The following is a 144,179-nucleotide window of genomic DNA, read 5'->3' as shown; positions in this document are numbered from 1 at the left end:
GAATCACCTGCAATGAGAGGTTATTGGTTCTGCTGGTGGACTGACACAGAGTGCAGACAGAGCGCTGTTGGTGCAGTCTGTCCTTGTGATGTATTATTCAACCTCTGTCACATCATTCTGAACAGTGTATGAGAGGCATCGCGTTATCTCTGTGAATGCTTCTGTCATATTTGTATTGTCATACCTGGTAAGGCTAATGCACCGAGGTCACATCGACGCAGCGGATTCGTCTGCCGAAAAAGTCGATCCTGCTTCAACTAGCACACAGCACTGCTATAGGGTCAATAATATAATATATAACGATATATGCTATAGGGTTAGCAAACAGTCGCCTATTTACACCTCCAGTGGACACGGAGGATTATTAGCATTCATTTCAAGTCACATTTTCGGTAACTATAAGTCCAACATTCAGTCTTCTTTTAGCGTTTTTTTAGTTTTCCTGGCAGTCTCAGGCAGAGAAACTCAGTATTCTCCTTTAAATCTCTTCTTTAGACTCCCTTTTATCTTCTGACCTTTTCTTAACTGATGTTTTTTTTTTGTTTTTGTTAAATTATTTTATCTCGTTAACATTAAGTTCCGGATGTTATTCACTTTTATTATATGTTGCGTAACGTGGGTTTTAAGAGCTTTTGCTGGGAGACGCCAAAGCTCCAGGGTCAGGGGCTAATTCTCTGCGCCCTGTTCATCATGAGCCAGTCCTTTCATTTAGACATTCATCATCTTATTGGTGCAAAAATGTTAATTAGTGCAGCTTTAACCATGTAACTGCAGCAGGTAGTAACACATTTGAGTCATTTTCAGAGCACTTCATAAGTTCTTTCAGTAGTCTCTGCACATGAGATAAACGGATGCAGGTCACGGCACTGTCAGAAGCAGAAGAAGAAGAACACATTCCTGAACTAAAAGACGTCTTCCTTAAGTGCACCGTCTACATCTTCCAATTCAAAGATCAGGGAACCTGAAACAAGCCTGTCATCGTCTCTTCCTCACCGCCTTTCTCTCCGTATCCTTCCATCAGCATTTTTACTGGAATGCTCATTGGCGTAATTGTCCACAACTGTCAACTTCAACTGATACAATTTACAAGCACGCATTGGAGCACATAATAAAAACAGTGAAAACCATCATCGTTACCAGCTTTCGCTCAACGTTTATTCTTCCTTAGCCCAGCTATTTAACAAGCATGACGGTTTTATTAGCGTCCCTGCACTGTAATAGGCTCTCGTTGTTGAGGAGCCATGTGGCCTTGGGCGAGTGGAGGCGGTGGGCTGGTTTCAAGATGGATCTGGTCGACGTGCGCTGTTAATATAATCTTCTAACGTGCGCCTGTGAAAATGTCACCGTGGCCTGCAGCTGCACGGTGTGTTCTCACTCTGCACCTACAGGTAGGAGCTGACAACAGTAATTCAACATTTATTTAGGAATATACGTATGTTCGTTTTGTCAGCTAACGGCTGCAGTTTACAAGACAAATTTAAGAGAATCACCATAAAAAAAAAGGGTAATGTGATTTATTGGCAAATGAATCAAAGCTTTTCATTCGTCTCTTTGTTCCCTGTTGAAACATGATATAATGGCTCCATCCGTAAGTCACATTCTGATAGAGCATTGTGCTCGCAGCAGTCTGCTATCCTTCAAAGCACTCAGCAGAGGAAAACTAGGGTACATGCTAGCTAAATGTGTTGTTGCCCTTGACAAACAGCGAGACATTTGGGATAGCCTTAGAGAATACAAGTATGACAACTCTTAATCGATCTGTGCCTTTTTCTGCAAACTTGTGCAGCGAAGCAAGCGCTCAGAATAGATCAGGTGACTTGTCCTGAATAAAATACATTTACCACCTTGTCCTCGCTGCAACTTTCACCTTTCCTTGTAGAGTTTTGTCAGTTTCCAATGTCAGAAGCCAGCTATGTCAACTCTTTCTCTTAGTGTTTCAGTTCGATTATTTTAGCATTTTGCCTGTGATGTCCACATTTTTTTTTTTTATTTCACCGAGAGCCATATTTCTACAATGGATGTGTGAAATCCAATAGACAATAAAGAGTCCAGAATCTGAAACTGTATAGTCTGGGGTCTTTGGGTATAACAGAAATACCAGACGCAGCCAAGTGTGCAGTCAGTGCCTCACGCAATGTCAAATGTTGGGCGTGCTGCTGCTGTCCCGTGAGACACTCAGCTCAGCACAGAACAACAGGTCAGAGTCCATTTTATATGTGTGTGTGAAAGAGTAGGTGGTTTGTGTGTGAGGTCGGTTCAGGTGTGTGTGTGTGTGTGTGTGTGTGTGTGTGTGTAGCTTCCAGGGAAAATTAAAAAAACATACAGAAGCAAAGTGAAGCCATCGGATGGAAACTAAAGTGTAAAGCATCAGTGTTTACAAGAAGAAACCTGGTGACTGATTTCCAACTAATTCAACAGTAAGTTAAAAATTATATCAATTTATGCTGCATACATGGGAAATCAATTCAGGCTGCTTTGCTGCTGATGTTTTGAAATGTTGCTTCTTTAATAAATTTTGCTCTGATGCTGCAGGATTCCACTACTTGTGTCCTTAAAGTTCCTCTGCAGGCATTGATCAAACCTCTAAAAACTCATCTCTGTTCATCAGGACGATACATTCAGGAGTTTTGAGCCACGAAAAACCCCCTAATGCCTTACATTGGCTTAGAGGTAACTCTACACCTTTGCCTCACCTTTATCTCCACCCACCTCTCCGTCGCTCGCCTGCAGCTTCGACTCAGCTCATCAAACACACAAACCTCATCAGCAGCTTAACTACCTGACAAACTCTTCTGAGTAACGTTTGCAGTAACTTTCCTCATCGACACCCCCAGGCCGTAGAAAATGTCCTGTCAGCACTTGACGTGAATCATCATGTGCCGCGGCAGGCTAACGTTATCTAGCGCGCTGCAGATTTGTTTGGAAAAACAACGGAAGGAACACAAGAAAAATAAACGTACCAACATGTTGGCTCGTACTCGCTGTGTCTCCAGGATAAATGGATTGGGCCTCAATATGGGTTTTGTGACAAAAAGGCTCTCGAAAAAGGCTACGGAGTGACTGTCGGATTTCCTGATTCTTTGCTAAAACACACAGACTCATAATTTCTCCTTTTGCAGCTTTGCAACCAATAACTGAATATGCCTCTGCCATTGTTTTCTTCATAGTGAAACTTAGCTTCAAATTAGTGATACTCCTCTGATACCCTTACGTAGGGTCGTCTGAATCCATGTTTCGGAGATTTTCGGCTGCTTATTGAGTTCATGATACATGTTGTGGCATATAAAAAAACACCACATAGACAAGTTAACGAGCTGAAAAACTTGATTTTCACTGGGGGGGGGGGGGTCTTTAATTTTACTCATCTGCTTTACATTACTGTATGAACACATCTGACTTCAAAATACAGCCATAGCATTTTGCTGCTTTAGTTTGCTCACGACCACAGAAGGAAGGGTGAGGTGTGCTACCACAAAGCGATGACTCACTTTCTTGTTAAGAGTTAAATGAGAAGATCAATACCAGTCCAAAGCCTGCGGGAGCTGGAATCATGACTTAGCTTAGCATAATGATTGGCAGAGGTGGAAACTGCTAGCCTGTCCCTGTCCAACGTTTAAACATGCACCTCCTAACATCTCTAAAACTAACTATGTTGTATGTGTACACATACCACAGAGAAATTAGAGAGTCATCGACCTCCTCGTCTAAAAGGCGTCAGTGTATTTCAAAAGAAGTGCTTGTCGGATTGACAAGCGGCCTCTGGAACTACCCAACAAACCTTTCAGACTCTGGAATTGTGGGGCTACATCCGGCAATTTCTGTGACTTTCCAAAACTGACAATTCCACAAGCTCGCCCACTTCACACAGCAATTGGCCAGGTGTGCAGAGGTGGGAAAGCAGGGTAGGGTTTATGACTTTTCTCTCAAGATGCATGTTTTCATCCTTCACACAACTACCCCTTCACTTTTCATGTGTTCGACCAGGTACAACACCACGAATGCCTCCAAGGAGGGACTGCCCAGAAGCGTGTGCCGATATAGACAATCTGTACAATTGATTGCATCTCGCCGCTCTCTATGACGGGAGTGTGTGGCCTTTCAGGATGGCAATAAACACTTTCGCTCTTGGTCATGGCCAGAAGGCGCTGGGTTTGACCACTTAGTTTCAAGCACACCCTGGCGTCAACAAAACGTCAATATTCCTTTAATATTTGAGCATGAAAGGCATCTTAACACGGTTTCTCATGAAATAAAAGAAAGCTATCATCCTCAGCGGTTCATGATGTTGAAAGTTTAACATCAACCCAATAGGTGACCTGAGTAAGCAGGCCAAAAACCAATTATTCCACGCTTAAAATAAAAGTCACACTAATATATGAAGTGCTAGTTTGTTTGCTTAGGATCGCCATGTGGTCCGTTTTAAAGCAACCACACAGTTTAGCAGCTACTGTAGGGACACTGAGGGTGATGTTTATTAACAAGACAGAGTCAAGTAGAATTTGTGGGTGGTTATTCCCAGTCTGATCATTGTTATTTCAGGGGCTGTCCCGATGTCAAACTGAATCACTGAATCCTCTCTGATCTGACTTCTCTGAAGCGGCGCACATGGCTTAACATTCAGAGGGTATATTTACCTTTCTAAGTGAGGTGAAAAATGTCCTCATTAATAATGGTGGATTGTTTTGTCTCTGAGCTGTCGGCCTGGCGGTCGTTGGCTGCTGGCTGCTGAAAGCAGAGAAGTGCATCGACCCAGAATAGGCCATGATAGGCCGGTGGTAGCACATTTAGCAGCATTGCTAATCTGAATATCAGACGCAAACATTCAGCTTGCATAAGTAGCGGCATGAAAGCTGCTTATATTCTGAAAGGGAAGGGGGTGAGTGGGACTGAAATGGAAAAGGTGCGTTTGTGTGCGAGCAGTGGCGTACATGCATGTGTGCATACATGTGCGTTTGTGTATATCAGTGTCTCTGCACAGCTGAGGGAAGGGGGAGCGTCGCAGGATTGAATTTCACCAGTGAACTTTGCAGCGTAATACGTTTTGGTGAGTGAGGTAAATCACACGGAGGGGCGACTGCTGTCAGGGAGGTGACAGCTAGAACAGCACCGAGGGTCACGAGGGAGAGCGGAGAGGCCGGTCTCCGTTGCTTCATACATGATCATTTGCTTTTTGTGTGAACTCAAAAATCACTGCCCCGTAATATATGCTCTGTAATCCTCTCTGAGGCAGCACAGAACCTCCTGTCTAATCTCCCAGACCCATGACTCATCGACTTACTGACTCACTACAAGGCAGCTTTTTATTATCAGATTTTTTTTCCTCTCCGTGTGCCACAACAGGAAGCTTAATGCGTCTTATTTTGATTAAAGTGTATTTATATTAGTGCAGCACTGAGAGCAAAGCAGATACTGAATCTATGAATTTCAATAGGGAGAACCCCCCCATCTGATCTGCGAGCTGCGGCAACATGCCACGGCAGGATGGAGGCTTATTGCAGCGGGAAGGGGTCGACTTATGAGTTCACCACATGGAGGTATTGTCCTCGAGCCATGCCACCGGCTTTTGTGTTTTCATTATGCTAATATGAGGCGGTCTTCAGAGGGCATTTGTCGAGTCTGATTGTGGCACTGCTGTCGTTTCAAAATCCTCCAGTTTCAGATGTGAAAAGTGCTTTAAAGATGTGCTTTAAATGACGAGCATGTTTCATAACTCTTGGTATCAGTAATCCCATTTTGAGTGTATTACATTTGAAAAAAAAAAAAGAAAAAAAAGTTGCCCTTATCTAATCTTAACATATAATCACACACCGTGTAATAGCGTTTCTCAGATACTAACCACCTGTTGCTTTGAAACAATCCTAAAAATTAAACAGCAGAAGATCTGGTTTTGTCATTTCCATCCAGAACAACAAGTCTTTTCTGATGTGACGCCTTCATCAGCAGAGCCTGTGCTATTGTATCAGTTCGGAAGGAGACAACTTGGCTTTTTGTATTGCTTCTTACATATACAGTACTGATATCTGCATATATTTGAGTCTCTATCAAGGCATATGGATGGCATATCATTAACATATAAGATGAGTGGGCCCAATATGGATCCTTGTGGGACACCAGTGAAGGAGCTGACAGCAATGGATTGATGGTTATTGACTGATAATTTGAGATCGGTCAGAAGAGGTGGACTCGATACACTCTATATACAAGGTGCTATTGTTCAAATGGAAAGTCAACTGCTATGCAACAAATCTCTCTCCAGTATCTTTGATACTGCTGGCAGGACACTGATAGGCCTGTAGTTGCAGATGGTGACAAGGTTGCCAGATTTAAAAAGTGGTGTTAGGTTATCTGCCATCTTCTAAGCATTCGGGAAGACTCCCTGGGAAAAGGACTGGTTTGAAATCTTTACGAGGGGAGAGACTAATGATTAGCTCCTTATGCACAGCAGTGTCCACCTCATCAACATCTTTTGCTTTTGATGTTTTAAGAGAATTGATTATTCTTAGCACATCTGCTTCAGACATATCTCATATGTGGAGGGGTGGTCCGGCAACATGCAAAGGCGACAGTGGCTGCAAAGCTGCAGCGTCCACTAGTGTAGTGTTCATTTGACTCAAAGAGAAACTCTGTGCAATCGGGGTTGAGAGCCTCAACATGTGTTGATGTTCAAGGACAAGTCTGCTTTAGCCCTTCTTAGCCTCTGTACTACTTTCCACTCAAGTAGCACTTTCATACTCCCTAATTTGCTCCCAATGGATCACTGGAGGTCTTTGTCACTTGAACATCAACATGTTAATATTGGCCACTTGCTCAAACGACTGGTGCTGTTGTTTTTCTTGGGAGGACAGTCTCGTTTGAAAGGTGGCTCCTTGCTTCTTCATAGAGGATGGCAGCTGCAGTCAGCTTGGTTTCACAACAGCTACAATGACTCACAGCAAAAACATGCCAAAACATATCCAAAGAAACTTCTCCATTGATACCGCTCCTGCAGCACAATCCAGGTCTGCACCATTGATGTATATACTCAGTATGTTCCAAACAACTGTCACTCCACCGACAAATCATTAACTTCACTACATCCCGCATGGCTTCAGAGAAAGGCTCTATACAATGGAAGGAGTAGAGTGAGCAGTTGTGGAGAAAGAGCATTGGTAACATACAGACAAACAGTGCAGAAACAGATAATTCTGCATGAGTGATTTGAGCTGGAAGCCTCTGGTGCCGAGCAGGTAGGGTACAGTGGGTTTTTAAAGCTTTTTATCTTACTGAAAATAGCTGCCTGCTGTGGCTGAAAAGAAGAGCTATGCAAGCCATCAGAGTGAATCAAAACAGCAAAGTTGCAGACCTAACAGCTAAACAATGAGCAGGAAGTAGCCGTGACTTGAGGGCAACTGCAGAATAGAGTGATGATTTTCTTTGGGTTCATCACCGTGAGTGATTCCTTTAGTCATGCTAATCCATTGTTAATATAAAACCATCGATTATAGCCACTTTGAAGCCATACAGCTGAATGTTCGATGTTAAAAAACATTCTGGTCTGGCTGGTAGCAGATGTAGTAAACACAGCTTTGTTGTGTGAGCTACCTTGTGTGCATTTTTCATAGGCTGCCAGCCCGCTGTGATTTTCAAGTATTCAGATAGAGGATTAAGATATTATTCAAGCCGGTATTTTGTCTTTGTATGTGTGTGTGTACTTGTATTACTCATGTTGTGGGGACAAAAATCTGTTTACACAGTCAGATTGGGGGGACTTGCCTTGCTTTTGGGTGAGGTTTAGGTTTAGGTTCAGGTTAAGGTTAGCGTTAGGTTTAGGGTTATTTAGTGCTTATGATCAGGGTTTGGATAAGTCTTTGATGAAATGAATGAATGTAAGTCTATGTAATGTCCCCAAAAGTGATGGAAAAACTACTCTGTGTGTGTGTGTGTGTGTGTGTGTGTGTGTGTGTGTGAGTTTGTTCTGTCACAGTACAATGGCCCTGAAAAGGAGGATGTCTGTTACAGTGGACCTGTCATAAGAAAAGCAGAATTCCAGACACAACATGTCTGCTTCTGGCACCCTTATATGACCCAGTGCTCAGTGTGGTGCAGGTGTGTGTGTGTGTGTGTGTGTGTGTGTGTGTGTGTGTACACCTGTATGTGTGGCAACTTGTCTGAGGCTGTGTCACTTTGTGTGTGTGTGCTTGAAATGGGACTTTATTTCAGTCCCGTGGGTACCCATTGGTTTCCTTTGTCTGATCCCTCAGACCCCATGGGAGCTCAGGCTTTAGAGTTTAGCTCGACTGTTTTCCACACACACACACACACACACGCACGCACACACAAACACATGCACACACACACAGAGAGTGTGGTATTGCCGTATAGATCTGTGGCACACCTCTTCCTCCAATCGACACCACAAAAAAGGGATCTGAAGTGGCTTGAGTCAGCCGTCCCATTTATTCACTCCATGCCTGACATCGATAAAATAACCTGCAACCACTCAAACACTCCTTTCTGTCACTTCCAATATCCTGCCTGTGTACTGACACAATGCACACAGGAAGGAGTACTGTATGGAGACCAATGTGCTGCGTGGCTTACAAAATACTAAGAAGTGAAAGTAAATGGTTCAAGATCACAACGTGCTTAGTGAATTTGTTAATGAAATTCAGTTATTATTGGTCCTTTTGTGCCCTGAAACTTGAATGTGCAGGTGGATGCTGAAAAGGGTATTTTGACATTATGACGGCAGACTAGTTTGCATGAATCTGACACCTCAGACCCCGAGGATGAATGGAAAATAACAGACTGGGTCTCTGCTTGGTCAGTAGTGCAAACAAAAATGAAGATTTTTATAAAAGCACTAATATGATTTGTCAGTGTATCAAACTCTGGCCCAAAACCAAATTGGCGAACACAATGTTGCAGGCAGGAAGGACATCACAAACAGGTAATAAGGCACAGGCAGAGGATATGAACTGCTGAGTAGCAGAGAAACTAATGAACACCTGCCAAGGTCAGTGGGAAGCTCAAAAAAAAAAAAAAAAAAACACACTCAGACCCAGGGATCAAGAGTGAAAATGAAGCCCGAAAGACGCCAAGCTGACAGCCCAAAAATGAAAAATTCATACCAGGATTTCAGGCACTGGGGAAATGGACATCAGAGACCGAAAGGACAATGGCAGCAGGCTGGTCTGCAGAGACTCAGACTGGAAACTAGATGATGGAGACAATGCTGGATGTGCTGGGATGGATGGGCAGATATTGACCTTATTAAGCGGGTCGGGTATCGGCCCCGGTGTGACCAATCCACATTAAACACCCTTTGTTTGTCAATGTCATTACAAATTTCAGCGTTTCTGCACTGAACAGCACAGCTGGGTTTTTAGGTACAGCAGCTACACAGATACCACAAATACTGCGAGTTGCTACAATTTCTGATGCCGTTTAGAGTGAAGACAACGCAAAGGAAGCTGAAGAAATACTGCAGTTACTACATCTAACAAAGCCATCTGCACTGCAAACCTCCTGCTACTCTGTCGCAGTGAATGAATAAATGTAAAGACAGCAGTTGCACGGGAGTAGCGTCCTGTTCAATAATGAGACGAGGTGAGATAGAAGGTACATGGATGAGATTTAAAGACGTGCGAAGCCCACAGACGCTCTGTGTCATAGTGGACGGTGACACCGGGGAATAAATGAAAGCAGGCCTACAGTACAGCCGGATCACGTACGACGCATCCATCTGGTGCTGCTGGGGCGCTTTGCATCCATTCACAGTGGACTGCAGACTCAGTGTTTACACACAGTGAGATATGCAGATTGTGAAATTTAGGAAAATGAAAGTGTCAGTTTGAAAAGGTAGATTGTGAGCACCCCTAATAAAGGGGGGAGGACGAGGAAGCTCTGAGTTTAACTGCACAGGAGGAGGCGGGATCAGACTGCACAAATCCAGCCTGACTTTGAGACGATTCTGTCGTAGCTGACAAATAACCAGCGTCATGGCCGACTACGAACGACGAAAAGTCTAACATGTCAGAATTTTTTGTTTTGACACGCCTAGTGTGACATCTCAAAGGAGACGTGCTGTGATTGGCCGGGGTCGTACGTGTAGTCTTGCCGGTCACCCATCCGAGACAAGGCACAAGTTTACGGCACTGTGATCATAAGATCTGACACGGTGACCATCATCAAAGACAGAAATGTCATGTACTCTGATCACGACATTTGAAGCACGGGAGACAAGACAGGTGGGATTCAGGTGATCGCCAATATTTGTATTTGTATTTTGTATTTTTGTATTCTTATAATCTTGTACACAATGAACATATATAAAGCAGATTTTTAGTTTTTCTTCTGTATCCTTTTTTATCTTGATTTTTCTTTGCTGGCTGTAACAATTTAAGTTTTATCTTATCTTATCTTAATATCTCAGCCGGTATGCGACTTCACAAGTCAGGGTCTGAAGACTCGAGCCGGACTTGTACAGAGAGAGCAGTTCCTTCATGCTTGATGTAAGTAGGGAGCTCAGGTGAGTTCAGGTTGTTGACTGCAGCAGGGAGGAATCAGACGCAAAAATCAATCAGCACTGCGTGTTTTCCAGTTTGTAATTGATGACTAATTCCAGTTTACTCCTCTTTAAGAACCACAAAACACATTTTACATGAGCGACCACACAGAGCCGATTCAGTATCTGTACAATTATGACTCACAGTTGCCTGCAAACGCTCACATGACAGAGCTGAGATACGGGCGCCTGGCGTTTTCTACACGGGGCTGACAGAGCAGGTATATCAGTCTGAGCAGCTTTTTCTTGCGTTTGATCAAAAGCCACCAGTGAGAACAGATGGAGAGGGAGACGAGGGAAGGAGGCAGAGAGAGTGGAAAAGGAAAAAAAAAAAACTGCAGTAATATTTTGAGTGGTGAAAAGGTGCAATAAATCAGCATAAACAGACTGCAATTTGTCGGGCTTCGCACAGGTGAGAGGCTCAGCTGCTGCTTGTCCTGGCAGGGCGGCACGCTGAGGGCTGAGCTCGCGTTGGCAGGTGCATGAAGACGCAGACAGAGAGCTAAATAATGGTGAAAAGTGTTTGGGGTTTTTTTTTTGAGAGCACAGCTAAAATTCATAACAGGAATCCTATTATGCTATCAGTGTTGTATAACGTCCATGACAGCATTCCTGTGACAGGTGGGTAATCTTGCGAAAAGTGTTTTGACAGTCCATCAAACCACAAATGCCGGCTGGAGTCTGATCCTTTCGGCTTCATTTTGAATGTCTTTCTGTTTTGATTTTAATCTGTTATATGAAAGCCCCCCCGCCGCCGCCGCCGCTGCCGCCGCCACACAAATGTACAAGCACCCCGTAATCACACACTCACATAACACCCTCATATCCCCGCTGCTGCACGCTCCACCTCCGGCTTCCTCTCGCTCTCAACACGAGTCCTTTTTGCACAGATGTTATTGCCATCCTCGCCATGATCTGTTCTCATGATTTGTCCACCTCCTCCAGAAGTAATCACCTCAGCTCTGCCGTCAGATGAAGGACACAGACGGAATAACCAGGAACATCCACACATTGTCCGACAGCTGAGGCGGGAGCATTTCACCTCCACTGCTTCAGATTTAGATTTGGCTCTTTTGGAGAAAATAGGAAACACTGCAAAGCATGTCCAACTCTTTCATAGGGACGAACCAGGCTGAACTTTATCCTGATGCAGATACCAAGTGCTGCTCTGATATCAGAGGTCTCTTTTCCCTAAATGTAAAATCTGTACAACACCTCCTCACTACATGGATCCTGTTGTATGTGTATCTAGTGCACATAATGGTTCATACTGGTGCTGTGCACAAACACAGACCTCTCAAACTGCGCTGAGCTGCTGATGAGATGTAAGTCCTCATTTTCTGAGCCGTCCTCCTTTAGCAAGCTTTGTTAAACACTGAATTAAATTAAATGTTACACGTGCATAAAGTTTGCAATATTGAGGCAGTTTTGGGGAACGTTAACTGCAAACGTTTCACAGTAAAGGCCCACCACTGGCTTCATATTTAAATTGTTATATTCTTATGCTCTTACTTTGATAGATGTGTCATGCACCAATTTCACCAGAAAAAATTCCTAGTATGTGTAAAAGCGTACATGGCAATAAAGCTTTTTCTGATTCTGATTCTGATTCTGATTCTGATTCTGATTCTGATTCTGATTCACATTAAAATGCTTTTATTGTGAAGCCCACGACAGTTTAAGGCATCAAACTTAGATTAAAGCAACAAATGAACGGAGGCAAACTGAACATATTAACTCATTTAAAGAGGGACTGCAACTAATGATTGATTAATGATTAATCTGTTGATCAGTTTCTCCATTAACGGACTGTTTGACCTATAGCATCAGAAAACAGCAATGTCAGAACAAAACTGAAAGACACTCAGTTAATTAGAAGCAGAAAGCTGCAAATGTTGACACTTCTGAAGCTGCAAACCAGGCATTTTTTTTGGCATTTTGGCTTAAAAAAATTACTTAAAAATGAATAATTTACCACCAATCGACTGATTGATTGTTTCAGCAGCACTAATTTAATGTGGATTGCGGCCGTCACGTCTGGCCTCTAACCCGATCTGCTTAGATGTGTTGGCCCAGTCACTGATCTGACAGATCGGATTGGCACATTCTTGTTCTCTGGCTCAAACCCGAGTCATCCTGCAGCACTGCCAACTGTGCCCCGTGTCACAACAGCTGCAGCCTGGACAAATGTCACTTGAAATGAAATGAAATGCTATTTTAAGTGATAGGATAATGAGATAATTGTAAACCTTAAATCTACATAACACAGGCCAACTGAAGCTGAATGTGTTTTACAGTAGTGCGTCGTACAAACTGACGTATAAAAATCTTCCTTACAGCCTTTCAATGAATGGAGGCCTTTAATAATTAACAAGTCAGTGCAGAGTGACTAGAAAAACCATTAAAAGTGAGTAAAAACATGCTCCCACAAGCCTCATCCTCCACACACAAACACACACATACATGCATGCCCCGCACCGCCCACTCGCTCACTTTAAGCATGTTCTCTATCAGGCCTTAAATAGCTCTCTTCTTTCACTGCTCCATCACTTAAGGACACAATGTGCACGAGGTCCAGTGAGCACGCTGAATGATGGCATATTCGCCTGCGTTTCTCCTTTCTCTGCCAGAGTTTGAAGTGGCTCTCCTCCTGAGCCATGTTTGCATCTTCTCTGTTGTGGCCAAGGTAGATTAATCATTAATCAGTCCTCCCGCTGTCCCAGCCCATCTGTGTGTGGGCTCATCCTCAACTGAAAAGACCCCAACCATCCCGCCATTCTTCTACTCTTTGTTGGGACTTCTGTGCCGCAGTTTCCCCCCCCCCCCTTGTTTCAAGCTACAAACAATGTTTTTAATCCTCTTTGGATTGTGGACATTTTGAATTAAAGGCAGAAAATGTTACAAAAAAAAAAAATCAATTGGGTTTACACCACACACAGGATGCAGGACGCAAACCTGTTTCACTGTAATCTAGTCTGAAAACATTTGACATTTGCATTAGTGTTTACCTCAGAATGTCATTAATGAAAACTCTTAAACTGGGATTTGCTGCCACAAAGTCTAATAATCCAATTATCCCAGCCAGCAATGCATGCATATCTATTTTCCCATACTTTTATGTTTTATTTCAGCTCTTGTAAACCTCTGTTTTAATATCTGTCCCATACTAAGTTGCCATTGAATTCCTTGCGGTCCTCAGTTGTTGGTTTTCTACAGCTTCTATCAACAATTTAGCCTAATAAGCATTTAATTACAGTCTGTTGTCGACTACAGTGTCATTTTCTGGTTTTACTCATTAACCATGTGTTGGGAGTCGAGTTGGCCCTTTGGGGCCTTGCACAGGACTGCGGCCCCACAGCTGCTTTTCCCATTCCCGTTCCTCCAACACTGTTGACTTCATTTCCTGCAGGCCTCGCAACAGGACACTTTTGTCTGCTTTTTCACTCCTCTGGTTTTCTCTTCCGTCTCTTTTCCTCGCTCGTTCGCTCTGGATGTTTGTTTCTCTCTGCTTGCCTCGTGCTGCGTCTGTTTTTCTGACTTTTACTCACTGTTGTTTCTACCTTTCTTTCTCAGCGCCCCTCGCTGCTACGACCCGATCTCTCCTGACCACCACAACAAAACACTCACACATTTATCAAAGCGAAAACTGAGTAGAAAAGGAGAGCTTCATGAGATTAACATCTCCGTAACAACGCGTGGCACATGACTTTTTGATTGAAATATGAACCACGTGCCTTTGAGCAACCGGGGGCCAGCTGACAAACATGAGACCTTTCAATTCGGAGTTAATCCACTTTAGTTCCAGCAGGTCATTGCTGCCATATTTAAACTTTATTTGCTTCTATTGGTGCGACTGAACTGTAAGTAGCTGCATAAGTGCAGCAGTAAGGATATCAAATATTAAACTTGTGACCTCACGGAAGGGTGTGTGTGTGTGTGTGTGTGTGGCCCCTGCTTTCGCTATTTAAATGACTTTTTTAAAAGGCAAGCAGTTCATCAGCGGGTCAACCTCAAAGAGACATAGAGTGATTTATGGTGTCTGCAGGAGGGAGGAGGAGGAGGAGGAGGAGGAGGAGGAGGAGGAGGGAGGAAGGGGAGCCATCTAGCACCCCATCCAGAATGGGATGTTTTGGCAGCCTGCATGTTTGGTGCCCCTGCCATGACAAACTGTGTTGACGCCATGGGTAGAAAAATAGGCCAAGGTGCTTTCATGAAGGCGGATTTTGCAGCGGCTACATCTCGCCTCCACCCTTTTCTCCATATGTGCAGCTGATGTAAAACTTATCTAGACACCCAAGCTGTACGTTAACCTACATTTAATTGCTTTAAACTGAGGAAAAAAGACTCAAGATGATTGTTTTTTTTTGGATGGCATTAGAATGGCAGCCATGACTGACCAGTCAGGCTCTCGGCCCCCCTGCTGTGTCCCCCCTCCTACACTCATACAATTCTCCCTTTCATCTTGGGCACCGCTTTAATCACAATCACTCCTGATTTCCTCTCCATTTCCCCCCTTTCTTTTCTCTGTGCATGGCCCGCTCTCGTTCTCGCATATCTGTCGTGCCGGGGTCTATTAGTTGTGACATTCAGTACAGAAAGCGTAATATTGTCTGTGAAGTTCCCACTGCCGCCCAGGCACTCTGTACTCGCACAGCCGAGCAGTGAGTGAGCACGGAGTTAGTTTGGGTGACATTTGAGATGTCAGAGAAGCTTCTGTAGAGAGGATTCTTTTGTGGGAAGACGAGCATTGAAAAAAGGAAAAAGATGAAGTACAGCAGGTCTGCTTAAAGACAGCACCGGGTTTGTGGCGCAGCTCTTTCTTTGCTTGTCATCTGGTTAAACTTGTCTACTACAGTGAAGCTGTTGTGGCTGCACGCACACACACACACACACACACACACACACACACACACCCGTTCAATGCATGCATGAAAGGCAATTTACATGTCACATGTCATCGAGCCATTAATGGTAAATATCTGGAGCCTGTCGCACCAGCTCTTCGTTAAAGTTTCATCACCAGCCATCACCACTCCCAAGTAGAGGTCTTCACGAGTGTGCCTGAACACAAAAAGCCAGAAACGTACGACCTGGAACTCAAATGGACCAGTCTAGTATCTGAAAGCTGGGACCTGGACTCATGAAGAACCTCAAAATGCCAGACTTGAACCTGTACCGCATCCATCTATTGTTGAAAGCTGGGAGCTGGACCTGAACATGGCTGAGAGACAAGGACTTGCTATTAGCAAGTTAGCGTTAAAAAGCTGTCCTACCTAACATAACGTTAGTGACCTTCTCCCTGTGACGCATAATCCATCCTCCTCGCCAAGACAGTTGGTTAGCTCTCAAGTAGAGTAGTAGTTTGTTTGGCCCCTGAAACTCTACTGTTTGGAAGTTACGCTACAGTTAGCAATGCTAATGCGACTTCCTGTTTACTTTAGCTGATCATAAAAACTTTATGTACAAACTTAGCAACAGATTTAACACCCAGTCCTGATGAGGAAAATGAAGACGTCTCATTACCCTACTTTGACCAGTTTGTGGTGTTTTATTTCTTGGTATGCTTTAGGAAATTTATCGCTTTTTCATTGAGAAAACTAAGAAAATTAAAAAACGCCTCATTATTTCGGACTATTTCACAGAGATAAACACAGCTGCTCTGCAAAATGAGTAAGCAGTTTTAGCAGCCTTTGCATATTTTCTCAAATTCAAATCCTGTTGACTCAGTTTTGGTCCAAATCATTTCCCTAAAAACACAATGAATATATCAAAGTATATTTAGCGCATAAATATTTAGATTAATTTTGGTCTTCACCCGTGGTCCTGTTTACCCTGTATTTTTGTTTTCCTCACTGGATGCATCAGCTCAGTGCTTTTCCTATGGGTCTAATGTTTGATGTGGAGTAAAAGGCTCCAGGAGTTTATGAATGAATATTTTAAAAGGGATTCAGCGAGGCGGCGGGGCACAAAATGGTTCCTCTGTCCTCTCTACAAGCCAGTCAGTCATCCTGCCGCAAGCACGACTCTGGTATCTCATAAAAGCAAAGCTGCATCACTCTGCTGGGAAGGGGAGTTGGGTACAGGAAAAGTCCTGTGTATATATGTGTGTTTTCAGGGGAGAGAGAGGGGCTTGAGGGAGAGAGCTGACAGACAGAGTGTTAGATGGAAAACAGAGGCACAGGCTGTGAGGAAAAGGGCAAAGGAAAATGTGTGGGCAAGAGTTTCTAAAATAAGAACTCGTGCTGTATGAACCTGTACATGCTGTCATATATGTGTTGATCGGTGCGGAGCCAGAATCAGCTGGCTGCTGGAGATGTTGTGCCGTGAAGATATGGAGCAGGATGACGGACAAAATTAAGACTGCTGTGAAGCTGGCGGAGGCTACGCCCTCGCCGAGGCCAGCGACTGATCGGGCCAATGGTATGTGAAATGAAAGGCTGGCCATCAAGGTGGGAACTGAAGGTGGCAACCCAGTGGATCTGCTAATGGATCGGCTGGTGACTAGCATGCCAAGGCTACCAGCCAACTGGAGTAAAACAAAAAAAATAGGGTAATTGATCTAGAGAAGTCCTATTTGTCTACAGTAGGTGGTGGTAACATGCTGTATTTGGCTCCAATTTGCAGCTAAAATACAAAAGAAGACAATAACAGCGGCTAATCTAGCCTCAGCATGCTAGGAACCTGCTGGTCCAGTAGCTGATCCAGTGGGTGTCTAGCCTTGACCTGCTCGTTAGCAGCCGAGCCAGTAGCTGCTTGAATGAACAGCTGCCTTTTCATTTCCCACCACCAGCTACTCATTGAACCACAGGTCACTTGGTGACCAGCACCGGCTTATCATTGTCCATCTGAGGATGTAGCATAGACTCCACTGACTTCTCAGTAGCTTTATTTTTGTTTGTACTCCTGCATCATATAAAGATGCCCATGTCTCCTCCACCTGAAGCAACTATCTGAACAGAACATTGTTTAAGAAGTCAGCTACAGAAAACAGGCATTTACTTAGTGGAGCGTCAGAGACCAAAAATGTAAAACATGGATAAATGTACCATTGATGTGCTCTCTGAATGGTGTTTATTAAAGCACTTTCTTTATGGACCGCTATTCCTCCCAAAACCCAAAAGGCTTCAGTTACATTTCTGTTATTGATGTTTTTTAACAGTTTGTTCATAAGCGGTCTAACAGGGAGCTGTTTTTCTCTGGAGTCCAATTAGTAGGTTTCCATCCAAATGTAGCTCAAATTTCAAACCAATCTGTCCAGAAAAGCAGCAAAATAACACGCGAATTGATGCGCACTTCCATCCACCAGCATTATGTGAGTATTAGTTCATCAAGACAAACAGCTGGTCGAGCTAATTCTCCAACAATTGCAGAAGAAAAACACATAAAAAAACAAGAGAAATACAGAACTTATGATTGTTTCTTATATTGATTTGAGGAAGGTTACAGTGTCCTCATAGCAGCTCACAGATATACAGCCACATGTACTGTATTTCAGCCAGTCATGAAGTATTTCTTTATTTGGTATAACAGCATTACTTTGCAGTCATTTCTGTGTTTTGTTGTGTTTATCAGTAACTCACTCCACTTCAGAGCTTTATATGGGCTTTATGCTCAGAAATGCTAAAAAGAAATGGAAAAAAAAGGTTAATTCTCTCTGTGAGACCCCAAAAAACAAGTAAGACGAGCCAATCTCAACAAAACACAAGGGTTAAAATATGATGCAGACTTTTTTTTTCCTCTAAGCAACACAAATAACAGTGCTAAGGGTACGCTGACTTACGCTGGGAAGTCCGACAGACTCCTGCTCTAAGTATATGTTTTCTGTACTCCCTGTTGCATAAGCACTTATTGTCAGCCAATCCTGTGAAACCCTGCAGTCAGCATGAGGCTGGTATCAGTGTAAGCTCAAAAACTACATCTACATGCAATGTGATCTCTGCTCCAGTCTCTGATTTTTGCCCGCTGTGTTGAAATTCCTCTTTGTCTGGCTCTAACCAGTCATTTTCTGTCGGTATGGAAGAGGAGAGAGGGAGGTCATGGCGGCGGGGTGTTGTAATTCAAGTTGCATAAGAGTTCGTCTGTGTTTTCATCTTTTTTCCGTGTCTTGTACATCTCCAGTGATAACATCAGAGGTGGTTAGTTTGAGGGGGGCAGCCGGTTTGGGTGCAGGAGCGAGCGGCCATGATTTGAACCCTTCAGATGTAAAAATGACCAAAGATTACAATAAAAACAACCACGGTTTCATTCAGGATATGTAAGGAAGTGACATTTTTAGCCAGGTTAGCGTGACACTGCAAGTATTTTTGATGCTGGTGGAGATCTGCAAAAACAAGTGCTTGTGCACAGCCTTCCACCCACCGCTGCCTCAGAGATTATCTTGGGGAAATCCCATCCCTCAGGTCATTTTGCGCTAAACGTCTCGGGATTGAGTTGAGTCTGGGAATGCGAACATCTCTGAAAGCATCGCTTCAGACATCTCAGGAGAGGCCGGGGCTGTCGAGTGGGCAGGTGTGATAAAAACACATAATAGAGGGAGGGTTTTTTTTTTCGTTAGATGAACCTCATTGGCTCTGCGTCATGACTTGGATGTGATGTAACGTGTTGTTCTTTTCCCTCACTGCAGCACACATACATGTTTGTTAACAGGCTCTGTGGAATGTTTAGTTCAGGCTGATGAAAAATGCCAGTGGTAGGCAGAGTATTTGCAGTGGCCTTGAACGCCTCACATAAGCATGCAAACGCACCATTTTCCGTTTTTTCACCATTTGTGTTTTCCTAAAACCAAAAAACCTTGTTTCAGAATTCCACAGCCAAGGTGAGGTCAGTGCTTTACAACACAATGGTGCATTTTAAATTAGCAGAGTACATAAATGTCTTTATCTGAGTCACTGGTCAATACCCCGTGGCAACATTTTGAGGCAAAATCAATAGGCAGCATGACCTTCAGCATGGACGGGCTGGCAAAAAGGACAAAATCAATAGCTCAGCTTGCTCTGAGCAAACATGAAAAAACCGTTATTGGACAAAATATGTTGTATAATTTGCGGTAAAAAATATCACTCGAATAGAAAAGCTTTAATTCGTTTATTAATCCTAGCACGCTGCAGCAAATCAAATTGTAATCTGTGATGCTTTGATGGATTTTTACGGCTTCAAGAGGCACCAAACGAAGCTCGGGGCGTATGATGAAAATAAGAATAATACCCGACGTCTGCTGAGACGCTGCAGAGAGACGCTCAGCCCTGGTGTGGACCAGCAGAAGCCTGCGTTCGACCTGCAGCTCTTTGTTGTGAAAGCAAACGTATTAAAAGTCATGAAAAGAGCACAAAGAAAGTCAACTTCTGTTATACAGCTCAATATGACAAATCGCAAATCTGCCTCAAGGGGCTTTACAGTCTGTACAGCATCCATCTTTAGACCCCTTTGACGCGGATCAGGGAAAACTCCCCCAAAAAGTCCTTAAGCAAAACAAGACGGGCCTGGAACAATGTGTGAGTTCTCCAGGTATGGAACAGCTCTGGCAGCCATCTGCTGCCTGGCTCCAACACGCATGTGGAAAGAGGAATACATCATTGTTTAAACAGGTAGAACGCTCCGCTTTTAATATCAAGTCTAGTCCCATGATTCTTCTCAGATGTGCTTTAATACCAGATGCCAGATTTTTGCTACTTCACATTATTAATGGTCATATCAGTATAGATATGATGTGCCTCAGAATGAAACCCAGCAGGTCCACATCTTTCTGACTTGACTGAGTTCCTACTGTAAGGTCTGCAGAAAGTAATGGGAAATCTCTCATGCTTTTTTTTTTTATTACAATGGTAAATCATAACTTTAGCAACTTCCAGCAGGTCCAAAAGTGTCAGCCTATCTATTCGCTGGAGCTCCTTTTGAAATCCGTGTGTATCATTTACAGCTAAACTCATTTTCGCCAGCAAAGAACAGTTTTAAGTCTTTTTTGATTCGGCACAAGAGCCAATTTTTGAGAGGGTGAGATACGATCGCTTTCTCGGTACGTTCTCCCGAGCATTTACTGCTGGTTTTCATTTGAGAGCACTTGAGATAGATGGTGTTTTTCCTCTTAGTCTCTCTGAAAAGGCCTTGTAAAGACCTGCTGATTTCCCTTAAATGTTTGTTGATTAAGAAAACAGGAAGGCAGGCATGCCCGCGGTTCATTAGTTACCCGGTGAGCAAGGAGTTAGGTACGCACGACCCGAGGCGACTCTCATTCCAAATATACACAACGCAGCACTGTAAACATGTGCTCACACACATGCTGTGCATTGTGAGGAAGCAACAAAACCACGCACACGCACGCTCACATCAATGCGTTCAAGAATGTGCACGAACTATAGATGAATTCACAAGCTTGAAGCACTTCATACAGAGTATTTCCAAACACACACACACACACAGGCGTACACACAGAGGTGTGATCTGCCAGGCAAGGCCGTGAAACGCTGCTATGTGAGAAAACACCTCACAAAGCAAACAGAGCCTCACAAGGCAACCGCTTGTTCCAAGGCCAGAACCCGGGGCAGCGCTCCTCACATCTCTGTGAGAGGAGAGGAAGGAGGCGAGGGAGGAGAGCGATCAGATGAGACCGGGCCAGACACGATAGCAGGCATGAAAAACATGTTGAGGGAGAAAGAAATACGGCGAGAAGCGAGGGAAATAACATGAGAGCACAGGGGCGATTAAGGATAAGGGCTCTTAGAGAGGGAGGAAAGATGAAGGTGTGCAACTAAGAGCCTGATAAACGCTGGAGAAAGAGAAGGTGAAAGGAGAAGAGAAAGGTGAATTAATGACAGGATTGAGTGCGTTGCTGCGAGGAAAGAAAAAGGAAACGAAGGAAGACGATTTACCATTCGTTTCCCAAATAGCAACTGTCCAATCACAGCTTAGCAAAGGTAAAGAGAGACGGCATGTGGATTTCTCCACATGTTGAAGCAACACAGTTTGGAGGGTGGTGTTTTTTTTAGTCTATCCAAGCATGTTAGCATGTCCAGCTAACTGGCTTACGAGTAGTAACCATGCTTTACTTCCAAGGCCAATAGAGCTTACAATCAAACACCCAACAGTGGGCTCATGAATCCCTGTTCAGAACGACCATATCTGCTGTGTGGAAGTCGCTCCTGGACGATATCAGAGGAACGTCTGCAGCTTTTGATTGGAGTTGGGGAGGTTGACACTGCAGCATCCTCAGCCAGTGTCACCTGAGATGGTGCTACATTTTTCCAAACGCATCAGCTCGTCCTCACTCTATGAGACTTCTTTTAAAGGTGAAAACACACACACAGAGCTCTGTCTGGAAGTACGTAACATAGCTAACCAGCTAAGCAGGCTTATTTTACACTGAAACAACGATTTCATTCTTCTCCTTGTCGAGCTCGAGAACCTTAACAACGCTGCTGCTTTATTTCGGTGTCTTTGACGAGGCTCATCGGCCGCTGTGGATGCTGACTTTCTGTCTGCAACATGCAGCTTTGCTCTTTTTGTGGGGATGTGCAGAGATCCCATGAAAGCGACTCATTACTTCTATTTGAATAAAAAGTGTAAAAGTGTAACAATCCTGTTTTTGCTTTAATTACATTTCTAATTTGAGGATATTCAATTGTTAATCTAAGCATTTTTCAATAAACTAATAATAATTATGAACACCCAAATGTAATATTAATCTATGGTTTTCATAATACACATGTATAAGAATAAACATTTAGAACTAACACACAGAGCAATAAACTCAGCTCTGAACTAATAAATGTCTGTGTGAACGCTGTGAACCCCACCACCACCCGCCCTAATTGGAGGACGCCGAACATACGGAATATAAACAAACAAACAAAAAAAATCATTACAAGTAAAAGCTGTTCATTCTGAAGCACCATATGCCAAGAACTAAACCTAATTAACCAGTGGAACACACGTTTTATTCGGTGTGATATCAGCAACGGGCTTCACAGAGCCTGCTGGAAGACAAGTAACGTTACAGTAAACGACTCCAGCAAACCAGCTAAGGTAAAAAGGCCTAATTAAAACAGGAGTGGTGGAGCGAAGAGCTACGCGTCGTCGTCGGGCTCCTTCTCAGTCTGTCCTCTCTACTCTCGCCTTCCCGCCATGTCAACACATTAACAGTTATGAGGACCACCGATGCTTTACCGTGTTTGGATTCGGCTCCTTTCAGCAGGATATCATGTCTGCAGCATATCTGAGACCCCTTTTACAGAGTTTTTGACCAACTGATGGAGCTAACGTTAGCTTAGAAAGCTGTCATTTCAGCTTGCAAAACAAGCGGACAGTTGCGGGATAGCTGCTGTTGTTGACATCTGTCTAAAAATCAAGAACCTGGTGATTGAAAAATCATGAGAAGTGCCACCGTTTTCACTGAAAATTGCATAGAAAACATGAATTTTAGCGAACATTCAGTCGCTAAGAGCCACAAAATGACTCTAAACGTCACGGACATGGAGCACAAAGTTTCACTGTGAGTCAGACGTCCCCTCTGCTCTGCCTCTGGACACTTTCCCACCGAGTATTTGGCATTTGGTTTTTCTGAGGTGGCTATGCAACGGGGCCCCAAGTCTTGCTATGCTTTCTGCAGAGACAACAATGAGCCACCACGTCTGGAATCCAACGTCCACCAGAAGATTTCTTTTTTTTTTCTCTCTTCGCTCTCCAAATGCTTCCATTTCCCCTCAAGCAGAAGCAGACTGTTTTGAGAAACGTGAGCTTGTTATGGTTCAGGATCTGCTATCTGGTGTATTATTGACAGGTTGCCTCCTGTACCACTAGAGAGCCCTTCAATAACACGCTTCAACGTCCCATGCAGCCTCACACGTAAACGGCAAATGGCTGGTCGAGGATGTTCTGTGGATGTATCATCAGGCCTGTTTTAAAGAAGCAACTTCAGGATGATTTCCATCCCGGGTCGCTGTGGACGGCTCGTATCCTCCTCTGTGGATGCGAATCTTGCTCTAAAACTCGTCCATAAAGCTGACCTGCTGCCAAACATTGTCCTGACTGCTCTGGTGCCAGCAGATTTGAACATGAATAGCCTCTTGGACAAAGCCAATGTTTTGTTTTTGCGGGCAGAAAAATACCGACATGTACAATAATGGCATTAATTCTCCCCTCGCTTATGTTTGTGGAGGAGTTTTTTTTTTTCCCTAAGCTCTTTTTCGTAAGCCGCTAAATTGCTTTTCCCTCTAAACTATGATAATTGTGCCGGACACTTTTTCCAGTCTGGAAAACTTTACTCTGATTGGATGACGGGTTGCCTGAGTGCCCGGTTTCTGCTCTGTTCTGTTGCCATATACATTTTGGGCTGCTGTGATGCCTGGCACCCCGCTTACAGGACTGGTTGTTTATGTTGGCTGTGGGAGAGCTGCCAGCTAAAGGTCCTGGAGCCCAGCTGCAATGAAACGCTATCCTGAATATTTCCCCTCAAAAGCAAAACAAAAACCAATAGCATTTATTAAATATCCAGAAATCCTACCTCTGCACCGTAGACGTTTGCTTCATTGGCAAGCAGAACTGGCAAACAAGTCGAGACATGTTTGTATGAGTGTGTTGTCGATGATGCACATTAAACAGGCTGTGTTGTCACATTTTCAAATGGCATCCAGTTTTCAGAGCTTCCTGTGTTCCCTATCTGTTCTGCCTCTCCCTGAGCATCTGTTAACCATCAGCGAAACGCCACTTCAGAAGCTCTAAACAGGGATGAATGAATACTAATCAAAGCACAAAACAGCAGAGAGAAACTAACTAACTCGGCATCTTGACAGGGTTTGTAGGACGTGTGACCTTTTCGCCAGTAAACAGAAAACTTCAGCACGAGGAATTTGTTTTTCTTGCTGTGAACAAGTGCCATGTTGTATCTGGTGTGTGTGTGTTGTTAGCGTGTTTGAATGAGCTTGCGTGGCAGCATGTAACCAAGACTACTGAGGATTTGGAAACAGTGTCGGGGCCGGTCTTCATATGACTATTCTTCTGCATGTCAAAATATAGTTTTGCCTCATAAAAATGTGTATTCACTCAGTTTTCTGCAGAACGTGCACACAGTATAGGGATGTAATGCATATCCACATATATCAAGAACCACTTCTGGGGCCACCACAGTGTCCCTGTGCTCTGCTTTTCATGGCAAACCGTCGTTGAAGTACCCTAAAGACTGTGCCACTCAGACATAGAGTGCTTGTAAAATGTTGTAAACGGTCAAAGTCAGTCTATGTGCTTGTGTGTGTGTGTGTGTGCCCACGTGTGCACTTCTTACCATGCGCAGGTCTACAATCTGGGAGCCGGACCCGGACCTTCGAGCTTCTGCGAGACACCCCGCGCTCATTGAGATCCAAAAAGACAGATTATCTCTGGCATTCCACATCTGGAAGCAGTTGAGGGCCGAGGAGCCGCGTCTTCTGAGAAATATACAAATATGTAGGACAAAGTGCACGTGAGTGGAGGGATGTGGATCCTTGCTGTATGCCGGCGTATCCGGCGGTGTCCTGATGGGATTTCAGGTTCGGGTTATAAGGTTTTAAGAGACTTCTTGCCATAACATTTTAGGGACCATCTACGCTCAACACGGCGTATTTGTTATGTGTACAGTTACAGTAGTGTGGCCATTGAGCGCCCTGCGCCGTTTACTGGAAGCATTTTATACTGCGGCTTTGGAGGCTCATTAGCGTTTTTGCTGAGAATTAGATGAAGAGATACCGCTGTCATGGCAGCACGAGAGCTTTCAGGCCTGGCACCGATGTGCATTCACACATAATGACCCCTTCGTCTTTTGTAGCTTGTTTTGTAGACTCCAGGAAGTCACTGCTCCCAGACAAGAAGTAGCCCGACACCAACAACTTTTGTACGGATTAAACAAAATAGAAGAAATATTTTAATTTGTGTGGTAGATGCATTTTATTTTCTCTGGGCAGAGCCGTGCTAGCTGTTTCCACTTGTTTCCAGTCTTTATGCTAAGCTAAGCTAACCATTTGTTGCCCGTAGCTGCATATTTAGCAGACATGAAGAGATGAAAGCAAAGAAGGTTTATTTCCCACAATGTGGAACTCTTCCATTGACAGCATGCCACAGTATCACCTGACACTTTGACTCACTTGACCACGTGCACTTGAGCTGAACCATCAGCTGTGGGGGCCCCAGATGACTGGGCTAAAACAACACCACCTCCAGAGGTGCAACACGGGCTCCTGAGCTTTTATAACATTTGGAAAAAAATTTTTAAAAAGGGTTGTTTCCTTTGAATCCTGATTTATTCCACCTTAAATGAAATGACATGCTCTACATCAGCAAGAGGGGACGTACTAAAACCATGTCCATCTTCATGTCATACTTGTTTTATGTATGTAATTACCAATTTTAAGCAAGCCTCTGTAAACACTTGTTCCTCAATCCTGTGGAACCCAGTCTTAAAAAGAAGGAATGCAAAGAAAATTGCAGGTTTTCATAAAATAGTCTGGTGAAGTCAAGCGAAGGGACAAAATGTTCTGACAGGAGCCCTCTGTGGTTATTGTGCATAATGGACCAGCATATTCACAAAGACACACCTGTGTGAATACACACACACACAATCCTGATGATAATAGTCTAACATTTGTGGATTCATTAACACCTTTCCATAAATGTGAATCTTCATGCCACGTGCTCCCGCTCTGAGTGTGATGTGTGACATGTGAAAGCATTTTTTATTTTTTTTCTGTGTGAGATGATTCATGTGAGCGCGCAGCATGGTAATCATCAGTTAGTTACTGTGCATCAATCAATTAAGAGAAGCTGTCAAAGCCGCATAATGGTTTTAATACGCTGCTTCTTCCACTGGCTCACTGAGTCGGCTGAATAATTGCTGCATAATTACTCGGAGTCATCTTAGGTAGGTCTCCACCTGGTTAAGTCCGTGCATGAATATAAATGTGTGGAAAGTTAGTTTCAGGTGGCTTGCTTGAAAGCAAAGCACTTCTCGGCGGAGCCGCCGGTGCAATACATAATAAAACTGGATGGGTAAGGTGATAATTAGGAGGAAGAGACTGAAATCAGAGCAGTGTTTCTTATGTACAGGTAGCTGAGAGACTGGATCAGTGATGGACGGAGACGTCAGAGAAACGGGGCGCAGGCAGCGTTTGAGGATTCAGATTTTTATCTTGAGCTTAAGTGAAAGTACTAATACCACGCTGTGAAACTACTGAATCACAAGTAAAAGCATCCAAAATCGACCCGTCAGCGCATTAATGTGCAAGCAGCATTCTGCTTTTTTAGATGGTTGGTGTGAAGCTAATTTCTAAATTTTAAAGTCTACAGGAATGCAGGGCATGAATATTTTGGATGAATCTGCTTATTGTTTACTCGATTAACCCATCGTTTGGTCTGTAAACCTTGAGAAAACTGTGAGAAATACCCAAAGTGACGCCCTCAAACTGCTCGGCGGTCCGACCAGTAGTCCAGCACTCAAAAGGATTCAGATTATTGTGATTTAAGGTGAAGAAAAACAGCAAATCCTCACATTTGAGAAGCTGAAACCATGAAATGTTTGGCATTGTTGCTTAATAAAACCTCTTAACTTCCTGTCAATCGGCTAATTGATTGACAAACTGCTTTAACTTTTGGAAGCGCTTGCTCTTAATAGGCTGTGTATATATATATTTTTTATCTTGTAACTAGTAACTAAAGCTGTCAGATCAGTGTGAAACTGTATTTAAGTCCAGTACTTGAGTAAATGTACTTAGTTACATTCCACCGTTGGACACAGGCAGCGTGTCCCTGCTGATTCATTCAAAGTAATAGATTACATAACTATCAAAAGCTTCACCTCACCTGAACATACACTGTGTCACCTGTCATTTCAGACACACCGCAAACGGATCCTAATGAGCAAATCTATACAGTTTCGGTTGACAGAATCTAAAAGCCGAGCCAGATTCCCCTCAGATCATCAGCACGATAGCGCTGCACGCTGAAATATTCAGAGCCACTGAGTCACAGCCTTCCGCAAATCTAATAAGATGAGGCTTTGCACGGAGCGATACATTGACAGTCAATTCAGCTGCATTTGCCTTTCAAATGAGCCTATTGATGGCTTGAAAGTCACAACAGTCACAATCCAGCTGTGCCTGCTGGAAGCGACAATAGCGTGGTTTCCGCCGCGGAGTAAAAAAGCAACACGCGGGGCCCGAACCTTTGTTCTTTTCATACAACGCTGCCTCTTGCATCTGCTTTGCTTTTATCGCCCTTCTTTCAACTCGTCGTCAACAGATATGATTTATCGGGAGGGGCCACGGCGAACAAATATCAGCCCTCGTCGTCTTGCTTCCAGCGAGTTTCAGCCCCAGCGAGGCCTCGTTGGCGCTGCTGATTAATGCTATCTGGCCTGGTGCCGCGTTGACAGTGGTACCCACACTCAGGGCCCCTTCGTCTCTCAGCTAATTAAAGTCATTCTTCAGTAATATTCCTAAATCAACTGTTTCCTCTTGCCTATTTGAGGCCTAATTGGAAGCATGTGCACTGAACCCAAAGGGCGCCTTTTAACCCCTGACACTTCAAGAATGTGTCTGCGTCTGCGGTCATTGATTTTCCCTTTGCTGTTTTTATTTCTTTATTCTCGCAGCCAAAAGGGAGCGCGTGACGGTGAAACTGTGCCGTTTTTAATTACGTCTGTGGATCGGAGATGTGGTAGATGTGGTCATGATGCTTTTCCGGGGAGGTTATCAGCGCGCTGTGTGCTTGTGTCGGTCCACAGGGTCTCTGTGAGAACACATAACTGTCAGGCTCCACGGCGGACTCCATGCTTCAAGCTGGGAGGGTTGAGCTTGGGTCTGGGCATGAAGGGAGTGATATTTCACCTGCAGTCGCAGCACAGAGAACACAGGCTTTACCCCAGATGGCCTCCTGACAGAAACACTGACAGAACAAATGTGTCTGTCTGCAGAGGACTTGCTGTTGAAATGCAAAGTGCTTTTTCTGTTTCGTCTGTGATTTCGCACCAATTTCATCATCATCACAGCGCCTTGTACAAATTCTCTCTGATACAGACGCTTTGATTTGACACTCGTTGTTTACAACTTTGATATTACGCACATTATTAAAGCATCTCGGGAAGATTAAAGCGTCCAAGGAGGAAACTGTCGAGGAGGAATGAACTCCCGCGCACTGTGAATATCACACATACAGTGCGCTGATTGTAAGTACTCTGCAGTGCGAACACTGTGTGCTGAGTTGATGAGTTCTGAAGGGAAATGATTCTGTAAATTCCTTCATATTTCATGGCTGTTCAAGCTCCTTTGTTTTTTAAATGCTGTTCTCCCGCCTGACAAACCGGCCGCCGCTCAAGTCCACTTCAAGCAAAGACAATGCAGTTAGGAGCGGTCTCGCAAACTTCAGAGATTACACTCTTTTCTTTTGCAGTCCTGGAGGCGACAAATGTGCTGCCTGCTGCAGTAAACCGCGGCTTTGCTGTTTATCTGCAAAGACGGGTCGCCTGTGAACTCGCTTTAATCATTAATGTCGCACCATTTCAGCCGATCCGCAGGTTGTTAAGAGATTTAGCAGATAAGTGTGTTGCGCTGTCTCCCCGCCTCACAAAAAAAAGAAATAAACATAAAACTTCATTTGCATGAAGGATAATTTCAAAGACAAATGGTTGTGATATTTTCCACGGTGGCTGCTGCTTGAATGGAGCGGCGGCCGGGGCTCACTGAGGCGCCCGAGCTTGTCGCTTTTCACGCGGAAAACAAAATTACGGATGGGAAACAATCGGAGGAGGGAGGCTGGGGCTGAGATTGATTTCTCAGCCACCATTTCTGATCCATTAAGCTTTAGCTATCCTTTTGGCTCCTGGCGCGCCTCACCTCACACACCTGCTTCCTTACGGGACATTAGCTGCGTTCAGAGGGGAAATACGACGCGCTGCCTCTCAGCCTCTGCTGGTCAATGCATCCATCATGCGTCTACGGCTGATCTATGAACGGCGAGCTACTGTACCTGTGCAAATGACTGTTTATAGGCAGGCGGTCATCTGTTTTTGCTCAGTGGAGTGTCCTCACGCAGCAAAGTGACGGTAATGCAATGACAGAGAGAGAAAGAGGGAGATTATTAAGGTAAGAGCAGGCAAACACTCCCTCCTGCCTCTGCACACGAACATTCAATTTGCAGCAACGCAAGATGTTACACAAGAGGCTCAGCTTTATCAAAGAACACTGGTGCTGTTGTGTTGCAGTCATAACCATGATGCACTGGACTTTCACAAAGCACTGAGCCTGCTTCTCTGGGTATACAACAGAAGTCCATATACAAATCTAATACAAATGAAACTGCAGTTTGTATCAGTTCAGTGAAGCGAAAAGCTTCGTTTGAGACAGGTGCTGATTGAACCGCTTCTTTCTGAGGCCACGGTTTGTCGTGTGATGAGATGTTCAGGGGTTAAAAATGGAAACGGACCAACGGAAAACCTTCACAATCCTACAACATACATTTATTTTCAGGCTCGCAAATAAAGAAAGCCAGACCGGCTCCAAATAAGAGAGTCTGAGGACAATCGGAGCAAATCCAAAAGAGGCTAAACTAATAACTAACAGCACGATGCGCTGCCACTTAAAGGTCATCAGTCGCTCTAACTGTTCCCCTTGTCCATCCGCAGTCCTCATTCTGCGCAAAAATATGTCCAAATGTCTACTTAAAGTCAATTTGAGGCTTCAGCAGTCTGAGTTAGTCAAACCAAGCATCTTCCAAAATTAGTCTGTTTAGCACAGAATTCCCTCTTTGTGCTTCCCTGTGCAGAGTTTCCATGCGGAGCTGTGGTCGAGGAACAGGGAGGAAATTTCCTCCTACAGGACAAACTTTAGAAGATCCTGCCTTGATTGCCTCAGCTTCAGATCAATCTGAGGATCCATCGGCTTCTATTGTCCAGTAAATACCACATCAAGCGTCTCTGCATCATGAGGGTCTGCGTCGTACTTGTGAGCCTCTTATGCTTGTCTTATTTTCCCAGGTTTTGCTCTGAGTTTTGGGACTTTTCTCACTTATTTACAACTGGTGTGAAAGCAATTTGCCTCGCCTTGTTCAGGACAAACACCACCAAATGCTAAATCTGACTCACTCAGGCAGCTTTCTGTGTAACTGTGATTTTCAGCAGCCGCCACCTGAACTGCCGGCGGTGCTTCAGTCACAGATGCGAAGCTGCGTCATGCAGGAGCAGGGAAGTGTCTCGAAAGCCATGATGACATCAAACACATCCACGCGGCCGTTCATTTCCTCGCCTGCGCTCGAACCTACAGCCTCAAAAATGACCATGAGCTCAATAATCTGACGGTTTCGCCGTTTGCTGCAGAGCCGCCGCGGCGTTGCTCATGCAGTGTGAGTCGGTTGCCATCAAGCTGAGGTCACCGGTGAGGCTGACAGAGAGGGATGTGTGCTGATGTCAAAGGTCTTATGGAGGTGCTTGGCCACAGTGGCCTCTGCTGGGTGGTAAGGGTAGTGCACGCAGGGGTAGAGCTCATTGATTTGTGGAGGAACACAGCTGTGATATTTATTCAAGAATGGGCTGATTATTGCTAATTAGCCTAATCCCATATTAAACTATGTGCTCATGCTCGCGTTTACCTTAAGATAATGAATCACACTCAGCCAACTGTTGCGGTGGATTATAATTGACGTGGATGGATCCCAACTGCTCCCTGGGAGAGGCTGGTGCGACGCATCTGTCGCGCCTTTGCACAGCTGCCTGAGAGCGACGACGGCCATGTTTGGCTTTTTAATTGAGCTGGAATGTAGTGGTGTTTGCAAGATGAAATCAGAAGCCAGCCATGAATGGAGCTCATCAAATTACACCTGAAATGTTTGGGAATCAGGTACGCTCTCTCGTCTTATCATAGAGAGCGAAATCAAATTAAAATCTGACGTTAATTAGCATTTCTGAGAGATAACAGACTGAGAATAGAAGCTGAGAGCAACAGGAGAGCAAATGTTCTAAGAAAAGAAAAACAAACAGCCAGATGTACCTAAAATCTATAAAAAAAAAAACTCTCAGTGTTTGAAGACAAGCTTTATGACAACATGGAAACACTTTTTATATATTCATAAATGGCAGCCACAGAGAGAGACAACAAAGGAAAGTGGAGTTAAAAGCAAAACTTTCACGACAACAAATGCCATTGTCCACATACAGTACGCCATGTTTTCCCATAAACCGCTCTCAAAGACCTCGCCGAAGCTATTTTCAGCTCGTTTAAGAGTAGCCGAGCCCCGATATAAATCAAGTAATTGCTAACAGAGTCCCATGATGTAATTTTAGCTTTAAGCTCCAAGAAGCAGAGATCGGCCATTAAAGGGGAATAAAGTGATGCCATTTAATTCATCTCCAGCGAGTGGCCTAATGCCTTCCAAACTCAAGGGTGCGTGCCTCTGTTTCATGTCTGAAGAAGTGCATTTCGACGCCGTAATTGAAAGACTTTCATGTCACGAAGTGTTTTGGTCCAAAGCTAGCGCTGAGGGATTAAGCCTGACTCCGACAGAATAAAATAAAGAGGGTGTGGGGGGGGCAGGGGGGCATTTCATGGAGGAGACATGAAAGCTTTTTCTTGGATCTTCGACGATAACTTTAATCTTTCAGCCAAATTTTCCACGAGAACCTACAGATAGACGGAGCTTATGTGTCATCATTACTGTGCTGGCAGATTGTGTTACTGTACGCTGATACAAAGAAATATACTTGTGTGCGAGAGTGACAGATAAATCAAGATGCCAGCATGAAACTGCTTTTGGTATGTCATCTTGTTACAGTCACACATTAAATGGGATTAGAGGGGAAGCTTTTGCTTGGGGGGACAACTAAATCTGGAACGAAACGAGGAAAAAAAAAAACATTTATCATACGTTCAAATGCTTTAAATCGAATTCTGTTGCTCCGAGACATCTTGATTGTGCTGTTGCTTCTGCCCCCGATGGAATTTCCTAACAAGTCATTTAAGTCTGAAAAAAGCAGAAGCTTTGAATAAATGGCGGAACAACTCCCATGAGAGCGGGGAGAAGGCTCGAGAGCGGCCAAACCCGCCAACTAACCAAAAAACCAACATCGGCCTCCATGACTGCCATGAAATGACATCATGACATCATCCTGCTTCCTCTCTCCTGGTGTCCCTGTGGTCTGGACTCCTAATTCTCTGGCTCGAACTCTGATGCTCTCAAAAGGGCTGGGTGACTTAATCCAACGCTGAGAGACAAGAAAATAACAGCGCTCGGCTTTGGCCAGGTTCAGTTTCTCCCCGTCTCTCTGCAGCGAGTCAACCTGAATACGCTCCCTCTGAGCAGAGCTCTGATGCAACCTGACATTAGCAGCTCGGATTGCCCCCAAAATTAGATAGAGTTAGTTTGCTTTGGCTGCACTCGCCGCCCCACAAAAACCTGGACACTGTATAAACTCCAGAAATGTCTCTAATGACAGACACATGGCACCGAAGGCTACAGATAATCACTGTCATTCGGCGTTGGAGCAAATTAGCTTGGCCTATTAACACTGAAACCAGCAGTTTGGTGAACATGTACAGAAAATTAATAAGCATTTACTTTTTTTTTTTAACAAGGACACAGAACTTTTGATGGTTTCAGCTTCTCAAATGTGACACTTTGCTGCCTTTTCTTGTTGTTTTTGTGCTTTGGACTGCAAAGCAATTTGCAGAGGTCACCTGCAGGACCAGGAAAACGTGATGGATAATTTCCATTATTTTCTGACCTTCAATGGACCAAATGATTAGATTAAACTTTATTGTCATCATCAGAGTGCAACACAGAGACAACAAAATGTAGTTTAGCATCTAACCAGAAGTGCAAATAGTCATAATATCCAAAAAAATATAAATACATGTAAGTAGTGCAAATGGCATGAAGTATAAACAGTATAAACAGTTGAGGAGGGTGCAGGTAGTGCAAGAAATTCTATGAAACTATAAGACCTGTGCAACAGGTAGTAGGTGGCAGTGCAATAAAAGTATAAGGGAGCAGATGAAGTACACAGTGTATATAAAATATATGTGCGGTGAACAGTATGTGCAGTATGGCGTGGGCTGAGTTCTAATGCTCATCTTGTTGTAGTGTCTTGGGGTGGTCGAGGGGGTGTCAGTGTCAATGGGAGGGTGGTGGAGGTTGGAAGGGGAGCTGCTGGTGGATGTTACCACAATGGCCAAAGCTACAGAACTGAAAACGACGGCAGGAAAAACACAGGTGGAACCTTAGCATTAATAGCTCAGTTCAAGGAAGCCACTCCAGCTACGATGCACAATAGCAAGGCCTTGGATCTGAAAACAAGAAATGGTCCCAGCCATTAGAAATGAAATGAACTTCACCCGTGTCTCTCCTTCAAGTTGTGAAAAGGGTCTATTTTACCCAATAATGTGAGCAATTAATGAAAAGGTCATGCAGCAATGCATTCAGTCGTTTTTGAAAGTGTTTCTCTTTGTTAAAAAAAAAAAAAAAGCCATTTTAAAGGGGGGAAAAGAAAAACAATTACATGACCATGATCATTACTTTAAGGGAAAGGAGAAAGAGAGGGCAGCGAGAGTAGGCACTGAGGAGATAGAAACTGTGACCCGAGCTTGACTGCTGAGAATAATGAAGGTAATTGTAACACTTAACCCTGCTGTGAGAATAAAAAGAACACAGGAAAAGTGGTGAATACATCGACGCTACACAAAAGCTGCAGGAGCAATTCAGAGCACTTTTCTCCACTGAGACGCCTTTTCCAAAACCGTTTTATACTTTTCTGTATTGACTTTTTTTCCCCTTCACTTTCCATGTTGTTAATTTAGCTGTCGAGTCAACTGCTAGTCAACAGGTTTTGTTGACACATTTAATCTCCCTCTTTGCTTCCGTGCAACACCCACAGTCGAATCCGCGTTTATTGAGCCATGTGAGCTCCCTTACTTGACGGAGCGTTCGGTTCAGCGTTCAGGAAGTAGCCACACTCACAACAACGGGTTGTAACGCTGCTTTCTTGCCAAGTTATATCACATTTCCCTAAATTGCTCCGTAAATTAGACCGTGACACTGGATGCTTTCTATGTGCAGACAGTCCGCGATTCGGGCAAAGTTTTCTACCGACACATTTGTAGTTTCATTTGAACCACTTCGCTAACGGTTGTAGCAGGCTAGCGAGTTAGCCGAAACAGCTAATGTTACAGTAACTTTAAGCTGGATCAAAATTCACACCAAGACTGAGCCGAAAGCGACTTTTAATTTGCTTTCAAACAGCCGCAAAGTGGAATAGTGTTCGTACATAGAGGTGGGTGAATAAGCTAAGGGCTAGTTTCTTATTTACTGTGTTGTGCCTGTTATTTTGTGCTCTAGATTAAGTTTTGTACCTAAATAGGACCTGACAGGTTTACAATAAATCACGCTCATCTTTCATTCCAAACAAGTGAAAGTATGGTTGTTATTGGTATAAGTTCTGATCTGCGTAAAGATGTCATTTCCACTTTTGAATGAAGTTGGCACAACACTACTGTTGTTTGTAACAGTGGACCCTGTTTACACCTGACATTAACATGCGTCTTCAGTGATCGGATCACAAGTGAACAGCGCTAAATACAAGAAGGGTAAACGATCACTCAAACCACCTGTCGAGGTGTTTTGAGAAACATGCGGGCACAAAACATCTGTACTGTAGTGGCGTCCCCGACCAGGACGGAACAGGAACATACCTCATCACTGCAGGACGTGGGGGTTTGTTTTGGCACCACCGCTCGAAAAAATTAAGAGTCCGAAGTCCTTCATCGTCCCGTCCTGCGCTCATGTGCACGTCGCAAACGACTGTGTCCTGTCAGTCTGGACAGTTGGAATAGCCTCCACGTGTATATTGGTTCTTCTTATATGATAGACAGGTGTGAACAGTGATTGGATCATCCGTGCAGCATGTTATTGTCAGGCGTAAACAGGTGAAATTGTCAGTCAGTGGATCTGACAGTGGATGACAATAAAGGCATTCTATTCTCATTTAGACCTGAGAGGAGCCTAAGAGGTCATGTGATGTTTAGCAGGAAAAAAAACCCAAACATTTTTGCCCCACAAACTTTTATTCCCTTTTCCTCTCAAATCTTTGCTCTTTGCATCAGAATTAAAGCAAACCTTTGCATCTTCAAATCTTTGAAAAGCATTGAAAAATAAATGTTAAAGGTAACATCAAAGGTCCTTGCAGGGATTTCCTGCTTTTCTTTCTTTCTTCCTTGCTTTTCTTTTTGGTAAACAGAATATTTTTCAGTTTCTCAGTAGTGGTCTGGGGTGACAAGCAATTTAATTATATCCCCTGAGGCTTTTGAAGGAAGTGATAGGTATTTTGTCTCTAATTTCAGACATTTTATAGACTAAACAGCTAATGAATTAATCAAGAAAATAATCAACATTGATCTGATATGAAAATAAATCAAATTTTCAAGACCACATTAGCATCAAACACCCCAAACCAATTTACTCAGACATATTTAGATGCTGAAGAGGTGTCAGTTCACCCCTTTGACACATAGGTAATCTCCTCTTTCTCTTCTCCTCACCCATACAGGGCGATGCCACGCATGCAGTCTGGTGTTTGGAAGCATTTCAGCCCAGCTGTTAAAAATGGGAGGGACACCTTCATGTGCAACTACTGTTCAAAGACACACACCAAGAACGCCACCAAGATGCAGATGCACTTGGACAAATGCAAGGAGTACTCTTTGGTTTTGCAGCAGTCACCGGGCCCAGATGGGAGCTCCTCAGCCTCCATTCCTGTCCCCTCCTTCTCGTTCTTACCATCTGCCACTCCTGGGGGACAGTTCCTCATTGATTCAGTGGATCAGCGCAGCCAGGCGTATGCTGACGAGTGCCTGGCACGAGCTGTGTATGCCACCTCCTCGCCCCTCACTCTCACAGACAATATTTACTGGAAGCGATTTTTCAGCGTGCTCCGGCCTGCTTACTGTCCACCCACCAGAGAGGCTTTGTCCTCTCAGCTCTTGGACTGTGAGTATGACAGAGTACAGAGCCAGGTTCACGAAGCCATAGGGAAGGCTGACTGTGTCACCATCATGTGCAGCGGCTGGTCTAAAGTAAAAGAAACCGGAACAATCTTTTATAGTGTTGCAACTCCTGTACCAATGTTCTACAAGTGCACAAAGACAGAGGAGCAGGCACACACGAGCACATTTATCGCAGAGGAACTGAAGGATATTATAAATGAAGTGGGGCCTCAAAAGGTCGTCAGTGTTGTTACTGATGATGCTCCGGAAATGATGGCAGCGTGGACTCAAGTGGAGGAAGCCTTCCCGCATATATCGGCTATCGGCTGCACAGCGAGCGGCCTCCAGCGGCTCTTTGACGACGTGGTTGCACAGCCATCTATGAAGGCTCTGTGCAGGAGAGCTGAGCAGGTGGTGAGGTGTGTCCTAGAGCAAAAAATATTAGCAGAGACTTTTAGATGCGGGCAGACTACGAAGGTCAGAGACCACTCTGCTAACAGGACCACGCTGGAGCTGCCTATTGGCTCTGACTGGACTGGTGTGGTTAACATGTTCAACAGCCTCCTGGAGGGCCAGAACTCCTTACAAGACATGGCCATCTCATCCACACTGGATGTTGAGGACTCCTTCAGGTCCACAGTACAGGACGCAAAATTTTGGTCCGCATTAAACGGCAGTCGCAACCTGCTCGACTTGATAGGGAATTATATTAATTACACGAAAAGAGAAGGTGCTGTACTCTCTGGTGTGGTCGACATGTTCATTCAGTTAAGGTACCACATCGGAGCTTCGCTGTCCGGCTCTGTGCTGCAGAGCGCTGAGCAGAAAGCCGTCATGGCGTCATTAGACAGGTGTCAGGAGTTTTGCGTGAAGCCCATACACGCAGTAGCGTACATGCTGGATCCAGTGCACGCAGGACAGCAGACGCTCTCCGGGGAGCAGATAAACAGTGCTTACTATGTGATATCCAGCCTGTCGCACCATCTAAACCTCGATGAGGGCAAAGTGCTCGCCAGCTTTGCAAGATTCTCAGCCAAGCAGGGGCTATGGAAGGGGGCCGGGATATGGAACTCATGCCAGCACGTGTCCGCGTTCACCTGGTGGAAAGGACTGTGTTCCTCCGAGCCGCTGTCCGCCGTGGCCTGCACTGTGCTGCAGATCCCGCCAACGGCAGGTGCTTGCGAGAGCTTATGGTCGCGCTTCTGCAACGCACAGGAGCAAGCTTCTCTCTCGGACGACAGGGCGCAAAAACTTGTGGCAGTACAGACAAATCTCAACCTCTTAGAGCCGAGTGATTGCGAGTATGCTCCGCCGGAGAGCGAGGAAGAGAAGAAAGTTTTATTTCAATCTAAGACTGAATAGGACTAAATGAGACATCTGACGCTATGCAGAGCAGACCACGTGGGTAGCCGAGGACATGAAAAGAACTAGCTTGTCAGCTCATTAAATTAAATGTAAATTTCCTCTGAAATGTATGGAGTTAGGCTGAGCTGTGATTGCACTGTGCTCACATTCCTCTCGTCACTCCAAAGCCTGTGGAAGAACTCAAAGGAGAGACTGAATCTGATGCCTTCACACGGTTTATATATGTATAAATAATATGCGTCTACTTTATAGTTGCTATATGAAACAGACTAACGAGGTTTAACGGTCTCTGTTCAAGTGTTTACATGGTGTAAATAAAACCACAGCTTTTGTCTGTACTGACTTTTTACTTGTGTGTCGAGAAAATAGAAAGTTTCCTCCCAAAAGTGTGTTTGTGCAGTTTGTTTGCCATCCAGACTCGTTTAATATATGAAGTGAAGACTTTGAAGAAATGTTATAAAAAGGTATTTATCATGGTTTTTTTGGGCTAAATGGTAGTTTTCATTGTACTGACATGCATGATTCCAGTGGAAACATGCTGTCTTCACTTAGGGGAGTACAGAGGACTGATGGAGAGCTTCATCACACGGTGCAACGACAACCACCAATATCAGCAGAACCAATCAGCTTGTGGTGGACGACAGTGTCTTCAAATATGGATGCTGCTGCAAAGAAGCTACAAATCGTAAAAACATGGATGCTTCACTCACGTCTTCAACCCATCCATGGATGGAGAAAAATATGGAGTGAAAGTGAGCTGAAATAATATGATCTATGTAGGGAAAGTAAACTGTGTTACAGTACGTTGACCTTTTTTATGATGGAGGAAGTGAGAGAACCTCTGCTTTAAAGAACAGATAACTCCCATGAATCACTCCTGGGATCAAACATGAAATAAAGGAGGAAAACTCCAACTTTACCTCTTTTTTTTTTCTTTTCGATTTAATGAAATGTGAAATCTGGCCTTGTAAGAAAGTTAAAGGCTTCCAAAAGAACTTGTGTGGCGACTCACTGAGGCATGCTGTGTCTTCACACTCCCATTCCTCGCACACACACTCACTCATTCACCGCTCCTTCCTCCTCACTCTCGGCCCCTCTGCTGTGTTGTGCCGGTGGTTTGGCACGGGGGCCGAGGGGAGATCCGGGCCTTGTAAATACTAGCATTATTAATCTTAATAGGAACGGGTCAGGACGTCTCTGGGGGTGTGTCCGCCTCGCAGGCAGCAGCCCCGTAAATCTCCAGGACTCTCCTCTCCACTGCATCACTCAGTAAATCTATCACTACCTACATCTTCTCTCACGGTGGCTTCACTCTGCTGCCCATTGTCCCTTCTACAACAGATGTGTGGGCACATAATTACAGTGATGGTATACATCATTTTACAGACGAAGAGGGACGTCTCATGGTGTGTGCTGTTTATGACAGATGGTGGTGCGTTGGTTGGTTTTAAAGTTGCCCTTTGTGTGAGTCACACTACGCAGAATGCATGAAATTACTGTTGTGGAGATTTTTCACTCAGGTTGTGGTTTCATCATTTGTTTCAGGCCTAATTGTTAGTTCAGGTTCCTGTGTGTTGTCACCTCGAGGGGTGTTTCTGTCTGTCTGTAACAGCGTCTCATGAGATGATGCAGTTCAATACAGCACAGCTAATTTGTGAAAAACATACTTAAATGATGGCTCTGGTGTTGTTTTATACTTTTCCACAGTCAAACGAACTGGCTCAAAATAAACTTGTGTTCACTGAAACGTCAATCGATGTTTTGATTCATTACGTTTTTTTAATAGTTTTGGGGAAACAGTTGTGGTCTGTGGCACAGAGGGATAAGCTGTGTCGGGCTTTGGCAATAGATCATATCAATAAAATCTAGACTGGTATTAGCATTGCCCTTTAACAGCTACTGAAGAGGTGAATCTGCACCATAACCATTATAAACTTTACAAACGGAGTATTTAAGAGCGCCTTCAGTGGCGTCCACTCCCTGGACGTGTAAACAAGAACTAAAAATATACATCCATGATCTAAAAGAGGAAATTAAACGTGTTAGATTTCAGTGTACACACAGTCCACTACTGATGAAACACAAGCTCTCAACAGTATTGGTTGGATCCTACACACACACACACACACACACACACACACACACACACACACACACACACATACACACACACGGTGGTCTGGCATCAATAGCCAACAATGGCAAACATTCTCCTTCCCTCTGAGCATTGTGATTGGGAGGCTGATTAAGCTGTCTGACTTCCCTATTAAAGTCTCTACAGCACATTACCCTCCAACTCTCTGGACACTATGACAGCAGATTTAGATGTCTCTCTTAACTCTGGACATGTTTACCTGCAGAGGAGCGCCATGCAATTTGTTTGTGGCTGTGGGTTGTAAAGCAGCGCGTATTATGGTCCAATAATTAATGTCACATGAGATCGAGTGTAATTTTGTAACCTAATCGGGTCCACAAAGTATGGCTGCTTTAACAGCTGGTGCCAATCCGACTGTAACTCCCCCATCAAGGACTGATACTATTATCTTGGCCTGGAACAATGGCTGGCTTTAGCTTTGACTGTGTGCTTGAGACACGGAGAGCAAGCGAGGAACCGGCTGGCTGCTTACATTGCAAACAAAAGGCAGCTTGTCTGGGGATCGCTGAGAAGAGAAAGTTATATTTTTACACTAGTATCAATGGCAGTAAGGACCTGAATATAAAACCCTGAGAGGAAAGGTGCAGGATGAGATTTCATCAACAAGTCTCTCCCTCCGTGTAGCATATGCTGTAGCCTGTACACTGTCAAATGTGCAGCGTGTGGTAGTTTTGACAAAAGCACGCAGGCACTTCTTTTGACAGTTGGAGTGAAATAAGTGTGTTTTTTTTGGTTGTATGTATTGATGAAAAAAATTGCAGTTCCTCTAATGGCCACTTGAGGCTGCCTGTCAATCCCCATAGACCCCCACTTTATAATTCCCAACTTTACAGCAAAAATAAATATGTTAAAGCCCAGTAGAAAAAATGGTTTTTGGTCTCTATAGCTAATTTTCCTGTGCATGGCCACTGTTCAGGGGTGAATTTTTATATAACTCACTCGTTTGTATTATTTTAAGATTTAAAGTTATGCATAATTATGGGCATGGCCGCTTTGAGTGACAGCCAGCTGCCAGGTTTCAGCAACCACGCTTCATTCATCCAGGCTCAGCTCCACCCACGCCCCACTTCTTTGCCATTTTTGGATTAGCCGGGAGTTTGGTGGAGTCTGCAAAGATGATGACTGCTGGAGTAACTGAGCCTCACGATGGCTCTTCAGAAACCTAAAGGTGTTGGTCTGTGGTTGTCAGATACAGGTGCTGGTTCAGGTTGTACAGGAGCCATGGTACCAAACTCAGACACCTCACTGTGATGAAAAGACACCTGCAAGCTGCTCTAACCCAAAAATCATAATTATCCATTTCTACATTTATGTCTGTGTATGTAAGAAGCATCTTCACTGTGGAGACATTTCATTCACTTTGGACAGAGCTGTCTGCATCCTCCCTTCTGCTACGCTAGGCTAACCCTGTCCTGTCTCCAGCTCCATACTTCACCCTTCAGACATAAGGTCAGAATTTATCTTTGAATGCCACTCTCACAAAAACAGCAAATAAGCATGGTTGCCAACTATTCTTTGAATATAATTTTCTAATTCTGAAATGCAGACATTTTTGTCCTTGATACAGTTTTCAATTTGCTGTACATTCCGGTCTGCACATCTGAATCTGTGGCGGGTACAGCCAACCTACAGACTGCCTCCTCCGCTTCATTCTTCATTGAGCTCAAAGTGGAGGACCGACTGCGTCAGAGAGCCGAGGCTTTATTTAGAGATGACCATTGTGTCAGACTGTTTGTCCGTGTAACCGTTGCTAACGCTCAACCTACTGTAATAACAGGCCGGCAATAATTTGCGGTAAGAGCCTCCCATCATTTTCTCATTCCTCACCCAGGCCAACACCAGCCCACCCATCAACCCACTCCCCTCCAACCCCCGGATGAAAAACAAAAACAACAGATGGGCTGTGCCAAGGAGACTGTGACTGCTCCTGGCCATTACCACAGTAAGGAGCCGGAGGGGTGGTGGGAGGGTTGAGCTGCTTGGGTTGCAGATATGTAAAGTAACCTGATGGCGAGGAGAGTCTGGGCCGTTCTCCCTCGCATGTCGTGTTCTTGCTGCTCTCAGCACCTCATAATGCTTTTATAATTACATTCCAACCCAGCTGAATCATGATTAGTTGATCACAGCAAATTTTTTTCTTGAGCACCAGCTACTATAGCAAACATCAGGTGGAAGAAGTACTCAGGTCTTCAGTAAAAATACCAATACCACCATGGACAAATACTGCATTTTCCCTTTTTGTTATATAATGTTTCAGCTTTTTTGGGCCTCCAGCAGTTATTTAAATGGAGCAATTTGAGGCAGTTTAGAGGTTAAAAACTCTCTTTGACAAGTGGCCTCAACTACACGTTTTGTAAGGGGTCAAAAGCCAAAATGGTGTGTGAAAACTAATTTGTAAATTCAGCTGTAAGATTAAATAGCCTCTGCCATGTGCTAATATAGAAGGAAAAAGCAGCATAAAATGGGCAGTACTTGAGTACGTGTACTTGCATGCCGCTGAGGCTAACCCAGACTATTTACTGGAAATTCAAAGTTATTAGGTAACCCACACAAGAGGTTGATTACTGTGATTATATTACTCGAGCATTTATATTGATTAGAAATGTTCGTGATTATGTCACAGGGAAATATGAAAACAAACCGTCCGTGAAAACATCAGAATTGAGTCTGTGGTAGGTATGTTACGTAATTTTAGGTTTGCATCAAGCAACATCTGGATTCTACGCATAAGTGAAAGCATGTTCTTGTCTGGAGTTGCTTTGTTGCTATGAGCTGTTTTTGTGATGCTGGTTTACATGGTTGTGCCTCACGAGCACAGAGCACTTGGTAGGAACTGGCATCGCACACACCCTCATTTTATTCCAGCAAACATTGGCTTTAGCTGAAAGCCCAGGGACTCATCTGGGATGAGAAATGGCATGAAATAACCCAAACAGTAATGGCTCTGTTGGGGATGATGCCATTTGCACTACATAGGAGGTCTATCTATTTCGTCTTTCCAAAGTCATTTTGTTTGGGGTAACAGCGAGGCGTTCTTATCAGAAAAGGTTGTAAAAAATGGGAAAAGACTGGCGAACATGAAACAGAGCCTGTTCAAGATGGAGGGATCTTAGACTCAGCTGTTCAAACACCCTCAGTTCTTTCCCTCCATCGGGAGACCAAAAATAACATTCATTTATCTTTCTTTCCCACCTGGAGAGAAAATGATTGTCACATTGGAAATACCTATTTAACCAAGTGGGAGAAAAGGGCCATGTGACACGTCATCATCATTATAGGTGTGGGAGAGATCTGTGCAGAAGGCACAGTGCTTTGCTGTTGTCATCAGTCGTCTCTGGGGGTGTTTTCATCCCTGTTCTCTCTATCTCGTGCTCACACTCCACCTCCCTGCCTTGTCCCCATCCCCTTTTATCCTCATTCTCCATCTCGTGTTCTCACCCAGCAACACCCAGAAAAGAAATCGGAGTAAAGATATGACGGAAAGCCGGGGACTTCCGCGTCTCTCCACTCTCCTCCCTCCCATAAGATTAAAGGTCGGGCTCTTTTGAATCCAATGGCTCCTTTGTTTCTAACCAGGAGATGAAGTGAGAGAACCGAGTCGGGCCTGGGCTGCTCTTGGAACGTGTTGCTGTTCTCCTCGAGCGGCAGAAACCTCGCCACTGCCAAGTACGCAGCTCTAACTGCTACCAGATGTACAATTATAACCCCTTACAACCACCAAGGCCCTTTTGGTGGGCAACGAAAAGAGGGAGATAAACTACTTGGCAAAATAATGAACATTCTGGAGAAATATTTATCTGTTTCAGCTTTAAACTGTTTTTTTAATATGGGTATTTTATTGTTTCTAAGACGCAGATTGTGTGTTCTGAACCACATAAACCACTACAGAAGTGAGTATGTTTTATAAGCTAATTATAGCCCAAACACACACACACTTGAATAAGGGAGGGTGTATTGATTTGCATCCAGCTCATTATTGAGGCCAATTGAATGAGCCAGATTCTTTCCTCTGCTCCAAAAGCAGGGGGGAAAAAAAATCTAAATAAATTACTAACCCGTTCTATTTGTCTCTTTCTGAGGACATAATGTTCATTCAAGTTGACATATAGTTTCCTGAGCCGTGCCAGGAGGTATACAACCTCATTCATCTTGTCAAAATGATTTTACTTGCCTTCGTTGGAAAGACTCAGTGGAGTTCATGGGAAGTTTTAGAAAGAGATGTGAGAAAGGAGATAGAGGGAATGAGAAGCATCTGTTTCACATGTTTGGCCAGTCCTCTTTGCCTTCATACTCTCCATTTCTGCAGTGTTTTCCATTACCCCCATGAGCTGCTGAGCATTTAGAGGTGGAATGTCGGAGGTGCTCATACTGTTGCTACACCTTTTTGTTCTGGTGCAGCTCATATGACAAAGATCAGTGACAGAAATACCAGTTGAAATTCTTGGTATTTTTTTCAAACAAGTGCTTAATTTCAGGCAGAGGTAGAGGAAAGCAGGCCATTTTTTAGACAGCAACCACTGATTTTGCTGAATTCATAACTGTTGGTGGCAGATTCATGTGGCAGATAATTGATTAAGCTAATGTGAGCTGCCTGAGTTCGTTGGACGCACCATCTTTAGCTGTCTTTTTAATGTTTCTGGCTCACTTGTTCTTGGAAGAATAATTCTTGAATATAAACTCAATGGCTGTAGACTACATGATTTCATGATATCAAGGCTGAAGCTAAATGTTGCATGCCCTCGCCACAAAATCAGCATCCTCTGATCCACATAGAAGACATGCACAAACAGCATTGGACTTGTATTGCAGTGCAGAGCTAATTAGGCTCTTTAATTTTAAGTATGATAAGGGAAAATGTGACTTTGTTTCATTACCAATCCAGCAAAAATGAGCCTAAAATGCCCATCCAAGGCATATCCAAAGTACCAGAGCTGTTCTCGAGCCATTTGGAGTACACTGTAACACACATGGTACACACTGAACTTTTATCCCCAGCAGTCAGAATCACTGTAGGTGATACTGACATGGAGTAATAGAAGTTTGAACACATTGAAGTGGAAGTGTTTTTTTTTTTCTGCCTGAATTTTTTTTTTTTTTTTTGCAAATAAATGCTTGCAGATGACTATATCTGGTACAGCATGAAGCCTTACCCTAGTCCAAGTTCAATAATAGTTGACAACAATAATACAGAAATTGAATATTTCTCCTGTTTTCTCTCATGGCATATCAAGGCATTCTCCAAAGAAGTCAATTTGTTTTATTTATTTATGTAAATATCTCTATTTATATTCATGAAATCTAAATTGTGGCCATATTCATATTTAAGGTATCTTGATTTAAGGTCACTGGAACTTTAAATAACCCTCTGAAGTGAGTAACAGCATGTTCAGAATTTCATTGGCTATTCAAAGTGTCAGTCATCTGCAAAAACAGTTATGATTGGCTTGGTCCTCACAGGAAGACGAGAACAAGCCCTCCTTCAACTTAGACTGTTATTGGCTTCTCTGGCTGCTAGGTTTCATTTGGCAGGTCGTGATTGGTCAAGTGAGGTGTCATTTGAAATCTGAGACTCCACTGAGTAACTGGAGACAAGATGGCACCAGTCTAGAAATGTTTCTGAAAGTTGCAACAGGGAAAACACAGAAGACAAGCACATCACCTGCTAATTTGGAAGGAGAAGACATCTTTCTGTGGATTATTAAAATGTTTTGGACTAAATATTATTACTGCAGTGGATCGCCAGGACCTTTGCTGATGTTACCAGACCGTTTTTCTTGGAGTGTTATGGATCTGTGGATCACTGAGAGACGTAATCGGTGAGTTGCCTCAATGCTGCGTCATTTTATAAACAGTTGTTTTTCTGCTGTTGTTTTTTTCTTTTATGTTCCTCCTGTTGTGATTTTTTCTGAAATGAATCAATTGATTCATTAGAATCCCTGGGCGGGCTGTTGGAACAGTAGTTAGCATAACCCTGTTTGGTAGCTACATGGTTCATATTAAAATAAGGACTTGCGCTAACTTAGCGAATGTAATGCTACATTGGGTAACATTAGCCAAAAGTCTTCATAGCATTTAGGACCTGCTCCCACACAGAGAGGAAATACAACATAGTAAATGTGCGTGTCGAGATCGGGGCATTGTTTTTTACACAACTTCTAACCTCACAAAGCAATGTGGTTAACTAGCTGATTATACTTGTTACACTTTGTTACAGCTGCTAGCTTACTACTAGTTAGCCGTACATGCTAACTATTGTAGCTTATGTTCGAACATAGGTTACTAACATTACAGGCTTTAAGCATATAGGATAGAAGAGAGTAAAATCTGATACAGAGCAGGACAGAGCTGCTAATGCTATCCAGATAGCATCCATGTGCTTCTTGGCCTTGGTAGTAAAACTCCAGCTTACTAGCCGGACATGCTAACTGTTGCATGCTAAGTTAGAGCAGATAAACACTCAATTGCACCCATTCCTTACACCTGTGCTCTTGTGTTTTTTGTTTGGGAAAGGCTAGGTGAAAAAGAAAATGTGTTTATGAATCGCTGTTCATGGCAGCCTCTCCTTCCCAGAATGAGATAATGTAAGTTAACAGTGTATGTATGTTTCCCTATCACCTGTGTTATTCCAGACTACCTGTGAGGGCCACACTGCATCATCCACTGATCCTTCTACCTGTGACAGCAATGGTCAGGGTGAGTCAGCATTATTAAGAAAAGCACGAACACACACATAAATCACCTGAAGGGGTTTATCTTTTTGAATAAATAATCTTTCATAATACTCCATTCAGCAGGACATAATGAAGTTTTATGGGAGTGCTGTGGATACTCTCATCTTTATTCAGATTATCTGGCACCCAGCTGGAGTTTAGAAAATTGAGTCTAGCATGTCTGTATTTTCTTATGGTAATTACAGCATTTTCCAGCATTTAGACTTGTCCAAAATCTGGCTGTATAACAATACTCTGCAAAAACATGGAACGTGATCCAACTTTATGCTCACCGCTGCAACGCTTCAATACATTTTCTCTGGAATGAATGCGCTGTCTGTTGGCCAGAGCAAAATACATACAGCCAAGCACCCCAGCTACAAAAAGTACGGCTATGCAAGCAAATAAAAAGCTGACTCGGCCAGACTGTGGCTCACAGGTGTGCGACAGTGTATATAAAAGGTGGACAGCATGTTATTACAGGTGTGTAACCACATGTTGACATACCCACCCTCCTCTGCTGACAGGGTGTTATATGGTTCAGTCTCCTCTGACCCTGCAGGCTGGGCGAGCACACTGCAACCAGTCACTGTAACCTAAAGACCGCAGAGTATGACATTATGATTTAGCCTCAGTTTCGTGGTCAGGAATGTAATGACTGAAAGGGGCTCGGGGAGTTGGTGCATGATTCTCAATCACTTCACTGAGGGGTGCGATAAATATTTATGAAGGCTCAGTCACTTAAGGCCCCTGAGACGGAAGAAGACCATTCTACAAGTTGAACATTTCACAACTTCTTATTGATCTCTTGTCTGAGGAGAAAAGAGAGAAAATGCAGAGCTCGCTTCTTACAAGTCGCCAACTCGTCGCGGCCCTTTTGTTTCGCGCTGCTGATTTAAAGCAGTAATTGAGGTCACGGGTTCCAGTCATCAGATGGATCATAAAGCCCAGACGAAGTGATGAGCAAGTGATTTTCTTGAGATTGCTGATCATGGGTGGAAAGAGGACCCAATACAGGATATTGCCTGGAGAAGTACAAGTGTGGTTATCTTGACTTTGAAGTGTCTCCACGTAAGAGAAGGAGGTCATTCATTTATTTTCTTAAATGATGTAAAAACTGGCTAAAAGGAAACTTTTAAAATGCATTTGTATGAAATGCTAGTTTGAAGACAGACGAGATATAAAGAGACTCGTTCATTGTTAGTAGGTTATGTGAGTGTGCTGCGAGTGTATAAATACATTGCATTAACATTTGAATGACAGGATAAGGACGTGAGCACAAATATGACAAACACAACTGCACATCTTTTCTCATTTTTTGCATTTAAGACACGCTTTTGAGTGCACTTTTAGTAAATCAACGTATCATTATGAAGTAATTGTTGATCACACAGACTAATGGCTGTACAATAATGACACTATTGACCATTTCTCCTAATGTTTTCTCTGCTGAAAATACTTGTTGATGTGAAGCAATACTCAAACTATTATACTACTTTTATACTATTATTCCTGATAAAATTATGACAGTTTACCTCATTAGTGAATGTCTAAGTCTGAGCAGCTACACCAGTGGCATATCAATGAAAACAAAACTAAACCAAAGCCAAACTAAAAGCTGATTTTGTACAAATAGAAGCACAACAGTACACAAACTACAGTGGAAAGTGTACAATTCTTAACACATAGACAAACAGATTTTTTTCCACTTGGGTAGCCTCCAGCTGTTTGTGACCTTTGTCCCCCTTTTAGAGCCAGACTCTGAGCTGTAATGTGTCCCCTCCACTGCTGCCAGCAGTACTGTGAAAAACTACAGGAAATAGCCCACCAATGACTGGCACAACATTTGGGCAATCCATCTGTTTTTTAGCAGACTACAGTCTGTAATATCTATAATTACACTTGACACCCTAGACTTTTCTCATTTTGTTTCTACTGAGCTAATTCGTGTCAAATAACCGGTAGGGTCCTGAGTTTAAATATGAAATGAAAAACCGACACTGGTCTCAATGATGTTAAGAATTAGTAAAAGATTGAAGGGATTGAAAAATTGCCTGGAATGACAAAATAATGAGGGGTGAAAAGTGAAAAATATTGAACAGCCTAAGAGAAAAATTAACCTTTTACAGCGGCGATGTGGGATACTTCCTCTGCATGTAAATTTGGCATTATTAAAGAGACCTTTGTGAGTCAGGTTTCCGTCTTAAACCTGTTTCTTTCACATATTTCTGTAGAAAGGCTGCATTTGTGGATCCCAGAGGAGTTCCTCTTACAGCATTGCAGCACAGCACTGAAAACCGCTGGTCAGATAATGCTTGAGCGTGCTGTGTACATCTACAGTCCTCATTGTTAAAGACATGACCTGAGTTCACCTGTCTCTGGGCAAATCCAGCAGACTGTTGTCTGACTCTGACTGAGTCTCCTCAGTCTTAATTCTCTTGTTTCTGAGTCCAATCTGGAAGGAAATAATCCTCCCAACTGACACTTTTATCTCGCCGGGCAGGTCTAAGACAAATATGTTCCACTGAATATTCAAAGTTGGAAACGTTGAGTGTTTCTGGTGCCATGTTCACTGTTGTGGTGAATCACAGTATGGATAAGACATAAAGAGTTTCAGCACCAAAACAACTTATTGGCTCTAAATGAAAGTGGCATTAAGTGATGAGTCATCTTTTTTATTTTCTAATAGTTTGAAACATGCTGTCAGTCCTAAAATGAATAACCAGTGTTCAATTAGCAGCTTCTTTGAAGTATCTGTAACCAAACAGGTTTAAATGGTTTATTCACAGTGTTATACGACGGTGCCAATTAACTGTATTTCATGTGTGGTTACCTGCTTACTATCCAAAGCAGTGACTGAGTGTTATTCTAAGACCAGGGAGCCCATTGTTAAGTAAATACATTAGTTTGTGAGGTTACATGTTCTTGACGAGCACATCCACCATGTCGCACTTCCCCGGTCTGTGGAAGCTGGTCCTGGTTTAAGCTAACGCTAACAGCCCCGTTTACACGCCAGCAACTCCAGCCAACATTACAGGCACGACTCCAGGATTTCAATTTTTGGATGGGCCAAAGAAATTATGGTTTGGCCTTTTATTTATAGAAGTTAATACTGTTTGCTTCCTTTGACGGTTTCCAACTGGTAGTCTCGCTAAGACGGAAAGGACTGATATCATGTTGCGGTAGGCGGTTAGCGTGTCTGGTCGATTACGATACTTTAAAAATCTTTTTCTAAAACATTTTCAATCCGGAGATACTTTATCATTTACCCATGACAGCTTGTGTTTATTATAAGCGGCACACGTATTAACTGGTGAAACTGGAGGTGATGAAAATGCATGTGAAGTGATGAGCAGAGGGATAAAAACAGATGGAACATGAAGAATAGCGTGTTTTGATTAATTTAGAGCCCATTTAATTAAAATAGTCATCAAATACCCGTCTTACCTTCATCATATGGCATTCACAACACAAAACTGATGTTTATTATTTAAGGAAACTGGATGCCTGACTGGTGGATATATATGTATATTTGTATGTCAAATCTTGCAAAAAGATGACAAATATGAATGCTGTCACAATTAATTTAGATTTTATGCGTCGTACTATTAAATAACAATCTGTTGCAAGCCTGTAGCTTGAAATAGTGCCTTTAAACAAAAAGAGCGTTTATTCTTTTTTATCCTAAACCACATCTCTAAATATGTCATGTCGCTGAATGTATTAACGCTTAATTTTGACTGAGTGCCAGAGCTTTCGCTGCGGAGAGGAACGTGCGTACGTCTCACTGTCAGAGAGACTGAACCCGGTGAAGTCAAGTGTACCAAAACTTTCAATCATTTGCAGTTGAATAGGAGAGGAAAGTTCAAGGCTGAAAAGCTGTTTCCTCGTTCAATATTACAACCCGTCTGTGGATGGAATATATGTCTGTGCGGTACATGCTGGATGCTATCTTGTGCTGTAAGAGGAGCAGAGCTGTGCAGGCAGTGGCATAACGACACAGGACCATTTTCCTGGTGACAACCCTTCATCCACCTTTTGTTCTCCCTGTAAATAAAGCTTATCTGATTTCTCTGTGAGTACAATACTGGAGCTTTGTGGCAGGAATTGCATTTCCATTGATTCTGCACCTCCTGTGACATGCTGGTGGTAATATGAATTTCAGGAAATCCATACGGTGAGATATGAGCCAGGAGCGATCGTATGAGCCGCGCTCTCCTTTGGAATTCGTAGGAAACGTTACCTCGCATTGTCAGCACCCTCTTAATCCCTCTTTTTGGCATGTCAGGACATGAATATTAGATTTAATGCCGTACTTCCAACTTGCTCTGGGTCTTTTGGGGGATGGCTGGCTGAAATTACAGCAACATTTCGCATAACTGACGACCTGATGTTGAATGTAACAAAGTACATTTACCCAAGAAGTACAAATTTAATGTAGCTGTACTCTACTTTTTACTTTTTATACAATTATTTGACAGTTTCTGTTGCTGGTCACTTTACAGAACATATGGAGAGCTTATAAAATATAGCAGAATTGACACAAGTAGTAGTACTTTTTAATTGGCGACTGTTTTAATAGCTTTAATTTTAGTTTTCCGCCTCGACTCCACAAACCATGCTGGCATTTTGAGATTCAGCCGTAGAAATAAAAGAGATAAAATAAATTTCATAATGGAGCAGAAACAGAATGAGTCTGTTTTCATGGGTTTCATACACAGAAGGTCTCCCTCAGCTCAGGGAGGATGTTATTTCAGTGACATGCTTCTCTCAATCCCGCGGTCTTGCAGTTTGTTCTGCGGTACGTCATGCTCGCCTCTTTCAGCGTGTGTGGCTTTTCATGCTAAGAAAGGGCACATTCACACGCTGCCCTACAGGTGCGCCGTCAAGAGTACAAACTCTGTCAGTTTACGAGAACATGTTTTATAGAACTGGAAGGGGGACAATAAAAACCATCGCGGGGCCGGACTGGAAGTAAACACCGCCACATACCACGCCGATAAACGCGCTTAATGTGCCTAAATCACACTGTAGTTGACTCAGACTGGTCTCTCGCTGTCAGTTTTTCTCTTTCTTGTCTCTCTGCTGTGTAGACAGTAAGTGGGATGTTTTTCTCCCAGCCCTGGGGTTACCTTGGCAACCCAGAAGAAAGCAACTTGCTCGGAGGCTCTGCGAACCGAGGCGTAGGCCGAGTCATGTCTTTTTACAAGCTGCAGGGCCCAGCTCCGAGCCGGCCGGCCAGTCAGCCAGCCGGCCGCGTGTCAGGAGACATGGGCACCGGCCAGTACTTCTTTCCATGAAGGGCTCTGAAACAGAGACCTTCCACGGCTCAGGTCCGCAGACAGACTGTCAGTGGGTGCAGCTCCAGAGAAAGTCAATGCGAGGCTTCAGATCTCAGGAGGACCCTGCTGGCTTCGTGCACTATGACAAATCCTACGCCCCCGTGGCTCTCTGCTTTAACAACGCCGATGTTCTTCGACTTTCATCCAAAGCCATGGAGAATAATTGCAAACAGATCGAGATGCTAATATCAGGCGTAGCTTTCCCATCATAGACCGCTTTTAAAGAAAGTTTCCTCCGCCAGGCTTGTCTGAATACACAAGCTATTTGTTGTGTGGTGACGTGACAACAGCAGCGGTTACTGTCTGTTACTCTTTTGTCGTTCGTCTCTCAGGACCAGATCCTTCAAAGCAGGACGTGAACATAGTTTTGTTTTTTTGAAACTAAGGCAAAGCAGTTTCCAGTTTTCGGTTTTCAGGAAAGGCTTTTTTAAGACTGCCTGTTCGAGCTGCTCGTCCTGACACTCAGTGACGGCAGTGATTCTCGGCTCATTGGCAGATGATTCGGTCTCCAGTCTGCTTCTGCACTAAAGACACTTTTTCTGCATAAGTGGACCGAAACAGCCAAAACGTTTTTCTTCCATGACAGCAAAATGAATTACTTGAGCCGCCTGAGGCTCGATGTTGAACTGAGCTTAATAAACGCACTGTAAAGAGACTCGAGGAAACTGGCTAACCTGTCAGCATTAAAGGGAAATCCCCATTTGAAACTGGTGCATAATCCAAAAAAGAGGCGGCTGTGACTCGATGGGTTGTGCTAACTTTTCACTCGACGCCTCCATTGTAGAGGCTGGGGGAAACAAGGACTCACGCAAAACAAATGCATGTAATGTCATACAAACTGTCATTATAGCCACTTTATGGGAAATATGCTGCATTGAAAGACACTGGGATTTCCCTTCGAGGCCACAAACACCCCATAATGCTACAAACTCTGCAGGAGCCAGTTAAAAAAGAATTTCTGACATTGTGAATACACTGAATTGTGTCTTTGAATATGATTTGAATGTAATTTACAGAAAAAAAAAACGTCATTATTCAGGCCAGTGGGGTCATTTTTGGAGGTCTGTGGCATCGAGGAATAAGATATCTCAAGCTTTGGCTACACTGGCAATAGTTCATAGGATCAATTCATGTAGAAATCAGTTTTAAGTACATTTTACCACAGAGATCTGACCGGCTGTCTTTTGTTGTAGTGAGATAAACTACTATTATTATTTTGGTCTGGCAACAGCTGAGTCAACCTCAGGGCCGTGAAGTGAGTGAAATCTTTAATCAAATCAATGAACGTTAAACACAGATTTCCTTTCGGGTTCATTTTTGTAGGAATAAGAGCTGATCAGCTGCTCGGCATGAAATCTCCACCAGCTTTAATTTATAATTCCTTGATCCTTTTCTGTCCCAGAAATCATCCTCCCATCCTGATTGGCTGCCTTTCTTTAGCACTCCCTAACGACACATATTCACCACGGCGATGGTTTATGATGACGTGCTCCACCTGTCGCGCTCCTTAATGATAATTGCGTCTCTTTTTTTTTCCCCTTTTCTCCTCTTTTAAATAAGCCACCAAGGCTTTCTCTCCTCCATGATCCTAATTTCATTTCATCCCCCCTCAGAGCTATTCAAGAAGACGTTTGAGACCCACATTTTTTTTCCTACAATGTCACTTTACCCCATCCCAGCCTCCGCTGCCTCTCCACTCTCTCCACCATCCAAATGGGATGGCAGCGCTCATGCATTTTTAACGAGCAGAGGGATGTGCTTGTTGGGAGTTCTACTTCTGTGTGTATGTGTGGACTGCGTCTCCATGTGCTGCTAATACTCATCATAGGAGAAAACCTCCAAAGAAAAGAGCAGCATCGACTCAACCCAATGCTCTTTTGGAGTCACTCTGGGTTCTCTTTGGGCGGTGATATTACCTCGCAGCTCACTGAATGAGTGTGAATGTGTGTATGAATGAGGAATGGGCCATTTATGACATTCACACATCACGGCCTTCTGTGTGTCAGACCATCCTGACCTCTTCACCGCCAACAAATGTGTGTAAATACACTTGTTTACTGTGTGTCCTTGTCAGGTCGTCTTGCCTCGTGTCATCATCTCCTGAATTGCTGTGGAGCAAATCGCCGTATGGTGGAAATGGGGAGAGAAAGGATGAGTTTTTAGAAAACCTGTCCCATCTCACAGAGAAAGAGCCCACGAATGTCCTCAAAAATGGCACCTTTACTCTGCTTTTAATGCCATCTTCACCCACAAAAGCTTGCAGGAGATGAGCCGGGGAGCGGCAACATGCAATTGCGATGAGAAAATTCAGGTCGGCAGTTGAGATTCTTACAGCTGAATGTGGGAAATTTTAAGTCTGATCTCAGTAAAGTCTGAACCTCAACTGCACCACATACAATAGACCTCTTTAGAAACACAATAGGAAACCAAAGAGCCATTACTGTTTGTACTTTGTCGCCTTCAAAACAAACCACTTTCCTTTCAAACTGCACAAATTTCTCTGGATCCCCCCTCAAGGTCATGTGGTATAAAATACAAGACTAATGAGGAAATCAAAGTGAATTAGCGTGGATTGCTAAATTGCCTGCTTATACAATAATAACTACTATAATTCTACAGACATACATTTAATTTTAACTCCATATAATGTAATAAAGCATTTAATTGTCACTCCAGACCAATTTCTGGTGTCAGAAAACACTATAATATCCCATCTGCTGCACTTAGTCGCTGTTTGGTTGTTAAAGCACAAGTTACACCTCAAATGGTCTCATTTAGCCTGTAATGATTAAGCATTAAAAAGACGAACAGGTGTCTAATTCAGACACTGCTTTGAGTGGTTAATGATGGTAATTACAGCACGTATCGTTTGCGTATAGCAAACAGGATGCATCCTATAATGTTGTCACTGTTTTACATTTTACAAATGACATTGACTTGGAACTCTGCCTTTATTCTGGGGGTCGGGCGTCCATATCGGAGGGTCCTTATTAGGCTTTAACAGAGGTGGCTTGTAGGATCCGCGAACAGCTGGAATTGCCTTTTTGAAGGCAAAATAACACTCACGTCTGACAGTTTTCGTAACTTTCCGAACAGAAACCCCACAGTGTGTGCTGAAATGTGTAGTGAAGTAATCAACAGTGTGAACTGTAACCCTGCTTAAGTATGTGAGTAAACTGCATTTCTGTGACATATCTACGAATGATTTCTCTAATGGAGAAGAGAAAACTTGAGCCGGTGGTCCACGGGGTTCATCACGACCACGTCCATGAGATCAAAGCCATTTATCCTGGCAGACAATTCATTAGAAAGCAGAAAGCAATCAGCCTGTGTATCTGTAATTAACAGTCATCTCTCTGATTGCCTCCACACCATTAAATACCACACCAATATGTGGGTCTTGTATCCCCATTACGCACTGCTTCATTAAAAATGCAAATTAAGCTCCCTCTAATTACACATTAACTGACATGGAACTGGACAAAACATTGTGTGTGTATGTCCGTGCATGTATGTATGTTTGTGCATATGTGTGTGTGTGTGTGTGTGTGTGCATGTGGGCTGTATTATAGGAAGAAGAGTGATTGAACTAATGGTTTGAGTCGTGAGTTGTGCAGTTTTATGAAAATTAAATTGCAATGAAGGACAATTAATGAAACTTAGTTAATGTCAGTCAAACTTCAAAGGGTGAAATGAATCCCTGCGTTGAGTCTGTCAGGCTGGCATTGACATAACAGGCGCTTGTGATTCTGTGGGAGCAGTCCATTCATTGTAATATGTCTTGAGGGAAATTGCCCTAAACGGATCTAATAAGTCAGTCAAAATGCCCTGAAGTGCACCTTTCAGCAGGGAGCTACATATCAGATGTGATTTTTTACAAATGCCAAAACCTTGTGTGTTGCTACATTGTATTTTAGACGCGTGCAAAGGTTTTTAGAAGCATTAGCAGATCAGTGTTGGGCAGTAATGCATTAGTGAGACAGCTCCACACCATCTTTTATAATGCTAGTACAATTTGTCTCCTGCGAGTCATTCCTGTGTCCCCAGGGTCCTATATTCCCCAAGCTAGGGTTATTTGACTGAACACAATAAGAGGGTTAATATGTCTTAACAGCATGTTGAACTGGAGAACGTAGTACCCTGAGAACATAGTGCTCTGGGTACGTAGTACCCTGGGAACATAGCACTCTGGGAACATAGGACTCTGGGAACATAGTACCCTGGGAACATAGGACTCTGGGAACATATACTGTGCATGACTGCCAACATGTTGTAAGGAGTGTTGGCAGCCTGCCTGCTGAAATGATTATTTCATGCTACTACTATTTGCCATATTTCCATTATTATTACATCCATAGTGCTGTATTACGTACATATACTGTCTGTTCCCAATACCTGCATATATGTATACACTATGCTATAAATACCACATATAGTTAAGAGTCTATTATTAGGGCGGTCACTGTTATTGTGATTGCATGTCTGTCTCTGTCTCTTTCTCTTTAACCCAACCAGTTGAGGCAGATGGCCGCCCACCCAGCGCCTGCCTCTGCTCGAGGTTTCCGCCTGTTAAAAGGGAGTTTATCCTCGCCACTGTCGCCGGGCGCTTTCTCAGGAGGGAACTGTTGGGTCTCTGTAGATGAAGAGTTTGGTCTGTACCAGCTCTATACGGAAAGTGTCCTGAGACAACTTCTGTTGTGCTTTGGCACTATATAAATAAAATTCGATTGGATTAAATGGACGCAAACTAAGTCGGCAAACTAAAACAACATAAATCCATTTTAAATGGTTACTGTGCCAAGTGACAGCCAGCTCAGCCTCTGTCGAGTCAGCCTCCTGCTCTCTGCGATCGCTCATTCTGTGTTGTAACACAGCTGAATTAACAGTAAAGCGCTTTTCATTTGCATATTTTTCAGTTTCTGTTGTCACATAAAGTAAGAAATATAAAACAGTTTTTTAAGCCCAGCCTGTAAATACTACTTGTGAAGCAGCAGTCGTGGCCAAACTGCTACGCTGCAGTGATAAAATATTTGTGTTAATAATCACGACATTGTGGGACGAAGTCAGCATAAATCCAGGACAATGACAACAGCTGTGCGGCGTATTCGGCCATGTTGACATCTAAACAAGAGCATAGAGGCGGTTTGAAGTCCTGCTGCACAGCCCCAGACGCGTTGCTTCTCTGTTTTCCACGAACATAATGAAACACCAAGAAGGCGTTTTAAGATTTACACACCCTGGAAACTGTTTAGGAGAAGAGAGCCTGAAACAGAAAGAAGTGCATTTACAAATCTAACTGGATGGGTGCTCTGATGGCGTGTTACAGCGCTGTGATTACCTTTATCATTCATGTAGGAAATATGGGCTCTTTAGCCTGTTTGGTGTCTTAGTGGGAGTTTGATGGACGGTTGGTATCAGTCTCTCTGGTCTCTGTGCGTTCAGTTGATAGGCTAGACCGTTAGCTTGGCAGAGGGAGGCTGAAGGTGAAGAAATGTGATCCTCAGTACCTCCAAAGTTGGACAGCTTGCTAATGTTAGCCAGTGGTAAACTTCTGTAGTTTGCAGTCAGCAGGACTTATGCTAAGCTAGCTGTTTATGGTCAGTAGTTACCTGCAAAACACCTGGTCCCCTCACAGTGTAGAGGATGTGATGTGAAATATAGCAAAATAGAGGAGACGCACCTATCAACAGATGTAGTGATGCACTGACCTCACCATTGCTTATTCTGTCTAAGGATGACTTCATATAGAGGGTAAAGAAGAGAGTGGAATAACAGAGATATGCATCACACACCATGATTATCTGAGCACAGGAGGATAAGCATGTGGTTTTTTTTTTTTTTGCATAAAACAGGAAAATGTCAAAGGAGGCTATGGTTCATCTTGAGGTGAAAATTGATTTGGAGGACAAGTGGCACCCTGCAGCCAAACTTCCCCATCCTTCCTTTTAAGTCAGACGTGACAGGTTAAACAGTGGAGTGCGTCAAAGGCAGCGTTGTGTGCGTGTCTCCGCGCTCGCGGCGAAATGACTCCCTCAGACTGACATTTTGCTCGGAGACAACTGAAACAAAAGGAGAACGAAGGGGAAGCGCTCCCTTCGCTCCACGGGCAGTCACATGTGCGCCGATCGTTCGGCAGATCTCTCATTGTCAGAACTCGTCTCAGTTGGACGACCTCCAGCTCACACAGGCCTGTGGGCTGGAGTGCTCGGCTGCATCTGCGTAGGCCCGGTTTCCTCTTTCTCAGGGAAACAACGGGGTTCTAGTCTGCCATGGGAATTTCCTTGGACTGCAAACACCTCCTGTTTAACCCACACTCAGCGTAAGACGGATTTGTTTTTCTGAGAAAATCAAACCCTTTCATAGGTATTCATGGAATTTCATTCTCTTGGCTATGCCCGCTTAGCCTCTCTGTCTTGTTATTGTTCGAGAGATTTTGCCGGCGTGTACTCGGCCTGTTATCTTCTCTATTCTCCATCACTTCATTTGAGGCTTTCAGATCCACTCTAGTCACTCTGTCAAATGTGTTTGCCTGATTTTCACTTTCATTCGGCTGCTATCTAAAAGCCAAGCGGCGGTAAATGTTCATCTTTGAATTTCAAATACTCATTTATTACACCCTGATTTGTCTCTCATTTCCGAATGGAAATTATTCATCCAGGAGTTAAAGCAGGAAGGGGTCCTGTCACCTCAGCATGCATCATAACATGTCATAATGAAGCTGAAACCTTTTCATGAGCTGTGTAAGAGGCAAACAACAAAAAGATCAACTTTAGAGACTGTGCAAACTCTGAAATGTGCCTCAATAGTCTTCTGACAAGGAAAATAATTGACTAGGCTGCAGATATGCCCGAGGCACAGCTTTTACTAAGTATTGAGTTACATATTGAACAACTACTGCACATCCCCCGCTGATCTCTGACAGTGTTTTCTGTCTGTTGAACTGGTTTGAACTCATCAAGTAATTGTTGTTCAGAGAAACACGCTGAGTGGATTTTTTTTAAGCAATATGCTGCGCAGTATTCAATTAAACTCATGTAAGCTTAATTAAAGTCCACTCAGATTCTCCTCTGCTGTCTTTCAGAGCGATCTCAATTGTAATCGGTGATGTGGTGGTGCCAGGAGAAGTGGGTGTACTCTTTGTTAATGCCACATTTAACGCCCCTAACCCGAACAGCATCACAAAGCTGTTTGTAATTCTGAAAGCAAATCTTTGTTTGAGTAGTTTGTTTCGTCTTTCTTCTTATTTCTAAGGTCATATCTTGCGTTGCTATCTGAAGTAAACTGCAGATGATATTTATATTTTTTCCTAGGATGGCAAAGGCACAACCCGCTCTACTCTGCCTCCGATTGGCTTACCCTGATATTCTTACCCTAACCATAACCAATCACCACCCTTCATGCCTGAACTCATTCAACCCAACCAACGAAGGCAACGAGCATGAGGGGGTCATGCCTTCGCCATCCTAGGAAAAAACTGAATGATGCACATCAGAGGGAATTTAGAAGTGTGTATACATGACGCCATCTGAAAAATGCCCTGCAGTACACCACTGACTGCACTGAACCAACCAAAAAAAACAAAACTGCATTGCAGGCCTGTGCTGAACACATTGCCCTGCACACTGCGCAGATTTGACCGTACGGTAAAAAACAGTGTAAAGAAGCATCCTTGTGAGTTCTGTTAATCAAAGTATTCATCCGCAGTGGTCATCGTTTAAAGGGAACAGGCCGGAGAAAACCAGGCCACTGTATTGGGATGTAATTTAGCTCCAGTTTTTTTTTTTTTAAACTGCTCCTCAGTTACCTTCCCCACAAAAACCTGTCGACCAGAAGACTTTGATCTCTGCCAGTCAACAGCTCAGGACAGCACGTCCTGTGCCAGCGTCTGTCTCTGATGGTGGGGAAACCTCAATCCTCTCTCATGTGGCCGTCTGCCCCTCAGCCCAGCCCGTCTGTTTTCAAACCCACCAGACACAAGATGGAGGGAGGCACAAGAGGCGCTCAGTGCAGCCTGCCCGAAAGCCCGTGCTCGGCACAGGCAGCCTATCAAAGCTCTGGGAACGCCGCGCTCCGAGCTAAGTCAACTTGGCTGCGTCTGAGCTCAAATATTTGAGCAGCGCTCGACGGCCCGGGTGCCACTGGCAGAGCATCACAGGATCCCACGTCCAAAACAAAAATTTGGGGGTGGAGAAGTGGGTGGAGAGGGGGTCTGAATGTTGGGAATGTGCATATTGCATGTTTATACGCAAGTGTCCTCAGCCTCCCTCCTGCCAGCTCAAACTTACTGTATCAGGCAGACTTGATAAAGTTGAATGTTGAGGAAGAGTCTGTAAACACTTATCTCCTCTCCGCTGAAGCTAGATTAGAGTTTTTGATTAACAGACTAACTTGAAACCCAATTTTCATCGTATTAAAACAATTACAGTAACAATATATTTGATTACAATTGAGTTTAGAGCTGAATCTAGAAATGAACCATTTGTGTGAGAAGAGCTTTTCAGATTTGAAGTAGATGTATAACAGAGCTGGTTTAGCAGAGTAGCAGTGAGCTACTGTTCAAGTAGAATTCATGCAGTTAAGAGTCGTTAATCAGCCTTTTAATCACATACTCTGTAGTTTGGGCTTCCTGCCTTCGTAGGGCGGCGCACTGCCGTCTGTTATGGAAAGGCCTCTGCTTATCCCGGTCAAATATACACACATAAATATCCGTATAGATATGAATCAGTGCTGTTTTTAATAGCTGCTGTGCCATTTCTTCAAGCCAGAGCAACAAAGCAGAAAACATATATCAAATTAACCACTGTCACCTCACTGAGCCTGCTGTCAATGCTTTACGTCTCATACTGAAATATTAGGCCCAAAGGGGTGTGTATGGCGAGGCAAGTTCACATTAACTTTCACTCACCTATTCAGATATCATGTTTCAGGTCTGGCATCTATAAAACCCAGAACAGAGGAGGCCACGGCCTCTGTGCAGCAGTTACAAGGGTGTAACATCAGACTATTGTGTTCCTTCTCCTCCAACATAGTAAAATAGGCCGTTTTATTCACAGTCACATCGCTGGAGGGTGGGTATAGATTTATTCTCTCACCCATTGTGCCACAGACACAGGTAAATAAAATGCACCTCTCCCCGCGACATCGCCACGCTGTTTTCACCCACTTACTTTCCGTCCTTTGGAACATCAAACTCACAAAAAAAAAAGCTTTTTATATGCAGATGCTTTTTGCTATTATTCTGCATTTCAATGTGATGTATATTTGTCCTCCTCCAAAACTGGATGCAAACTGAAAGCCATCTGATAGACGCCATATTTTATATGACACAAGGATAAAGCAGCCCATATGCTGCTAGCATCTTGCGCTTACTGCTGTATACGTCCTCATCTGTGCATGTTTTTTCATGGTATGTGCATAGATGAGGATGAATGTCCTGTTTTTATGACGAATACTCTGCCGCCATCTAGTGGTAAAGAGGTATAATGGACAGAATCACCACTCACCATGCATACAAGAACCCTCTGTCCTCACATATCCCTGTTTGTTCCCACTCCCACAGTCTGGTTTGTGTCCAGGGATGCTATGGGACCTTTCTGGCCTGAGCTCCCCTCTTCTGGAAGGCTAGACAGGACACAGGCAGCCTAAACACCTCCACCTCGCCTCTGTGGTGCAGCCTCACATGACTGCAGGACATAAACAAACCGAGCAACCTCTCTCCCTCCGGGCTGCAGTGAAAAACAGTTTCCATCAAATCTGCAGGCACAGTAGGAGGGGGGTAGGTAGTGTGTGTGTGTGGGAGAGAGTGTATTTGGGCTTGCACTGCTTAAACCCAGAAAATAAATCATTATTGGACTTAACAGTGACAGCCTAATCCTCTGTAGCCACTCTGACCTGAGGGCCCAGCAGACTCTCTTTAGATGCACCGACACTGGATTTAACAGTGTGTTAGCCTCGACCTTGGATTCGTTCAGTCTCTGTTCAAAACACAGAGATCTGAAATACACAGTTTTCTGCATTAAATGAAAAATATGAACATGTGAAGGCTTTAAAAAATCCTTCTTGAAGTGATCCGCGTCTTAATAAGAAAATAAGTTTGCAGCATCTCAAAAGCTTATTTGTTAAAAGATGATTTTATTTGACGGTAAGATTAAAAATCAAATCAATGCGCTCAAGTCATTGCTTCAGTGCAGATTTTGTGTGAACTGCTGTTTGCACTGGTTGCATTTGTTTTGTCTCTGTACTCCAACACACTGGATTTCAAGCAATACTTAATAATATTATGATATCAAACACAATATGTAATTAAAGTGCTGCCTTGGGCCCCCAAATTTTGCCGTTGTGGTTCACTCTCACAGCATCGTGTGGAGCACCAAACGGCAGACAGACAAGCCAAGCGACCAGCCGGTGAACAAACTGAAGATAGTTGGTGGAAACCTTAAAGCCGCTGAAGGAAGCGAATCTCCAGCTGATTGGAAACACGACTCCAAATCAAAATGAGCAGCCAGTGTTTCCCATCTGCCGGATGCGCGAATAAGCAACTGTTTGCTAACAAGTTTGAAATATCAGCTTTAAAGGTGCTAATATGTCAGTGTCGTGCGATGTTTCCTCTGCTCCCAGGTGACCAAATTATTTCTGTTACGGCAGGTTTAAGGTTTGAGGCCATTTCAAGGCTTTCACAGCCTGATTGGGTGAACCGTGCAGGTGAGATTCATCCGACGGCTTGTGCAAAAGTTCATCAGATGTGGATTTAAACACCCTCAAAATTTAAAAACCCTCGAGAGCTGAGAGTCGACACTTTAACCTCAACGTGATTTTTCGACTTCAGATCCAACGTGCTCAGCCACAGAGCCAAAACAAACTGTTGTAATACCTTCGGGCTGCAGGGTAAGTAGGCAGGAGATCTGTGGAGCAGCGGCAAATCCCTCAATAATGCAGCCGCTTCCTCTAATAAACAGCGTAAGGAGCTGAGCTGTGCAGTGTGTAGATGCTTCCTGGTGTGTGGAGATGCCGGCTTTGACTATGTACTGTACATACAAACACAAGTACACACCAACGCAGCCGTATTTCAGACACGAGGTTAATGTACATGCATGCGTAAATCCTTCAACAATGCAGCGACTTCCCACAACGCCCACACTTTTCTTCACACGCACACACACATCTCACGCGCATGTACACACATACACACACTTGCACAAAAAGTTAATGCTCCTAATAGCCCCACATTTACAACACACACCCAGCAGCGAAGCCCCCCCGGGCCGCTGAGTGATGAGCCCTCCTCCAGACAGCGTGTCTGGGACTTAACTCTGAGAGCTATGACATAGTTCACAGCTGTGTGTGTGTGTGTGTGTGTGTGTGTGTGTGTGTGTGTGCTTGCTTTCTCACTCAAACACACAGCGCTCACTCAGCCGATACACTGCCCCGCAAATGACTTTGTGATTTTAACAGATTTTACTGAACTTAGCGAGATGAAAAATTGATTATGTTGCCGGTTAACTTCTGCTGCTTCGACATGATTCATGGAGGGTTCTGGGGTGTGTTTGCTGAAAAAGCAAACTAAGCTCCTGTGTGATGAACAGAGGACCATTTTACAGTGATTTTTACCTTTCCTGTCCAACAGGTGGCACTCGTGCTTTATTCAGCCTTATATCTGTACTGCAGTTCTTTACCTAAAGCAGTTTGTCATTATATGATTAAAATGGAAATAATACATATAGAAAATAGAGATTCTGTTACTGTAAAAAGTGAAATATTCTTCCAGTTTTGTATTCTAAGTTTGTTCTGTTATACTATATGTGTGGTTTCACACTCAGTCAAACAGCGTTTAGTGTGTTTTTCCTTTACATCAAAGTCTGTTAAAGGCTAAATAAAGCACATGTCATCCCTTCGCTGCTCATTACCCGAATGAAGAATCTCTCCGGCACACGATCCTCGCTGTGACTGATATATCTATTCCCTCGTGTCCGCCCGTATCCTCCTTGTAATCTTTTCCACAGCTCAGATAAATCGGTAAATCAGGGCCTTGTCTTTGAATGTCATTGCATTTAAACTGACACTATTCCCAGCGCAGCAATTTACAATTCACGTCTATGATCCCTTTTTGTTATGATAGATATGGAATTCCCAAACAGGCGATAGAGAAGGTGGGAGCCGGGGGGGGAGATAAGGCACACAGATGGATGATTTATCCACTTGACTACTTTACGGGCTCGTGTCACGTTGGTGGGCCAGCTGAAGGATGACGATCGTAACCCAATTCCTGCCGTAACTGAAAGAAATCAAACGCTCCAGCTTCTCCTTTCGCTGACTTTCACTGAGACCCCTCGGAGGATTTTCTCCCGCTCTCGGCAGCGCTGTCTTTGTCTCTTTGTCTGGATTATGTAGGCCTAATAAATACTTTCCAGCCTCCTCTCTCTTGTCCCGCTCCCACCCCGGGGGCAGCGGCTATCAGAGGCCGTCATGACCCACCTGCCCTGAAGGTTTGTTGGACCCTAGCTGGAGCACACAGACTCCTTTGATCTCGGCCACAGAGCACTCAGACGCTGTTAACTTCAGATTAGATTCCCTCACATTTGCATAATGCCTCCTTTAGTTATGAGCAGAGCAGACAGAGACTCGGGGGGGAAAGGAGCAGTCATGCACAGCGACGGCAAGATCTTTTCAACTACTTAAAGGACAATCCTGGCGTCATTTAGAGGCACGGCTCACGCTGTGTGTAATTAGTTTTTTTTAATGTTTGTTTGCTTTAATGTTTTGCCTTCAACTAGGGATGACATTGCTTTTTGCTTTTCATGTTATTTCCTCTCATTTCCTCTCCTAGCTGTCGACGGTAATTGACATGCAACGCTCACAGAAAGGCAAAATTAAATCACGATTTAACTAAAACTTTGAGCTGAATTCTTGTTAATGATGTCAGATTATCTATAGCGCTGAAGGCAACTCCAAATGTGATGGAAGCTGCGTGTCATGCTCAATAAATCTTATCGATTGAGGGAAGGGAAATCAGCTTTGATATCTGCAGGTGTAAACTATGAAGTTAACAGGAAGGAAAGCAGAAATCAGAATCAGCTTTACTTCATAGTTAGAAATTTAGAGAAATATTCTTATTTACTTTATTGCAGAGAGTTAAATGAGGAGATTGTTAATAAGTGAGCCAGAGCGTCAGTTAGCTTAGCATAGCATAAAGACAGGAATCAGGGGGTCAGCTTGGTTCTCCCCAGAATTAAAAAATAAGACTCCCAGTGCCTCCAAACCTCGCTAGAAAATAAACAGAAGTCTTTAATGCTAAGCTAACGGACTCCTAGCTTTAGCTTCATTAGCATAGAGTGTATTTTAAGTGTATTTCCCACATTTAAAACTAGTCCTATAACCATAAACTGAAACTGAAATAAGACTAAAACTAAAAAAAACAGCAAAGCAAAGCTAACTTTAATCAAACTAGCACAAGAATTTGTCAAAGCGAGTGTTCAGACTCGTCCCCCCGGCTGAGTTTATCTCGAGGATGACGTTCATGGGGTCCAGGTGGCACAGCGCTCAAGTGTCTCCAGAGTCAACCGTGGTTCAGACGGAAAGTAGTCTCTGTCTGCCCTGTGCACCGCTATCAGTTGTCTGGTCCCTTTCTGAAACCATCCCGTCTGACAGACACACACACACACACACACACACGCACACACACACACACGTAGACACCCCTCTGACCTCCTGTCAGTCGCGTGCCTGGAAACTGATGAATTAGGGGCCCTGGACACGGCAGGCTTGTGTTACCTCTGACGTTAACTCTGGTTCTGGTGCCTGCATCCGTCGCTACTAATGCACACCCACCAACCACACCCAAACACACACACACACACACACACACACACACACACACACACACATACACACACACACAATGCAGTGGAGATAAAGTGTGATAGTTTGGCCCTGCAACCATTACGTCATTTGAAATAGAGAGTCCTCTGTCTCATGTGTTTCTCTAATTCTCTAATCAGTGATCTCTGGAGGGAGGGAGCAGTGTTTCTAATCAGACTCAGGTCCGTGGTCATACAGCCCAGAGATCTGACCCACTATGGTTGACCTACTGCACGGGGTTGATGTACTGTCCTCCTCAGCTGCTTTCACAAAAAAAAAAAAATCTGTTTCCCATTGAGAAGCATTGCTTTGTGTACAGAAAGTGGGCCTGCTAACTGCATGTAAACCCACTCGCCCTCAGAGAGGTGAAGTGGTGAAGCTTTTATTATCACTGACAAAAAAAAAAAAAGATTAAAAGAAGTTTAATAAAGCACGACTAAAGAGAATACTCTGACACATCATGTTGGGAAGTTTATTTGCTTTCATGCAAAAGGTCGATACCACTCTCACACGTGTGTGAGTCGTGAGCCAAGCGCCGTTAGCTTAGCTTAGCCAGGCACCTTTGAAGCTCAGTAATCACTAATTTAGCCATGTAATGAATGAATGATCTCATTTGTTTGACCAAGGTAGATTTGTTTTTTAAATCTTTGGCGAGCTGTTTCTCCATGTTTCCAGTCTTAATTCAAAGCTAAGCTATTGGCAGCTAACTCTCTGCAATAAAGCAAATAAGCACATTTCCCAAAGGGTCGAACATTCCTGAAAACAGTCAGTGGAATAAGGCTTTATTGCTCTCGAGGTCACTTTCTTTTTTTCCTGTTTTTATTAGAATGCTATCAATAAGCAAACATAGGTTAAAAGTAAATTAAAAGTCTACATTTTCAGTGTTTTTACCCTTAAAATAGTGTAAGAAAACGTCTTCATAATGGATTTATCAGCAGTGTGTGTGACACTGGATCTCCATGGCTGAGCTTGGTGTGGTTCAGTGGTACTTTTGGACGCCGTGTTTTATAGCTGCTATGTTTCCTCGGGTGATGACAGATGAGTGGAGTCAATGATTGAACGAGCACGAAACCCTGAGTTTCACCCCTCTCTCTCTCTCTGTCTCCCCCTCAAACACACACAGAAACACAAGCAAATTGTCGGTAACACAAGTGTTAAAAATCAGCCGCGTGCCAGTTCCTGTTCGTTCGCAGCCATTAGAGTTGATTTAACACGGTTTGCTCGTTTTGAACTGCTGCCTCGGACCCTCCTCGACAAACAACCCTCCGATCGCCACTTGAAATAATTGTCCCCAAAAATCAACACTTATTAAGAGCAGAAAACGGGCTGCGCACAGGCCGGCCTGCACATACTTACACTGCACAACACAAATCATTATCAGCCGATTATGAGCTGTTGAAATTATTCAGTAACATATTCCAAGACACTTGTATGTCGTTCAGAGACGCTTAAATCATAGACAGCGAGTCTCCGCGCTCTAATAAGTTCTGCTGTTGAGTAAAGGATATTCCCTCCTCGTAGGAAAAAATCTAACTTTGACCATCGTGTCCGTATCAGACCTGTGGGCACACAGGTGCTGTTACGTCCATGGAGCTGTTAGCGTGTCAAGTTGTGGCAGAGCTCCTGTGAAATGCACCGCAGAGGAGGTCCTCAGAGGAGGTCCTCAGAGGAGGTCCAGTGGTTCAGGTTCTACTTATCCGCATCCTCCTGGATCCATCCTCCTCACTTACCTTTTACGGTCTACTTGTCGTCCAGATTTGTCCATGTTGTGATTTTCTGCCGATCTGTCCTGGATGAGCGATTCTTCTTCTTCTGCCCAAAGTTTTGTCCCATATTTTTTCCCTGTTAAAGTTTTTGTTTTTAAAGGAGTTTGATTGTTCTTTGTGATTCTGGGCTGTATAAATAACAGTGACTCGACTCGACACCGCTGATCTGTGTGTTTGCCTCTGCGTTCCTGTCACAGGCCTGGAGGTGAAATTTAGAGGCTGGATGTGACTGTCAGATATGGGACTTCCTTCAGTACTGAACTGGGCTGATCTACAGTGTGTGTGTGTGTGTGTGTGTGTGTGTGTGTGTGTGTGTGAGGAGTCCCAGTGCTCGAGCGATATTTGCCTGTTTTTTGTCTGAGAAGATAAATCTTCCTAGCAGGCACTTTTTCCTGTCAGAGCGTTTCACTTGTTTCAGGCTTTTTTGTCCTTAATTGTCTCAGGAGGATATTATTCTTATTCTTATTCTTATTATTTTTTATTATTATTATTATTATAATAACTTCTTACTGAGATTTAATTACAGGTTCTGAGTAACTTCAGTTCTAAAGTTATGAAGCTGTTTGATCGACACTGACGTGTACTGAGGTATAAAGTAGGTTTATCGAAGTCAGACTTTCTTTGTATCCAGACAGTTGTGCTTGTTTTCAGTACTTCTAAGGTAGCTGCATACTTTGAGAGCAGATATTTAAAAATCTTAATTTTCTAAGTAAGATTTCCCTCCTTTTATTGCTTATTTCTTGTTTTTGAGAGCTGAGGTTGTGCAGTTTAACACGTCTGGAGTAAAGTCAAAATTCAGTTGTCTTCTTTTAATGATTTTGATGATGAATACATGTTAAGAACTACGCCCGAGATCAACAAGAAGTACCAAAAAGCACTCGCCATTTGATTAAATACGGCTTATAGAAATGTGACGCAAAGATTTTTCTGCCAGCTGCGCTTCAGGCTTCAGCTGAACACTCAAATGAAAAGGCGCACAGACCTCATATGTAGTGCACTGTGTCTTAAACAGGGTCATTTTGGACACAGGCTCAGGTTTTCTGCAGTCAGTTTGCTGCCTTACTCCTCAGCCGTGCTCCTCTGCAGATGGAGCCCTGCAGGTGACGTCCAGGTCACGGTTTGTGACTCCGGCTGATCTGATCTGGAACTCTCTGCCTGCTGAACTCAGACGTTCAAAAACTTTTAAATCTCACTGTCCGATTTATTTGATCTGGTTCGGTTCATTCTGTTCTTATTTCCTCTGTGCTCATGTCCTTGGTATCATTTCATCTGCCTAATCTGATTTTATGTTTCATTTTCTAAAGTACTTTGTAACATTGTTAAGAAAAGGACTATATCAGCTAACGATTATGCTAGCTTTGGGTGGCTCATTCTCAGTAATTGTTAATGTAGTGTAGGACTAATATTAATTGTTTGATGCTTTACTGCTTTGAGTTTTACCTTTGTGGGCTCTGTGCATGTAAAGAGTAGATCAGTCACTGTGCTTTCCTTCCTAACGTTGATCTTAACCTGCTTTGTTTCTTGTCATGTAAGCAAATAATATGACAGCTACCCTATAATGTTGTGACTCTAGCTTCCTCGCTGATGAACCAATTCAATTTAACAGCGCCTTTGGTCTAACTTCTGTTTGGTGTATCTCATTTCATGCTGATTTGATTATTGAATTTTGAGAGCTGCTCTAAAGCCTGTTGTCCTCAACCGTTGTTTTGCTCGCAGCAGACAGATGACATACACGCATACATTACGAGTGGGACACCGAACAGAAGGCGACAGAGACGAACACCAGGACTGTGCAACTGCTGGTGCTGACTGATATGTTCTCATGTTCAATCCTTTATCTTTTATTGAATAACAGCGGCGACAGGCCCCAGATCCGAGGGGATCCAGAGAGCGTGTCCTCAACCATAGTTAACCATGAACATGCAAAGATCGCTTGGGTCAGCAGAGGTGGTCGTTTCATCGTGTGACCTCACCAAGTGGAACTGTGGCTCAGTTTCTGAATAATCAATAAGAGTTTCTGGGAAGTAACTCGGTGAAGAATGAAGCTCTTTGCTGATCTGACTTCATCTCTGTGTCAAGATTCAGCTGCACGCTTTTCTTCCAGCTGTACAGTGAGCTCCAAGGCCTCTTCAGTGCTAACTATGTGCTTATTGTTTGGAGGCTTGAATGCACATTCGGAGGTGCAAATAGGGTTGAAATTGCTCTTGCTTCAGTTTGGCTGCCAGTGCTGAAAGAGAGGATCAGGAAGTTTTATGCCTTGATAAAAGCAGAGTTTTTCAGTCTATAACAAAGCTGAAGGAAAAATAGGACAGTGTTGACTATGATGTGGACTGAGAGGCTCTTAAAGTGACGCTGCACAAGCTTTTAATCATGGAAAACTTCACTTACGGTCGATTCGTCTGATTTCAAACCAAACCAAACTGATGAAAGTGTCATTTGCAGCTTCCTACCAGTGTGAGTCACAGTGACAATATTTTAAAACATGATGCCAGAATTTAAAAGTGGCCTTCAAAGAGGATGACAAATCACCTACAAGATGTAAGATAGCATGCCCCCCCCCCCCCCCAAACGTCCCGCACATGTCTGGAAGTCATTTCTGTCCGTTTTCAGATAAGGACGTGAGCTGCACTTTTCGTGACGCTCTGCAGAACGCAGGTTTGAGAGCCGCTCGCACAAAGAGCCCATTCACCTACCGGGGCAGAAATATCCTCTCAACGCAGATGCCATCTCTCCAGCCACGTACGGGACACTCGAGAGAGACATGGCAATAATAAGGCTGGAAAGTTTTTGGCAGCCAGACGCAGCTCAGGTATGTGTGGTCGAGAGAGGAGGGAATAAAACACAACACCGAGATGAAATGAAGCAGCTCTCTGGACTAAAACCGCTAAATTGAGGTCAGATTTATTAAGGGCCACTCAGGGGAGCGCATTGGCTTTCAGATTAATCACATTTACTCATGCTAACATGCGCAGACACACACCATGCGGGCAGAGACAAGGGACTGCTCTGCAATTAGATTGGAAATCTTTCGCTAAACCTCTTTTCATCGATCACACTGACACTGAATGAGCTTACTGGCGTGTGTTCAGCTTTCCCTGTCACATTAGAGACGTCAAGTAGACAGTTGCGTGCATCCCGATGCCAAATCAAATACATCATCGCAGAGGTGGAGTGTGGCATAGAGCGGTGGGCTCGCATCGAGGCTTGCGCAACAAATTGACCGTAATACAGAGCAGCTGTGAAAGCGATTGTATAATTGCAGATAAACACGGACATCTCTGGATCTCCCGAAGCAACACACATGGAAGGGTGGTCTGTTAGCACAACGTAACTTCCTCCATAAATTAGGATAAATTGGTCATTGATGTCTATCATTTGGGAAATAAAAAGGAAGCCCGTCTTAATGAAACATGATGGCTGATAGTGTGTTTTCTATTTGCTTTATTTTTATTGTAACCATTGAGAAATTAGTTCCTAAGTCCCGCAGGTGCAATTCAAGCTGATGAGGGTGTTCGCTTTTACATGAGGCATAAAAGCGGGACTGTATCAATATTTGAGAATCAATTAATCTGTAGTGGTGGGATCAGAGGGGATCGGGGTCTGACATCCGGCCTTTCCCGACCTGTCGGAATCGGTTCCATGTGCTGCCCGGAGCGGCTGCACGGCGCAGCTGTCAGTGGTCGGTAAAAATAGAGGGTGTAAGAGAAGGAAAAGACAGCCGTGCTGCTCTGTCCTGACACCTTTTAGCAGATATGAAACACAATTAATAGAGTTGTTCTTCCATACACTTGGCAGCGTGTGGGTAAAATCTGCCGTCACCTCAGTGACACCAGGCCTCGGGGGGGGGGGGGGGGGGCCTCTCCAGTAGAACAGGCCCAACCCATCCCTCTTATTTTGATTGTGAGCAAACTAACATGACCATTACATACTTGATTGGCATGTGAGTGAAATATTCTAATAGTTGTGTTGATAATGAAATTTGACTCGTTCATCCTCAAACCAACGCAAGCTGATAAAATCCAGCCAGGTCATCCCGAGATGCATGAAAACAGTCTTCACATGAGGTGAGACAATCAGTGTTGATTGTCTAATCCTGAAATATATGCTTAAAAACATGCTTCGGATGGGTTACTCATTACCCACTGCTAAGGCTACATTCAGGAACTAGCTGGCTTCGTCCATAGTTGCAGTTCATGTGGTCACTGTGGACTGGCTGCGTGTTGAACCATGTGTTGAATACATGTATGTAACGCGGGTGTGGAGGCTCACAAGGTGGACCTTCGAGAGAGTTAGACTGAGTGATGAAATTAAAGTCACAAGTAACGTGATTAATTGTATTTTCTTTTGAGTAATTAAATATATTTGCCCGCCGCTGGAGAAAAGTAACCAAGTATTGTGTATAAGTACAATTGTACTGTACTTTACATTATTAAAATCACAGTATTTCCTCCTTTTTTTTTTTTTTTTTCAAATTTAGTTACCACATGGCTACGTTCAGAGTACAAGTTTACACACAAAACCTCAGTTAATAAAACAGTCCATTAAGTACTTACAGTTAGCTCTGCCTCCAGCAGCTGTAACATTACAGGTTATTGCACCTATAATAATAAGCCAGCAGTATATGCACTCACAGAGGCCCTTCTGCATAATGAGTACTTTTACTTTGGGTACTTTCACTATAAATTTGTTGCTCATACATCTGGACTTTTGCATAACTGAGAATTCAAACGCAGGACTTTTATTTCTAGATAGCAAATCAAGCTGAACTGTCCCTTATCTGAGCTGTTTATTTGGCCTCTCAGATGAAGTTTGTTCACTCTACAATCACACAGTTTGCCCACAGCGCCGCTGAGGCTGCACGTTATCGCCACGGCAAAGACCAAATAGCTTGCTGGCAGTGCCAGCCTTGGATCACGGCTCTCAGTTTCCAGGCAGAAGCTGGATTGCATCTGGCCGTTTATCCGGCTCCGAGGTGACAGTGAGGCTGTGGTGATATCACAAGAGGGTGCTAGTCACCACACACCACATCAGTAAAACGCTGCCTGCACATTCAGGGCAGTTATTACAGCCACGCACACACACGCACACTCGTGTGAGCATGTGTGAATAACTACAGTTTACTGCGTGAAATGTAATGTTTGTGACTGTGAACAGTATTTTAAAATAAAAACTAGTATTTCATGTTTATGATTCATACTTTGCTTCATTTGTTTCTTATCATCAACTTTACCAACAGAAAAAAGACCTTTAGTCCGACATGATCTCTTTAAAAATCCATACAATGTTGACACTTTAGATTATTTTCTCTGTTTGAACATGTTTAACCCACTTCACCGTCTGTCTTTGTGAGTGACATTTTGAGCTCTGACCTCAGGTTAAACCGTCCCTGACGTGATGATCAGCTGTGCACTTGTCATTAATCAGAGGTTCTTTATCTGTTTTCTGCTGGCCAACCCATTGGGTTCGAGCGCAGCTGAGTCATTTCACAAAGACAAAGATCGTCTTGGTTTTAATGTGGGTCGACACACATTCGTCTTTGCCAGCGACCACATCAGGTTAGCGTCTGCATTGGCTGAGTTTAGAGCTTTTGTTGTTGTTCCACTGGATTTACTGAGAATTTGTCACACTTTCCCGCTCCAGACGATGTTTTGCTCATACTATGATGTTAAAATTCAGCTGTTATGTAACATTCATTGGGAAACAGGCAGTGCGGTGGTGTTCTGAAGTGTGTCGGTGATGTTTTTACACGTGCTGAATGGCACTGGAGCCAACTGAGTTTCACATCTTTATTTTTAGACTTATTTCCTCTGTCTCATAAAGACACCACTGGGGGGCCGAATCTTGGACTTTTGTGCCGAGTTCCAGCCAGAGAGCTCATCCTCGCGTTGCCCGCCTGCTGGCTCAGTGCCAGATGTGCATGCGTGTGGTTGTTTGAGTGGTGTGTGTTAGAGGAACAGATATTAAAAATAACACCCATTGATACAACCCCCTCCCCACTCCATCCTGAAAACTTTGGCTCGGGGGCAGAGCGACTGAGACAACTGGTTGCGTGACATTTTCCTCATCTTAGTCTTTACGTGTTTGTAATCTTCAGTGGCTTAGAGAAACAATCACAACGTCGTGGAAAGTCTTGTTTGCGTGTGCTTGGGCAGTTATAAACCAACAGGCTTAACAAGCTTTACAAGTGCGTTTTGTTAGTTTGCCTTTTTCAGGCTGAGTTGTAGATTTAAATTTCGGTCGTCTATAGGAATCGAACCTCAGGCGACCTGTGTTGAGAGGACACAACGAAGCCTCGGCTCGTATGTTTGTACAGATGTTGATGGGGACAAACAGGACAGCGAGTTAAGCTGCAATGAGCAGATATCAAACCACCTTACGATTGCTGAAAAACTGGCATCCTGTATACATAGACACCCGCCCAGTGTGCACATTCTGCTCTTGTGTTTTTTCTTCTGATGGTGTTATTTATAGGGCTGTGACCCTTGGCTACCCTTTCTTACAGATTGGACGTCCTCCCTGCTCTTTATCGGTTTGCCCTTCACCTTCTTCACAAAGGCTGTTAATGTAAAACAACTACTGAGGCTTGAGGTATTTCACAAATTGGTAGACTGGCAGACTGGCCAATACCTCATCACGAGCCACTTAAGAAAAAGGTGCGAAGAGGATGGCAGCAGCAGCTTGTTGTAGCTGAACAGTTTAACCTGTGGCTGCGGTCTTATGTTAACGAGTCCAAAATGGACTGGATGCATGTAAACGAGACCGGCGTCATATATGAGAACAACATTACACTCCTTGGGAGGAGTAGGGGGAAACACTAGGTGCTTTTCAGCTTTTTTCTTGTATGTATTGGTTGCATGAACAAATGATTTTCCATAAAAGGAAAACTATTTCTAATGAGTAAAATGCCATAAAATCTGACGAGGAATAATGGCCAAAGCCACAAAAATATGACAGATTTATTTTCTCACAAGAAATGACACTGAACAGAAACAGTAAAATTTGATTGAAGAGGATTTAAGTTTGGACCCAAGTAGCAGTCACAGGGAAAGGTGAGCAGTCATTGTTGGTTATGGCTGCAAGTACAAAATCTAACAACCTGCGAATACCAACAAGCAGCTCTACATTTGCACAAAAATCCTCTGCGCACATTTTCCATGGCATACATTGGAAGTCAGAAATACAAATTCCAAGCGTGATCTAACAAAGCTTTACACAATGTCCTTAGCTTTTCACCTCTTTCTGTGAAATGAATATTTAGCCTTTAGTCATTTTAGATGTTATTGTAACTTGCACAATACTGCGCAAAGCACGCCAATTTCCCAGAAACTAACTTAAATTTTTGACTGAAAAGCTGCATTCGGAGCTTGATGAGCCAAAATGGACAGAGCTAGGATCTGTCAGGCTTTTGTCTTTTTATTTTCTGCTAGTTTATGGTTTTGCTCTTTTTAAATCACAGTGATGACCACATAATTCCCCAAAGGTTGAGAGCTCCATTGTAACTACATCTCTTCCCTTTCTTTCCTCTGGGCTGGTTAAACTCCCACAAAGGTACACACTGACAAGACAATGAGTCATTCATTAAAATCACTTTTTTTAGATCCTGTTGAAAGTTTGCTCCGCAATTAAATTATTGTTTTTTTATGCTGTAATTCCCAAGAGGACATTATATTATGGAAATCAAAAGCATATTCTGTATCAAAGGTAGAAAGGACAGCTGATTTATGATTTTAGGAGACGTTCCTGTTGTGTTTTGGCCAAAGCGCGGGGTCATCACCCCCTCAAATTGGCCCACCCTGCCGCAGCATCTGCAGAGTACTATAGTCATCACTAGTAACTTGGGGATTTACACCTATCTTCCTCCTCCTCTTCTGTTTGAACATTCACCAGAGGAAGACCTTCAAAGTGGTACTGACAGGCCAACTCTGGACTTTTTAATACAACCTACACAGGCCATCATTGTGGGCCAATCTCCATGCATGGAGAGCTTTTCTGGCAACCAGAGCCCAGCATATGAAGGTGTTTAGTACAAAACGTCTCCCTCACCATGGCAAGGGGAGCAGTGGGGAGGAAGGAAAAAAGAGCTAGCATGTTAAAAGCAGTAGGGGTTGGATGCAGTGCTGAAAGGATGGCTGGTTTCCAGTGTCCTGTGTGGCGTAGTGTGATAGACAAGCTACGGTTGATATGAAAGGTTCGGCCACACACATTCGTTGTTAATTATCCATTTGGAGGGTCCGGGCGGATGCATATGTGTGCTCTCAGATGGACCGCAGAAATCGTGGAATCTGGCATCATTAAGAAGACTTATGACAAAGGTTGTACGGCCAAATAACGTGATTCGCCGAAGAATATTTCTGCTTTATCAAAAAATTGTGGCATCACAGTTTGCGATGGGCTCTCCGATTCGCCGCGTTCTAAAGTAACCGATGCTTCTGATAGAAATGAACGAAAAGGTGCAGTTATTTCGAATGTGTTCAGGACAAGACAAAAGGTTTTATCAGGCTTTGGTTTTAAAAACGACCACTAGCAGCCACAGACTGGGACAGATTGATTGGAAGGAAACCTAATGAAACCTTTGACCTTGCAGGCAGCAGTTCAGGCAGACATCCAGCTTGATGCATCAGTGTCACTCAAGCCAGTTTTTTCCCCAAAAAAACATTCATAAAAAATGCTCAATCAACACTGATTCTGGCAAAACTTTACGTTACAAACTGTGGAATTTACTTTAAGAGCAGCGGCACTGAGGAAACTCTTTTCCCATCCACACCCAAGAACAAATGACACATCTTCAAAAGCACATTTTGACTGCTGCATGTTAAATCTTCTTTAGGGGATCTTCCTACATCATCTGCCGGCCTCCAGCCATCAGCCGTCGCTCGGCACTGTTCTGTAAATGCATGAAAACTGAATCTGAAGTCAGATCTGTGATGATAAGATACCACCAGACCACACCGTTTATCACTATTTCATCAAAGCTGGAGCGATTCAGATTTACAGATTTTTCTTTGGAGTTTAAAAATCTATCAAAGGCAAAAAAAAGGCATTTTGTTAAAGCTACCTTGCTCTGATTAGTTCTTATTTAACAATCTGTGCCTGCATTCATTGTAAAGCCTCTTCTGAAATTGTGAAGCTTACTTAATATGGCATAGGTGTTTCCAAGTGAATGCACCAGTTCTATCTGGTGGGGCTTAGCTCACTTTTGGAGCTGGAGTTATTTGTGTAACCATCACAATAAAACATAGAAGTAGCTTGTCAGTCAGACCCATGCAAAGTTAATTTGAATCTGAATCTCTTGAATCTGGATACCCAAATAGAAAAGTAAAATTATAAGATTTTTAGGTGGCCACAGTATACACAGGATAACACCCTCCAAAGGTACTTCTTAGCCTCTGTCTCATCCATCCAAATTATAGAAAATACTAATTGTTGGCTGTATTACTACTACTCTTACTATTTAATAACTCAATAGGTCTATAACACTTTCTGCAACATTATTACAGATCACGGTTTAAATAACTACTGCTATACACTGTGTGCAGCTTGGAAACAAAGGAACGTTTAGCTGAATCAAAGCTTCAGAAGATCTTTTAGAAGTGCAGAACCAGTGCTCCACTCAGTGTAGAGCACAGGGTGGCTTTCATTGGGACGCGGTGGGGATCGCAGGGAATGAGCCACAGCTGTCTGAGGAAAATGGGAAGCGCTGTGCACCTCCAGGCCCCAGTTCTGTCAACTGTTAGACCAGAAGGAGAAACAAACAGAACCAGAGAGATCTGCAAGTTGGTCAGACCCCGGTGTCACAGGGGTCATGTACCATGTGGTGGTGCTTTTGCTCTCCATTTGCTAAATTAGTTTCCATTTATTTTTACTTGGTAATAGTGACTTTAGTGCGTGACAAGTTCGTAGACACACACTCAAATAAGCGCTAAGGACCCTCACTGGTGTGTCCTGGAGGCGAGACAAGAAGGCCAGTCATTGATTGTGTTTAGTGTTGGCCTGCTGACCCATACAACAAAGTGACGTGATGTAAACCATTGGTGCGCTTCTGGCTTTATTTAATGTGACAGACCTCTGGTAAACATATACGTAGCATGGCCAAGTTTATACCACTTCTCCACCTTCTAACTAATTTCCTGACATGAAATTGATCGGGTCAAATTATCAGTCGTGTGAGCACAAATTACTCCGATTTAAAGGAATCAATTCATCAATCGTGACAGTTTCATGAGACATTTGTTTCTGATCAGCGGCTGAGGAATTCACCTCCAAGAAGCAACTCGAATGTTTCACCGCGTGAAGTGTGTTGGGGGACGTGAAGGTCTGGTTTGTAGCAGAGTCAATGTTTCTGACAGATCGGTGAAACATACCCGCCCAAATCACCAGGTGAATAACTGCCAGTTTGCAATGAGACATGTTAGACACGCTCTTTTGCTATTCAAGCTTTAATAGGCAGTTAATAGCCCTGCTTTCTGTGAGGTGTTTAAGGTCCACGCTACACTCTGTCACTCACTCCCTTGACCTCATTGTGTTTGTAATGGTTGAGGCAAGCGTCGCCAGACACTGACGCAATGATGCCTCACAGGCCGTTTCCATATTCAGAGAACCTGTAGAAAAAGCTGCTCCGCTTCCCCGAGGTGGAAATTCTCATTTTACTTTCCCTTTTTTCCCTCCCTGTCCTCATGATTTAAGTCTATAAATGTCTCCACTTATCAGAGCGTCTTGTCAAACAAAGCAAGAGGTGCTATCAACATCAGTGATAAGTGTTATTTATTTATTCATATCACTTTGACATTACACACAATCCCACGCACTTGCTAAGTTTGAGAGAAGTGCTGCACAAGATCAACTCTGCGGCAAAAACGAATTGCTTTGGCTCAGTGACATTTAACTTTATGTCTGCGCATAGGGATGTGGTCATATCTGTTGGGTGCCGTTTTCCATATGGTTGTCATAAAAATATGATCTTATGAGCTCAAAACATATCCTTTAAGGGTGTTATTTTAATCAAATTTTGGCACAGTAGCCGGTTTGGCACCAGACAGCAGAAAATGACTGTAACGCTATCGCAGCTTAAATGTGTGGTCACCAGCTGATACTTGTGCAAAAAGAAGATAACCACCCTAAATGGTAAAAGCACGTAATATCCCACTATCTGTAATGTTTAATGTTTTGGTGTTGAATCTACAGAAAATGTCCTTTTTGAGGCAGATCAGCTCGTAGATATCTGCTTGTGACTCATGCGCCTCTTTAAATGTTAATGAGTTTGACAATGGCCTGTTTGAAATTTTGACATTTTTAATCCAGTTTTCATGATGACAGTCCCAGGCTCCGTTGAAACATGCCAGGAGATGTGGATTGCTATTCTTTTCCTTCAGTTTTGCCGCAGTGAACTGTGTCATAGTCACAATACAGCGTGGACCTCCGCCCCCGTGAAGGAAAACTTCATGATACATGAAGGGATCGTCAATGTGGTGAAAAGCAATGGGTAAATAAAAGCAAAATAACGTAATTCCTTCAAATTACTGCAGGAATGCATGACATGATGTGAAAATGAGGCAAATCAGGCTGTTTTTTAACCCAGGTTATTTTCGCTCCAGTCTCCTTTTGCGTGGTGACATTTCTTCATTATGTGAACCAACACAAACACAGAAACTTGATGAAACTTCCACATATGAAAATATGGAATCACATATTTCATCAGAAAATATTTTCATAGTGCGTTGCATTCATCAACTTAGTGTAACCTGAGGTGAGCCAATGAGGCTGAGGCGATGACAGCACATTATGCAGCACTTCACCTGGCCAGGTGTTGACAAATATAGTTCACTTTTGATGAAAAATGATTTGAAAATGACTTTCTTTTTGTCCTCTTAAAGACACAACATTGATGGTGGGTTTCTAATATGATCTAATATTGTGGAAAAGGAAGAATGTAAAACAAATACAACAGTATGAGTCAACAAAGCCTCAATATATTAGATTAGATTAGATAAGATTCAACTTCACTGTCCTCATCAGAGTGCAGCACAGATACAACGAAATGCAGTTTAGCGTCTAACCAGAAGTATGCGTAGTCATAATATCCAAAATATTAATATATGCAAGTTGTTCAATTTGCATGAGGTATAAACAGTATAAGGTATGTGCAGGTAGTGCAAGTCATTTCTATGAAACTATAAAACATGTGCAACACAGTGTGTAAACAAGTGACGCGCAACAGGTAGCAAGTGGCAGTGCAGTAGAAAGTATAAGTGAATATATGAACATATGAATATGTATTTGTTGGCAGCAAAGACCAAAATGAATTTGATGGTACTTGACAACTGCAACCACTGCATATTCGATCAATTAAACTGATGAACCAATGAGACGAGAGAGAACGAAAATACAAGAATCACTTTGTGTTGTCAGCAGGTGATTCAGATACAGCAGACATGCAGAAGGTAGAACTGAAAACAGAGCATTTTGTGGGTCTGTGAAAAAGCAAAAAGAGAGTGGGAGAGAGCGAAAGACAGAAAACATGTCCCACCCACCTCTTTTAACGCCGACTAAATCCTACACACACACATAAACCTCCATCACAAACTTATTTATAGGAAAAGTGCTTTATTGTGAATAAAACAGATTGAGAAACAGCCATAAAATGAAATTTAAAATGTTTAAAACAGAAGTTATTAATCTCAAAAATGTAAAATCTTTGATAAGAAGATTGAAGCAACAAAAAGTAAAGCCATTAGGTTTCTTTCTGAGGACGTCAGGTTGCACATAGGTCGGTATGAAGAGAAGTATTGTGAATCTGGTGATGGAAAAGTAATAAATAAAACAGAAGAAAGCTGTGTTTTAGTTAAAAGTCTCGCAGCTGCATGCAGAACTAGTTGGAGTGCTTGTTTTTAACTGGACAAAGATGAACTTCTGCAGACTCTCCGCTGGTAAGTTGAAGTGTGGAGCAACCTTTTCTTATGCAGGATTTCGTTTTCATCAGTAATTAAGGCGTGCATGACAATCATTAAAGCTAGTAGTAAATATTCATTAGATGACAAAGCAAAGGACGGACAAGTTTTCCAAATGTAACACAGAGGAAAAGATATGGCTTCACCTTTGTATTTCTTGTTTGTGGACATCCAGTCTTTCATATCAGATCAATATCAGCATGATAAAGTAAAATGCAATGGCATGCTTGCATAAGGGAACCAAACAGAAGCATATGTAAAGAAAATATGATTGGTCCGAGAATCGTGCCCTGGGGCACTCCACATCTTATAACCTATCTGATTGTTGTTTGACCAAAAACAGATGAGGGGAGATGGTAAACAGATGCAGATGCTTCTGTTTGTGTCTGAGACCATGAAAGAGAGATTAAATTTAACATGATGGGTCCCATGGGCCTGAGTGGCCATGTGCACTTGATTTCTCTTCTTTTTTTCAAAGCAAATATTTCCATCTTCAGCATAGGAAACATGTCAACTGCCAAAGTTTCAGAGTTTAGATGTAATTTTTTTTCTCACAATAGTCAACATATTTGTTTCTCAGCACCCTGCCCTGCATACCAGTTAATCATGACATAACAATGAGGATGTTAAAAAGCCTTTTCGATGCTGCACAAACAGCAAAATGTATAGCAAATGTTCTTTTCCGTGAGCCTTAAGCATATTTGCACATTTGAGACTTACTGTATGCTGATGCTGGCCGACATAAATTTCCCACTGTGCATGTTTCTACGTGAACATTCTTTAAACAAGTGGTGATTGATTTCACAGACCTTTAGCAGCATTTAGTCACAGTTTATGGGAACCTGAACCCATTTTTCTGGAATTTAATAAATCAAGCAAGTGTTTGCTGCAAGTAAGCTGCATTAAGTTTTTATCGCTTTATCACACCTAGATAACACAGGTTGAAAGATGGATGTTGCATCAAGTATCAGTATTGTAACAATCCATCTTCCCTCCAGTGTCCCTATATTATGCACGAGCTGACACTGCAAAGGCTTTGTGAGCATTCTTTGGCTCTCAGCAAACTATCCTTCTGTCCATTAAAGGATTACCATTTTGACAGAATCCACAAAACCCTGCTCTGTCTGCTGGCTGTATCATACTTCAGAATATTCACAAGAAAGCTATGAGAAAGTGAAGGTGGGGTGCACAGTGCAGCACACAGACCGACCCTTGTTCACCAAACCTCTTATCTGAGTCCTTACCCTCCATCCTTCATACAGTACGTTAGGAGTCAGCTGAGGGGAGTGGGCTCTGAGGTGAAGCTGGAGGTTTATGCCCCCCCCTTCCCCATTCATCTCAGCCTGATAGGCTGCCATGCATCATCCCAAAAGAAAGAAACACAGATGACTATGGAACACAGGAAGTTTATGTGTGACATCCACTTTCAACACTGCTGAGTGTGAGTCATTGAACGTTGAGGGCAACACTGGCTTGAATAGACCAAAGGCAGGGAATCTTAGGTGGATGTATTTATTGCTCTCACATGTATGAACTCATGCAACACGCACCTACACAATGGCTCACCATGTGTTGTTGACTCCACAGGCAGGTTAAGTCAAGAAAATAACCACAGGCTGATGTCATGCTCTTTTCCCATGTTAGGACGAGCGACCGGCCCCATTACCACAGAGGAAAATACAACATGACAAATGGCAGCAAGCTGGCGGCACATTAAGATGAAGAGAGCAAACAACGCTTGCCAGCGGTGAAATTAGCAGAGTAAGTAAGAACATATAGCTCAGCTTACTGTGTCTCCTCTGATGTATGACGCTGGAGAATGGAGCCGATCTGAGGCCAACAAAAAGGGTCTCCATCAGCGACATCATGATTAATGTCAAACAGTGGTCCAAGCAGCCAGGCTAAATTAGTTACTGCTAATTAAAGCTGCATTGTGAGCCTCATACCCGCGGTAGATCAGGTTCCGTTGTTTGATAATGCAGTGGACCGCTGACAAACACCGAGGTGAGATTAGCCTGTGATGGCGGCGGCCAGCGTTGGACAGACCGACAGAAAGGCATGTTTCTGTTTATGACCAATATCAGATTTTGTAACGTATATTGTGTAAGAGACATGGCGATATCAGCAGTCATCAGCTGGTATCAGGTGTCAGCTTGCGGTTGTCTACAATGCTAAACTTCACTTTATCTGATGTGGACGACGAGGACGGAGAATGTACGTCGAGAATATTAGCTAAAGGCTGAGGAATGTGATGGGCGAGGATCCTTACTGACTAAAGCTGGGAACGGACCTTGAGATTATTAAAACATACGAAGACTTGACACACCAAAAGAAATTATTCCTGCAAACATACACAGATCTTTTACTCCTGATGGTACAAAAAGGAGCTGGATTGAACAATTGAGTAAATACATAGGACACCATCCAGGATGATGGGTAGACTACGAGTGGAGTCAACTTGCCTGGAGACGATAAAAGGAAACTTCTGGTATATTTCAACTGCATGTATTTCCTATAAGGGTAAAGGGTAAAGTTAGCATGACTGCTCACAACTGCCACATCAATTTTCCTTAAAAAACCTGCAGGAACACAAAATCTTATGCGCTCCAAGAGACAGACAGTTGTGTAACATAACAGAAAACTGTTTACCTTGCTCATTTTTGCTCCAATTGTGCAAATGGCAAATAGATTGGAGGGGGGGTTTGAATGAGATGTGACTGAGGTCAACTTCAGGTGAGCAGCAGCCTTGAACTGAAACCTGATGAATTGTGTTATACAATAATTGACAGCATACTGCGTCTTCATGACACTGATCAGTAAGAGACTCCTGAAGCCTCCATTGCAAGATGAAAGCAACATGTCTGCTGATCCTGTGTGTGTGCAGCACATTGTGCGTTTGTGTCTGCATGTCTTTTGACTGTATATTGCTTTTGCATGTCTCAGTGTTTTTGCTCTCTGCAGACATGCATTGCTCAGTGTTTACTCAGCTTTCCAGATTAGTGTCAGAACAGAGAGTAGCATACCCAGAGTACCATTGCAGACACCCTGAGTCCAGCCAAAACCTTGTCTGACCTTTGCAACAACCAAACATTGCAGCAGCAAAGGTCAATTTTGTTTGTGCATTTGTTTTCACATGGGGCAGCGTTTGATTGCGAATTGAAAGCAGGGTTCAAGTGACATCATATAAACTTGATTGTGACAAATTTGATCTCAGTGATTTGCAGAAAATTATTCCACCGTAAACAATGGAGACAATCTGGACTAAAATACACAGCGCATGATCAGCGTTTGGAAGCATGAGGGTGAGAAGCTGGAAAGGGGCACATCAGATGGGATCAGTACCATGCAGTACATAATAATATACAGTACTTCTTAAGAAATACACACATCAACTTGAACTTGGAAATTGATTTTGCTATAATGATGAATTGGTGAAGCACAGAGGCATAACAAACATACAGCCTAACCACAAAAGTTGTTGGAGGCTTAAACTGGAAAATGGACCCAAAAGCACTCATATTTCTTTGTCCGTTTCTATTGTTTGCTGATGTTTTGACATGTATTTCATCATGCAACCATGGTGCCATACCCCCAACTGACCAATAGTCAGTCATTTCTTCTTCCTGCTCTCTTCCTCACATTGCTGGACACGTATTGAGAGTGAAAAAACTGCCCCTTCAATTAACAACAGTGATAAAATATTTGACATCATACAGACCAACAGAAACCTCCTTACTTTTACGTTTAGCTCGGCCTTAACTTTGCCTCATGAGACGAGGACGGGAGGGGTTGAGGTGGGACGAGGATGGCCGCTTTGACGGGAGATTGAGGCCATGCCTGTGGTGAGCACAGACGTCGTAGCCCTGGGGGATAAAGAAGAATAACAACCACCTTGTGCTAATAGCGCAGCGGTGTCATTCTTCCAGTGGTCTCACCCTGATGACATCATTGCTCCAGGCCGGCACGTGTCACAACGGGTTGTTTAGGAAATCCATCAAATCATCTGCTGCTGCTGCAGAATTTAGCCCGAGCCCCTTCTGACAGCAGTAACCATACTTCACGTCTCTAAGCACTGTCTGTATCGTCAGTAGCTTTTTTAGCTAACGGAGGACAACAAAGCTAAGAGTCTAAAGCCCTGTCAGCACTGCTTTCAGCTAAATGCTAACAATGCTAACATGCTCACGTTAAGTATGCGTCATGTAAGCAATGTTCACATCTTAGTTTAGCATGCTAACATTAGCTAATTAGCACTAAACACAAAGTACAGCAGAAGCTGACTTTGCAAATATTGAGTCATAAACCAAACTACTGGACTATTTGACCTGATGATGGCGCTACTACTGAGAGTCAGTGCAGTTTTTCTTGAGAGAAACATCAATGTGTGTCGTAAATTTCACGGCAATGCATTTGATAGTTGATGAGATATTTCAGTGTTGGCCAAAGTGGTGGATCAACTGACAGGCATTGGCAGAGCGATGCCGCCAGCACTCAACCAAAGAAGGCTATGTCAGCAAAGTGTTATATTTTCGTCACTGGAGACAGACTATGAGGAATAAAGGATTTCACTTTTAATCCCATTCTTCTCTTACTGGGCCTCTGTTTAACTCTGTACCCAGCTGAGTGTCTGCTTTTCCTCTTAATCCTTTTATGTTTGTCTCTACAAGAGAAAACTGGCGGAGGTTGGGCCTCTGTATTATTTTCCAAAAGGATTTCTGTAAGCAGGCTTAAAATTTGAGCTTATTACTCTATAGGCTTACTGCAAAGTTGTTGAAGTGGCTTCAGCGAGTCAGCCACCAGCGCATCTGCTCACACGGCGTCCTTCACCGAACCGAAATCCACTCGAAGCACACACACACGTATAATTCCTTAACTCTCACCTTGGAGCCATTGAGTGTGAAAAGTGAAGTCATCACTTGGTGAAACGCTAACAAGGCTATTGTACGTGAGATTAACGTACCCTCGAGGCCCCAGACTGTGGATCCTTGAGAAGGAGCTCAGAATATGACAGGTCCGCCCTGAACTCAAAACAGGAGAATAATAGACCCGAGTGACCCGCATTAGCACTTGCAAAAGGTCCCTTCCCTGATGACTCAATGCTACAGATGCTGGCAATGGTTCAGCATTACCATGACACTGAGTTTGAGTATGTGTGTGTGTGTGTTAATCACCATCACCATGACAAACGGTGAAGAAGAAGAAAAGGTGCCATCAGTGTTTTGGCTGGGTTATGCAACCGTTTAATCAAATTCAAATTTCCCAAGTTAAAAGAAGCAGGCAAACAGCGAGAGTGCCGGAGCTATTCAGGCATGTCTGAATGAGTTGCTGAGGTTTGTCTTCGGAGTCAAACGGAACGCTTTGGCCTTCTCCATCCGGGGACAACTGCAGAGAGCATTTCTCAGTTTCCCCGCCGTGGATAGAAGATTAAAGAGCTGATTTTGTTAGTAAGTGTGACACATTTTAGAGATGACAAAGAGTGGATAAAAATATTCAGTAGGTATTTCTTATACAGTAGTGTGAAAAGTGGAGTTTCCATAGGTGTCATAGTAACTTCATTCAGGGTCGTATGTGTGGTTAGAGGAGTGGGGGGAACAAAGAAATGTCTGGACACTACACATACTATATATATACAGCACCCTCCTTTACTGACTTACAGCATTTTGATTGTTGTTAAATCAAAATATAGATTGATTTTTTTTTAAAAGATCAATAGCCCTGAGTAATGTTTTAACAAGCTCCATCAATCAGCGGGAAGACATGAAGCCTTACAGGCCAAACACAAGGCAAATGAGTCTGTTGTTAAAGTCATGTGTTTGAATCTATTAGCTTTTGTATCACCTCAGAACGTCTCGCTAAAACACAATTTTAGTCAGTAAATCAAGCTGAAACAGTAAGAGTCAGGTGGTGGAAATTGCTCCCTTTACTTTATTAAACCTGGTGGGACTGGTGCACAGGTCACACCAGCAGAGACTGGAAAGAGACATAAAAACTTTGATCTTCTATGTTCCCATGACACATAATCAATTTTAGATTACAATGCGGAAGGCAGTGTCATTCAGATTGATGTTGAATTATACAAAATGTCCTCCCAAACCTTTCACAAGTAAAACATAAGCCAGATTCTCAAGCGGGCCAACTGCCCCAAGGCCTCTCTCAACTGACATGACCCGCACTGGGCTTGACTGTCACCAGCAAAATGATTATTGCATTTCAGCAAACTGGGTGTGCATTGGTTTTATATGTGGGACAGGAAGTCCAGGACAGACAGCATGGGACCTTAAGGGTTAGCAAATGATTGTACTCTTGCAGCTCTGAAAACAGGGTTTGTTTTCTCAATAAGTTTACATTCCAGTAAGAATTCAGACCTGACATTACTCCACTCATATCATAAATATAAACAGCTTGTGTTTCTTCAGCTCTGCTGCTTGTTCATGTAAGACGAGCCAACGCTGGCTGTGATACAGCAACATGAATGTTGATTTGGATGTTGCAAAGTGGCATTTTTAAACAGATTTCAACATGTGCACAGTCTGGTATCAAGCTAACTTTCCGTGTATGCCAGTGCAGAATTGGCTTGATGGCTCAGAAATGCTGCTCTTAATCACTGCTGTTACATCTGTCAAGCTTTCTGTGGTTCATTCACATACTTTAAAATGATAATGGGTGACAGATTTACCACCTGAATCCAGGTAATTTTTTTTTTAAATGATCAGCCTCTGATTTCACACAGTGTTAGCCTAAAACTGTCCATTCTGCCGGTTAAAATGGCAACTGTGTCTAGCAGATTTTATCAGTTGTAGCCAGCTCGCTAATGGTGAAAACTTGATATTTCCAACTCATTTCACAAGAATCATGTAAAAGATAGTCCTAAATTTGCATTACATATGTGATATCTTGACACAGCTGTTAGCATTAGCTTAAATTCTGCTAGCATCCAGGACCGCACAGTGGATGTGCTGCCTTTTTTTTTTTTTCTTCTAATGTTACCTAATTAGGCATAGTCAATGATATACTCCCTGGACTTGTAGCGCTTGATTAGCTGGACATGCTAATGATTGCAGTTTAGGTTAGAGCAGATAAACACTTTGTCTAATCCATTCCTCTATTTGTCCTTGTGTTTTCAGATTTGGAAAGGCTCACCCAAACTAAATACAGAGCAGGACAGAGCTGCTGACATTACCTTAAACCCTGAAATAGTAGCATCCAAGAATAAAAATGGTCCTTGGCCCTGGAGGTAACACTGGGTTAGGTTACTACTGTAAGTAGTAAGCTGGACAGGCTAACCTTAGCAATTTAGAGCAGCACACATTTGATCCATTCTTTACAGTTTTAGTTTTTTTTGGGGGGGGGGGGGGGCGGGGGTTTGGCTGATGAGCCATGAAGAAATCCAAAGCTTTACAGGCCTACCGTACCTAATCATGCTCGCTAACCATGATAGAATAATTGGTGTTCAAGTGGAGAGGGTCAATTTATCATTCGCAGATCGTCCCTCCTGATTTCTTTTCTGCATCTGTGTTTTTTGTTTTTTTTTTTTGTGTCGCTGTTCACGGAAAGTGATGTGTAGTTTTAATTTTGCACACTCAAGGTTGCCCAGAAGTGCCGATTATCTCCCGCTTAGTTTCCCTTGGACACAGTAACTGGCGCCCAGATTTTAGGACACCGGCAAAGCACGTCAACCAAAGACAAGCACTCCAAGAGATATTTGCACATGCTTTGTGTCTTGGCCAGTCTGGGTTATTCAAGGGGTTTGTTATCTTGGGTCTCCTTCATGCATTCGTTCACACCGCCCCTCTACTCCCACACAGAGGGCCCAACTTTTTGTAGCCCCCTGCTATCACTGAATCCACACACTCCATCACACACACACACACACACACACACACACACACACACACATGCAGGATCATGCAGACATACAGAGTGTAATGCGTAAGCATGAGCAGGCAGATGGAGAGTGAAAATTTATGTGGAAAATACCAGTCAGGCACATACATTACACACAAAAAGGAGCAAGGACATGGAGGCTCAAGCACAAGGAGCGTAACACAGATTTGGATGTTTTGGACTGAAGAGGAATGTTGAAGTCCAGCCAGAATTCAGACAGCTGTGTATCCCCCAATCAGAGATTTTAAAATGGACTGTCCATAACTAGGGCTTGACCTTTGACCCAGAGCCTTTCAGCGCTGTGTTTCCTCGCGCTGCTCCTTCTTCTGGTCTAATGATGAAGACACATTCCTTCTTCCCATGCTCATTCTTGGATTTCACTTTTGTTTTCTTGAAAACATAACAGCGCAGGGTGTGTATGATACAGATACACTGTACATGAAATGAATGAAGACGGGGACTGTGCGTATAATGGAGATACAGTGGATGGATGAAAGGCAGAAAATAAGTTGTAGAGCTTTCCGCCGTCTTTTCAGAGCCTCTCACTCGACTTGGCTCTGCTTTCTCTCCGCAAGATTACAATTAATCCCAGACAGTACTGACGCTGAAGCCTCAGAATGAGAGAGACTTTGTCATTGTTGAAGTTATAATCTATAATCCCATTTTACACATCAAAGTGTGTTTAGAGGTTTTGGGAAGCACTACTGCATATGTGAAAAAAAGTTGCGTAAAGCCTTTCGTGGCTCCAGAGGGAGCTATGTGTAATCTGTCCCCAGTGATGCCATTTGAGTCAGCGCTGGCTGAGTCTGAAGACTACAACTCTGAAAATCTGGGGGCTTGGAATTAAGAAGAAGTGAGTTTACCAGAACTCTGCAGCCCACTCCTCACCTCTGCTTGAGGTCGCGGCTTGAGGATGCATTAGTTGTTAGAAGAGTAAGACACCCAAATGTCCAACAGAACTGTTGGTGGTCGAGTTGCATTGTGGGTAATGTAGGCACCAGGTTTAGGCAAGGAAACAGAAGCATAGAATAAAAAGACATCAATTTTAATACTTTTTTACAAACTGTCCTTTGTGAGTCCAGTGATGGTATGAGTGCAATGTTAAATCAGTGATTGATGGCGCACTCTTTTAAGATCTCAGTGGCTGATTTTGCAATGCTTTCGCTTACTTGGTGACATCCCACAGTTCCATTCGAAATGACATGTTTATTGATCACCAGAGACTGAGTCAGATACAACAGAGTCAGATGAGCAGCTTGTTTATTTGCTCAGTTGTACAGGCGGAATGAAAATTTGCTTTCTTATTTACAAATTGCAGTAGCTGTTCATGTGCCCGCTGAAAATGGCAAATGCACCCAAGTTATGTGCATTGTGCGCGTGCTGGTTCTTGTCTTCTGCATTTTGTTCAGTACGCCCTTTCATCGTTCCATGCGAATCAAATAAGATTTGAACCCAGCGTGGGAAAGGCTCCAACAATGCAAAACAACTGCATAGAGAGGCGACCAGTGGATGTAAATACATTTAATGACTGTCACAGAAATGCCAGCCATGCATAACAGCCAATATTGGGGATGATATGATGACAATATTACTTTAAGGTGCTTGGAAGATATTGGGGAGTATACCTCCCTCGTGCCTACTTGTAATATAAGCGCCTGTCGTTATACAGTATCAAAGCGAGTCGAGCAGTATCTCAGAGCAGATAAAAGAAAAAAAGTTTTTTGTGTCAACACACAGGCAGAAAGGCAGGTCAACCACATGAGCCTGCAGTCAGAGCGCCTGTAAACCGATCCTCATAGTCTAAGCACATCCTCTGTGCTGGGGTCCCTTTTCTGCCAGGCTCGCTCTCACACACACACACACACACACACACACACACACACACACACACACACAAACACACACACACAAACACACACACACTCACACACACACGTCCATGCACACATACATTCCTCTGCAGGCTCTGCAAGGGGCAGGCGCAGAGTGTGCTGGAAGCTTGGAACAGTTCTTCAGAGTGAGCGTCTCTCTCACTCTCACCAGTCGTTAAGCCAGAGAACAGAGGAGGAAGGGAAGGCAGAGAGACCAGGGGAGGTCTGACGACACCGTGCCCGGCACCTATTTTAAATGCACAGATTGATAAATGCAAGCGCGCAGTCTGCATTTGGCTGTGATTTACTGGAGGGGCATCGAGATTTATAACCCAGCTGTCACTCTGCAGGAGAGGTGTGCAACTTTTCCCGTCAGGACAAAAACTTAAAGGGAGCTTTGGAAGCACAGCATGTGTAAGTGTTCAGAGTGGCAGTAGCTTTCAGTGCTGGAGGTCCAATGTAAGGATGGATGGTGCATGTTCCAGGCTAACGGTGTTCCTCACCGTTGTCTGATCCAGCTTTAAAGGAAGCATCCAGCCGAGACGAACAAGGAGCAGCTCCAGACACAAGAACTTAACCCATCTGCGACTTTTACCCCACTGATAAGATGCTGTGGTGCAACTTTGGCCGCCGCTTGCTCTCCCTGGCAGCACTTCTGGTGATTGTGAGTTGCGGAGGAGGGGAGCAGAGGAGGGGGACGGAGAGCAGCAGCACAGGTGGCAGCAGCAGCAGCAGTAGTAGTAGCAGCAGTAGCAACAGTAGTGGAGGAAGTAGCAGTAATAATTACAGCAGCAGACGCTTTCATAAGATCCAGCATGGCCAGTGCACCTACACGTTCATCCTACCTGAGGGAGAGGGAGCCAGAGGAGGCTCCTGCAGGGAGGCGAAGGCCGGCAGCCCCCAGCACAACGTCAACTCCCTCCAGAGAGACGCGCCGCCACCTGAGCCAGAGTTTCCCAGCCAGAAGATCCAGCAGCTCGAGCACATTATGGAGAATTACACCCAGTGGCTACAGAAGGTAAGGAGGGTGGCGTGCAGCTTCGATAGAGCGCTAACAAAACGGGAGCGTCAGCTGCTGATTCGCTGTTTGAGATCATCACACAGGTAGATCGAACGCAGTTGACTTTTCCTGCTTTAATCAGGTCCAAGAGGTTGCGTATTGAACCACATCGATAACGACCCCGTCTTGATGCGTGTCGTTTGAAGTGGTCGCTCTGCAGAATATTTGTTGAGCTATTTGTGTTTCTGTTGGGTGTGTGGTCTCCGCACAGTGTCTGTCTGCGGCTTCGCAAGATAACTTGTTTTGGTTTCTGGATGAGGCCCTCAGACTAAAAGCGGACTGTGTTTGCTGTTTTCACGCGGCTGACACATTGTTTGTCAAAGTGTTTGTCAGTTGGAGAGTTTACATGCTTCAGGGGTCGAGAATTGTTTTTCTGTGCGATGCTGTGGGACCGGTTTCGAAATGAAATGTCACAGAGACGCAAAAATGTTAGTGACAATGTGATGAAACACGCACAAAGAAGAGGGTTTACTGGAAGGATTACAGCAGCAGCTCCTCTTTAAGCTGACAAAAGTTCAGCATCCTTGGTCTGAAAACCTCTAAAATTAATGGAGACACTCACATATACAGTGCGGTCAATTTGGCAAGACGGCCGTACCTTTTTCGACAAACAAAGCTTCTATCGGCAAAATGCATATTGAATCATCTAGAAGACAGAATATGTGAAGCAATTTATATTTCCTCTGCGCTGCTCTTATGTAACTGTGCACATTATCCGACATGGACTACATGTTCTGGATGTCACAGCTGTGTGATTTTACAGCCTCCATAGACATCTCGTGGACGGTGGAGCCTCCGTCTGCCGCTCCGTATCCTTCCAGTGGACACGTCTATTTTTTCCCACTTTCCCTCCGTTTTTTCCTGCGTAAACTACCACCTTTGAGTAAATTCCACAGATGTCCCGTTGAGCTGCGCAGAGCGTCGGTCGCAGAGCAGAGGTAGTTATGTGTCAGTCACCCCCTGTTCTCCAGTGGGCTGTCTCTTTAATGGCAGGAAGTCAGAGAGAGCCCCCAGAGACACTCAGAGGAGGAAAAGACAGAGAAAGAGAATGCTCCCTTTATTTATTCAAGTCAAGGACGTGCGAGTACAACTTGGAAAAAAAAAACAACTGTAACCTGATTTTTCTGTAGAATAAAACAAACACACATTTATTGAGCTGATATGATTAAAAAAACCCTCATATTTAAATACCATTGAACAACCAAATTACAATTTATTTATAGAGCTACTGCAGTGTTTACTATGTTCAAATATGGTTCTGCTGTAATGCTAATGAGCTGCAAATTGTGAGGCCATCACTGATACAGCGATAAAGCTTGGCAGGCACTCTGCTTTTCTAAGCTTTGAGACTTCGTGTCTCCAGCGAGAGCGAGACTATCTCTCTGAAATGAATACACGAATCAAATAAACAAACTTCCAAATTTGGCTTTCCTGCCTTTCCACTTTCCACAATATTGTCGTTCTCACATCAGATTAGCAGGTCGAATCTGTGATTAAGTTCTTAAAAGTAACGGTTTATTTTTTTTTTGTCTGCAAAACAGCAAATGCGTGCACAGATAACACCTGGGGGATTTGATGGATTACTGCACAATGAATCAACCTGAATTTCATCAAGATACCTCGAGTCTATTCATTAGCACTCAGCTTGTCCTCCCCAAAGCGCCTGGGCTTCTCCGCTGCGTGCCTGCTTTTCATTTACTCTCACCAAGAAAACTTTTCACTCCTCAGGTTGGAGGAAATAGTCATTCCTCATCAATTCACCAGGCGCTGCGTTACAGCGAGATGTTGATTGAGTTTGTAATTAGGGAGGCGCAGTGTTAGAGGCTGCTCCACCCTCCTGCAAATTCAGACTCCTGAGTCGGTGCAAAGACGTCAAAATCTGAATGAAATATTGTATTAGAGGGATTTTGAGCTGACATGTTAGAATCTGTGAAATATCACCGAATCATTGGAGTGTATATCACTGACTTTATCTCAGTTTAGAGGAATTTACTGTATATGGTGTATGTCAAGGTTGAAGACATGGTGTAATCTCACATAGCCGGGTGTGCGTTCACCTTTATATGGTGGAAACGGGAAAAATGAGCAGGATCCACAGAAAATATGCTGCAAAAGCTCTGCACTGTTTTTCACTTTAGCCGAACACCAGTATGCATTCAGCTAATTAAAGAAGCATACCCCGGCTATAATTGATGAGCCTCTACTCCAGTTCATTATTTGAGTCAGACTCGAGTCTGGAAACCTGTGTGTGTTTCTGTACGGCTCCCAAAAGCGATCCATGTGTCAAGAAAGGCCAGGGGTGAAATAACACCGGCTTTATCTTTGCTCAGTGGACCTCATCCGTCTGTGATAGTACAAGTGATACTATGAAAACACGACGGCAGCGTCGGTAGACTGAAGGGTTGACTAATGAGACCACTAGAGTAACTTTCTCCTCAGATGTAAAAAGGGGAGCCTGTGAAATTGTCTGCCATCACCACTGATACTATCGTGCCTCTTTGGTGACACGCTGCAGGACCGCAGATGTTTTTCAAGTAGGATCGATAAGATTACGTCATGTGATCGTTGTTGGATTACGTTTTAAAATGTGTGATGAGCAGGATTACATTTTTTAAAACCATGAATGTGTGTCACTGAATAACGAAGACTATATAAAGACTCTGGAAAAGCGTAAGTAACAAGTTAAAGATTAGCACAAGAAAGGAATGGGAGGAGGCATTTTAGAGGGGACACTTAAACCCACAGTGGTAATTCAGCTTAATTACCCTGCATGGGCCGACGGGGGGTGGGTGGGTGAGGGGGGACATCGGGATGCAGTTAACATTTTTCATTGGACAGAAGATTAAGTGTACAGGCCAGTCTATCTATCTTAATCACGCCAGCGTTTGTACTGCTTGTCTAAGCGAGAGCTCGCCCTGATGAAAGAGATGGACAGAGGAGACCATTCCAGATAGCGCCCCCATGCCTGGGCGCTCCGTCCAGTGTGGGGGGTAGACGGAGAGAGTGATGCAGCAAACAGCTGTTGGGGAAGCATTTTAAGTCTGCGATCTTTCCTTCCCCAGCGCAGGGTAGAGTATATGGACCCTGATAACATTCCTGACCAGTCAAAGGTGGCTTGTGTTTGTCCAAGGATTACTTCCCTGGCCTGCCTGCAAGGCGAGGAGGGTCGGACAAGTTTGGCTCCGATCTCAGGGAGGAAATGCAGCAGAAAACAAGCTATTTCACACATAAAACAATCTTAATAATTAACCTTTAGTTGTGTAGCACCTTTCTTAACAGAACCTGCATGGTGCTTTGCAAAAGTAAGGCTTAAAACAGGAAAACAAGGTGCAGAAACTGATCAGTAAAAATCGTCACAATTCAAACAGTCAGAAATGTAGGAAGAACAATCCACAATATGACAGCTGCAGCCCATATTTAATCATCTGACACAGCTATATTAGACCCATCGCCCACAGTGTGATGGACAAAGAACATGCTATCAGTGCCCACTTTAAAGGTGCCTTTAGGCAGGTTGCTCCAAAGTCTAGGAGTGCTAAACTTTGGTCTGAACAACCAGAACAGTTGCATCTCAAACAACGATATGAGCTGCTGTGCACCAAAAGAGCAACAAGGTCAACTATGTAACCCGGAGTGAGGTTCAGATTTCAAGGAAGAATTTGACATTTTGGTAAATGTGTTTATTCTCAAGGCTTAGGTGAGAGGATCGATACCACTCTTGAATCTGTCTGTTAAATATGAAGCTGGAGCCAGGAGACCGTTAGCTTAGCAGGAGCCATGGCTTCCTTATCGTCATTGTGAGGTTGTAAGACAACCAGTAAACACTCCAGAGTTGTTGATTAAATAAATGAGAAATGAAGAGTTCTTATGAGAGCTTTGGAGGAGCTGGTGGTTGGAGCCAGGCTAGCTGTTTCCCCTTCTCTTAAGACTTTATGCTAAGCTAAGCTAACTGTCTCCTGGCTGTAGCTTAATATTTAGCGCACAGGCATGAGTGCTATCAATCTTCTCATCTACTTCTCATGAAAGCCAATGAGTGTATTTCACAAAATGTTGACTTATTCCATTAAAAGCTCTGAATAATATCCTCAAATGGATTCTGAAACTTTTCAGAACTAGTGCTGATTCCATACCTGAGATTTGGTATCAGTATCAGTTTCAATAACCATGCCTTTTCAGTGTGTTGCTTTAAGGAATATAAATGTTTTCCTCCAAAATCTTTTTCATTTGACAAAGGAAGCCAAAATTCTGAAATCGTATATGTTTAACCAAAGGTTACAGGTGGTTGTACTGCAGCTTTCTGTTGATAAATTACAGTCTAAAAGTGGCAAAATTGTCAGAAACCTTCAGGAAAATAAATGCAAAAAAAACTGTTAAGTTTTGACACAAAGCTCTCCTCACAGGCAGCAAGTGGGCAGGTTGGTGTGATACCTCATTGTTCTTAGTGCCAGTTGCTCTAGCTGCTGGGCTTTTGGTGAGCTGAAGTGCAACGAGGATCAATCTGAATACGAGAACGGGTAAAGAAAAGGTTGCACTGAGTAAAAACGTTATAAAAACCTATCTCGCAGCACATTCTGGGAATATTTCAAGGACAATGAACATTTGGCACAGATGGAAGTTTAGCAAGCCAAATTTTGTTTCTGCTCTTGGGAGTGCAAGTAATAGATCTTCACATTTCCCTCCTGGTGGAGACAGTAGAAAGTGGTTGTGAGCAGTGTTTCATGAGAAGGACGGGCCTGTGCCAAACTAAGCTGTTGAACAAAGGGAGGGAAACTATCGGCGGTGTCTTATCCCTGTGAAATTCCCATCATTCTGCCTCTCGACGCTGCATAAACACTGGTTTAAAAGGATATACCGACCTGTGGGCAGCAGCTTGTTTCCTTTACATACTGGGAGTTCATTTGAGAAAGGGTGAATATGTTTCTCTACTTAATGCTATCAGAGGGCCACACAGCATGACTGGGGATCCAAGGAGAAACCTATCTATTTTAGGGTTGACTGCCTCTATGAGAGTTTATTTTCACTGATAATGTGGGCCAAAACTAACAATCGGATGATGCAGAAATGCCCAGGGGAATAAGAAGCTCTTCCTTCCTGACCCCGAAACTTATAAAAAGGAAACCGTGGAAATCGCCGAAGGACACCACAGCAGCTTGCAGAGAAGTTGCCTTGGTGGCACTATGACTGAAAGTGAAAAGGAAACAGAGCTTTCTGCCGAGCATGTCATGGGAATAGGGGAAAACATTACGACCGTGCCGTAGTATTTCCACATGCCTGAGAAAATGGAGCCCAACATTGTTAATGTTACAGATTTTCAGGAAAAGCGGCATTTAGCAGTTTTGTCACGGTCAATATGGCAAGCCACTTTGTTTTGAGACTCCCCCCCTTTTTTTCCCCAGAAGTCTTATTTCAGTGCAGCCGGTCGTCCCAAACATGCTGGAAGTCTTGATAATGAGCAGACGTGTATTGTGCACCTATTTCTCTGTAAAGCTCCATAAATGAAGACGTAAATTTCTTGACTGCGTGTCTTGAATCTGTCTAGTTTACCTGTGGTTCCTGTTCCTTCGCTCTTTTGAGTGAATCACCCTCTGGTGGGCACTTCGTAGGGGATTTATTTTGTTTTAATTACAACAGTATTCATTTGGATCAATGTGATTTATGATACTGGTTCTGAAAACATTGTAGCTAGCGCGTAGCTTGGCACCCAGCAGTGCACCTGTGGAGAGCTTCCTCTGATTTGTGTTTCCATTTGCCCTCGAGTATAATCGCTTGTGCCAACACTGTGTTTAAGGCCTGGTAAGGTTTATGCTCTAAACCACCTGGTTAGGGTTTGGAAAAGATCGCGTTTCGGCCTTAAATACCTGGGTACGTCACCACAAACATGGCAGGAAAATGTGTCGACCTCTCGATGAAAATACACCGTTTTGCGGCAAGAAACACGGATTGAACAGTACCGTGCTGCTCGGCAGTCACGTTGCCTGGCTGTTATGCCTCCACCTCCTCCAGATGAGAGATCAGCTCGTGTGTAGCTGTACCCTGAACTATGTCACTTCGACGCCTACTGTAGAAACGATCTGATGATATCAAACGTACAAATTTAACAGATCTGTGGTTTGCAGAAACCAGCATTTTATTCTGACCAGGCTGAGTCTCCACAGCTCCATAAGGAAACATCTTTAGCTCTTTAGCTCTGCGGGTTCGTCAGTACAATCGAACCCTTTCATGCACTTGTGGTCATTTGATCCATTGTTCATATAAAAATATTGATTATCAGCTTGAACGCATCGTGAATGTGAGTGTTCTGCAGTGCATTACTCAGGTCTTGAAGCGATATTTAGATATTTTATTCTACTGTGGCATTTAGATATGTTATTTTAAAATAGCTGAAACAAGAAGAAAACTTTTTTATTTTTTCAAAAGCATGAGTATAAATAATATTATTTTGGGCAGGCTAGTGGAAGTCATTAGTACTGAGAGTGTAAGTTATGGTCAGAAGAGTTGCCAAAAGCACAAGGTTCATGGCTGTATCTCTGCCACTGCTAAGGTTGAGTGATTATAAGCCAAATATGAGATAGTAAAAGCTTAGATAGAGCGAAACATTAGACATTATAGTCAATCTGAGTGCGCAGTGAGCGGGGAAGTAATGTGGTGTTATCACAGCCTGCAGCAAATCACAACTGCGTTTGAACTTATTTCAATCGCAGAACCGGCTGTTATCTTTGTTGTATTTTTGTTTTATAATGACTCCTGATAAACAGAGCAGATGATAATATTACTCACCCGTATCTGCCGCTATTTATTTTCCTCCAGGCTTCAGGTTCATTTACGTTGCGCGCTGTAAATCAAGGTCTGACGAAGGTCAAGGGAACTGAAACGGCATTGAAAAGCAAAAAGGGCGTTTGGGCCGGCTCGCAATTCACACGGTGTGGATTTACAATAACGTGTTCGTCAGGTTTGCAACTGAGAAAACATGCATGTCTTGTATTGCTGATTCTGGCAGGGAGCAGCAGAAGGAAAAATCAGAATGCACCGCAAGCTGCAACGCTCCCGCTACGTGCCTCATTTTATGTTCATCCAGTTTTGAAGTTGTTTGACCCCCTTTTGTCTGACAATTATTAATCTCAAAGTTGGTGCTGTAGAATCTGTGAAGTGAGGAGAAGAATTCCTGGAGCCTCCCCACATGCTGCCTCTGAGGCCGCCTCTCCCCGCAGCGTCTCTTTGACTCTTCCCGACAGATGTTGCTTTTTTGAGAGGATGTCTTTGTCTGTCAACGCTGGGGAGCCTTCCAGAGGTTCCAGAGGACAGAACACGCTTCACCTTTCCTGGAGTTCAGCCCTTCGGATAGAGTGTTGCTATAGTTTCAGACTGAAAAAACAAAAAGAATCACAATCAGATGGGTGAAAGAGACGTTTGAGTCTGAAACGAGAGGGGCTGCAGAATCAGTTAGAGATGTGGAAAACTGACGACAGGAAGCAAGTGAAGGTGGAAAGAGGGAAAGAAGGAGATAGAGCGCAGGATAAAGGGTGAAAGATAAACAGCTTCACTCCCTCCCAGAGTGAGCCAAGCAGATCTTTAAATGACTAATGGTTGGCTCCATTGTTTTTATTTTACTCTTGTGGTGGTGGGATTGGAGCCACTTGATCTTAAGCCTCCGTGTCACATCCAGGAATTATCTCACTCATTTATTTAACCTTTCTTTTGCCCTTTGGTGTTGGTGAATATCGTGATATTTATTAACTTACAACATGAGACACATCTTGATGGTAGACAGCCTGGAACTATGCGGAATGGCAGGCTGATTATACCCCGTCTCTGTTTTCTGTGGGTGGTTTGGACAATTGAGCGTGTCAGGTCTCGGTTTATCGGTTAAGCGCTGTGATGGGTGTGACATCTCATTCGGCCTGCTCACGCATGCACATATTCACTCGTGCGAAGAGGGAAAAGATATAGACACACATGCGCGCACATATACACCATCAAATCTGTTTTGAAAACACACTAACCCTGTCCAGAGCTGTGTTTGCCTTGTCTGGGACCAGAGCCAGGCTTCTCACATTCCACACAATACCAGGGCTGGAGTTGGCACACAGTCTCCAGACGTCTCCCCCACTGTTTGAAAATAACACCCACAAAACATAGTACAGCGCCAGTCAAAAGCCCTCATATAATCATTCACCATTTTCACCTTTCAGCACATTTCTTTTCCCTTGTCTTCTCTGCTTGTTGCACTTTTGGTGACACGGCAGTCGGCGGTGAAAGCAGGTGATTAGCTGATGGAAAACACCTGCTGTGCACCATTTGTGCTGCAGGCTTTGATGAAGATTCAGACTAAGGATGTACCAAACTACTACTGATTTCAGCATCGACACAGGGTATAAGCTCATCCTGGTAAAGTATCTACTTATTCCATTTAAAATCGGTGAACCTCATTGTATGGAAACTGGATAAAGAAGCACAAGGCTGTAACACGTCACTGCTTATCTGGACATGCTGTGAGACCGCATTTTAGATGCCAACATTATTTTTAGGCAGGTTTTGGTGCAAACTTTAAAGCACCTTTTTGCAGATTGCAAGTGCAGGATTTGCAAAATTTCCATATTGGTGACTCCAAGAGACAACATAAAAAACCCCCAAAGTCATGTTGCAGCATGCAGCGAGTGTTCTCGTCACTTGGTCCATTGTTAATATAAAAATAGCTGCTTTAGCGTTTAGTTTTGATTATATCTGATTGACTGTACCAGCTCATCACTAACTGCCAGCCACATGAATAACGGTCAATATAAAAATTGAATCCACTTTGATTTAGCTTCAGGTTTCTGTGAAACACTGCAACATTTAAGGTTGTTTTTTTTTTTTTTTTACCATTTAGTTACAAGGTAAAACCTCTCACGGCAGTAAATGTTGATACTGATGTGTGTGGCCTTCATGGCTTTCAGCAGAGGGGACACAAGCTTTTTTCCAGACTGAACTTATCTCACCATTATGAGAGTAATTTATGTGACCCTGAGCCAGACTGACAAAAAGAAGGAAACGAGTGTGCTCCCCCCAGACGGCCATGAAAGCACCTCTCAACTCAAACTCTCCACTTTTATGTAAGGTGCGTAAATACTCACCAGGAAAGGTGGCTGTTAAATTTAGTTGTTTTGTGATCTGATCTTTGTGATTTGATTTTAAAACGTGATGTTAAGAAATATTCCAACTGAAGTATCGTCTTCCCAGAAGTACGAGTGTATCTCAGTAGCCGTCAGACGGGTCCTAAAATGTGCTGCTGTACGGTGACCTAACAGGAACTCCCTCATAAATCTGTCATTGTTCCAGTAGATGGATGTGCTTTTTGGTCTGGGTTTACAACCAAAATACAAATGCTTACAAATGGTTCTTGATGTTTATTTAAATTGACATGTTTGCAGTGGTTCTGCAGTGGTTCTGAGATGGAGAGCCTAATCCTCCAGAGGCCCGTGTGTGTATGTGTGTGTGTGTGTGTGTATTTCTAAATATGTGTGTGCACTCAGGCGCATCCGTGTCACACTAATGTCCTTTTCTGCATATGTGCTGGTCTGTGACATTGTTTGACATACATGTAAGTCTGTGTTTGGATGAAGTGACCCGCAGCCTAACTGATGGTCTGTAAAGCATCAGATGAGATGTTTCTTCTCTGGACCAGATACAGTCATGAGGTGAAGCTTGCACAGAAGAGAGCCTGTCGGATTGTCTCAGTGGCTGTCAAACAGAACTCACATTATGAATGTAGACGTATGCATCTTGGTGATGGATGATGTCTAGAAGAGCACAGGTCGTATCATTAACAGTAACTTCCTCAACGGCCAGTGTACTACAGATTTTTATTTAAAGGGGTAATTTGCCGAACGTGAAGCAGTGTGCAGCTGAGGTCCGTGGAATGTGAAGAACTGTTGAATTTTTGATAAAACAATCTGTCCACATGCTCCTTTAAGTGGCCGCTCTGGAGCTTTCGATCGTCACGTGATCTTGACCCACAGGTGTTGTTTAGTAAGTTGTCACTGCAGTGTTGATGTTCACATTTCCTTTTCTGAGAGATTCAAAGTTCATTCTTGACTTCGGAAACTGCAGCTGACAAAAAGCCAACGTGACCAAGACTTCCTGAAATTCCTCACAAAAATGGAAATCTTGAATCTACAACTGCATGGCAATTCAGCAAACTCCATCTGCTGATGTGGAGTGTGTGATACCATCAAAAGTTCCACTAATCTGGCCCTAAAGTGAGATTAGAGTTAAGAAAAATGGCTTTGTCCAAACAAAAGTGACGTCCACCAAGGCACAAGACAATGAGTGTGTAATAATCCCAGACGACTTGCAGTATTTCAAGCATATCCTACCTCCTGAGGCGCATGAGATGGGGATGAGATTGCGAGACTGTCTGTGGTTGATGGAGATATGGCTTTGTTCTTAAGTACGGTTGATGTTGTGAAGGTTTGTGGGAATTCCTGTGTGATGCGCAAGGATGTTTTGGCTTTGTCGTCTGAACATAACGATCTTAGTTTAGTCGCACTGGTTTTTATAATTTGATCCATCCTCTGCTTTCGACTGTGTTTATACACACATCTTCCACATCTTGCGCACTTCAGTCGAAGAAATGCCAAAATAAACAGAAACCTGGGCACATGAAAGGCCAGGGATTATACATACAGTGTGCTGTGTGTCATTCATGCTTCTCAGAATCTTCCTTCTCATCCCTTCTGTCTCATTTAGCATCTCGGCCCAACAGAAACATGCTGTAAATTATCCAAAAAAATGAACCTCTGACAAATTGCAGATGGCCATGCTCGTTTCGACTAATCTTAGACGCATGGCGCACAAATATATATATAAATCGAGAGCAACAGACAATGAAGACACACAAACATGGACGTTATCAGCATCTCCATTCATCATCAGCTGAAGGTCAGGCAGCAGCGAATGTCTCTAATGTTGCAGCGTGGCAGTGATACAATAGTGGCTGTGAGCTGCACAATATCATTAACACCAAAATGTGTTTTCCTGGTCTTTAACAGCCAGGTCAGACTGAAGCTGCTCCATGTGGAGATCTTAGTCAGGCTACCGCACCCCGTCTTCTTGCTCATCTCTTTTGTTTAGATCGAGTGTCGGTGCAGCATCACTCAGGGCCCACATGCAAACACGCACACACACACTCCATGCTGCCTTAATGTATCACCATACTTAAAAGTGCCTCCTGCAGCCACTGATATGATATATAGCCCAGACTGTGCTCGCCTCTAGCAAAAGCAACAGTGGGAGAGTAGAAAATGACTCGTGAGTAACATAATCCTGAGCCGAGGAGATAGCGTCAGTCCGTCTTTGGTGATAGAAGCTGAGCGAAGCCGAGATCGTAAGAGAAAAGCGGGGAGAGCCAACACACGGGGAGATGGAGCGATAGAAGGAGAAAGTGAGAAAAACTGTAAGGCCGTGCGTCTCTAAACTCTGCAGTCCTCGCTTAATGGGATGTTAGGGTGGAAGATAAACACGAATGTGACGTTAAAGGAAACAGCCCCTGTCATTAAACGTCAGCTCATTTTGATTAGAAGAGACACCCAGCTTGATAGAGAGTAGCACTGGCACACAAACTGGAGCGCCGGAGCCGTTTTTTCGCCAAGGTTCAGCTCGGCGAGGAGTTTTAACATACAACAGCGCTGCGTGCTAATGTTTCTGTCATGGCTGAGCTTAAAACAACACATGTCCTTTTGCATCTATTTCTACAGCTTTTTGGCCCAGGACTCCCCTGCTGCGATGTTTAAAGGGTACTCTGGAATGCTATCTCAAATATTTGGATGTCTCCGTGGGATGATGGGTTTGTAGTAACGCTGTGTGTTTCAGCAAAAGGGGCAGACTGACATGGCCTCTAGCGCTGACACAAGAAAGCCATCATCAGGGACATTCCTGCTCAGATGTGTCCCTCAGGAATGATTCCCATGCAGGACGACTTGCGTCACAATAAGTCCAGGCTGCCCCTCCGCTGGCACTCACTGTTTGAGACCTATGGATGAATGAGCAGGTCCGAGTTTGTTTGGTTGTTTGGCTTTCGTTAGCATTCCCATGTCTTGGGTGAACGCAAGTACTTCCTCTCCCATACGGCCAGATACACATAATTAATTGGAGTAATTTTTGGGTCCAATGTGACATTAGAGAGCAGGATTGTAACTGGAGGATTTTTGAAAATATACATTCATGCCTAGGCTGCACTGCAGTGTATTTATTTGTATTTAACATGGAAAGACGCAAGAAAACACTGTGATCTGTTTGACGTGTGAGTCAAACATGACAGAAATATCTGACTTAGTACAGTGTTTGAGCCAGGATGGTCTTGGAGGGGTCAAATGGGTCCTTTAGTTAGGGTTACTGCTCCATCCATGGCAGACGAAAAGCAATATGATGGAAGCTAATATATGAATTAATATTAGACAGATTACTCTATGTCACACTACACTAAAGAAATGAGAATTTTGACAGCAAGCTGATGGTAAGTAAGCACAAACTAAAACTGAAGTCAGATGTCTAAACTGATCCTGCTGACAGCTCTCAGTCTCATCTTTAGCCACTGAGCTAACGCTATACTGGCTCACAGTAGCTTCACAGACAGCTCTGCTGCTCAGCTCTGAATGACGAATCAAGGGGATCAAAATATTAAAGGTTCAATATTAAGGATTTAGTTGCATCTAGCGGCAGGGTTGCACAAAAAACGCTGTAAAGCAAGTGTTTGGCTTGTCCATTCTGGGCTACTGTAGAAACATGGTGGACTCCATGGAACAGGACCCGCTCCCTCTGTTAAAAGAGCTCCTTCTGAAAGCACATTCCTCATGCACCAATGAAAATATACTTCTGAATATATTCCACTTCTGAGGCACAGTTATTCATTAGCTGTTGGTCAGCACGATGCTCTCTAGCTGCAGCCTACGGGGCTGTAAAATATCAGAACAATTCAGAGTGGCATTGCGCTCCCTAAAAAAAACCTCCTTGTACAGAGTGACTGAGAGTAGCAACGTGTTCAGCAGATAACAGCCAACAGTTTCATTTCGTAGTTTAGCTAAATGTGTTGACAGCTTATGAAATCTAAAAATAAGAAGCCTGCTAGCAGCACTGATTCTGACCTTGATTTTACTGGGGACAGCTGGACGCAGGGAGGTTGGACTCACACCCTGGACAATATGTGCTCATGTTTTCATTCTTTTTTCAAAGCATTTTTGTCACTTTCATGCGTTTCTTTAAAGAACCCTCGACATACACGCAGTGGCTGGAGTCATACGTGCGGCTCCTGGATTCTGGTGAGATGATCCCAGTGTAGTCCGACTCTGAAAATTCATTTCCGGAATGAATTAAATCATAAAAACAAGCAAGTGTCCGCGCCACCGTACCAATGTCAATATAAGAAAGGCAAACGTTTCTGTTGGATGTGCTCACGCCCGTTCCAGAGAGCTGAAGAACTCAGGCCAAACAGTTTGTCCTCCTTTTTTCTGATGCTAAGAGAAAGTTCATCCTTTCCATAACACCATGTCAAAACTTAATTTGTATCCCTCGTTTGACGTCGGAGATGAACTGGCTTTTATCTTGCATATCACAGACATTCAGAGGACTTTCTCTGATTCATCTTGGTCTGAGCCTCGTAGTCAATCACCGACGGTATGCCTCGTAGACACAACACTGTCAGGGGTCTTGATTTAAATAAGCCTCTCGAGCTAGAGGCTACGTTCATGTAGCGTGACTTCTGCTAGTGATGGTAGGTTAATCTTCATATAAAACAGAGCTGAAATTTGTCCGAGGGAAAAAGTGATGATAGTAAGACTAAAAGCAGATTGCCATATTAATGTTCTGAAATAGTGATTTATTTTCCCAAAAGAAACTAAAAACAGAAACAGGACATGCAGTCTCCCCTCATTTCTCAGGGCTTTTATATTTTTAGATATTTGACCTCATCCTACTAAACTTTTAAATCTCAAATTTGACTCAACCAGAGCCACGTTTCTGCCAATTTGTGTTTGAGAATCACGATTTATCACAACATTCTTCACATTTCGCTCCGATTCTCTTGAAACCAGGCCTTGTTATTTCATTGTGGTTTGTGAATGTTGTAACTTAAAGTAAATCAGCCATTTTGCGAAGCTCATCGGTCATTTGAAAAATTTAACACATCAGACATTTGACACCGCATTTTCCACTCTGTTTTAACAATTTGTGGTTTATTTAAATTCTTAGCACTGAATAATGATGTCCAGGGTCTTACAGGTCACACATTGTACAAAATGAATATGGAAAATCAATTTGGCTGAAAACACTGGCCCTTAAGTTAGAAGCTCTGATTTGTTTTCCCATAGAGCCAACCAGCAAATCAACCAACCTTGAAAACTTGACTATCGGCTAAATATTCTCACATTCTTTAAGCCTATTGTCTGCCCTGTTGACAAACCATTGTGACAGAGAACCTTTGAAGGGTGGAAAATGGTGTGCGTCTGAACCTGCCAAAGGATTTTGGGCACCTCCAGCACAATGATTTACCCAGTGATTTATACAGAGGAACGTTTGGTTTGTTTTCAGGTTGTGTACACAGCGCTCATTATGTCTTTGGAAATGCACAAACGAAACGCAATTGACATCAACACAATGGCATTTGACAGAAAGACAAAGGGGAAAAAAGAAGAGAGAAAAATGCAGAAGAAGAGGAAAAAGAGTCCTAGGGCAGTGTGTGCTGGCAGTAGCTGGTTTGTTTTTCAGATGGCAGTCAGTCTTTCCTGGGTTCAGCACTCTTCAGACAGAGCAGCGGAGATGTGGCATGGCCTGGACCACCCACCTCACTGCAGATCCCCTTTCTACACTACATGATGATATTTGACTGTTTCACTCCTCCTCACTTACTGATGCTATTTATTGACGGCACAGTTCTACAATGATGATATTTTTTTAATTTTTGAAGCAAGGAGTCCTTGATTTTCAGACATACATATCAAACATTGATTTTAACCAAATGAAAAGAAAATTAGCTCATAGCTCATAGCTATTAGCTCACGAGCTAATTTGCTAATTAAACTAACATTAGCTCCACAGGTTCACTGGAAACTTTGTCTCTCTATTGGTTGTTTCTAGCTGGTAAAGCAAGAATCTTGTCAAAAAGGTTTCAAATATGCACGATGGCCAGATACTTGATATCATGCTCAACACTAAAGCTGCATGTCTGAGGCAAAAAGTCAACATCCTCACTAGCTGATGACACCCGTGGAAGGCATAGAAATAGCTGGTTTTGCATTAATCCTAGTTGGGTAAAATGTAAGATCAGACTCGTTTTCTTCCCTGTTGGCTGCTTTGCTCACATACTTATTCCTATTTTCACACGTTTCACACATTATCGTAGAAAATGCCAGAGTGTAAGCAAACAAAGAGCAAAGCTGCTAATGTTAGCTTAAACTCTGATAGCATGTTGGACGGATTTCCACAGTGTGGAAATACTACACAGTCAATGTCAGTTGTGAACAGTTTTGTTTTTTTGTTTTTTTTAAACATAACCTGTAACCCCACAAAATAGCGTTACGAAGTTAATGACGTACACCTGAGCCGAGGAAGTAACGCTCATTTGTTGTAAGTAGTGAGCTGGTTAGCCGCGCGCTGTTTGCAGCATACGCGAGGTCAGATAAACACACTGTTTAATCCATTCTTTGTCTACTTTCTTGTTTTTTGGTTTTGGAAATGCTAACAAAGGCACCATCCTTCAGACCCATTTAGTGCCGAGATACTGTCCCACGAACACAACATGCTGAGAAATCCAACGTTTCCCAGCATGTGTGTGTATGTGTGCAGTGCCTCATTACGACACCCAAGCTATGATTGGAAAATTGCTGTTTGGGAGAGGTGTTTAGCGAGCGGCCAATTGATCAAACCCACATTTCAATGTCAAGTCAAAGCAGCTATTTTGTCCACTAAGACATGCAGGATGTCTGTGTCTTTTGACTGTTGACCACCCTCTCTCGCTCTCTTTCTCTATTGGCATTCAATGAGAGGAAAAAAAGCATGGCAGCAATTGAGTAAATGCCTGGATGTTTGCCACCGGGGCAAAGGTCAAAGAGGTCAGAGAAGAGAGTTGTTACTCACCTAATCTTGACAGACTTTAAGACAGAGAGCCTTAAAAGTGTTTCAAGGTGGATGTAAAAACAAACAGTGACTGAGTAAGATAGCTTTCTAAAATACGGAGGTTGCACGTATCTGTATTACACAATGCTGGAGAGTGACAGGGCAGTGAGTCAAGGTAACACCTCCTAAAGCCCCGCTAGAGTGAAATACAGGCCCAGGTTAAAAAGAGGGGTGTCAGATTCACCTTTCGCTGTTGGTGGGCGATAAGAAGGCGCGAGTGCATTCGCTGGCATTGGTCCCAAGGTGGCTTGTTATACACCAGGAGGTGCTGATTTTAGGAGTGGACAGCAGTGGGTAACAGCCCCCATGATCTCTTCCATCAAAGTGGTCTGAAATGGATCCAGGCCTGAGCGCAAGGGATGCATCCCAGAAGCCAGACCGCCCCAGTAACACCATCACCATCAGCTCCCCACACACACACACACACACACACACACACACACACACAGCCAGAGATAAGCAGAGATGTGACAGAGCTCCAGCAGTAAGTGTTTTATACAGTCCAGGCCCACAGTTTTCTGACTCTCACGGCGACTCTCAGCACCACCACTGCTGCTGTTTAGAAAAAGATCAAGACCCCCTTTTGGAATGGCTAAATGGGAAATGTCAGTGAAGTGGTAAACATTTGCTGTAATCTGTAACAATGATAGCAGGGAGTATCATCTTGAGGGATTATCCCTTTCTTGGCTCTTGAGCGATGGCAATTTAGCAGCTCTGCCGTGATTATGTACAGAATATGTGTGTTGGGGATCTTAACTGATGGGATCTGTGGCTTTTTGCCTGCGATGCTTTCCATTAAAATGCGCACACGCAGAGCAGTTCATTCAGTAACCTAAACACTTGTCCCTCTGTATGATGAACAGTCCCTTTGGTCTTAAAATCTGCATCCTGCTTTATGTTCTACAGCTTGTCATTTATATTCCATGCAGCCTAAAGCGGCTTGTTTAGTGATTAACAGCCAACTGTACCTCATAAACTGTCTAAACGGACCAGTCTGCACATGCAGTACGCTGCACTGTGAGGGTGCAGTTAAGGTACTAATGGCAGCATCATTAGTAAAGTCACAGGCAGTCCTCGTGAACTCATGAAGCCAGACTGTGCCAAACACACCACCTTAAACCTTTATGCCTTGGTGTAAAGTAGCACTTGGGGAAACATAAACTTGTGTTTATGTGACTCTCACTTAGCAAACAGTGATTTTGCGAAACCAGAGGCTCGATTTAGTCGTTTCTAAAAGCAGCCTGGTATTATTGCACCTTTTGGAATGTAGAACACATTTTATTTTTATTTTGATGAAAGTGGAGTTTCATTCAATTTCCTGTGTCTCTTTAAAGTGTGAAGTGTTCGCAAACAGGGAGGAACTGACAATTTTAAAACTAAAATTTTAAAGGTTAGACATCAACTTTTGAAAGAAGAAATTACTCATTCTTTAACAAATTAAAAGTTGGATTTAGAAGCAATGAAACACACCATTCATCTCTTCAATACTCTCAGGGGGTTTGCAGTTACAGCCTTATTTGGTCTGGTATGACCAGTGGCTTGTGGTGGCTAATATTAGCAAACTTCGGGTAAATATTGCTGAATAATGGACACTACTGACTTTATGACCCTTCTCCACTTTTGCTATTGTTACACTAGATATTTGGCATTACATCAGCCCTCATACTCAGATGGTTACTCCTGTTTTGTTTTGTTTTGTTTTGTTTTTTTTAGTTTAGTAACCCTGAGTTGGTGGGCTACATGTACAACTCTAAAACGGTTTGTTGGTAAAGACCATTTGCAAAGGCTTTCGTTTTGTTTTTATTTATGTTTTACACAGCGTCACAGCTTTTCTGGAGTCATGGTTGGAGAAGCTCACCAAACCATAAAGCTTTAAAGTCAAGGTTACTGATTAGAAACAATTTCTCATCAATTACAGCTTGGTTCTGTCATTTCATTGGCTTTTTGACTCTATCTCTTGATGAAAATGCAGAAAACAGCACCATGAATGGATATGAATTGGATCCAGTTTGAGGTCAACTAAAAATGGATTAGTTACAAAGGAAAAAATCAGTCATTGGCACAGGAACCTCACGTCTTAGTAGAAAATAAAGTACCACAACCTTTGTATCCTCGTTATGCGCTCATATTTATTTCACCATCCCAACTGACACACATTTGCATTTCAGCTCTGGCAATGACAGAGAGTATTGGCTTTCGCTGCTGACAACGGCTACGATTGGTAGTCGCTGACTGGAAAAGCACAGCATTTAACTGGAGTCGAGGTTAGAAACCATCTAAATAACCCAACACCCACGTAGGCCTATTTTACGGCTTCCCGAGTGGTGATTTTACATGATTGGGCGTGTTTGTGTAATCTTGTTTCTCCTTGGTACTTTCCATTTATGACCCCCACTGGATCCAGCCATGAGTCAGCCACATTCCCCAAGAGACGAACCATGAAGTGATCGCTGGGCTTAAGTTTCTGTCAGCCATCTGTCCCCTCAATACCTTTTCTCTCAAGGTGACTTACACTGTGCGCAGCCTATCACTGTCCTCAAAATGTGGACGCAGTAATCTCAGCGGATGAATACACTGCAGTGCAAAGACGTTGTTGTAAGATGTACAGAACAGTGAAGTTTTCAACCTAAAAGGATGTAAAAACAAGCTACGGCATCCACAGAGTTACGAGATTTTACGTTTCTAGATCGACTGATAACCATTTCCAAACACAGCCACATTCTAAGGTTCATTATCAGGCAGAGTAATCCATCATTACTTTAGCTTTGTGGATTCCAAACTCACTGTTTTCTTTCCAATTCCTCGGGCCAGACCATTGGAGGTTATGTGGAAAGTGACACTTATATCAGCCTTATGTAGTTCACAGTTAGGGGAAGCTGTATTATGCCTGAAATCCGGCCCGAAAAATGTTACATTTCACTTTAATATTGTTGCCAAGAAAGGATATTACACTGAACAGCTAATTCTACTTGGCAGACCTTCGCAAATGGCCGAGAAGTGGCTGTTTCTGTTGAAGAGCAAAGATATCCATCTCTGTTCTGACAGTTTCATTATCTATCAGCCTGGGACTGATTGAAATGTTATATTTCATCCATCCTTTCTGAAAAAAAGGCTTTCTTACAAACCCTTTATGAAAAGCACCAAGTGGGAATAACTTTTCCTGATATTTGTTTGATTGCACACTTGTTGTGTCTGCTCAGGCATGTGACCCTCAATATATGGGTGTCATAAAATGTGTGGGGGCAAAGCGCCGGGCCTCAGGACTTGGTGTTAGTCTTAATGCCTAGTGATTTAAGACGACAATGTGTGCCTACTGGGAGATGGAAAGAAAAATTGAGACGTGCTGTCACCATCTGCTTTCTCTGGAAGTGTCTCGTAACTTACGACAAAGCAGTTTCCTCCCCAGTCCACTCTGTCAGAGTGTGAGCAGTTTAATTCAGCCCACAGCCACAGTGCAGGAAGGGAACTGTTGCTAAGGACACCAACACATGTGATGTTGTGCAGTGTTCAGTGTTGACACTGATTTGTCTTGGCCAATGCATCCCTGAAATAAGCCTGTTACAGACCATTGATGAGCCAAAGAAAAACTATGAACATCTTTCAGAGATCAAGTGGATGAAATTCTCCCCACTGGCCGATTATTGAATCATCCCAGTGTGTGTTCGGACTGAGAGCAACCAGATGAACAAGTGGACACTTAAAATCCAATTAAGTCAGATTTGTTTGGAAAGCAAAAGCATGTCTCTAATCATACACAGACAAGCCCTCTGTATCTAATAATAACAATAATAATAATTTAATATAAAATGATGTAAAACATTGGACAAATAAGAAGCAAAGTACAGGAAAGTAAGTAAAAACTTAGTGGGGTTAGCTCACTGAGTAAAAAGTAAAAATAAATTAACATTCATGAGGAAAATATATTAAAGATTCAAGGCACAATAGCATAATACACAGATGCTCCATATAGTTAATCCATAAGAGGGGTCTTATCCAACATGAACCTCCGTCTCCCTCTTGTCATCGTTTGAGTTTGGAGATAAGGATGAAAGAGTTCTTTCTCGACAGGCTTCAGTGAATATCTGTTCATCTCTGCCTCTTCCAACCCAAGCTAACCGCCAACATCTGGCTGCGCCTGTATTGGCTAAACCAATTCTTCACTTGAGTTCCACTCAAATGATTGTTTGTGCATGTCGTCAGTTGTACATAAGAAGAAAGAAATGCTGATTGAAGAAACTGCTTAGAGAATCTTGTATCTTGATTAAGGTTCATTATATGGTATCCTTTAAACCTGTCTTCAACACAAGGACAAATCATTGCCTGCGAGATAATATTACATCAGCGTATCCAGCTCATGTATTTCTTAGAGATTAAATCTGCATAATGCCAGTTGTAAAACATCCTCTGATTTTTACCGTTTCACCACACTGTGATCACAGGCACAGTTGAAAATCAGTGGAATCCAATACCAGGTCATGAATGGGGCAAACCTACAAGTATCTGTGATCTGTATGTCTGTGATCAAAATACGAGCGGAAACATGCAGTATGCTGATGGGAAAATATTATCAGTCAGCGTCAATTATCTGTGAACTCTGCGCCTTTGAAGCTGCCCTTTTCTTCATGAGACTGATCCGTTTTTCTGCAACATTTTCTATTGCAGATCGAGAACTACATCAAAGAGAACATGAAGACAGAGATGGCTCAACTGCAGCAGAGCGCCGTCCACAACCACACAGCGGCCATGTTGGAAATGGGCACCAACCTTCTTTCTCAGACGGCCGAACAGACACGCAAGCTGACGGACGTTGAGACACAGGTAAGGCCTCTGAAAACACACTCACACTAATGCTCTCAAACGTGATAAACAGTTGATGTGTCCCACTCGCTCCTCTCTTTACGTCTTTCTCATGCACACCAGCACTGAGAGGATCCATCCTATGCTCCATTAACCCAACTATTCTGCGTTCAGCTGCCCTAAAAAGGTTACAGACGACTGGCCAAAGGCAACACTGGCGCTATATAAATGCCTATCCCTTCTTTGAGTTACTTGGCTTGGCTTCCATTTAGTGTATATGTGGAGGAGTTTGAGGAGGAGGTGATGGAAAGTTGTGAAGTTAGCGGTTGGTAATTTTTGCTAAAGTACTAAAAAGATAACTGTTTGCAAAGTTAAAAAAAAAGATAATCATAGCAGAGATGAATATCTCCTAAGTGTTACCATGTGTTGGGTGAACACTTGACAAAATGAAAACAAAGTTGACGGTTTATATGTGCCTCGAATGTGCCGTGTGTTTTTCCTCCAGTGTCTAGAAAGCCCTAAATACAGCCTGACGTTTTTGGTTGCTCTTCACGGTTTGGTGCACATGTACATGACATTAGCCTGTATTACTGTAGCTAACACAGTATGTAAAGAGCCATAATAGCCTCTATATTACTTTTTCTCTTCTGTGTGTTTCTTATCATGGCAGGTTCTGAACCAGACATCCAGGCTTGAGATCCAGCTGCTGGAAAATTCTCTTTCCACTAACAAGTTGGAGAAAGAGTTAATGGTCCAGACAAATGAGATCAGCAAGCTGCATGACAAGAACAGGTAAACAGACAAGATGTCAAGCAAACAAAACAAAACACACTGGATAGCATCCATACTGCGGCAGATTGGACAAAGATACACTGAAGGAAGTAAAGATGATCCTGATCCTGTGCAAAAAAAAAAAACAGTCTTCATTCTAAATACTGATGTTGTCTGCAGGATTACGAAAACAACATCACAAGCTCGCTACCAGCTCTCAATGACCATTTTTCCAAAGCAATAGTCAGTTGTGTACACAACAGCATAATAAGAAGCTCATATTTTCTGTGATGTTCAGTAAATCAGTCTCGAATGCATGAGGCTACGCTTTCCACGTTGGACCACTGAGCATTTGTTGCAAAATCAGGCAATTAAAATGTGGCTTTTGGATACGTTTTCATGTCTTCAAATCTTGTTCTTTACAGTGATTGGTCCGGTGGGATTGTTTCAGATGATGTAGCGTTTAAAAGGGTTTGGTCCACATCTCTTGTTGCAGTGTCCATAGAGACTCCATGCAATCACTTTAAAGCGTGGTCTCTGGTGATTCTGACTTTTAAATTACTGTTGAGGCTTATCGACGTAGATTTCTGAGGGCAATTTCCCCAAGCTTCAGCAATTTTTGACATTGTTCCATCTTCTACATATCATCTTTTCTTTTTCCTTTACTGAAGCTGTAATGGAGGGAAATATGATTAGCTAATGAATTTGAAGCTTGTATCATCTTTCATTAGATTGTACTGTGGTAATGTTTACATACTAAAGAGGCTTGGTCATTTACCTCAGACGAGTCTGCAGCGTGCATGATGAAGCATAAGTTGTGTGGGGAACACATAGCAACCAAACCGACACACATCATTATTTGTATTTCTGTCTTATGGGAACTTCTTGTGTTTGTGTTCCCATATTGCTCTCTGGGAAATTGTTGTGAAGGGAGCACATCACTGCATTTAGACTGTAATTATTCAGTGTCCATCACAAAGAACAGCAGGAAGTGAAAATGTCCAGAGTGGAGAAATTTCATTAATTTAGATTTCATGGGTTATTTACGATTGCTATATAAAAACGTAAACGACACACATTCTGACTTCCCGTCAGCCTCCTGGAGCAGAAGATGTTAGAAATGGAGATGCGTCACCGTGAAGAGCTGGAGACACTGAAGCAGGAGAAAGGGAGTCTCCAGGCTCTGGTGGGGAGCCAGAGCGGGGTTATCAGGGAGCTAGAAGCCCAGCTGAGCCGGGCCACAGGAAACAGCACAGCCCTGCAGAGACAGCAGCAGGAGATGATGGATACCGTCCATAACCTGCTCAACCTCTGCTCCAAAGATGGAGGTAAGCTCACAGGAATTAAAGTCTTACATACTGAGTTTGGACCTTTTTCAACAATTTGAAGTGTAAATATGGTTTTACCCAATAGCCATCATGAAAGAGCACATTCTGCCTGTTGTGTGGTGCTGAGGATAGAGAAGAAGAAAGTCATAAACTATTAGACGTGTAAGCAAATGTTTAACCAAGTGTAATCACTCGCAGAGCCACTGAGAACTGACTGAGCCCAGCAGCTCAAAGCTGGACCAATCAGTGAAATACCAGGAATGGTTTGGATGACAACAACAAGCAAGGCTGTGTTTTGAAACTGAACAATGTGCCAAGAAATCATGGAAAATCAGGACATAGAACATGATTTACCAACTGCAGGGACTTAGATGTAGGTAGAGCTTAGGTGCAAGTCGACTCTGCTATCACAGCCGTGTTTTTGGCTGTGCTAGCGGCATGGCTTTAGGTTGGCAGTGTCCACTGGTCTGTTTGTCTATTGGATGGATTGCCACTATATTCTTCACAGATATTCATGTCCCCCAGAGGATGAACCCTCCTGGCTTCGGTAATCCCTTGATTTTCTTCTCTAACGCCACCATGAGATTTACTTTTGAGTTTTGTGTGAAATGTTTTAACTATTAGATGGACTGCCATGAAATGAAAGACATTCATGTGCCCCTCAGGATGAATTTTATTAACATTCCTGATCCCCATTTCAATTTGTGCCATCATCAAGTTTTACTTTGTCCAATACTGTGACCAAATCCGCTCAGCCTCAGCTCTGCTTTGTGTTCAGAAGTTAGCATGCTAACAAAAGAAACTAAGGTGAAGAGGGCAAGCCTTTTACCCGCTATCATTAGCATGTTAGCCAGCCGGTGCTCAGTGCACGTCTGTGTTGAAGTTGAGCCTCACAGAGCCGCTGGCATGGCTGTAGACATTTAGTCTTGACTCACTTTGAAACCCTGAAGCAAAATCAAGAACATCCACCATGCGCTGGCTTGGTCCAACCGGGCGACGAAAGGTTTATGTTTATGTTTCAGTGGAGGAGAACTCTTGTCAGTCATCTTTCAGTTGGTTATAGACTGATCCAAATTACGTCTGCCCCCCACTAGAGATGACCCTAACACGAGAAAATGCCTAGCAACCCTGCGCCAAACCACAATGTGCAAAAGAAAGTTTGTGGATTGGCTGTGTGATGCTTGAACCGTGAGGCAGCACTCAACTTGTTTTGGATTGCTTACTTCCTCTGGTCAGATGTTACAGCTACAACGCTTTTGATTTTACAATCCTCGAGATATTATGGTGACACTAGTTCTCTAAACCTTGCCCCATACTGAGAGACACAGGGATGCACTGGCTATTAAATTCTGCATCACTGAGAGCAGCATGAAGAAGGAAACATGGTTCTTATTGTAACCTGGTGTGCTCCTGTTGGTGCCTCTCATAAACCAGCGTGGTACTGCTCTTTTTTCTTTTCTTTTTTTGAATTTCATGCTATAACTTTAAGAAGTCTGTGCACATGGCTTCACTGGACCGTCAAACATGACTCTGGCTATGAAGTAATAGGCTTATTTTATTCCTCAGAGTCTCCGCCTTCCGTTAATACGAGACCAGGGATTTCCCTTTTGGCCTTACGCTTGACCCGACAGCAGCGCAACCTTTCTTGCTCGGTCAGACTCTGAACTCATTTACCCCTCTCTCAGCCGTTTAAACACCAATCCCACTTGATCCTAACATTGGCCTTAAATCCCATTGGTCACAGGAGATTTGACATGAATGTCCGTGTCGGGGGAATTGGTTGCAACCTCATTTACATTTGTGGATTTCCTGCAGAGACGCCTGCAGACCCCACAGTGCTTCCTTGAAGTTTCCCATCTGACAGGAAACAACAAGGGTATGAAGGGATGTTGGGCTCATGAGCGGATCACTACTGCACATGATTAACACATGCTTTGTATTTTTCATGCTGCTCCCTTCTGTAATTTTAATGTTCCATGCAACAAAGGTCAGGCCGGCCCCTGCTCTCTCTCCATCTGTTTAGTCTGGATTTGTGTATGTTACATTTAATTACCGGAGGTCTTTTGAGACCATTTTGGCCCGACTGGCCGTTATGTATCATCTTTACATTCATCATATTGAGATTCAATACGTGTCCTTATGCAACACTTTTGGCTCTCTGTTTCACTGCCTTTGTAATCTGCCAAGTTTGATTAAATTCTCTGTATATTGTACTTTTCTAGCCTTTATTTTTCCACCAAGTCTGCTAGTTTCAGTGTCAGTGGGGTCAATAAAGCAGGGTACCACAGCCCGTCCCCCTGTCTGTGATTGGTGGCTGCCTTAATGAGAGGCGATAGAAATGGAACGTGGCCGCTGCTGCTCTGTGGTTGGTCCTTTCCTCTTCCATGGTGGTGTTGAAGGTTGGGGCGGCGTGCGGGTCAGAGGTCTCCCCTTTCTTCACCCCAGCCCAAATAAGTCAAACTGTAATAGCTCCTGGGGGAAGCGCCGTCCAAAGGAGGTGAAGGAGTAGGTAGATCTCACCCATCATCTGACGCGCTGCCCCGTTTTTCAGCAGCATCGAAAACTCAGAAACTGCAGAGCTCTCTCTTTTTTCCATGTTTAGCGGAGGGCTTTTGTTTGTTTGAGGAACGGATTACTGTTTTCATTTGAGGAGAGGGTTAGCATTTCATGGCATGGAGTGGCGTCTGCTGGCATTTGGCGCTGTTTTGAAGACTGAGCATTTCCTTTAAAGCATGGACTCAAATCGGCTTTGACTCTGCATTGGGGAAGATGACAAATACTTTGAGACTTTAAGTTTTAAGTCTGAATCTTCGTTAACATATGCTTTCCCATTTGTCCTTTGGCTTTTCCTAAAATTAAGGCTTCACTGAGGTATTTTTGATGTGGCCAGATGCTGCAGTGAAGCACTTGTTTAGGTTGTAATCATTACCCAAACCTCATTAGGGTGCAATGAGCCACAAGCTGTTATTAACAGTAATTGACCTCAGATTTGGAACGCTCTGTAAAAAATTCTGGCTGCCAGATATGATTTTGTTTAACGGTGTTCTATTATCCCACAAAATGAATGGCATTCATCATTTTTACAGCTGCTTACTCAGAGGAGAAGGGGGGGGAATTACTTTAAAGTTCCATTAAAAGCCTCAAAAAATGTCGTTTGCAGGTTGTGACGCCCCAACACGACAGTATTCACTTCATTATTCACGATGTGGACCGAATTTTTAAGTGCTGCACGTGATTATTTTCATGCTTCGCTGACCAGCTGAATGAGTTGACACCATAGGTGCAAAGACCCTGTGAGGTGTGCCGTTATTGTGAGTCACCCTGGTGACTTTCATACGTAGCATTTGCACACGTCTGCTAAATTAGATTTTAGATGTATTTAATGAGGCAGTAGATTCAAATTCCAGTCAGAGCTGGTCAATTGATTAATTGCATTCACCTGGCCTTTTAGGTGCAAATCAGTCTGTGAAGCCTACAGAGCTACAGTACTGTCTGTAGTGCAGTAGGACAGCAAGAGTCAAAATCTCTTCTTGCCAACTATTTTTTAAAAGAAGCATATTTGGTCTCTGGGTCATGACCGCTGGCGATGTTTTTCACCAATCCAGGAAGTGAAAGTTTTTTTTTTTTTATTACTAGTTAAATGCACCCCATCTCACGTGCTTCAACTCATTTTTTCAGTAATTACCCTGGATTTTTCCTCAGCCTGCATTTGAGTTCCTGGAAAATAACCACAAAACTTTAATCATGCAGATGCTGCAAGGAGCAGTTACTCTATGCAATCCAATTAAAATGCATTGACAGTGAGAATTTTACAGATATATTTCACATCTATGTTCCTTGGTGTGTTGATAAAATACATAATCCACGGGGCATGTGATTCCTGCGAGATGTATTATTTAAAATGTCTGTTCTTTATTCAGCAGTATATTAAAGGAAGGAGGATTATTAAATATATATTACTTGAATCTCATGAATCTTGGGACTCATTACCCAGAATTTTTTACACAGCAACCATAATCCTCTTCACATGTTAAGCAAGGACTACAAATCACCATTGTAAAATGTACTGTGGGAATGCACTGGTATTATGTTATAGTGCTGTGCATCCTTCATATATGAATACACCAGAGAAATTCATTGGATTTTGCATGGAATCACTTAAAGTCTTAATGGTATTTAAAGACTGATTATAGTCACATGGGAGCTGTGATGTCTATGGCAGTCCATTTAGCTCCATTACTCACTCTCTTTAGCTCCAGTATTCGGGCTCATTTGGCAAGGGCACTGATTTATGCAAACACCCAAGCTCTGCTGATCTTTTCACATGAACCCCCTGCTGAATACGAGTCCCCACTGAACCACAAAATATTTTTCTGTAAATAAATATTGCGACATAAATAATATTTTCAGAGCTGGGCAGCAAGCTGTTCAAGGGAGCCGCTCCTACACTGGAGCATCAAGCCCCTCAGAGGACGGTCTTCTTCCACCAAGGGAGATCTCAAAGGTGATTGTGAAATAATTGTCCACACGGTTACAGATCGAATACCAGAATGTTCCCCTCTGACAAAGATCTCCATGGCCTCTAAAATGTGCCCCGCTGTCTGCCGGCTTGGGGTAAATTACCGCCTGACAGGGCCGCTCTTTGTTGTATTAGAGTCTGGAGCGCGAGGGCTCACTCTGTCAACCTGTCACAGCAGGAGATTCTTGTCGCTGATACTCAATACTTTGTCAAAATGCTCAGATAGTACACCCAAACATACGGCCTGCCTCCACTGGGAAGCTCTGTGCTCGGGGGGAGTGGGGGTGGAAGTGAAGGCTAGGGATCGCTGACACATTTCACTTTTCCCTGACATCTTCTTTGACTCAACAATTCCAGAGAGAAAGGGAGGAGGAAAGAGGAGAGAGAGGAAAAAAGGGAAAATCGGAAGGAATTTCCATCTATATAACAAGGGCATGGAAGGTAAATATAAACCACTTGTTATAACAGGAACTTGAAATTTATAGCTTGTAGTATTTTGTCCTCAGCCCCTTGCTTGGTTTCAAAATAGTGCTGCCATAATTATCTACAGATGGAAATGGATGCAGCTGGTCTGTCAAAGTCTGAGGCCTGAGTGGGGGATCATCCAGTCGATGAACTGCTTCTCGCTCGCTAATAAGTTAGTTGCCCTCAGATTTTATCTGCCCGTTACAAGATACTCACAATGAGACCTCCCCGATCAGCTTCTGCCTCAGACTCCTTTTATATTCTCTCCTCTGAGATGTACAGATGTGAAATGTGATAAATTGGCCCATTAAGGGTTTGTTTGCAGTTTGTGATTCATAAAACATTATTGAACGGATTATTTCCATACCTGTCTGATACACAAGGCTGCATGAAGGGGAACAGTTTTTAATGGCGTGGACTTTTTTTTTTTTCCACAGTGCTATTCTTGTGTCTGTATCTGGTGTATCAAGTGTTTATTTAGTCCCTTCTTTTATCACACAATGTGGTAGCACTAACACCTGAGCTTTGGCATCCTGTTAGTCCAAAGTCCAGCTTTGCTCCTCTGATGTTTCTGACAGACAGCTGGCATATGTGGCAATAAAATGTCAAAGATGACATTAAAGCCATATATAGAATTTTAATTTCTTTCTTTCTCCCCAGCAGCAAGATCAGAAAGACTATTGTAGACATTAACAAAAGGCACTTTAACAAGGATAAAGCATTATGATTTAGCGACAACTATACCATCAATATACAGCAAGTGCAAAAAAACAACAGTGGCATCGAGAAGTGCCCCTGCGCCCCTTAGAACTGCGAGTGAGCGTTAGAGGTGCTGGTAGAGGTATTTCTGAACTTACCTACTTCCAGTCTTTATGTTAAGCTAAGCTAATCGCCTCCCAACCCTTGTGCCAAACCTAGCGGATAAAAATGATACTGGTATTAATGTTGTTGGTAAGAAAGTGTATTTCCAGAGATGTCAACTGTTCCTTTGAGGTAACAGCTATTGATTGTCAGCAGTGCAGATCAAAAACAGTTTGCCATATCCAGTCGCTCAAGGGCTGCATGTAGATTGACAGCTTGATTTGTCTTTGTGGAACGTTATTCTAAAATATTGTGACACCCAGAATTTCTTTCATGCCCACAGTCGTGCCGAATAGCACAAAAGTCGCAGATGAAGAGAAGAAGTTCCGCGACTGTGCCGACCTCTACCAGGCTGGCGTCCACAAGAACGGAGTCTACACCATCCAGATCAACCCTCAGGAGACCAGAAAGGTGCGAAACCACAGCATCGTACAGCCAGCAGTCCACCGTGATGTGAAAATGTCTGCCTTTTCCACACTGTAGGCTGCTCTTTAATAGGCGGTTTACAGGCTTTCACATGTTTTCGTTTTGCTCCAAGAAGGCTCAAAAGAGCCCCTGAGCACCACTGGGCTGATGAGTGTGAATGGTGGGTGCGAGCTGGAATATTGAGAGCTCAAAATACACATGACAGCTTTGAGTTAAGCCGGGTGTGAAACAGACGTGAAACAGGACACTGAGCTGATGAGCATGGTGACAATTGTGTGTGTGTGTGTGTGTGTGTGTGTGTGTGTGTGTGTGTGCTGTGTTCTTAACCTCTACACTGTGCTTATACTCTTGATAGATGGGAGTGATGATGTAAAAATGTACTTTTTAAATCATCACTTACTTTTATGTAAGGAATAAGCTATAATTTCTTCAGCTCTTGTGCATATTTTTCCATTCTTCAGGAGGATGGAGCAGCTATTGAACATATTCGTCAAAACGGCATCGAGCCTGTGTAGCTCTGTGTGACATTCAAATGTTTTTTCTACTTTTTCAACGAGCACATAGCTTTGATATGACCTGTGAGCGTTTTAAAAGAGTCTCCTTTTACAACATTCAACTGGGAGAACTGACTGTCCACTCATAATGTGGAAGCCAGCAAGCTAGCTATCTTAGCTAAGTAGGTTAGGTTAGGTAGAAGCTAGTTCGTCTAGCTTGCTAACGTTAGCACTGGATGAAAAAAGGAAAAGCACGTACAGGTGCATGCATATATTATACTGATATTAATAGAAAACATGATTTTTTTAAATCTGAATTTAATCTCAGATCAACATAAAACATCAGCTCTGTTTGTAGTTTACATGCTTTTTTTGGTGCATGTATACCATGAATGATGAGCTTGTCTGGGGGAAAATGATTCTGTCGAGGGTACTTCCTTAATTATACCCAGGCTGTGTTCATGTGTGTTCAGCTGCGTGGGCTGGCTGAGGTGAGAGACCTTCTCCACTCCACCCTGGGGTCCCCTCCTCAAAACAGAGAGCAACACTGCAGATAGAGCAACAGCCTTGCATTATCAGCTTACACACACTGAGGTCCAAGGTTAAGGGCCACATTACACCCAGGACCTCCACTTTGATCCTGCAGAATCGAGGCTGTCTGATGAGGAACATCTCCCGGGAGTTGGTGAGGGATAAGGAGACGCTGATTAAGCTTGAGGAGGACACAGATACTTTGCATTCCCAAAGATTATGCATCACGAAAGCTGGGAAAAGGAGTGTCTGAAACCAAATAATTGTCAGAATGAAACTTCATTGTTTGTTAATGCCGCTGAGAGTCACGTTGAATGTTGGAATCATTTGCTTGCTAGTTAGATTATGTGTTCTGAATCCTGGAAAAATGTCCAAAAGACCTGTGGGTGCTATCAGTGTTCCATTTCCTTCATACATGTGTTTTCCCACCCTCCCTTGCTCTCTCTTTTCAATTGTGTAGGTGTATTGCAACATGGAAACAGCCGGCGGAGGATGGACGGTCATCCAGCGCAGAGAGGACGGCAGCGTGGACTTCCAGAAAACGTGGAAGGAGTACAAGATGGTGAGACAAGACAAAGACGTGCACACAGACACTTGCCCGGCATGCAGACACTCATCCGTATCTATTAAATGCAAGATGATAAAAGAGGGTCTTTAAAGGCAAGACAGTGACTCAACACAGAGACTGAAAGCTGGAGCATACACTCATTCATATCCATTAAGGATAAATTACGAAACTGTGCGATGAGCAACACATCCTGTTTTAAAAACACACTTCCGCAGGGATATTATGACAAATCGAGTGTGCTTTTTGGCTACGATTGAACGCGCTGAAAAATAAGAGGCAGGGTCCGCTGATCCAAGACCATTTGGAAAGCTTCAGCCAGATATCCTCCTCTTCAGCGATAGCTCCTCCTTCGTTCTTGTATTAGGAATATTGTCAAGGGTGTCTGAGACTTGTTTCGCTCCTCAGCCGAGGCTTCGGTGACATGCTGTTATTCTTCCTCTTTTCCAACAGGAAATTATTACCTAAATGTAAAAACAACACATTTGTTTAGTCTCTATAGCACTGTGCCAGCTGTTTCATCTGTTTGTCATCAAGGAGAAATCTATGCATATTTGCATTGGGAGTGTTAACATTTTCATCCTAAGCTGTGTTTAGATAGTAATTGGATTTATTATTGCTGGCAGTCGCACTGCTTGTGTTTACTGTGTAAGTCACCTGTGTGCGCCTTCCACGAGCTGTACGTTTATTGTGAAATGGACTATGTTCTTTCTATCCGTTGTAATCTTCCACTTTAATTATTTCCCCTCTCCACTGCTCTTGATGTGCAGTTTAGGAAGAGAGTTTCAAAGACCTGAGAGCTCCCAAGTTAGATTAAATAAAAGCACTTAACTAGGACTGAACACTGGTGAATGAATGGTAAAAAAAAAAAAAAAAAAAAAAAAAAAGTAATAATAAGAGAAGGAGAGCAAAAAGGACAACGGAGAAGAAGAAAAAAAATAATAAAGGCAACGTGAGGCCTAAAAAGTAAGCACCAGTGAGACAGACATGGAAACCCTCCAGCTTTAAACAGGTGTTATAGAGAGCATGGAGTGCATTACAGTACATGAGGGCACACTCATGGACCTTGGCCGACATTCAGAGCGCTGATCTAAGGGCTCAGTATTCCTTTTCATCGCCTTAAAAGACTCGAGCTGATCAATGGTGTTTTATTGTGTTATTAATTTTCTCATTCTTGGTCTCCGTAGGCTTGTGTTCATAGATTTAAAGGGCTTTGAGGATTCGTAAATCTTTCAGTCAAAACTGAAATGCTTTTTCTTTGCGAGACCATGGAGTGGATTTTGGCAACAGGGATTTGGTGCACACATTAAAATGTAGTCATAAGACCATCTAATGGTTGTAATTACATTACCAGGAGACCACACATCACTGGAGATCCGACAAATTATTTTCACAACTTTCATCTCATCAACATCTTAAAGAGCAGTGGCTCCCACCCACCGCTCTACTGAAACAGTTAGCTAAAAGCATGAATAAACAGTTAAATTAGTTAGTTAAAATTAATGGACAAACGATTGAAAATGTTAGCGTAAAGTAGCCTAATGGATAGCAGTTGAAATAATTAGTGAAAAGTAATGGACAAACAATTGAAATTGTTTGTGAAAAGTCATGAATAAACAGTTGAAATAGTTAGCTCGAAGTCATGAATTGACAGCTAACGTGTTAGCTTAAAGTATGATTAAACAATTGAAATAGTTAGCAAAAAGTAGCCTAAATGATAAACAGTTGAAATAGTTAGCTAAAAGTAACAGATAAACAATTGAAATTGTCATGAATAAGCAGTCGAAATGGCTAGCTAAAAGTAGCCTAATGGATAACAGCTGAGATAGTAGATAGCTAAAAGTAATGAATTAACAGTTATAATTGTTGGCAAAAAGCATTGGGTAAAGAGATGAAGTGGTTAGCTAAAGGTAAAGGATACATGGGCGAAATTAGCAGCTAAAAATGACAGATAACAGTTGAAATACTTCACTAAACAAATGGATAAATGGTTATCCATAAATTGAATTGTGCTTACTTAACCAACCTTCTCAAGATTCAATTGTATGAAACAATTATTGTAAATGTAGTCACTGTTACAGAATGGATATTGTTAAGTACTGTTCAGTTACGGTGCTTCCATAAATACATGAAAGCTGGTGCTGATGAAAGCTATCATCAGCTTGTCTGACACAGTACATCAGACATAGAAGGATTTCGGTTTTATTATTGGACCCTCAGTGTAATTCTAGCTTATCTCTCTAATGCGCAACAGTTCCTGAGATTTACAGTGCTCCACCTTTACAATTACTTCTTTGCCCAGACAAAGTGATTTTAGCAAGTGTAACTGAAATGCAGACCGAGCGCTCCTTCCAACAATATGACTAACCATCTCCTCATCTTTTCTGAGCTGAGTGATGTAGATCAGGTTTGCGTGTGAAGGATCACAAAGCACCGGAACTATACAAAGGAAAACTGTCAACAGAGCTTGACTCCGGCCAGGGTTCTCCAGATAAACCGCGGTCACAGTAGGAGGCATTGGATCAAGCTGAAAAGCCAGTCAGAAGGGAACATCTCATCAGGAGTAAGATCAGATGTAGAGAAAGAGGGGGGGGGGGGGGGAGCGAAAGCAGCGATGGGCCCCAGTCACTTTCTCTTCCACCCACTCGGCAGGACATGCCTAAGGCCAGAGGAATGCCCCATATTTACTTTCCCTCCTTCCCATTTCTCATCACCACACACGCTCAGCACAAACACAGACTTCTCCCTGACTTTGACTCCCTTGCCCACTCTACCCCCCTCTTTCTCCGTCTTTAATGGAGCGGTCCAGACTATCCTGTCAGAGCTGTAATGTCATCCTGCGCTGTGATATTGCTGCTGTCAGAAGCACTTTGCCTGCGACCGGGAGCCTCTCTGATCAAATCAAATACAAACCTTTGCAGTTGTTTGAAGGAGTGTCCGTGCATGCAGTATATATTTTGGGAAAGAAGTCTTAAAGTAATAATGAGTTTAACATGTGTGACTTGAGTGGAAGACAAATGGAAAAAGGTGTGTGTCTATTTCAGCTGGTACCAATTTAGAGACTTTTATAGGTAGGTAAGTCTATCCACGTGCAGGATCAAGCCAAAGAGCATGCTTTGAAAAAACTGCATAAAATATGTTAATACACAGTGTGAGTAATGTGTGCAGCTTTTTCGCTCATGTCTGGAGAAATGAGACTGAGAGGCTATGAATAAAAAAAAAAAAAAAATCTGCTGCTTCTGCAGATGGATAAACAACCACATTATTTATTATGAGGAACCGTTTGTTCTGATCTAATTTCTGATTGACAAAAAATAAATCAATAAATAAATTAGAAAATTCCTTCCCACCCATTCCACAATCCTCCAGTGTTGAGATTTTATCATTCCAGGAAAAGAGAGGCGATAGCGGTGAATAACTCTGAATAACCCTCCATCGTTGCAGGGCTTTGGGAGCATGTCTGCAGAGCACTGGTTGGGGAACGAGTACGTTTACCAGCTGACCAGCCAGAGGCAGTACGCCCTCCGCGTGGAGCTGACAGACTGGGACGGACACCAGGCCTTCTCACTTTATGACCGCTTCCAAATCGGCAGTGAGAAGCAAAACTACAGGTAAAAAGGTCATGTTGCTGCTAGTAGACACCGAGGGGAACGACTGTTCTTTCAGACAAGGAACACACAGCCAGCCTTTCACGGTGGCGGGTAAATATCCTCAGGACTGGATCTGTTTTTGCACAATTTCATTGGTGGTTTGAACTCCGGCCTCATATTTGCGCCATGTGTTAAAGTGATACAGCCATCAGGGTGAAATATGAATAAATCAATGAATCTACACATAACAGAACAAATTGTTCTTAGCCACACTAGTCGCATGGCTCTGCTGATGGTCAGTCTCTCCACCGCTGAGGTCCAGACTGTAACATCTCAAATACTACTGGATGAATTTGCCTTGACATTTGGTGCAAACATTCAAGTCCCCGTCAGGATGAATTATGATAACTTTGGTTCTCCCTTAACTTTATTTGTCCAGCACTTTGATGTACGCTGCAAAACTAATGCCGTTCCCATCAGCCTTAGCTGTACTTTGTTTGTGGTGCTAATTAGCAAACGTTTGCATGCGAGTATACTAAACATCCACGTAAAACATTACACTGCATGCTAACATTGTCACTGCCACCACATCAGCATGATGTTACTGGCATTTTGCTCAAAGCACTGCTGTGCCTAAAACAACTACGGCTTCACAGAACCGCTAGTGTAGCTGTAGACTACAGAGGAAGCTGCACAGGATGCGTTCAGACACAGTACTGAGTGTAGGTTACCATCCAGCAGCACAACACACAGTCGTTGCTCAGCGTAAAACAGCAGAAAATATGCTTCAGGTCGTGGTTAGACGCGTATAGTGCGAATGAAATCTACCAGGCTTGTGCAGACAGCTGCATTGATTAAAATAGGAGCGTATTTGTTCCATTTGATGCGCGTGAGATGGATGGCTAAAAGCCGCGGCTGAGACACCTCCTGTATAGTCGTCTCTGTCCCACCTTGATCGCTGCCCAGCAAATCAGAAGATTGCGAAACTGTCTTGAGCGTATGTCACCTGAAGAACGGATGGAAGGAGGAAAGAAATCATGTAAGGTAATCACACTTCAATCGAAAGACAAAATGTGTAAAAGTGTCAAGATTTAAGCTCGGCCAGTAACTGTGAGCCCTCCAGACACGTCAATTGCGTCGGTCCCGTTATGTAAGTCTGTGGTAAAGTTTTTCTCATTGCGAATTCCTTCCAAACCAAATGTATCGCCTGTCATCGTCTCCTCATTACAAACTTCCCTGTGATTGACGCTTTGTCCTTGTGTGTTGTGGAGGCGAAGGTTTCTGTTTTCTTTTGAGGGGGTTAATGATAACAGGCCTCAAACTATGGCAGATGCTTGGCCCTCTCAGATGTGGAAAACTACTGCAAATTCCACCGAGTTCCAGGCAATTGCTGGCTTCAGAAGAGAAGGTCTGACATCTTCAATTCTGCAGCTTTCACTGGATGGCTGGTTCTCTCTGATAAGAAGTCCCTTTAGTTGCGAAATGTCTTGTGTTCAGCTTTGAATGACGAAATAAGGAATTAGATTCTGTGGCTTAAAAGCCTTTACCTCAGGCCTTCCATTCCTTGCACCTAAGCTCCAGAAAAGATTACAAGTTTCAAGTGTTTCCCTGCAGCGGGGGGCCGTTAGGCTTGATGCCATATCTAATCTTCCCAATTGTCCTGCGATGAGAGGGGTTTCACTTTACGAGGTCTCCGTCTTGAGGAGCTTGTACCAGGAGTGGCCTCTGCGGTTTTCCCTGAGAACCGGGGAAATGGATTTCAATCAAGCAGAAGAGATCAAGTTGTTTTTTGTTTTGAATTTAATGCAGAATTGGGGTTTTGTGTGACCGCAATGTGAGGACCGAGAGAAACTCCATCTCTGCTTACCTTTAGTCTTTATGGCTTTGGTTTGAATGCAGAGTGCAGGCCTGTGTATTTGTAGTGCTGCTTATCAAACCTCGATGCGCACTTTACTGAATCTAAGAGAAAGAGGTTTATCAAAATGTGAAACAAATTTAGCTTCCCGCAATCCAGCACCATCCAACTTCTTCCGCAGCTCTATTTTACACAACGCACATGCATTCACGCTTGCTTTTATGTCACCCTTTCCCGGGTTGCAGACACATTTTTAACATCCTACACTTGACCTTTTGTTCTTTTGAACTGGGGAAACAGTTATTTTTGTACCCGCTGAGGCAGGCAAAGGACATCCCCAACCATTCTGGCCTGTTTTGGATACAGGCTCGCGCTGTTTAGGAGTCCAGTCGACACACAGATCTCTATAAATAGATTTGTTCTTGAAAAATAGTTGCGGTATGATAATCACACATTGCTTCTCTGAAACACGGGCCAAAACAAACCAGATGGCCTGGTCCCAAACAAACCGACGCTGCCACGTTCTCTGTTCTTTCTGCTTTGGCACCTCCCTTCTTTCCAACGTCAAACAATCAGCGACATGTTCTCCAAATTGCATTTGCTGCTCTGGAACAGAAGAGATAGCTCTAAGTGATATGTCCTGTCTTTTAGTTGGTTTTGGATTATTTTCTGTCATACATGGTGGGTTACTGGAATAAAGTGTGCGTCAGTGTGAGTCAGATAAACATTCAGAAGGACCTCATATGGTACAGTCAATGTGCCTGTTTCTCCCTCTCTCTGTCACACTGTACAAGGCCACGAGCTGAAAAACTCCACTTGGAAACCAGGTAGAATAACTGGATAGTACATATTAACAAAGCACACGACTCGCCATTTATCATAAACAACACTGAGCAGCCAGGAAATGTCTGCCTTGCTGCCAGCTTCTTGGTTTCATGTAGATATACTGTATATATACATCCTGTGAAATGGAAATTACTCAAGTTGCAGAGAGACAGAGGGAGGTGTGCAATCATCCCCCTGTGAAATACACCGCTGGGTCCTAATTCTTTAGAAATGAAATCATACACATGGAATAAATGTTTTTTTTATTTATCACCTGTGCTCAAAGTTTGGACCTGGCATTCATTTCACTCTCGTTTTATTAATTGACTAATTGTTCCGTCTGTTTGTTGAGGTGGTTCCAGCTTCTCAAATCTGAATGTTTGCTGGTTTCCTTCTCTGACAGTTGGCTGAATATCTTTTGGTTTGCACTGTGGGTAACTTTTGTTTGACTATGAACTTTTCCAAAACCTATTTATGCACCTCTGTTTCCAAGGCTTGGACTTTTGTTCTTCAGAGCAGCCTGGGGAACAGAAAATGATAACTATCTGTCATGCACAATATCTTCCATGCACTGGTCTTGCAGAACCTACTGAAAAAATGCCCTCAGAAGTAAAGCTTTACAGCAGGGGTTAGATCAAACAGCTATATTGATGCAATAGCAGCAAAATGAAAGAAGAAATCAAATCACTGGCTACATCTGCACAGTGTAAGCTGACATCAGCAATGTTGATTTAATGTTGAACGAACAAATCTTATGGAGGAACACTGTGAGGGGTAAATTTGGGTTGACCGGAGCAAGAAGGTTCCCACTGAACCACAACCTCATAATGTTGTGAAATGAGCTCTTTCAGTTTTTTCTTCATTGTGAGTGGGGTCACCATAATTGCAGAGGTTACTGTCTTTGCAAACAACAGAAAAAGTCCCCTATCATCATAGCTAATTTGGTTGCTTTGATACAGCATGGACTGCAGAAAGAAAAATAATAAAAATAAAATTTGACGACCTGCAAATATTGTTGTAACGATAGCCATCAGATCAACACATCCAGATAATCACCCTCATTTATCAAAGTTTGTGCACTGCAAAAATGGGCTGTGTGCTACAAATCAATATGAATAGACGGGGTAAAGTAGAAGTCAACCTGTGTGACACAGAAAGCAAAATAGCAAAAAGAGACTAATTAAAGAAAGTACAGATGGACTGAATAAAAGAAAAATAGTGCTGAGTCAGAGGGAAAACGATGGCACAGAATGAAGAAAATTGCACGTTACACAAAACGAAATTACATAACAAGAAAAGAAAGAGCCACAAACTGAAACGAATGATACACAATGCCAGCTTATATAAACAGTTTCCTGCAGATAAACAGTGATTCTTGAGAATGGTCTTGAAGTTACAGAGCAGTGTTTCGATTTATAGGTGGCTTTGTCACTTTTTCCATGTTGAAGTTTTTGACACAAGCTTTGTAGATAAATAAATACTGAGGATTATTATGTCACTCAGCCAGGAAAGAGCAACTGAACTGTCCTATTCAGTGTGCTGGTATATTGTTAATTCTTTCCAGCAACAAACCAAAAAGTGGCATGTAAAGAGTGAAGACAGCAGAGCCTCTTGCAGTGCATTAGGGGACAGGTGTAATTCCTCTGTGGCTAATTGAACAGAAGTATCAAGAATAAAACAGCATTGTCTGCATAAAGGTTTGACAAAATTGACAATCATTGGTATGAAAGCACAGAAATTTGAAAATGCTTAAAGTGCGTGTTGACCTCCTGAATGTTGGCAAGCCCTCCGGTGGCTGACTTACCGTAACTGGACTCGAGGTCCACTCATGAGCTGTAGAATAAATGTGGGTAATGATGTGGCATTTAGTGTAATTGTTCTCCTAAATAATGCAAGAGTCAAGTTTGCCCTGAAATAAAACATTAGGGTTGTTGCAGTATGGAAATAATAAAACCCCAAGAGAGAGAGAGAAAAAAAGAGAAAGAGACACACTAAGTACAAAATTTGAAGATATACCGAACAGCACTAAATTCATTGAAACATGTTGTAGTTGGCGGCAGGTAGACTGTCATTAATCAGGGAGACCAACCAAGTCTGAAAAAGTTTGGACGCTGTTTGAAATGTAAATAAAAACAGAATTCAGTCATCGCAAACAAACTGTGTTTGCTGGTTTCCCAGGCGTTCCTCAGCCCATGTAGTAACATCCTTTATCCAACCAAGTGTTGAACCTCGCTCCATCCTCGCCTGTGAGCGATTGAGCCTTTCCAGGATGCCCCTTTCATACCCAATCATGATACTATCACCTGTTACCGATCAACCTGTTTACCTGTCGAACGTTCCAAACAGGTGTTTTTGGAGCATTCCACCACTTTCCCAGCCTTTAGTTGCTCCTGTCCCAACTGGTTTGAAACATGTTGCTGGCATCAAATTCAGAATAAGCAGATGTTTACAAAAATCAATGAAGCTGATGAGGTCAAACATTAAATATACAGTCTTTGTTCTGTGTATGTCAAAAAAGATTAGCAAGTTATCATATTTTATTCATGGTTTACACAGCATCCCAAAAATCCTTTGCTCAACTACAGATGTAGGAATGCATAATGTTTGAGTGTGGTTAATGCACCTTAAACACTAATGTGCATGTTAAGATGTAGTAAAGTACCCTGGGCACCACAGAAAACCATAACTTCCAAAATTGTCTGAGGTGTACATTCACATCAGTTAAATATATGCACGGACACAAGTTGAGGTTTACCAGAAGAAATGTTTCGCATGTACTTTCAAAGTCTCCCTGCTCGAAGAAAAGACCTAAATGTTTATTTTTGAACGAGCCATTACATCTTTATTCAATATCCCTCTTTGTTTGGACAGCCAAGTTCTTAAATCCAGTGATTTCTCCATATGGTAATGGCCAGATTTCCCCATGGAATCAGATAGATCTCGTTGAGATGTTTTTCATGTGAGGATTTAGGGAAGAAATTGGCAGAGATTTGGGTTCCAAAACATGGTGACCCCTCTATTTTCCAAGACTCACACTGAGATAATCTTGGATATCTCAAGTTATGTCTACTTGAACCTCATCCGTGGACGGGTAAGGTTCCACAGTTTCCAATGATATAAATCATCAGAGCTATAGGCTCCGACACTCGTACAGGTCAGAAGAAATGAGCATCAGTGGCAGGAGATGAACAATATGTTGCGTATTTTAAAGTTTATCTGCAATCACAGAAATCAAAGTGAATTATGGTCCACCTACCAGAGCATTCAAACATACCACATGGTCTTCATCAGATGGAGTTTGCTCAGTTGTCATGGAGATGGATCTGTTGACTGAAAGTGAAATGGATGCAGTCATATCAGCTACTGAACTCCCATATCAACCATCTCTGTGGCAACTAAACAAAACTCCATCTGCTGATGACGTCCTGCTATGCAGTTGAAAACTGTGGAAAAAGCTACTAAGATGAACTTGTTGCTGCAAATGTGCAAGTCAGGAATTCATGCTCATGCTCAGCTGGACAGAAATGTAAATTTCAAGTGGTTTTCAAAAGAAAATGGTACAAAAACAATAACCTGGATGGACTTTAGAACGAAAAGCAACTTGCAGATTTACACGTTGACATTACAGAGAGAGTTTCAGCTCTTCTTCTGGTATTAAAATGTCCTTTCAATGGACATGAGACATAAAGAAGACAACTATTTACTTCATTTAGCCTTAGCCAGCAACCTTCCTGCAGAAAACATTGTATTATCAAATGCACTATGGCTAACCTATCTATATATCTATACATACTGCTTGCATCAGTGTGTGTGTGTCTCAGTGGAGATACATGACACCCAGTGGCAAAAGAGCAGCCAAGATCAGCCAGACACCTCTGCTGTCTAACAGCAGGTCCCCAACGATTGGTCAGGGTGATTAACCTCTGCAATGGGCCAATCAGACTGCAGTTCAGGAGGCTAACGACTGCCAGGTGTGTAACAGCACGTGTTGGACCCTCAGCTGACTGAGTTGTCGCCTTCATGTATGGAGATGAAAGAAAACCAGCACTGTGTCCGTCAAAAGATGAAAAGTGGCGTATTTCTTTAAAAAAAACCCTTTCATTTGAGCCTCTGGACAGATTTGTGTACATTATAGTGATCGTTTACACCATTTCAGCATTTGAGTTGGGCCGTGCTCTTCAAAGAACCGTGTGAACTTTGTACAGGGTGACACAGATTCCATTAGACACATTGTTTTATGGCCTTTCCCTGACCTCTCCAGAGGAATTCTTTCATAAAGTTACTGTATGACAGCGATATCCTCTGTTCACAGTAACGCAGTACATTGTGAAATGGGAAGTGTCAAGATAAAAAGTAAGACTGCAAACAGGCGACACATTAGCAAACCTGAGGCCCCACGCCAAGAAGCCGCCCGCTGTAATCCAACACATCTCCTCCTGTGTGTGGGGAGAAAGTGACACATGTTTATGAGGAGCACCTCCGAGGAGTCCTCACTGATCACTTCTCAGCTTTAGATTCGTTTTTATACGAAAGCTGATTTGTGTTTGCTCAGCTTTTGAAGGTGCTTTATAGGGACAACAGATTGCTGCAGATCTTACAAAACTCTAATCTTTTCATGCATGTCAACTCAATAACATTTGATAACAATGCTTTTAAGATACAGTGGGATAAAACTTCAATCCTGGTAACCTAGTATTACTCAGAGGTGATCTCAGATAAACATATTACAGTCATCTGATTCCTCACCTTAAGCTCCTACGACTCATTTCCCACGTACACAGTTTGTAGCTGTTACACTCCAGAGCACAGACTCATTATGAGTGAAACTGAATCTGCATCAAAGCTTAAGGTGTCGGTTCACCCCATTTTCTCCCCTCATATCCGAGCAGTACTTAGTCATGCAAATGGTTTTGGTTTTATTTGCCCATGTTTTGATGTATCTCCATTGGAGACTTTTGTAGCCACCTCCAATGCAATACAAATGGTGGAATTTCATTCGTGGTGCTAAACACATTGGATAAATATCTCTGAAAAAGTCAACAGCATTTTCAGAAACAACGTCCCTCTTACTGTAAGTGTCGTTAGCAACAAGCAGTTTTAATTGGGAATGATTTTCTGCTGAAGCACGGCTTGTGTATTGTGTCGCAGTTGACCTGGATACTGCCATCGCTCTCTCAAACTCAAACAGAATTTTTGATTTTTTTGTTTTTTGGAAATCCAAACTAAAATTATACTGCAGCTTTTGTTGCTATTTTTCCATTTTTCAGAAGAGTATGAAATCGTTTTTGGACATACTTGTGGAAAGAGTGTGTAAGCTGCAGGCCACTTGGTGGGCATTTCCCATGGCAGCAGTTGGCTGACATCTATTGACACGCTAACAATATCTGTGGTGGCCGACTTACTGGAGCACATCTTGTTCCTGACATCTTCACAAGAGGTTTTTCTTTCCTTTTTCCACACAGTGTTGGTTATCAACCGCTATCTTAATTCAAGAAGTTTGTCCCTTTGCAGCATGCAACATGTGGGATGACCCATCATGTTGTTTTCAAAGGAAAAGGGAAGCTAGCAAGCTAGGCTAACTAGCTTCCACTTTCCGAGTGGAAGTTATTTTTTGCTCATGCTATTTCAACACCTGCTGAATGCCACTATGAAGTGGTTCGAAATCGTATACTGACCTGCTGTGTACTATATACTCAATCAGTATGTCCCGAAGGATGCTCAAGCCGTACATCTTCTTGGCATCACATGACTCCATCGATCACAATACTATTGGTCCAAGCTGCCATTGAATGAAAATTGTTTATCACAAATGTAAATCGGCAGTATTTCTTCCACTCAGGGTGATATTATCCAGTATTATTTTAAGGAAGAAAATGTTAATCTAATGATCTGTAAATGAGGAGATCCAGGAGGAGGTGCTGTCCTGGCATTTACTTATGCTTGTTATCTTATAAAGTTGACCTAATGCAGTGTTTAACTATAGAGTGTTGTGTTCCTCCCACATTAAACAGAACAGGGGGACTAGCTCTGTTGGCTGTCTTTCTTTTATGATTCCAGTAAAGTTTAAGTTGACTTGGGTAGTCGTTGTGATCAGCAGAGGTCTCAGCTCAGATGTCTTAAAAGCTTTGGAAATCAGTCTGACAAGATACCACCAGGGGTAAATGGGAAAATATGCTGTTTGCAATCTGGGTGAAATGACTCCTGAATGATGACATGCACTGTTGCTACTTCGACTTTCTAAATATCCCCAGTGGATATTAGAGGAATTAGATGGCAGGACACCAACCTCTCTCCCTAGAGGTGTTGTTGAGTAAAACCAAATTATTCCCCTCACAGCTCAATATTTTGGTTATTAATGAGCCTTGACGAATCGCATTACTAAGTTACTTTAACAGGAACAATCAGATTAGCATGCATTTGCCTGTTAAGTCCCAGATCTGGCTGAGCAGATGTCTGTTCCCTAATACATTTCATTAACATAAATTACAAGACGCCATCTCTCTGTCAATCTCTATGTCTGTGTTTCTCTCTCATTCTTAGAAACAGGCCTCGGGAAAAGCATCTCATCCTCTTGAGTTCATTACTTGGCCGATCTTTGGATTACCCCACTTAGCATTTGAGTGCATAATGGATCTTGACAGGAAAAAAATGCAGATGTCAGATGAGTTGGGGATTGTTGGTCTCGTCAATATGCAGCGAACTCGGTAAACACAGCCGCTGACTATTTAAAGCAGCCTGTCAAAGCGTCATCCTGAAAATCCCTCTTGATGATGTGCCTTGGCTATTCGTCAGCGCAGCAGAGATCGTAAGAGCTTTGGAAAATGGAGAGTAGATGTGCAGCGAAGTCTGTTCTTTATCAAAGCAGTAGCAGACCTCATCCTCGACACTGCATGTTTTTAGTCCTCAGAACCAGGAATTAGCTGATGGGAGACATGCTACCCTCAAGTTAAGCAGCACTTTGGGATGTGAGTTTACTCTTAACTGGAAAATATCTCCAGAAACATCTGTTGAATTGTAGACAACGGTTAATACTTCAGCATGTGTCACAATGACGCACAGGAACCTGCACCGATAATGTACTCGCAGGCTCTTATCCAAATTTGCCATGTCCAGTGGTCATTTGGTGCCACTGATTATACGCATGAGTCACCATTGCATTGTAGGATTACACATACTGGTTTAGTGGCTTTGTGAATTCCCCACTGTGACCTGCACTCACACTGCAGCCATTTACACAGCTGTCCAAATACAGGAGTCTTTCACATTCAATGACTTTCTTTCCTGGGGAGTCTACCAGTCTCTCTCTTTGAGGGTTTCAACCTGATGCCTCAGAGCTACAAGCTTCACTAAGGCTGGAGGTGCATACAGAGTGTTCAACATCTCCTCGAAACGTAAAATACTGTTTTTCTATTTGTTACTTTCTCATCGGAAAAGCCGAACTGGGTGTAAGGTTCACTACACGCCCGTGGTCCCCTGTTGTCCAGAAATGAACTCAGGAAATTGCTTTCAGTGAGAGTGAACCATACTTAATAACAGGACCTCACTGGCATGGTGCTGCAGTCCTGCGCTTTGGATGTGCAATCTCTTCTGCTGGGAGGAAGCGAAACAGAGAGAGCGTGAGAGAAACAAAGACATTAAGAGAAAAAGCGTTTGATGCGGTGGATTAGGGCAAGGCGTGCTCTGATGGTGATATGTAGGGCTGTCAAAGGGATGAAGGAACTGTCAGATCCGCATTGCAGCAATTCCCATTCACACCACGAGTGAGTTCACAGTGCGACACACCCTGAAGAAATCTGCGTCCAAGCTGCATATTAGTTTTCGATTTGTGTGTTGAGCAGCGAGCGTCTGAAGAAACTCAGCGTGGGAGTGATGGCTGAGCAGTCCCACGGACATGCTGTTTGTTGTAATAATCCTCAGAGTGAAAAGATGGCAAGATGTTTGAATACTAATTTATCTCATCGCCTCCTACATCAGATGGATAATTACCAGGTGATGCTCAGCAGCTGTTTGGTTGATTACAGCTTCATTACTCAGTGTTTAAAAACCTCCATATCTGCATCCACAATGCATCGAAAATGGCGTGGACTTTCTGTAGCGCACGTTTTAATGGCAGGTTTTTAGATTAATAGTTTGTGACTTTTTGTCCTAAATAGATATACAGAGAACATCTTGATGTGCACAGAAAATGGTGCACTTCACTGTATGTGACTCTTGGAGTGGAAGAGGAGCTAGCTAGCATAACCTACTATGGTCACCACTGCTGAACAGATGAAAACTAAGAAAAAAAAAAAGAGAGAGAGAGAGAGATAAGAGGAGAGAATTTTTGTGTCACCTGAAATAAAACTTTGCTTGAATGGCATACTAATTTGGTAATTAAAGTCAGGCATGTAGGATTTGGTGCCATCTAGTGGTGAGGTTGCAGATTGCAAACAACTGAATAACCCTCAACTCTCCTACGATGGCCGTAAAACTCACAATTTCTTTACATTGTTGCAATTCAAAGTTTATTACTGATGCAACACTAAATTCCCATGAACAATAAATCCAGCACAATGTCACAGTGAGTCACCTCCTGAATCCTGATCCCCTTCCTCAGCTTCAGTCTCCATCCAGCAGCCTGGATCTCGTACCAGTGGTGGTTATTACACATTCAACATGTTCAGTTTGGGCTGAGCAGCCCCTACGAGGACTAATATATCGTAGATTCTGCACAGTATGCACTCTACAGTTATTGCATGCCTGCAGCCTTCTTGCATGCTTTTCAACTATAAAATCGTTTAAACTGGGCATCAATGTCCCATACATGTGGGCTGGCAGTGGGAAAACTTGTGGTTTCATGAAAGGTACGAGGCATCATGAGAAGACAAAGAACAGTGGGAACTGTGTGTTTAAACACAAGACAAGGGGAAATACCTGTCCGGCTCTGGATGGATGACATGTTAAACAGGTTGCTTATTGTTCTTTAACATTATATAGCTGTTACAGGGCAGTATTTCATGATTTAGTCTGTTGTTGTGGTGTAAATTAACGTCGTGCGGTCCTGCAGATGGAAATGTGATTCCAAGACATTCCTTACACTCCGCTCTTTCCTCTCCTTCTCTCTCTCTCACTCACTTTCCGTCTGTATTTCTTTCTTTCTGTCTTTGCTTCTTTATTTTTTATTCTCTCCACCGTGTTAATGTTGTTCCAGGTGTTCTACATGTACTCAATCACAACAAAAAATAAATATCTCTCAGGAGACGTTTCTTGCAGCATGTTATGTCTTCTTGCTGTCTTTATTACTGCTCACTCCACCAACTGCTCCCCCCTCTTCCTCCTCCTGATGTGTTTCCATGTCGTGACTCCCTCCTCTTCCTCTTCCTGATGTGTTTCAGGCTGTTCCTGAAAAGCCACAGTGGGACTGCAGGCAGACAGAGCAGTCTAGTAATCCACGGAGCAGATTTCAGCACCAAGGACATGGACAATGACAACTGCATGTGCAAGTGCGCCCTCATGCTCACTGGTGGTAAGTGCAGCCAAACATAATCACACATTGATGGAAAATTATTTACTATTATCTTTATTAGTAGCATTATTTATGTAGTTTCAACCATGATTTGTATCGCTTATGATAACACTGTATTCACAAAATTATTGCTTAGATGAGGGAATATGGCAAGACCGCTACATGGAAGTTCAACACAGCAAGAATTTTCTTTGGTCAGACAGTCAGACAGTTTAGCCAGATTATCAAAATGACTCCATTTGCCGGTAAACCTAACATGTAGGTGGCAATCCTTCATTGCGCAGGAGAACTGTGTGTGCACAACGGCAAGTAGGGTAGATCAAAAAGCAGACACAACATTAAGCGACATTAGCATTTATTTGGACTAGCATCTCTGGTCACCTGATGAACACAAGTCCAATATTCACTCTCTGGTTTTGGTCTCCACCAACCCCTGAAGGAAATATCCAACTCTTAGCTGCTGTCCGTTCAGCAGCTAGTCGCTAACCTTGTGTGTTTGTCTATAAGAGGTCTTTTCTCCCTGAAAGCAGCTTCCTGCTGCTGCTGGAAACAAGGGAGGACTGTTTTAAAACTAAAACAATGAGCTAACAGATGCTAAAAATGTCCCACAGAGTCGGGTGATATTCCCTTTGGGTTTGTTACAACCAACGAGTGCTTTAACATTACACGTAGTCATCTGATCCCATGTTAATATAAACATACTCATTCTTTTTCTCTTCCATATAATTTTAGCTCGCCAGAAGGTTTGGGTTTATCAGACTTCTTATCATCAAAGTCGTCTTGTTCTCACATCTCGTCTAGTAACTTGGGGGGGTACAATGTTATTATTACCAACAGAAATCAAGGGGAAAGCTACAAAAAAAAGGCCCAAGATGTAATAAATCAGAATGATCCTTTAAGTATCTGTTTTTGGCACCAGCGAGACGATACAACAACAGCACGATGTAACCGTTCCAAAAGCCATTTTCTCTGATTGGCTGTATAACCAACCCCTCAGTGTTCATTGCCCAGTCATTAGTTCAGGTCATTATGATCACAACCTGCCCTTGCAAGACATGCAACAGGCTAACGTGGCCACTTACACATCTATCTGCACCTATTAGGCGATATTCCGCATCCCCTCCCAGTTGCGCTGTGGTTGGAAACGAGCACATTATAAAAATCCCTGGGCGCGGCACCAAGTGTCAGAGAGATTTAAAATGACTCTGCTTCTCCTGCTGTGTAAGTGGAGCCCGCTGACCCTCGCTGTCACCTCATGGCAGCCCTGTTCCAGCCGAGTCCTGACCTGGTACTAATCAAGCATTTCTAAGTGCAGATTTAAGATCAGCATTACCTCTTAGGTCATTGTGAATGCAGTGGGTTAAAGAGAACTGGCATCTGATCACTGATCAACACCCCCATTGAGCTTGATTCATAGCCTGCCTACGGCCAGCCACGAAGGAAAGGCATGACAACATGTAGTCAAGGCTGGTCTCAACCCAGCACCGCGCTCGCTTATTGTATGTCCAGTATATCATTTATTCCCTGCGTTTATAAGCGCAGGGCTGACATCAAATGATGTAAGTGTCTGGAGTATACAAGAGGAAAATACTTCTCTGCTACATTTATGAGGGAAAATGCAGCATGTCGTGTCAAGAATACAGAGGGGGATATAATGTGGACACACACATACTGTAATGTATATAGTAACCCAGCAGCAGAGCATACAGTAAGGATAAGGCACTGACAGTAGGAGGAAGAGGGGATCCCTCTATCATGAGAACAAACTGCACTAGCTGAGACGTTTTTCAGAAGAAGACATCCCCGCTGGTTTACAAGTCAGTAAAAATCTCTGGGCTGGAAACGGAGTACACTGATCATAAATCCCGAAGGATTGCTGCTGTGCATGCTGAATGTTTATGTGTGTGACGGCGGCTGTGCGGTCTGTGGTTTATCAACAAGTGAGGGATGGCAAGCGGGACGCATTCGCTGTATTCTGCTTGGTGGTTTAAGAGGGAAAAACACTGTCTCAATGAAATAAAACAGCAGGTTGCACAACATGCACTTCGTGACATGCAATTCTCAAACCCTGCAAGACATTCCCATCAGCTTTCTCTGCTCGTGCTGTCGACTGTCCTTTCACTCGAATGTGGTCTGGTGTCGTAAACTATTTCCTGATTATGTCTTGCAAACTGTGGCCTCTTTTTTTGTGATTAAGTGGCTCACAATCATTGAATGTCTTATTCAATGTTTCTCACCCACTTGGGAGCAGTGGAAACAACAATACAGACATATTATCTCCTCTTAAGTTCACATGTCAACCTTATTGCTTATTTACACATCCAGCAGGTAGCCATCTGGCAAATGTAAGTCCAAGACTCATTTTTAGCTCAATTTTCCTCCACCAACTCCCGAGGGAAATATCTGAGTCTTTAGCTGCTAAATGCTCCACTGTGTTCATCAGCTAGTCGCTAACTGTGCCTGGCAGGTCGCACACAAAGGGTTTTTTAGAGCTTATTCCTTTAAAGCAGCCGTGTGCTGTAACTGGAAGCGATGGGGGTGAACCGAAACAGTAGAATTGCTGGCACTACAACCAAAACACTGAGATTAAAGATGTCAAAATGCCCCATAGAGCTGAGGGAATCTGTTGGGTAATAGTTTCCCAGTGGGTTCGTGGCTACAAGCGACTCCTTTCACATTAGAACAATCATTCAGTCCAGTCTTAATTTAGAAATATATCAGCTTTAATCCTACAGAACCTCCCCAGTTTGAGGACCAGTCCTCAATGAATTTCATGTGAAAACTGAGTAGAGCAAGTGCAATTTCATATTCGATTCCCACTGACTCCAACATCCTCAACTCATATGCAGCAGTGGAAATGTAAGGAGGTGTCCACCCGCTCCCTGCTATGATGAGCATGTGTCTTACGATGAAGCAGCAATCAGTGTGAAATTCATATGTGTGATGCATGCCAGCAACAAGGGCAGAACTTTGCTCCCGATTACTGACCGGTCTTGTGAAATGTCATACTGTAAGTCATGGTGGTATTCAGGTCTGAGAGCAGAGAGGAGCAGCGCTGCCATTTGTCACTGTGTGACTGACACATGCCATTCCTCACATATGTTCTATATCTGACTGTATCAGAGAGGCTGTGCTGACTAGTCCAGATTTAAGACTGGACAGATTACTGGCGTGGAATAGATGTTATGTCCAGTAAATCTCTGTTATCCAAAACCCACAATACTAATGATTTTAATAACAGTAACTATAACTTCTGTAAAAAATTCTGTTAAATTGTGTGGGTAGGAAAATAGAGGTTGTTAACAAAGTATGGAGGTGCTAAACCCTTCAGAGCCTTACAAACTTGCAATAACCAATGCTTCAACAGACAAGGCACCAATGTGTTGCTTAGAGGATAAAATAACCGCCCTCTAAGTCCAAGCACATCTACCTTTTCTCTAAATACCAGATGTGCATGTGGGAAATTGTGAAATGTGTCACCTTGGGAGAAGAATAAAAGTTTCCCATGCCATCGGCAGCGCCGGAGCTCACGCACTCGCACTCTTCGCTTTAAATAGAAAGAGGTACCGAAAGTGTTCAGCAACAGGTACTGGCATGCATCTGAACCCAGTGACAGTAACACGTTGAGCAGATAGCGGTGAAATGGTGTCTGAACCGATGCCATCGCTCTGCTGGAGAGGTCATGGGAAACATTCAACCTTTACCAAGGACAAGCCTTATTGTGACTGAGGTGACTTTATCAATACCTTAAAAAAACTCATATACTGCCATCTTACTCTACATTTTAATTCATATTCTATGTTTGTCCTGATTCTGTGTGCAGGTTGGTGGTTTGATGCCTGCGGCCCGTCCAACCTTAACGGCATGTACTTCACCCAAGGACAGCACATAGGGAAGTTGAACGGTATCAAGTGGCACTACTTCAAGGGTCCCAGCTACTCGCTACGAGCCACCGTCATGATGATCCGCCCCCTGGACTTCTCCTAGTCCTTCGACCTTGCGAACTTTTAACTCTCCAAACGGCTACATAGCACATTAGAGGGACGCTTCCTATTTTATCCTCTCGTCTCATCTCATTTCGCAGGTCATGGGAGTCGTCCAGCGAATCTTTTATTCAACCTTCCCCAGAGAAACTGCAGTTCCTGTGCTGCTGTTGGCTCATAAACTTTTCCCTTCAATGAACTGAAAAGCAGCCATGGGGAGGAAGACACGATTCACCTGAGCTGGTTTCACAAACTTGACCTTATTTAAGGACAAACGCGCCCAGGTGCGTTATCTCACGCCTGGAATTGATGCACATTTTCAGCTTGTGTGAGAATTCAAGCATGATGTCAAACCACAACTTTCCTGGGGACCTGTGTTGTAATAGTATGGAGGACTTGAACTCTTCTGAATGGAAAGCAGCTATCACAGAGCAGCACTGACTCTTTTAGACTGCAGGACAGAACTAACCGGGAAGGAGACGGATGAGAGATGTGGCTTTTTTTTTTTATTAAAATGTTGCTCACAGAACGCAGTGCATAAATCTTATGATTGTATTATATATTGTGTTTTTAGTATTGTTTTTGTTATCCCAACGGTATACAATATCCAAAGTGAGATGAACTCGTCTTTTGTACTGTACAGTGTATACTGAATTTCTGTCTGTATTATGCATAGAACAAGCTCAGTTTTAAGATGACCTTGAAGTGCAAGTGCTTGGTAGTAGTTATAAGGGTCACTTGCAGTATTTGCTGGCGATTACACGTTAGCTGTCTTGACAGAGTGTGATTATTTTTAGGGTTCAAGATGTGAGGTTATTATTGGATTACATTCTGGACTGAGACACATTTGCCTTTGTTTTTGGCTGAGAAACATCTAATTCCAGCCAAGGTTCAGATTGTGAGTGATCACCTTACCGCTGCTCAATATGAAAAACAAGGACATTAAGTCAGATGCATTTAATTAGTGATATATAACAATACAGCTGTGTGCGCCCGGGGGAAGAAAACGCACATTTGCATATACAACAAGTAATGTGTGGAGATATACAGTATATTCATGAGTGTAATGATGTCGTGATCCTTCCATATTCACAAATATGTAAATGCTTATATTAAGCTGGTGTCCCACATGTACAAGACTCATTAAGACTAAGGTCGAAGGTCGTATTACTGAATCTTATTTCTAACCATAGAGGACATTATGAAACTCCAAGACTGGTCCTGTCAGGTTGCCATATTCTAACCTCTTACCTTAAGACAAAGAGCAGATCATTAAGACAAGTTACGTCCAAGGTATTTTCACAGGCATCGACATGACACAGCGTCAGAATCCAGCTCGTTTCTGTTTCTCATCAATGCGGCTTTGAGAAAAAGGAGTTAGAGTTGGATATGAAGCATGAAATTAATGATTCCACCAAGTGATCCGTGTGAACACGTTTCATAACTTCCAGCTTGTAACAACAGAATCTACTGTGGAGTATTTACTAATGGTACATGTGGCAAGAGGATGAAGTGTATCTGGAACTTGTAAAACTACAATTGACATGTTTATTAGCATACTAAAATTGTATAATTTAATGTGTGTGTATACGTAGAGCAGCTTTCCTGAGGAAAGCTATTCTTTTTTTCTGCTTTTACTCTGCTACAAGTACAAAGTTTTGAAGTCGAGCATAAAACGTGGAAATTAAGATAATAACCCTGGAGAAATGTGCCTTTGATAACTTTGCTTTTACCTCATTAAATTCCAGATTTGCAGATTTATTTAAACTTCTTTTTGTAACATGTGGTCAGTGCTGTGTGGCTAGATTAAATAAAAGAGCATGTGATGCACTTATGTTTTCAATCTGCGTTTAGGCTGCACTTTTTGGGCCAAATTGATGTGATGATAGACAAAGGTTTAAAGTCCGGCTTGGCCCTCATCACGCCTTTCTTTAAGCTGATGCGCTTTAACTTCAAAAAGCGTCCTTTCGCGATAGCATCTCCAGCATCAGCTTAAATCTTCAGATACAAATGCTGCACTGTATTCCATGCAAAGGAAGCTTATTGTA

General features: G+C 43.1%; 2 protein-coding genes across 3 annotated transcripts; both read left to right on the top strand.

Moving 5' to 3' along the window:
* Window positions 1-34,465: 34,465 nt before the first annotated feature.
* Window positions 34,466-38,272, top strand: LOC143335437 (uncharacterized). Its single transcript, XM_076754865.1, has 2 exons — window positions 34,466-34,817; window positions 36,090-38,272. The coding sequence occupies exon 2, from the start codon at window positions 36,094-36,096 to the stop codon at window positions 37,885-37,887; it is 1,794 nt and encodes a 597-aa protein (XP_076610980.1). The 5' UTR covers window positions 34,466-34,817; window positions 36,090-36,093; the 3' UTR covers window positions 37,888-38,272.
* A 52,251-nt stretch (window positions 38,273-90,523) lies between these two features.
* angpt1 (angiopoietin 1) lies at window positions 90,524-143,974 on the top strand. 2 transcript variants are annotated; one of them, XM_076755276.1, is made up of 9 exons: window positions 90,524-91,431; window positions 112,279-112,434; window positions 113,084-113,205; window positions 114,280-114,512; window positions 120,641-120,768; window positions 122,269-122,370; window positions 125,818-125,984; window positions 138,018-138,148; window positions 141,972-143,974. In XM_076755276.1, the coding sequence occupies exons 1-9, from the start codon at window positions 91,021-91,023 to the stop codon at window positions 142,133-142,135; spliced, it is 1,614 nt and encodes a 537-aa protein (XP_076611391.1). In that variant the 5' UTR covers window positions 90,524-91,020; the 3' UTR covers window positions 142,136-143,974. The 2 variants fall into 2 exon arrangements, with proteins under 2 accessions (XP_076611391.1, XP_076611392.1); XM_076755277.1 differs by lacking the exon at window positions 90,524-91,431 and adding an exon at window positions 99,763-99,858.
* Window positions 143,975-144,179: the final 205 nt, after the last annotated feature.

The sequence above is a fragment of the Chaetodon auriga genome, chromosome 17 (genome assembly GCF_051107435.1).
Source record: "Chaetodon auriga isolate fChaAug3 chromosome 17, fChaAug3.hap1, whole genome shotgun sequence".
Lineage (NCBI taxonomy): Eukaryota > Metazoa > Chordata > Actinopteri > Chaetodontiformes > Chaetodontidae > Chaetodon > Chaetodon auriga.
Note: the sequence above shows the minus strand (reverse complement) of the source record. Positions and strands in the feature narration are given on the sequence as shown.

Coding starts and splice junctions, on each gene's coding strand:
- LOC143335437 (XM_076754865.1), top strand. CDS start 36,094: ATGCCACGCATGCAGTCTGGTGTTTGGAAGCATTTCAGCCCAGCTGTT.
- angpt1 (XM_076755276.1), top strand. CDS start 91,021: ATGCTGTGGTGCAACTTTGGCCGCCGCTTGCTCTCCCTGGCAGCACTT. Junction 120,769..122,268: donor ACCCTCAGGAGACCAGAAAG/GTGCGAAACCAC, acceptor TCAATTGTGTAG/GTGTATTGCAACATGGAAAC. Junction 125,985..138,017: donor AGTGAGAAGCAAAACTACAG/GTAAAAAGGTCA, acceptor GATGTGTTTCAG/GCTGTTCCTGAAAAGCCACA.